This window comes from Chinchilla lanigera, unplaced genomic scaffold (assembly GCF_000276665.1).
Source record: "Chinchilla lanigera isolate Chin_1 unplaced genomic scaffold, ChiLan1.0 scaffold00068, whole genome shotgun sequence".
In the NCBI taxonomy this organism is placed as follows: Eukaryota; Metazoa; Chordata; class Mammalia; order Rodentia; family Chinchillidae; genus Chinchilla; species Chinchilla lanigera.
This window is the reverse complement of record NW_004955469.1, coordinates 10,855,824-10,965,934: the sequence shown is the minus strand read 5'-3', so window position 1 is coordinate 10,965,934 and position 110,111 is coordinate 10,855,824. Positions and strand designations below refer to the sequence as shown.

At 48.0% G+C, this 110,111-nt stretch overlaps 2 protein-coding genes and 1 pseudogene across 3 annotated transcripts; 2 read left to right on the top strand and 1 right to left on the bottom strand.

The window, feature by feature from the left end:
* Positions 1-15,247: 15,247 nt before the first annotated feature.
* On the top strand, positions 15,248-17,547 carry LOC102005028 (annotated as a pseudogene).
* A 17,995-nt stretch (positions 17,548-35,542) lies between these two features.
* Positions 35,543-46,159, top strand: LOC102017114 (chromosome unknown open reading frame, human C2orf71). Its single transcript, XM_005400541.2, has 2 exons — positions 35,543-40,692; positions 44,616-46,159. Exons 1-2 carry the CDS (start codon positions 37,073-37,075, stop codon positions 44,839-44,841), a joined length of 3,846 nt encoding a protein of 1,281 aa, XP_005400598.1. The 5' UTR covers positions 35,543-37,072; the 3' UTR covers positions 44,842-46,159.
* A 9,482-nt stretch (positions 46,160-55,641) lies between these two features.
* Positions 55,642-105,225, bottom strand: Fam179a (family with sequence similarity 179, member A). Of its 2 annotated transcripts, XM_005400540.2 has the most exons (20): positions 104,996-105,224; positions 97,292-97,430; positions 95,237-95,350; positions 93,706-93,993; positions 92,817-93,028; positions 91,930-92,120; positions 87,989-88,035; positions 85,874-86,043; positions 83,184-83,334; positions 82,828-82,992; positions 79,668-79,821; positions 78,616-78,721; positions 77,598-77,833; positions 75,438-75,596; positions 71,327-71,444; positions 70,849-70,943; positions 69,336-69,525; positions 68,829-69,045; positions 60,231-60,317; positions 55,642-56,218 (listed from the first exon to the last, which is right to left on the bottom strand). In XM_005400540.2, exons 2-20 carry the CDS (start codon positions 97,317-97,319, stop codon positions 55,863-55,865), a joined length of 3,084 nt encoding a protein of 1,027 aa, XP_005400597.1. In that variant the 5' UTR covers positions 97,320-97,430; positions 104,996-105,224; the 3' UTR covers positions 55,642-55,862. The 2 variants fall into 2 exon arrangements, with proteins under 2 accessions (XP_005400597.1, XP_013378123.1); XM_013522669.1 differs by lacking the exon at positions 70,849-70,943 and having other exon boundaries at positions 71,319-71,444; positions 104,996-105,225.
* Between the last annotated feature and the right edge of the window lie 4,886 nt (positions 105,226-110,111).

The following is a 110,111-nucleotide window of genomic DNA, read 5'->3' as shown; positions in this document are numbered from 1 at the left end:
AAAAAAAAAAAAAAAAAAAAGGGAAGGCAGCAGAGGGGACAAGGGATCATCGCCGCAGGATGTCCCCTCTTCGGCCCCCTGCCTCATCCACCTCTTGTCCTGATCACCTTCTACACTGGCCACCACCCCAAAACCAGGCAGTGCTAAAACCGCGACGCCTAACAGATCTGCAGTCCGGCTGTGGAAAGAAAGGCGTTGGCATTTAATGAGTCCCCTCGATGAAGAGACGTGAGACCACCAGGACAGAGGTTAGCAACAGTGAGTCTGTGGTGTCAGGACGTAAGGTATCGCTCCATCTACCTTCTCTCCGTCTCCTTCTTCCCCTCCCTTCCCCTTCCCTTCTCCTGCTTACACTACTGTGCCATCTTCCGTGTTCACCAAGCAAAGTACTGGCAGCAGCAGATGCTGAATGACTGAATAAACGTCTTTCAGCGTCTCTGCAAGAGCGGAGAGACAGTGTACCGCACACTGTTCAGTTTCCTTTGGAACCATTGATTCCAGGGACTAGGAGAACACCTTTGCAATTTCTTGAGCCAGCGCTACACCATCCTCCCGCCAAGTGGCGGTGGTTGAGTACTACCTAAGGAGGAACTCACAGCCGGTTTATCCTGGACCCCCTTTTGGAACATTTCCTTCTTTGGGAGCTGAAGTATGGCCTCCCTGATCTCTTTAGATCCTGTTTCCACCCTAGGAGCTCAGGTCAAGTGTAACCCCAAGATACCCAGGACAAGTATTGTGTGCCCCTTAGGCTGCCCCTTCTCTGACACGCTCACAGCCCGACTCACCAGCATGCTGAAGGACTGTTTAGGATGCATCCCTGCTTGTCTTGAGCTCTCTTAAATGTGATGTTCGGGAACGAACGTAGTGGAATGCAGAGAGGAGACACTGCCACCTCTTTCTAGCTCCTATGCTTCAGTTAACGTAGCTCAAAGTAGTTGTTTGTAGCAGTCACATCGCATTGTTGAATGGGGTGGAGCACACTGCCAAGTAAAACCCACGTTGCTTCTGCAACATTAAATACCATCACCAGCCCACGTCCCTGGTCAGCTGCCAGTTTCTCTGTCCCTACAGGCTCTGCATCTTCATGCGCTCTCAGGGATGCTGATGTGACACAGATACTTCCTCCTCCCTTGGAGGATGCCACCTCCCTTTCCCTGCTTTTATCACACCCTTTGCCTGTCTCATCCACCCCCACCTCTTCATCTGGTTGGAAGGAAGGAAGACAGCCTACCATTGGTGGGCTTAAACGCTTATAAGGTCTGTCACTGAACCACAGAGACTCATAAAGATCTGTTGCTAACAGAAGGAGCTATTGGTGAAGTTTCTGTAGGTACACAGTTCACTTTTATTGCTGACTTAAATTATCCCTCTGAGATACCACTATTAGTAAGTGACAAGGTGTGGCTGGCTGAATTGTTCTTTGCTATAATAAAGGTCTCTGTTAGAACCAGCTAGGCCACTGGATTATTCTGCTACACCCAAACATCATATAATACATAGGCAAACTGCCAGGACACCAAGTCACCAGGGAAAAAGTGCCCCACTCATCTGGTTGCCTTTATTCCAAAATCTGAAGTTATTCCCTACCGGGAATGCAAGCACTCATCAGAGTCCCTGGAACATCCTCTGGGTCACAGAGGTCTTGAATCTAGGCATTGCCCAGTTAATAAGAGTGAGACTGGACAATAATCTGCAGCCAGAATTTGAAGCTTGAACGATTGGAGTGGGAAGGCACATGCAATATGATCCAGCTGCACTTGCTGATATTCAGTTACATCTGAAGATGCAAAGTTCTTCAACAAGACAAAAACAAACCTCAGTGCCAGAAGAGAAGCAGTATCAGTGGTCAGTGTCACAGTATGAAGAAAAGGCACTTTTCCTTTGTCTGCTCCGTGGCACTTTACCTATGGGCTTGCTTTATTTTCATTTTACAAATGAAGAAACAGCACGCCAGGAAGCTGTATCACTTGCTCTGTGTACCTAACGCAGAAATAAGAGACAAACCTATGTCTGATCTGATCATCACATGGAATGTCCTTTTGGACCCAAAAATGGCTGCAAAGAGCACAGGGATCATTCAGAAAAGCTGTAGGCATCAGAGAGGTCTGGGACCAGTAACAAGACACCACACCAGGGGAGAAGGGTTAGAGGAATACTGTATATGCAAAAAGCAGAGTCAGTACTCTTCCATGGGCTAGGAATAGGACACTTTATTATTCAAAGGGGAGGAAGAAGAAACTCATTACCGGAGTGTGAATGAACAGAGACCAAGGCCTTAGGAGAGACACTCAGTTGTCAGAATCTGGGCACCAGACAGGGGCTTAGCTAGCAGACATCGTTATATGCAAAATATAACCATAATGGGAAGAACTCCTGAAATCTTCCTGCCTGTCATGTTTGCAAATAATATGATTATCAACATAAGAAAATGAGAAAATCAACACACTATTAGAAATCATAAGTTAGTTCAGCAAGGTTGCCAAGTGAAAAGATCAATTTATAAAAATCAATAATGTACATCAAATGTGAGCAAGTAGGAAATAGACAATAATAGACAGTTCACAACAGCAATAAAACTTTAAAGCACAATGTCCACAGTTGGGCGTGGTGAGCACAATCATAGCACTCTGGGGAGCTGAGGCAGGAGGACTGCAAGTGGAAGCCCAGCCTGGCTAAGTTAGGAACACAAAATAAAACGTTTAAAAAGCACTGGGCATGTATCTCAGTGGGAAGGTTTTGGGTTCAATCCCTAACACCACCACCAAAAAAATAAAACCGTGATATCTAAAAGTCAACCTGACACCTTGCTAGAACTTTATGGAGAAAGTTCTAAAACTCAGCATAAAAGAAGACAGAAAATGTGAAGAAATAGACAAACCATAGAGAGTATGATTTTCCAACCCCTAAGTTCAATGTTTTGGTGTAACTGAAATGTGGAAGAAATAAAATTTTAAAGAACTCAATTAAATTATGAAATACATAAGGAAAAACACAATTTTAAATGTTCAAATTTTAAATTAAGTCGATTTTGAAAAGCAAGAGCAAACAGGGGAGACTGCCTTACCAGATACCATGTCATTACCACATAGTAATAAAAATGATATGGTACTGCTCCAGGAACAAATAGAACAATGAGACAAAGTGCAGAACTCAGAAGCAAATTCATAAATGGGATATAAATATATTACTACCAACCAATGAGATGTAAATTATTTAGAAGGTGGTGTTGGGGAAGCTGGCTTAATTAATGAAAAGTTGCCATGTGCCCCACATCAGCTATATACAAACAGAAACTCCAGCTACATTAGCTACTGACACATGAAAGATAGAAAAAAAGTGGGAAACTGTGTCTAGGAATGTGGGGTGAGAATTTACTTCATTAAGCATGACCACAGAACTAGGGTTGTAGCTCAATGGTAGACCATTTTCCTACCATGTGCAAAGCCCTGGATTCAATTTCCAGCTCCACAAAACAAAAAGCTGGGGCAAAAAAAAAAAAATTACTGTAAAAGCATAAACCATGAAGCAAAAGACTGAGGTATCTGACTGTATCACAATAAGGCTTCTCTTTAATTAGAAATGCCCCAGGGAAAGAGCTACCAGGTTGGGAGAAGGTGTGTACAAAAGCAACTAGGGATTCTGTCTGAAATATATAAAGGAACTTTTTGCAAATCCAAAACCAGTCATAAAACCTAATGTAAATATTAAAAAGCATAAGAGTAGGTAGTTCATAAGTGTAAATATTAAAAATCATAGGAGTAGATAGTTCAAGAGTAGAAAGAAAAAGCCAGAATGGCAAGCAAGCACAGGAAAGATGCTCAAACTGAGACGACAGAAATGCAGTGTGATTCTGCCATAGCCACTGGCGTGCTGGTATGTATTTTAAAACCTGCTCTGTGAAGATAGAGGAAGTCCTCATTTGTAGTACTTGCCAGTTTCTATGGTGCAAATACTTTCATTAGCACTAATTTTATGCTACCAGCATGAGGTTCCTGAATAAGAAGTTGGGAAGAAATGTGCTCAGTCAGCTCCATAAACCACTCCAGCACACATTACTCTACCCACTGGGGTGGCAAAATGTCAAAAAGATAATCCCAAATACTGGCAATGACATGGGGAAATAAGAACCCTCGTGTGCTGCTCATGGGAATTTAAGCTGGTAAATACATTCTGTAGAGCAATCTGGCAGCATTTAGGGAAAAAATCAATGTGCTTTATGACTTCTTAGCAAGCAGCCTCCTAGATACACCTCGGAGAAACACTTATGTCCTTTAAGTACCTTCTTCATTTTGTTCCAGAAAGCTAATATTTTATTCACTAGGTGATTTTACCAAGTCCATAGCTTTAAATACAATCTCCATTATCAAAATTCTCAAATTTACATTTCTTCTCTGGCTTCAGACATACGAGGTCCAATAGAAAACTATAGTGAATGCTTAAGTTTGTAGCCCTTGGAGCATAAGACTAATTTTGTCATAAAGACACATGGATGTGAACCTGACCCATGTTTATTCTTTAGAATATTTCTATTGATGAATTACTGATTTTAATTTTATGAGTTTTAGTATATTAAACTATGAGTACTTACCAGGGAAAACATTGCAAATATAAAGTATTGAGTTTTTAATATTTACTTAGCATTTATAAAAACATCAAAATTTTCAACATCGACTGCTTTCTGGTGTACAAAGTCTAAAAAAGAACACCAGAAATAAATTCCCATATGAACTACAATTAAAAAATCAATAGCGCTCTACAAGAAAAAAATCTTTACTTCAATTATCACATCTAGGTCAGCTGCACACATAACAGCAGTATGTTTCATACACACACATCGCTTACACCAATAGCACATGTCTTTTGCTTTTCTGGACTTTTCATAGGACATACTTCACATCTCAGTGGTCTTGCTATATTATCAGGAGGTTCTTATTATATTATACAGTGTGTAGTCAACAGAAACATAAAATGTAAATAAAACAAATTCTTAAATCCTTAATATGCAATGTACGTTTAGAATAAACATCAACATTTTCACATCAGCTGTTTACTTGCTTACAAAACCTAAAAGATAACGTCAGAAATACATTCCTACATGAACTACAATGAAAATGCCAGTAGAACTCTACCACAAAAATAAGCTTTGCTTCAACTGTCACACCCAAGGCAGTCTTCTTCACATATAACAACTGCATGTTCCATACACAAGTATTGCTCACACAGATAGGACATATGTTTTCTTTCCCTGTCCTTTCTTGTAGAGCACACTGACATCTTTTCTGTTTTCCTGTTGTCACAGTAGGTCTTTGTGATACTGCACCTGCCTGTTCACCTGTCAGCTCACCAGTGTGCTCCACAATTTTTTTTGCACAGTTCGCTGGAGAAAAACATTTTTTTCCTTCTGCCATAAATGAGCTCTTATGAGCTCCAGACCCAATCCTGGAAGAAAATTTCTCCATGATATTTTGCACTTGTTACTTTTTTTGTAAACTATGAAACTATGTGTGTCACATATGTTAGGATCCAGTAAACCACAACCATTGGCCAATGTATATTTTATGTTCCTGTTGACTTTGTGTTTCTTTTTTTTTTTTTTTTGACTTTGTGTTTCAAGTGACATCATAGTTGCTGCATAACTCATCAACATCTACTCTACTTTTGGTTTTGTTGTTGAAATTTTCCATCTCAGGCTTCTGTTTGTCTAGGTTTCCCTACCAATATTTCCATCATGGTGAAATGATGACATCAGCAGCACCAGTTTACTTTTCTTTGCCTTATATAAGGCTAATGTTATATCTTTCTGAAATTCAAAGATTTTCCTATACAATTCTCTGCTTTGAAATTGCAACATTTCATTTGGAATCTCTGTTTTGTTCTTATGCACAGTTCCTATGCTGCTCAACTTGTGCTCTGTTAGCAAATGTAACATCAGTTGGAAAATTGTTGAATGTCACATTCTGATTAGTTTGGGAGGTGGGAGCAACAAGTCAGTTCACAACATCATTTGATTTACTACTATACAAATAAGGACCTGATGGCTGAGTGCCAGATAAGTGCCTAAACTGAAAGAATAATAAGTCTTCGTATCTACAAGGGCATAAGTTTTTATGCCATATTTTGACCTACTGCTTTTCCATAAGTCTTTTACATTCCTGCAACCACCATGAGAAATCTGTGTATACAGCAGACCTATGAATGCTTTCAATTCAGCTAGTGAGGTGTCATAATAAATACATTTGCAAATATAGCTACTAGTGCATACAGAACATTTTACTTGCATTTCAGGCTTTGTGTATTTCACAGCATCTGGTATCATTTCATCTGTTACACTTTCCAACACTGAATGGCAGTGCTGGTATTCTGTCCAATATGTTTCACCCCTGCCAAGATCTTCACTATATTTTCAGACCTAGTTCTAACCTTGGATTGTTCCACTTGGTTGCATGGTCATTTTACAATATTTTGACTAGTGAAATATGTACTCACATTGCTGTTTTCTTTGTCATCTGAATCAAGTAGGTCTGCATTCTCTGTCTGTATCAGTCAATTCTTGCTCCATGTCACTGTTGCAGGAACTTTGGCTCACTTGGTCCACATCAAAGTCATCACCATCATCTTTATTATCGTCATCAGATACCCAATAGCATTCTTCTGTTATGAAAGCATATATTTTATCATAATGGATCATCTTCATCACCCATGCATGAGTAATCTGATGTTTCAATTTTGACCTCCTCCAAAACTTGAAATCTTGTTTTTCATGTGCCATTATACTGAACTGGGCTGCTTCTATCAGAAAACTGAAAGAAACCCTTTCTTTAACAACAACTGGAGTGGTGTGGGTCTAGTGGACCCTCTGTGATGCTCGGATAAACATACACAAAATCAGCTGGAGCATAAGAGTGTGTCTAAGGCCTGTTTTGACACTTTTGCACATGTGCACACCCTTTGCCATTTGTCATACCAAATGAGTAAACACATAAAGATTGCTTCCTGTATCCCTTAGGGAAAGGTGCTGAGGTGCACAGACTGCTACTATAATGCTAAAGTATACATTTACAGTAGAAAAGTAAGGGATGGGTCTGCTGGATCCAGGCTTGTGCTCCAAGGGTTTTAAAAATGTATTACAGTAGAAGATATATTGCTATTAATCCCTCTTAAAATACCCCCCATGCTTCAAAAACAATTATGCCATAGCTCTTGCCACTTTGGGAGCAGTTCTAGAGGTCTTCTCATGAGTGTCATTAGTGTTGTTATGGATGCTTCAATGTCCTGAATCAATTCATAACATTTACTTGTCATAGTTATTTTGATTTTGGAAAAGAGCCAGAAGTCACACAGTGCCATATCTGGTGAATAAGAAGGATGAGGACACACTACAATGTTTTTACAAGCCTGCTTTTCTGTTGGATGGCACTCAGCAGCTGCATTCACTGTATGTTTGATCACGCCTCATAAAGACATCAAAGAGGACTTACAGAATTTCAGAAAGTGACAACAGCAATGAATGTGTTTAAAGACAGGTGGAATATTTTGTGGGGGATTAATGGCAAGGCATCTTTGAATGTGATATTTTTATTTAAACAGTCACCATATATTTCTGTGTCACCTCATGTATCCAACTGCCTACTCCATATCTCCTCCATGGTATATGATACACATTTCTAACAGAATATATTCAAAGTGGAACCCCTCCCCATACCTTTCCCCATGTCAGTAAATGACAGCTCTATTCATCTACTGTTCACTGGAGTCATCATTTTTGGAATCCCCAAATGCATGTTCGCAACCTTATCCTTTAAACAAGTTAATGACATCACTTATTGAGGAAATTCATCAATACCATGGAACTCCTTATGCAACAATGGCCACTGGAAACCCAAGGAACTTCCTTCCTACTGTTTCTACTCGGGATTGCCTTCCTCTGACCCATCTCCTCTTCTTCCTCGAGGTTGCATGTGCGGACCACCTGCTAAAGCAGACCACAGACTGAAGAAGACTCAATGGAACGGCACAAGTCTTATTATCTGAATCGATGGTCCGCATTCCTAGTTGCACACTTGAGTCACCCGGATATTGTTTGCAGAAGAAACCCTAAACACCACCTCAGGTGTTCTGACACCTAATGGTCTAATTTAGATTCATGCTGTCCTATAAGTTTACTCTCTCTTTTGTTATCCCTAGTTTCCCAGAAGACACAGGTGAAATTTTCAAACTCACCTTGTTCCTATGTGGGGCACCGCTCGCTAGGCTCTCCAATGGAGACCACTTGTGAACACCAAGCGACTCAACCACTTTTCAATGTCTTCTTTACAAACCAACGTAAAGGACGGGACAGGTAATGTTTCATAGCATTAGAATCAAACCGTCACTGTGGCGCAAGAACGAAGTGTTGTCATACCAGCCTCCAAATTTTTAGCCACCAAACACCTTCAGAAACATCTCACAAAAACAAAAACAGCCACCCCCTCCAATTGAAACTGACCCTAGCCACACTTATAAAAGGTAAGCCATGAAGAAATGTCACTAAAATCACCATGAAAATGCAATTAGCCACAGTCAAAATGTGAGCACTTCCACAGGACAAATAATCCATTTCTACACCAAGTGAAATCACTGAACCTCAAAAGAGATTGAAGAGCCAAGTGTGAGGCCTCTGGGAGGCTGAGGTAAGAGGATCACAAGTTCCATCCCAGCCTGGGAAACCTAGGGAGCTAGTGAGACTTTGTCTCAAAATAAATAAATAAAAGGGATTTGAGAATCTCATCCATAGCCTGAAATGTACACATTGTGTTTGAATCTGGACACAAACAAATGAAGAAAATATTGAGATAACAAGGGAAAATTTAACACACACAGAATAGTAAATGATATCAAGAAATTTTTGTTAATTGTGTTGGATATGACAGTGACATCATGATGTTTTTATTTTAAACTCCTATCTTTTAGGGATAAAATATAGCAAATGTTTAAGTTTAAAAATGTATTATAATAAAAGACACATTGCCATGTATCACCCTCAGAATACTCAAAACACTCTTCTTCACTTCAAACATAGTTAATTCATCATTCTTAACAATGTATCTTTTATGTAATAAGGTTTTTTTTTTAAATTTAAACACTCACCATATTTTTTATCACTCTTTGTTCAATGAAATGTTTCATGTCTGGTATTTGCTTTAAGGTGCTCTAGTAGCAATTGTGTGGTGAAGAAGATAGGGTAAAAAATTATTAAATTGAATTACGGGCACATTATTCTTCTTACCCATGATTTGAATTTTTTTTCATACTAAAAAAAAAGTCTTTTAAACAAGTTCCAAGGGGGCAAGATTTTAGTCTGCTTCTCCACTGCTAGATCCTAAGAACCTAGAACAATATCTGGCATGCAGTACAAATGCAGTAAATATGTGTTGATTGAATGCTGCAGGTTCTTACATTTCAGTCTCAGTAAAGACAGACTACAGTGTCCAAAGCATTTACAGATCACAGAGGTTGCCTTTATATCATGCAGAGATTTGAAGATGCAAGGAATTCACAGATGACCAAAGTTCTATGGAGTTGTCTCTCCACTGGGTGTTTCCAAAACCAATCCAGTTGACTATAAAGCATCAATGGCTTTTTTTTTAAATGTTTTCTTGTATTTTATTACTAGTGTATGGATTAAGGATTGAGAGAAAGTCAAGCCCATCAGAACTGCCACCAGCCTTGCACCTTTTCACTAATGAATTGAATGACTCACCTAACCAAAGCAAGAAATTGACAGAATCCGTCACACTCAGCAGTACTGTGACAAAAGCAGCATTGATGAGATCATTTCTGGCCTCCTTCATCTAACCATATTTGAAACAGCAAGAAATAGTCAAGGTAAAAAGAATAGCTTTTTTAGGTTCTTGTGGAGTTCAGTGCAAGAAGAATAACTTATAGTCTGTCTTTTTTTTAAGGCCCATCAAAAGTATCTTTATCAGCTGGGACTGGTGGCACAAATGTGTAATCCCAGCACTAGAGAGGCTGAGGAAGGAGGATTGTTGTGAATTCAAGGACAACCTGGGCTACAAAATGAAATCAAGACAGCCTGAACTGCATAGTGAAACCCTGTCTCAAAAAGACAAAAAAAAAAAATCTTTATCATCTTCAAGATAACTGACTAGCACGTAGAAAGGCAACCAAATTGCATACTAGTCCATCAAATCACTAGAAATCCATTGAGTGCCTCCTACTCAAAGAACAATGTGGGAGATCTAATTGAGGGCTAGATTCACTCTTGGAAAAGAGGGAAGAGTCATGATGTGATCAGAGACAGCCTGCATTGGAACCCCAGGATCATCTTTTACTCAGTCTGCAACCCTGGCACGCCTCTTAACTTGCCTGAGTTTTGTTTGCTCCTTTGCAAAGTGAGATAATACCCACCTCCAAGTGTTATCCACTGAGTACAGGTGTGACTCGAGTGATGCACAATGCCTAGCTGTGGTCCTAAGACACAAGCATGAGAAGAAAAGCAACTACTTGCCTAGGAAACAGTGCTATCTCTCAGCACTTCCCGAGGGGGGATCTCATTGTGGGGTAAAGTGGTCAGGGAAGGCTGCAAGGAAGAGACATTAGAGGTAGGTGGGGAAGATAATTAGATCTAGATAAGGAAAGGAGGAACAAACATTTATTAAATGCTTAGTGTGTGCTATGCACTATTTTAAGTACTTATATTGTTTTCTGCCTGTAAAATAAATATCATTTTAGTTTCTTCTTTCCAGTTGCAGAATCAAGGCCTAGAGTAGTTAGGCAACTCCCCCATGAGCACACAATGAGTAGCAGAACCAAGATTTGAACACAGGCAGTCTAGATCCAGAGATTAAACTCTTAACTATTATGCTTTACAAGAGAAAAGGATTGGAGGCTGACAAGTTCAATGTGCATTTGCAACAGAGGAGTCTATGCCTTAGTCCACTCAGGCTGCTATGACAGACTACCATGAACTGGGTGGCTTACAGACCCCAGAGATTTATTCTCACAGTTCCAGTGGCTGGATGCCCAATATCAAGGCAGCAGATTCGGTGTTTGGTGAGGATTCTCTTCCTAGTTCATAGACCACCATCTATTTATTGTGACCTCACATAGTAGAAGAGGAAGGGAGCTTTCTGGGGTCTCTCTTATAAAGGGACTAAATTCCAAAGCTCTCTCATTGGGGATTAGACCTCCACATACGAACCTGGGAGGAATACAAACATTCAGTCCATAGTAATCTGGAGCAAAGCTTATAGTAAGAAACTAGTAGGAGCTAGAAAGATAGGTTAAGGCTAGAATGGCATTGAATTTCACACTAAGAGCCTCACAGCCTGTCCCCCGGGGCTGAGGAAAAGCCACTATGAGTAGCTAATAAGAAAGACTGAGGAATCTGTCAGCACTGCTCCCTCTGCCACCCTTTATGCCCCATACCTTTACACCCACCAACAAGGAAAACACCTGAACATTAAAGCATACAAAATAATTCAAGCATTTTGAAGTAAATCTAACAGTTAAAAATAAACTTGGCTTTTATCAGTTCAGCAAAAGCTTTTTAAAAATGATTTCTCAGCTGGGCATGGTGGCACATGCCTATAATCCCAGCGCTTAGGAGGCTGAGGCAGGAGGATCACCATGAGTTCAAAGCCAGCCTGGGCAACATAAGTGAGTTCAAGGTCAGCCTGCACTACATAGTGAGACCCTGTCTAGAGGAAGAAAAAAGGAGGAGGAGGAGAAGGATGTGGAAGAGGAGGAAAAAGAGAAGAAGAAGAAGAGGAGAAGGAGGAGGAGAAGGAGGAGGAAGTGATTTCTCCACAAATAGCTTAGTTTTTACATTTAATGTGTGCTCCATAACACAGTGCATTCAAAATAGAGACAAGTTATACACACATCCCTAAGGGATAGAGATCTATTTTTCCTGCCTTCCCCATCACACCTCATTAACCACTTTGCAGCATATCAACACCCACATATCATCGTAACTACTTGGTTGTTATACAATAAGGTAATAATATATAGTCTTTGGGATATGTGTCTCATTGAACAGAAAGCATAGTTCCAGCAAAAAACAACCATACTGTAACAGAAAATGCACCCCACCACCACCAGCCAGTATACTTCAGTTTGTTTCTGTTCCAGTTCCAGTTGCTCCTGTCTCTTGGAAATGCCTGGTCACTGTCATGCATAGCTGGTCACTATGATGCACATTGTATAAACCAGTCCCCAATTGACAAGCCATTCTGCCTCTGTACTTCCTGCTTGCTTATCTCATATAAGCCCTAGACCACCAGAGGTCAGGGCCTGATATTCTGGGAATGATTCCAATCAGTGGCTGTCAACATACATAAATCTGCCTCCAAGTGCTGGGTGTCGTTTCAGTGTTTCTGTTTGCCATTGCAATACTACATGGTACTGACCCATCCAGAAGACGCTCACAGGCTGGCTGCCCATCCCATGAACCCCACTTCTCATGGCACCCTGGCTTTGGCTTTTCTAGCCACACTCACTCTTAAACCCAGACTTCCTAGCAGGGAGTTTCTCAAGTGTGAGACATGCCTGGTAGGAAGTTACACTCTCACCAATTTAAGAGGAAATGTGGCCAATAGCAACAGCTATCAGCAAATAGGTGAAACTTTTGGAGATGACTGTACAAACTGCAACTCCAAACCCACTTATTATCACAAAGTTCTGATGCTGTGAATAAATTTAAACACTGAGGTTTTAGTTTAGAAAAAACTATGTATTAACATTGTCTTTGTAAAAAGTGTGCCATAGGTTTGCCACCACCAGAGCATCTTTGCAGGCAATATCCAGTGATGTTATGAAAACATGTGAATCTACTGCAAAGGCCACCAGCCCTGCTTAGGTCTCAGCTATGCTAAGATTGGCCAGCCCCAACCACACTGATCCACACAGTTCTCAGCGCTGCAACCCAGAGAGCCGCAAGAGAAGAGGTTTGGTCTGTGAAGAAAGCATCTACCCCCATTTATCAAGTAAGTCTCAAAATCAGTAAATATCACTAGATAGTCCCCTGTCCTTAAGGACTTTATAACATAATGGAGAACAAAATGAAAGGCTGGGAAGTGGGACAGAAGGCCAGGCTTTGAAGTCAGACACACAAAGTCTGCCGGTACTGAAAAGGTTCACAGGATATATAACTCTTGATTTTAAAAAGCAGAACAGTGCCAAGGGAAACAGAACAAGTTAGTCACTCTATGGACAGATCAAAATTCAAGTTCTTAATTAGCTTTGGGAGACTGAACAACATTCTGTAACTCCTCAAAGATTCATCTCTCTCATTTATAAAATGGATATCATAGTAGTTCCTACTTTATCTCATCATTTGTAAGAATTCAATTAACTACTGTATAAGACGAATTTGCACAGTGCCTGATATTGAATAGTTGCCCCACAACAGCTGATACTGTATAGATAATCAATAAGTACAAGATAGCATAAATTGAAAGACTAAATTAGGTGTTTTAGGAACCAAAAATGCAGATAAGAGAAAGTGGACCATTAAGAATACGCTCCATAGAGGTACGGTTGACAGATGAAATCTAGGTTGCTCAATGAAGCTTAAATTTCATATAAGTAAGTGATATTTTAGTATGTCTTATATTGTTAAAGCTTTACTTTTTGCCTATTTAAAATTAAAATGTAACCTGATATCTTATGTGCACAAAATGACAATTGTGCATAGAGAAAGAGCTTAAATTGTTCTTTAGAAGGAGAGGAAAGAAGAAGATGCCAGAGAGATAAATATGGGCAAGAGCAGACTAAAGAGAGGAGCGATAAGTGGACAGTCATGTGAGTTTTAAAAAGGGATCCAGGCCAGAGTCTAGATTTGATCCAGAGCAGATGGGAGAGTTACAGGTGGCCTGCTGTGATAAGGCAAGAACCAAAGGAAGAAGAATGAGTAGGACTTCATGAAGGAAAAGAATGGATCCAAGCTGACTCCAGTATTCAGTGTGTGTTTTGTGGTACTGGGGATTGAACCCGAGGCTTTCACACTGAACTACATTCCTAGTCCTGACCCTTTTGAGTCAGAGCTTTGCTAAGTTGCTAAATTGCCCAAGTTAGCCTTAACTTGCCCCAGCCTCTGCCTTCCAGAGCTCTGGGATTGTAGGCATGTGCCACCATGCCCAGTGGGACTCTAATGTTTTGAACTCAGTCACCGAGATAGGTGATAGCCAGGGAGATCATTTGTGGCTGTCCTTAGGATCAAATGGGAGTGGGGACAAAAAAGTTGAGAAAGATATTATGAAGGAAGGTAACATTTGTGGGGAAAGAGTGACCAAACTTGTAAACATGAATTTGTCCTTTCACTGTCAGAACTTTCTAGAGTCCCTGCAGTCTTATTATCACTGATCTGCATAAGTAATTAAGTGCAAATCTGAAGAGACCTCTGGAGGTAAGTTAACTAAGACCAAGAAGGAAAAATTAAGCATTTATTGTTCTCCCAACTCTTCCTCTAGTAGTGAGAAGAATTTAAAGCAGGGTAATTCATTCAGCTCCCTCATTGCTTCCTCCCTCATACCAAACTCCACATGGTCCTCTTGCCCACCAGAAAAGGCAAAAGCTCTCCAAAGACAGTGAGTTCAACGCAGGCAAAGAGCCTGGAGAACTCAGGGCAACTCTCCCTGGGATCTGTGTCACGATTCTGTTCTTCCAAATTGGTTGCTTCCCTTTTCCTGTGTATACACAAAATTCTACTCCTGTAAATGAAAAAAGCCACGCCTCCATGTGGTAGCTTTTCTCTAGAAGGACAATTCTTCTCTTTAGAATTGCTCCCAAGCATGAACATTTCATTTTGATTCAAAGAAGCATTAGCGCAGAATATCTCTGCCTAGAGGTAAGTGTGAAACTAAAAATCAATGGTCCTAAAAGAACCAGACCCAAAGGATCTGCTTAGAAATCCAAATCCGAGCACTTCATCAACTTCTGATCACTCACACCAAGGTCAAAAACTCTGACTGTTGTGATAAAATTCATCCCGTCAACATTCCTGCCTCAGAATCTTTGTGCATGGCAGTCGATCCTTCTGCTTAGACTTTGTTTATCACCTACCTGCACCGATCCAAATTCTACCACCCTCTCAGAGCTTTCCTACCTCTCGCTTCCTTTACTATTACTGCAAACTACACTAATTTCTCCCCTTTGCAGCGGAACGTTGCAGAACAAAACCCAGCTGTCCATGCGCGACTTCCACTTCCGTTATGCAACTTCCGGGGCAAGCCTCTGGACCACGCAGGCGCAGGAACAGCTCCCTTCGCACCTCCCCCATCCCCCAACTCCTGTTCCTCACGCACCAACCTCCGTCCTGGCCGTTGAAGGCTACCTACCGTTTGAAAGATTCTCAGTCAGCTGAGCTTCTGCACACCCATTTAGGAGTTGGGGCTTGGCTCCTGGCTGCTACCTGCAAGTCAACATGGCAGAGATGCTAAAGTTCAGTGACATCTATCAAGAGGTGAAAGGCTCTATGAAGGAGGGTCATCTAACGTTGAACCACCAGGGTGTCATCTTCAGGAACAGCAAGACAGGTAAAGTGGACAACATCCAGGCCTGGGAGCTGACTGAAGGCATCTGGCGCCGGGTAGCTCTGGGTCACGGACTTAAACTGCTCCTAAAGAATGGCAATGTCTACAAGTACGATGGCTTCCGAGAATCGGAATTTCAGAAACTCTCTGATTTCTTCAAAACTCATTATCACCTTGCGCTCAGGGCGAAGGACCTATGTGTGAAGGGCTGGAACTGGGGGACAGTGAAGTTTGGTGGACAGCTGCTCTCTTTTGATTATGGTGACCAGTCTGTCTTTGAGATACCCCTCAGCAATGTCTCCCAGTGTACTACGAGCAAAAACGAAGTGACCCTGGAGTTCCACCAGAACAGTGATGTAGAGGTCTCCCTTGTGGAGATGCGCTTCTACGTCCCGCCCACCCAGGAGGATGGTGTGGACCTGATCGAGGCTTTTGCCCAGAATGTGCTGTCAAAAGCAGATACCATCCAGGCCAGCGTAGATGCTATCTGTGTCTTCCCGGAGCTGCAGTGCCTAACTCCCCGGGGTCGTTATGACATCCGCATCTACCCTACCTTCCTGCACCTACACGGCAAGACCTTTGACTACAAGATCCCCTACTCCATGGTGGTGCACCTCTTCCTGCTGCCCCACAAGGACCAGCGCCAGATGTTCTTTGTGATCAGCCTGGATCCCCCTATCAATCAGGGCCAGACCAATTACCACTTCCTCATCCTCCTGTTCTCCAAGGGTGAGGACATCACTTTGACTCTCAACATGAGTGAGGAGGAAGTAGAGAAGCGCTTTGAAGGACAGCTAACCAAGAACATGTTAGGGTCACCCTATGAGGTGTTCAGCCGGGTCATGAAAGCACTTGTAAAACACAAGATCACTGTCCCTAGCAACTTCCAAGGGCCCTTGGGGGCCCAGTGCATCCCCTGCTCTTATAAGGCTGGCTCAGGGCTGCTGTACCCGCTGGAGCAGGGTTTCATCTACATCCATAAGCCACCTGTCCACATCCACTTCCACGAGATTGTCTCTGTCAACTTTGCCCGCGATAGCAACACCACTCGCTTTTTTGACCTGGAGATTGAGACCAAGCAGGGCACTCAATACACCTTCAGCAGCATCCAGAAGGATGACTATGGAAATCTGTTTGATTTCATCAGTGCCAAAAAGCTTAACATCAAAAACCAAGGATCAAAAGAGGGCAAGAACCCAAACTACCACAAATATGTGGACTCTGATGAAGACCAACATGATGCCTACTTGGAGATGATGAAGGAGGAGGGCAAGATCCGGGAGGAGAATTCCAGTGACAGCAGTGATGACTTGGGAGAGGAAATGGATGAGTCATTCAAGCCTGGAGAGGAAGAGGAGGAAGATGTGGCAGAGGAGTTTGATAGCAATGCTTCTGCCAGCTCCTCCAGTACTGAGGGTGACAGTGACCAGGGTGAGGAGGAGCAGAAACAGCTCAAAAGGGCCAAAATGGCCAAGGATCACAAGGACCACAAGAAGGCTGTGGAGGGGAAGAAGGGCAAGAACCCCAGTGCCCCCAAGAAGCCCAGGTCCACTTACATGCTGTGGCTGAACACCAGCCGAGAGAAGATCAAGTCAGACCACCGTGGCATCAGCACCACAGATCTTTCCAAGAAGGCAGACAAGATCTGGAAAGGGATGTCCAAAAAGAAGAAAGAAGAGTGGGACTGCAAGGCTGAGGTTGCCAGGTGTGACTATGAGAAATCCATGAAAGAATATGAAGGAGGCCTAGGCAAGTCTTCCAAGAAGGACAAGGCAAAGAAAAAGAAAATCAGAGTAAAGATGAATGAGAAAGGCACTCCTTCTGGGGGCTCGTCATCCAAGTCATCATCCAAGCGGCTAAGCAAGAGCTTCAAGAGCAAGGAATTTGAGTTCAGGAGAGAAGAAAAGCAAAAAGAAGAGGTGGTGGAATAAGAATTCTGACGAATTGTTTAATTCCTACCATCTGGTATGGTGAAGCTCTGTATTATTTCCAATGTCTTTTTTTTCTTTTTTTTTTTTTTACTTGTTACTGTCTTTGATTGTTTGATCAGTCTTACATTCTTACATCTGGTAGACTGAGCAACTTCGTTGAAGATAACAGCATGTAATGTAGCAACGATTGTTAATTCCTATCATTTCGTTTTGAGGTCATGTATCGTTTTTGTTGTTTTTGTGTTGTTTTTGTTTTTGTCTTCATTGGTGTTGTTAGGGGTTTTTTTTTGTTTTAAAAATTTAAAAATTTTAGGAAAAAAGAATTCTGAAGAAGAGGAACTGGCCAGTACTCCTTCCCGTTCAGAGGACTCAGCATCAGTACCCAACAAGTAGGGGAGGAAAACTCTGCACTTACCCCCATCACATCTCCAGCCTCTCACTCAAACTTTGGTACCAATTTCTCTGCATGTGACACATAGTCCTTGGATTCTGTACCATCTGAGTGTGCTCTCCTGGTGGCACACATGTCTCTGGGGCAGCAGGGAAGTTTCTTGACTCTTCTGCCTCCCAAAGACAGCTACCTGTAATGGGGAGAGGTGGATGGGAGGCCAGGCAGGGCAGCTTCCAAAACCTGGTTTTCCTCTCCCAACCTGACAGATATGGCTGCTGCTTGTCCTATCCATATTGCTGCAGCAGGGGTCAGGTGAGGGCAGGTATGTGGCTATGTTGGGGCCTATTTTACTATTTATTTTGTGTTTCTTGTCTTTAAAATAAACATGTAATAAAGGGAACTGACTTTGGGGTCCCTCAAAATAATTACTTTGCATTAGTTGCTTGTGCAGAAGAATTTTGTCCTGGCTGCGTAGTGAGACTGTAAACTCTACAAAGACAAGGAACATTTCTTGTCCTTGCTGTATTCAACTTGAAATTTAAAGTTGTAGCGAATGTGCCACCCTGGTGCAAGATGCTAACAGAGAACCTGTGAGGGAGGGACATATAGAAAATTCTCTGTACTACCTGCCTAGTTTTCCATAAATTTAAAGTCTGTTACTTTGTAAAAATTTAAAGATCTTTCTCTGAATCCTGAGTTGTTCTTTCTAAGAAACAGAAGGAAACAAGAGAAAAAGGCAGAGAAAGCATTTAAAAAGTGGACAGGTATACAAAACCCACTTGCTCTCCTATATACCAGCAATGAACAGTTAGAAATTTAGTTAGTTAGTTAGTTAGTTAGTTAGTTAGTTAGTTAGTTAGGGGTTTTTTTTTGTTCTGTTTGTTTGTTCATTTGTTTTTGCAGCAGACTCTTACTCTGTAGTCCAGGCTGGCCTTAAACTCGCCTTGTAGCTGAGGCTGGCCTCAAACTCGCAGCAATCTTCCTGCCTTAGCTGCCTAAGTGTTAGGATTGCAGGCATGCACCTCTATGACTGGCTTTGAATTTTAAATTTAAAACATTTACACTATCATCAAAAAAAAATTTTTAAAGAAAGAAATTCTTGGGTGTAAACCTTACTATGTGCAAGTTCTACATGAGGGAATCTGCAAAATTCTGATGAGAGAAAGAAAGAATGGAGAGATCCCATGTGCACTGACTGGGAGACTCACTATTAGGATGGTGGCACAGCCCCTGCCAGTTCTTTCCGGTTTGATTCACTGTAACCTCACTCAAAATCCTAGCAAGTTATTTTGTAAAAATCGTGGAACTGATTGTGAAGCATATATGAAAAAGGCCAAAGACCAAAAATAGCTAAAGCAGTACTGAAGAACAAAGCCAGATAATTGACACTATCAGGCCTAAACACTTACTATAAAACTGCAGTAATCAGACAGGTGAAAGAGAGCCCAGGAATATACCCACATGTGTATAGACCCTGGTTCCTTGACAGATGTACCCACATTGTACAGACAGTGGGTTTTAGTTAATAAGAATGTATCAATATACCCATATCATAATAGACAGTGGATCCTTGACAAAGGAGCAAAGCCAACTCAGTAGAAAAAAGGACAGTGGGTTTTTTTTTTTTCCCTCCAGCAACTGGTACTAGAACAATTAGGCAAACAGGCAACAACAACCAAAAACACACTTTAGAACACAGATCTTAGTTCCTTTGCAAAAATTAATACTAAACGGATCATAGACTTTAAAGTAAAATTCAAAACTATAAAATTTCTAGAAGATAGTGTAAGAGAAAATTTAGGTGACTTTGGATTTGGTAGTAACACCAAAGGCAAAATCCTTGAAAGAAAGAATTGATGAGATGGACTTGATCAGAATTAAAAATTCCTGTTCTGTAAAAGACCCTGTTGTGACAATAAAAGACAAACCAAAGACTGGGAGAAAATCTTTTTTGTTTTGTTTTGTTTTTTGTTTTTTTTTTTTTCCAGTACCGGGAATCGAACTCACGACCTTGAGCTTGCCAGGCAGGCACTGTGCCGCTGAGCTAAATCCCCAGCCCCATGGGAGAAAATCTTTGCAAAACACATACAATAGTAAGTAGAGAAATAGATCTTTCTCAAAGGGGGAGGTTATCAAGCTATGGAGAGAGGAGGGAGAGGGATGAAAATAAGAACGAGGATGTGTTGTGTGCAGGTACAAACTCCACACAAGTAATGTAATCATTGTGTATTACACATATGTACTAACACATCTGACAAAAGGTTGTTATCCAAAATACACCCAACAAATCTTAAAATTCAACAATAACAGCCTAATTTTTAAAATGTGCAAAAGATTTGAACAGATACCTTACTGAAGAAGATATATGGATAGCAAATAAGCATATGAAAAGATGGCACATTATATGTCATTAGGAAATTGCAAATTAAGACAAAAATGAAACATATCCATTAGAATGTCTAAAATTCTAAAAACAGCAAATGCTGATGAAGATAGGCCTGACTGATTATGGAGACAGTGCAAAATGGGACAGTCACTTTGGAACACACTTTGGCAGTGTGATATATGGCTTAGGTATAGTTATACCATATGATCCAGCAACCACGCCCCCTGGCACTTGCCCAAATAATTTGAAAAATGTTCACACACATAAAAAAAACCCTTATATGACTATTTTAGCAGCCACATTTATAATGGTCAAAAATTGGAAACAACCAAGATGTCCTTTAATAGGTGAATGGATAAACTGTGGTAAAATAGAGTATTATTTAGTGATGAAAAGTAAGGAGGTATTGAGCTACAACATAACACGGAGGAAGCTTAATTGCATATCGTTAAATGAAAGAAACCAATTTGAAAAGGCTACATATTGAAGCAGCAGGCTGCTTGAGGTAACTAAGCATCTTTGGCTACTGGAGGTCAGTCAGTCCCAGAGGCTCGGCTTTGGAGGACAAAATAATTCCCACCTTTGCTTAAATTCCAACTATACAGCATGCTGGACAAGGCAAAACTATGAAGACAATGAAATGGTCAGCAGTTGCCAGGGGCTGGGAAAGAAGGAGGAAAGGCTTGACAGGTGAGATACAGGATTCCTGAGGGCGAGGAGGCTATTCTGTGCGATACTGCAATGGTAGATAGATGACATTATGCTTTCCCCAAAACTCTGTAGTGTGCAACAGGACCAGTGAATCCTAAAGTGAACTATGGGTTTTAATTAATAATACTGTATCAATATCAATTCATCAATTATAAAAAGGATAAAAAGTGGATTATGAAGCATTTTAATACTCCTCGGGTATGTAGCAATGAACTGACTTTTTGATCATGGTATTATGTAGAAAAAGATGCATTTCTGGGGCTGGGGATTTAGCTCAGCGGCAAAAGCACCTGCCTGGCAAGTGCAAGGTCGTGAGTTCGGTTCCTGGTACCAGAGAAAAAAAAAAAAAAAAAAAAAAAAAAAGATGCATTTCTGTAAAATACGTCCAAATTGCCTGACAGTGATGCTGTGTATATTCAATTACCGAAACCCACATTCATCTGACTAAAATAATACTATGCTTCATGTAGTAGGAGTCTGAGCAAGCAGGAGACTCATTTTATAACACTTACTCAAATCGTGATTGTCTTCTCATTGTCACCTGGAAAAGGAATTTTCGATCCCTGGGGATCTTCCTCAGCAAGAGTTAGAGGGTTAGTTGGGAGTATACGGAAATAGATGTTTTCATAATGGACTCCCTGGGGCCCCTATGCAGATTCCAATTACCAAAAGCCAGGGTGGTAATGGCAGGCTTTGGCTTGCTTCCCTCCATGGAGTCCTCCTCTGGGTGTCCCAGCCAGCTCCCTAGGCAACAAGTGCATAATAATGACTTGGTCTGTGGTGCTATGGATACCTGATTTAAAGGGCCAGAGACTATTCATGATGACGCTTACCTTCTTGGGCTGCCTGCAGCAATGGCAGAGGACGAGGAACCACTAAGAGGCCTGGCCCTTCACTTCATATAACGAGGAAGAAGGCAAAGATATTTCAAGAGATTCTTTCAAAGTCACCCTCAAGTTACTAAGCAGTTCAGTCAGCCTGAATTTTCCTCAAGGGCTCCTTTCATGAAAGCTTTCCTAAAGCTTTGTCTGGCTTCTTGAAAGGAGTTAAGAAAAGACTGTCTCCAGAAATGGGCAATAGATCTGTGGGACATAGCGTCATTTATGCTGTGGAATCTGAAATGGTAAAAATGAAGGCTGTAGCAGACTGCTTGAGGTAACTAAGCACTTCTGGCTACGTACTGGTGGTCACTCCCAGAGGCTCAGCTTTGGAAAGCAAAACAATTCCCACCTTTGCCTAAATTACCACATCACCTAGGACCAGGCTTCAGGACTTTCTTTGACTAGTGAGAGACGTGAGTTGGTGTCTTCTGAAGCTGTGCTCTCTGCTAGGCCCTTAGCAACAGAGCAGAGCTATAGACATTGCTGCATCTTTGTTGGATTTCTCTTCTGCAAACAAACTGCCTCATGCTCAAGGCCAGAACTGCACCCTAAAGCCAGCCCAGAGCTTCTCAGTGTGGGGCAAGTCTTTGGAAAGACAAAGTTAACTATTGGCGTGAAATCACCTGCAGTAGCAGTTTTGCCTCCACATTATAAAACTGACTCTGACACACAGGACATAGTGCAAGGCCCTGGCATCTTAATATATCACAAGGCTTTTTGATCCATTTGTCTCTGCAGTGTCTAGAAAAAAGATGCTCCCCATAAAAACAAACAAAATCTTCCAGTTAATGGAATGACATATCTATTCAAAAATAAGAAATGTAAGGTGGGTTTGGTGGCACACGCTTGTAATCCTAGCGCTCCAGGAGGCTGAGGCAGGAGGGTCACTGCAAGCTAAGGCCAGTCTAGGCTACACAGTGAATTCAAGACCAGGCTGGACTGCACAGTGAAACCTTATCTCAAAAACCACATTAAATAAATAAATAAAAAGTGTTGAGCTAATGGCAGAAGGAATATTGACAAATTGAAGAAATGTACCTCTGTCAGAAGTAACAAGGTGAAGGAAGCCTCAGAGCTTCTGGAACTTTCTTCAAACAAGAAAATATTGGCCAAGAGCTAGAGAGATTACAATTTCTACTGAAACAACACTGCTGGCTGCAAGGACAGAGGCTGAACATGTCAAACTACTTCTTCCTTCCAAAGCAGAAGATTAGAGCATGGCAAAGCGGCCAGGCAAAATCTTTGGCAATCACAGAGATTCAGGCTATGTGCCAAAAAACAGTTGTCTTCAATTCTCGCGCAAACTCAAGCGTGCTTGATAAGACGGCCTATATCTGACGTCAGCCTGAGGAGTGGGGAATACAAAAGACTGCCACCATTATGCTCCTGGCCCCTGTGTTGGCTCTCACCCTGAAGAGCATACCTTTTTCCTACTTTCATTGGCCTGCACTTGCTCTGCAGAGCATATTTCTTTTTTTAATTAATTAAGTTCATTGACACATTTTAGGTGTACATAATGATCACATTCATCATAGGGAATTTGTACCTGTATGTGATATATCTTACCTATTTTGTTCCTCTGTTCCCCTATCCTCCCTTCAACCCCACTTTTCCTCCTTATTTACAAAAGCTTTGTTTCCATTTTTCTCTTCTTTTCTCATTTTTTTCTTTTCCCTTCCTTCCTTTCCCCAAACCCGCTCCCTACTTCCCCTTCCCATTTGCACATTCTCTTCCTATTTCATAACATCTAGTATACATTTTGGTCCTTATTTACACTTTCAGTTTCTCACACCAGACACAGTATGATATTTACACGTGTTCAATTTATTTCACATAAGAGTATGGTCTCAGGGTGGGTCCATCTACCTAGAGATGCCTCAAGCTCATTCTTCTTTATGGCTGAGTAGTACTCCATTGTAAAAAAAAAAAAAAAAACACGTCTTCTTTATCCATTCATCATGTGATGGGCAGTTGGGCTGTTTCCAAGATTTGGCTGTTACAAATTGTGCAGCTATAAACATGGGTGTGCTTATATCACTGTGGTATGATGCTTTTAATACTTTTGAGAAGATACCAAGAAGAATAGCTGGGTCAAATAAAATCCCCAGTTTTAGTTTTTTGTGAATCTCCACACTGATTTCCACAGTGGTTGCACCAGTCTATACTTCCAACAACAGTACAGGTATCCTTTTTTCCCACAGCCTTGCCAGCATTTGTTAATGGTTCATTTCTCGATGATAGCCATTCTTTCTGGAGTGAGATTGAATCTCAGTGTTTTTTTAACTGGCATTTCTCAAATGACCACTGATGCTGAACATTTTTTCATATATTTATTTGCCATTTCTACTTCAGCTGAGAAGTGTGTATTCATTTCAGATACCCTTTTTTTGATTGGGTCCTTGAACTTGGAAGGATTTTTTTTTTTTTTTTTTAGTTCTTTATATGTTCTAGATAGTACTCCTTTGTCTGAGGAACAGCTGGCAAACATTTTCTCCTATACTGTGGACTGTCTCTTCACTCTATCAGTGGTTGCTCTTGCTGTGCAAAGCTTTTTAATAAGATGAGATCCCAACTGTTGACTCTTTGTGATAGTGCCTGTGCAATCGGGGTTTTTTTTCATAAAGTCTTTGCCTACATGAGTGTCTTTAAGAGTGCTACATAGTCTATCTTCCAGCAGATATAGTGTTTCTGTTTTAGTATTTCAATTTTAGGTTAGTACATGGTGAAAAATATGGGTCTAGTTTTAATCTTTGGCATGCACAGAGCCAGTTTTCCCAGCACCATTTGTTAAAGAGACTGTCTTTCTTTAGTGAAGGTGTTTGGCTCCTTTGTCAAAGATAAAGTGGCTGACTATGTCTGCAGTTGTTTCTGCATCTTTTAATCTGTTCCATGGATCCTTGTGTCTTGTTTTTTGCCAGTACCATGCTCTTTTTATCACAGTATACTTATAGTACCTTCAAGTCAGGGATTGTGATGTCCCTGACTTGCCTCTGTTGCCCAGAATTGTTTTTCCCATTCTGGGTCTCTTCCAGTTCCAAATGAATTTTAGGATTATTTTCTCTAATTCTGTGAGATATGCTGTTGGAATTTCTATCAGGATTGTATTAAATCTGTATAACAATTTTAGAAATATGGCCATTTTCACTATATTGGTTCTTCCTACCCCAGAGCAAGGGATATCTTTCCATTTTCTGATATCCTCTTCAACTTCCTTTTTCAGAGTATTATAGTTTTCAATGTAGAGGTCTTTTATATCCTTAGTTAGATTGATTCCTAGGTTTTTCATTTGTTTGGATGCTATTGTAAAAAGTGTTGTTTTCCTAATTTCTCTCTCAGTGAGTTTGTTATTCATGTACAGGAAGGCTATTGATTTCTGAGTGTTGACTTTATATCCAGCTACAATACTGAATTTGGTTATTAAATCTAGAAGTCTTTTGCTGGAGTTTTTGGAGTCTTCTATGTAGAGTATCATGTCATCTACAAATAATGATAATTGAACTTCTTCCTTTTCTATCCTTTTTCCTTTTATTTCTTCCTCTTATCTACTTGCTCCGACTAATGTTTCCAAAACTATATAAGAGTGGGGACACTGGACATCCTTGTCTTATTCCTGATTTTAGAGTGAAAGCTCTTAGTTTTTGTCTATTTAGTATGTTGCTGGCTATTGGTTTGCCATAGATAGCTTTTATCAGATTGAGATAAAGACCATCAATTCCAACTTTCTGTAGAGATTTTTTTTTATTTTGAATAGATATTGGACTTTGTCAAATGCTTTTCTGCATGTATTGAGATGATCATTGATTCTTGTCCTTGGCTCCGTTAATATGGTGCATTAAATTGATTGATTTGCATATGTTGAACCATCCCTGCATCCTGGGATGAATGCTACTTGGTCATGGTGTGTAATCTTCTTGACAACTTGCTACATTCGGTTCCTCAGCATCTTATTGAGGATGTTTGTGTCTATTTTCATTAGGAAGGTTGGCCTGTAGTTCTCTTTTTGGTTGGGTCTTTCTCTAGTTTTAGTGTCAGGATGATGCTTGCTTCCAGGAATGAATGTGGGACAGTTGCTTCCCTTTCAATTTCATTAAAGAGTTTGAGAGGTAGTGGCATTAGATCTTCTCTAAATTTCTTGTAGAATTCATCAGTGAATCCTTCAAGGCTTGAGCTTTTCTTTGTTGGTAGGTTTTTTATTATATCTTCAATTTTATTGACTTATTGGTATACTTAGAATTTTTATAACTTCTGGATTCAGCTTTGATAGTTCATATTTATCTAGGAATCTGTCTATTTCTTCTGTGCTTGCCATCATAATAGGATTCAGGTTCTTAGGGTAGGTATTGATGATCTTTTGAATTTTTATAGGAGCTGTTGTGATTTCACCCTTTTTATTCATAATTGCATTGATTTGAGTCTTTCCTTTTTTAAAAAAAGTCGGTTAAGGGTTAACTTGCTCTTCTTTTTCTAGAAGCTTGAGGTTGAACATTAGGTTGTTTATTTGAGCTCTTTTTTTATCTGATATGGTTATTCACTGCTATAAATTTCTCTTGGGGCCAGGGATATACCTCAGTGGCACAGTGCCCCCCTGGCAAGTGCAAGGTCCTGGGTTTGATTCCTAGTACCAGAATAAAATAAAATAAAATAATTCCCTCATATAACTGCTTTCATTGCATCCCATAAGGTGTGGTATGGTGTAGTGACATTATCATTTAATTATAGAAACTGTCTGATTTCTCCTTTAATTTCATCTGTGACCCATTGGTTGTTCAGGGGGTGTCATTTAATTTCCATGTGTTTATGAAGTTTTTGTGGTTTCTTTTGCCATTGATTTCCAATTTCATTGCACTATGATCTGATACTATGCATAGGATAATTTATTTAAGCATGTTCTATGAGCTAGTATGTTCTATTTAAGCATGTTCTATGAGCATAGTATGTTCTATGAGCTAGTATGTTCTATGAGCTAGTATTTTGGAGAACATCCATGTGCAACTGAGAAAAATGTGTATTATGATGTTGTGGGGTGGAACACTCTGTAGACATCTACTAAGCCTATTTGTTCAAAAGACTAATTTAGTTCTAATATTTCATTATTGACTTTTTTATCTAGCTGATCTCTTTATTTCTGACAGTGGAGTATTTAGGCTCCTCATTACAATTGTATCAGCGCTTATTTGATTTTTCACGTCCATTAATATTTGTTTATATAGTTGAATGCACTGATATTTGGTGCATATATGTTTATGACTGTTGTCTCTGTCTCTTGGATTGTTCCCTTTACAAGGATGTAGTGACCTTCTTCATGTCTCTTAATCAGTTGGCTTAAAATTCACTTTGTCTGCAAATAGAACAGCTACCCCTGCTTTTTTCCAGGTTCCTGTCACATGGAATATTGTTTTCCAACCTTTGACTTCCAGTCTGAGTTTCTTTTTGAATTAAATGTGTTTCTTATATGCAGCATATTATTGGATCTTGCTTCTTGATCCATTCTGCAAGTCTGTTTCTTTTGATTGGTGAATTGAGATCATTAACATTGACGTTATAACTGATATGCATTGATTTATCCTTGTCATGTTATTTTCCTGATGTTGGCTCCCTTTTTTCCCCGAAGAGCATATTTCATTTCCTACCTTTAACAAATGTAAAGCCTTGTTACCTTTTCCACTTGTCTTAACCAATTATTTGTTCAGGACACCAAAAAAACTAGAAAGAATCTGTGGAATGTGTCCCCAACACCCCCAGAACTCCAATAACACTTCCCTTTTTCCAATCCAAGCATAAATTCTCTGCCTTCATCTACTTAGTAAAAACCTCTTGCTTAGAATCGCTTTCTTCTCTAAAAAGAACAACCAGTCTCTTAGTATCTAAAAGTGTCTAGTGATTATCATTTTTTCAAATCCACAGCAATGATTACTATTTATAGTGAAGACCCTAAGACTTTAAAGACCTAGAAGTATAACCAGAATCATGCACAAAAGACTGGAATTTGCTTACAAAAGGCATGTCACATAAGAAATCGTTAGTCCTTCTCAGTCAAGGCTACACAAGGAAAACATGCTCTTTGTATTATAGATATCAGCATGTTGCATTCCCCTTATTCATGTAGTTGGCACATAACTTTCTATAATTTTCCCCAAAGCATCAGCCAAGAACACCACAGTAGACTCAGTAAGTGATTAGAGAAATGTTTAATAAAGACAGTCATTTTCAAAGGTATGGGTAAAGTCTTTGGAGATCTTCCAAAAAAAAGCAACACCCTTGCGCAGTAAAATACTACCCTGGCCTGAAAACTAGGAGAGCAGTTATTGGAACCCAGAGAAGATAGTTATATGGAGAAGGTTGCCTGACAGGAGCTGTGTTCTTCCACACAGGGCTGCAGCCAACCCATAGGGACCAGTATGGGAAGATGAGGAACTAATATCCCAACTCCATCTTCTCCCTTGCTATGACTTCTGCCAATGCATCTCAATGACAGGAGTCCTAGCAATGCATCCGCAGGAATCTGCTTCCAAGGCAGGGGAGACCTGGGGACGGAAGTGTGACGAGTGGATATGCAGGGGCAAAAGGAGATAGCCAACACCATCTGCAACTTTATACTTTCTTCCTCTTGGCCATGGGCTTATAATCTGCACGGGGCCACTTTGAGTCTCTGAAGAATATTTTGCTACTTCACAAGGCCTGGCTATGCATTCTGCTATAAAGGGAACATTTTGAATAAAAACTTGAGTGAGTTTCATCATGATTTCTGATGATAAGGCACTGTGCTGGCCTTTTGAGCAATTGGTGAGATCAGGTAATAACTTGCAGGAACAGCACATAATGATTCCTTGTTCCATTCTTGAGATTTTACTGACACCTGGCTGCCTGTAATTGCTGGAGCCAGTACAAATTTCACAGTCACTGACTTGAGTGTACAAAAATGTAATTTTCTCTATTCTCCTATAATTGAGTGTAATTTCTGCCTTGAGCCTCCATTCTGCCTCAAAGCAGAGAAAATTTAAACTAGTCACTTTCAGATAAACTCATTCAAATGCAGTCATGTCTTGGTCAATTCAAGCTTATAATTCAGTCCCAACTGAGTTTAAAATTCTTTTTCTCTCTCTCCTTTTTTTTTTCCCTCTTCTTGTCTTCCCTGGAATTAAATCTGAGCTCCTCGGGGGTTACCTAAAGGCTACCCTTCTTTGTGATAATTTGTTCTTTTGGGCTCTGGGGGTCATCAGGTGATCTCAGATGACCTGGTGGCCCTGTGATCAGTGCAGCCCTGTCTTCAGCTGGTTCTCACACCTCATCCTTGGGAGGCTCCCTGGTGCTCTTTTTCTGCAAAATTTTGCAGAAAAAATTTCTGCAAGATTTTGTTCTATGTGGACTCTTTCTGGTATGAATGACCACCTGTGCCATGCTGACCTGTGAGAAACTAGGGTGGACAACCTCCCAGCCTTTGGACCTGGACGTCATTCTTACTCTGCCACATCAAGGTGACATGGTGCACTTCTTCCCAAGATTTGCCAGCCTGCTCTTTCCCCAGCTTCAGGCTGTAGCCAGGAATGGAGACACAAGCACCTCCTCTTCTCAGGCCCCTACAGATGAAGCCTTGGGATCAGAGGTGGGGCACAGAGAGCCCCACATTCACATGGGACCCTGTGGCTTCTCTCCAAACTCTTCCTCCACCCCAACTCTTCCATCTGCCCCCACCCCCTTCCAGGCCTTCTCTGTCTTACACCTGAGTGGATTCTTTTGTTTTAGAAGTCAAAGTTCCAGGTCCTTTGCCTTTGGTGCCTCGCTGAACTGCTTTGCCCAAAACTGTGGCTGCCATGACTGTACAGAAAGGTGCCTGAGGGAAACGGGAAATCTGATGTACATAAGGAGACAGAAAAGCATAGCTGTATCTAAGGGTAGGGTCTGCCTCATTAGACAACTGTATCTAATGACAGGGTCTTCGTTGGGCTCTGCTCCACTGTGACGGGTGTCCTTCCAAGAAGAGTTGGCGCTGTGAAGTCAGTCCTCCTTTCCTTCCCATCCTGACAGACAGAGCCACACACAGAGGGACAGCCATGGAGAGGACAGCCATCTATGAGCCAAGGAATGAACCTCAGAAAAACTCAAGCTTGCCAACATCTTGATCTCAGATTTCCAGAACTGCAAAGACATAAATGTCTGTTTTTAAACTGTGCAGTCTGTGTACTTTGTCAGGGAAGCCACAGCAAACTGATACAGATGATGAAAACATTAGCCCCATTGCTACACAAGCACAGCTCTGAGGCTCCTCTCTCAGGTGTTCAAACATATGTCTCCAAGATGCCTGTTATAGTAATCCGCCATTTGTTTTGTTTTGTCCAAGAACTTAGTGTCATATGTCAGCCAGTTCCACTTTGAAATTCTTTGGAACATTACAAAACAATCCCAGAATTCTTTAAGAGACCACAGTTTGAAATGTATCCAGTGTTGGTTCTCTCCAAGCCAAAGCTCAGGCCAGTCAAACCAAGGCCTCCCATGTCATATCTCAACTTTTAACAATTTTCTCAATATCAGCCAATCCAGATATTTTACAAAATATAAATATAGCTGGGCGTGCTGGTGCGCACCTGTAATCCCAGCACTCAGGAGGGTGAGGCAGCAGGGTTGCCACAAGTTCAAGTCCAGCCTGAGCTACATAGTGAGACCGTGTCTCAAGAGACAAATATATATATATGAAAAAGATTGATAGAGCCAATTATATAAAATTGAAATTCTATACCACAGTGTAAAATTTAAAGGCAAAAGTAAAACTTTTTAAAAAGACCAATAATATAAGTGACCAGACAAAATGTTGTTATTATTATGAAAATAAGTAAAACAAAGATAAGCATCTAAATTTTTAAAAATGAATAAATTATATGTACCGGGAATCTCTGAAAGAAAATATACAAATGAACATCACATTTTTTAAGTATATAAACTCTTAACACACCAGTCAATGCAGATTTGAAATGCCATTTTTCCTCTTCCAAATCAGCAGACTATGTATTTATTTATTATTTTTTAGACCATGTCTTCCTATGTATCCCAGGCTGGCCTTGAACTCCTGATCCTCCTGCCTTAGCCTCCCGAGTGCTGGGATGACAGGTGTGTGCTACCACACTAGACTCAGCAAAAACTTCTAAAGCCCAATGGCTAATGCTGACAAGCTTGCCATAAAGTGAATGTTTTTATACTGCTGCTGCTGGGGATAAAAAACTAATATACTCTTTCTGGAAAGTAATGCCACAATTTGTAGCAAAAGCTTTAAAAACATTTATATTTGGCACCCTTAAACGCAGCTGCACAAAGTGACTTACTTTCAGAGTACAGGATAGGAAAAGAGGGAGGACTAACCTTAAATGGCAAATCTTGACAAACACTACTGCAGACAGCTGACCAAGGTCAATGCGTGCCCTTGAGGTGATGTGACGCAAACAGCCCACAACCTCTATGGTCTTTCTCCCCTGAATTTATAACCCCAATTTAGTCATGAACAAAATATCAGACAAGTCTCAGTTGAGAGACAACCTACAGAATACTTCACTGGTGCTCCTCAAGACTCCAGGTCAAAAACAAAAAGACTTCAGGTCATCAAAATAAAGGAAAGTTTGAGAAACTGTCATCACCAGGAGGAGCCTCAGGAGATCTGGCCATTAAATGTAATGTGGCGTCCTGGAACGAAAGGGGGCACAGATAAACGCTAAGGAAGTCTGACCACAGTGTAGGCTTTGGTAAATGATTGTGTATCGATATTGCCTCATTAACTAGAACGAAAGGAAGGCATAGTGGTGTGTGTCTGTAATCCCAGCATTCTAGGAGACTCGGGCTAGAAGATCCCAAGTTTGAGCCCAACCTGAGCAACTTACAGATTTAGTGAGACTCTGTCTCAAAATAAAAAATGAAAGAGATCCGGGGATGTAGCTCAATGTGAAGGCTTGGGTTCGATCTCCAGTGCCACAAAACAAAGCAAAACAAAATTATCAAAATTATAGTGTAGTATAGTATAGTATAGTATAGTAAGGTAGGGTAGGGTATGGTATGGTATGGTATAGTTTAGTATAGTATAGTATGGAAAACATTGTAAGAGACAAAGGTATACAGGAATTCTGTGCTTAGTTTTTTCTCAAATCTAGAACTTTTTAAAAAATAAAATCCATCCATTTTCTTAAATGTTTACATTATTTAGCTAAGAAAGTTCACATCTGAGAATTTATCCTTAGAAAATAATCCCAAATGTGGTAGATTTACCTACAGAGATATTTTAGCATTACTTACAATAGATTTAACTTCACTGTTCAGTAATAAGAATCTGACCAAATAAAATGTCTTTCCTCCAGTCAATGGAATATTGTAGCCATTAAAGTGCTGAAAAGCATATTTGATGATATGACCATAAATTTATGACATATCAAACTAGGCTACAAATTTTACATAGAGCACTCTGTATTGAGTCAGAAAGAGATTGACAGGCAGATAGAGATGATAGACCTTCAGTTTACCTTAAGTTTATCTGTGTTTCCTAGTTTTTATACGTCATATATTACTAATGTCATGGTAAAATACATATAACATAAATTTTACCATTTTAAAGTGTACAATTCAGCCAGGCGAGGTGGCACATACCTGTAATCCCAGCACTCAGGAGGCTGAGGCAGGAGGATCGTTGTGAGTTCGAGACCAGCCTAGGCTACAAAGTGAGCTCAAGGAAAGCCTGAACTGCATAGCAAGTCCCTGTCTCAAAAAGACAAAAATAAATAAATAAATAAATAAAGTGTACAATTCAATGACATTAAGTATAGGCACAATGTGTAGCATATATCAGTGTCTCATGCCCTTTTATGTTGAATAATATTCCATTTATACACATTTACCACATTTTAGTTATCCATCAGGAACACTAGAGTTGAGGAACACAAGGTTTATTTTCACCTTTATTTTAAATAGTGCCTCTGTGAACATTCAGAAAATGAGCTAATCATACTACTCAGAAATAAAAAGGTCTGAATTACTGATACATACAACATGACATGAAAGAGTCTAGTATTAATTTTTTTGAGGAAAGAAGTTAACCAAAACATGAAGTGCTATATGATTCCATCTGTATAAAAGTCTAGACAATTTTTTTTTGTTTTGTTTCATTTTTTTGTTTTTTGGGGAGGTGGTACTGGGAATAGAACTCAGGACCTCATGGTTGTCAAGCAAGTGCTTTGCCAATGAGCTAAGACCCCAGCCACTAGACAATGTTTAAATGACATTCAGACTTGGCTCAAAATTAGTGCCACAAAAGTGATTAAAATGGAACCATCTCTTGCTGATAAATTTAGTTCAGGACCACATGAACCAAAATAGATTTTCAATGTGCTGAACAGCAAAGAGTAGCACCTTAATAAACTCATATTTAGTATACACAATTATATAGGATGTCACAGCTTGACCTGTGATATGGCCAGATGTTTTTTAAAGTAATTTTTAAAGGTGGAACCTAATTTTTTCCCCTAGAGTATAATGTCTTCATTACTGTCCCACACCTTAAAGGAAGAAAGGCTTACTTTGGTTCCTAGTTTGTGGAGGTTTCAGTCCATAGTTTGCTGGTCCAAGGCAGAGCAGCATGCAGAGAAGAAGCAGCTCACAGCATGGCAGCAGGAAGTAGAAGACGGAAGTAAATAGACACTTCCAGGCCACAGCCCCGCCCACTGACCCACCTCTAACCAGGCCTCCTAACAGCATCTTCAGCAACAGAGTGCATGAAAGGATGAATTCATTGACGGATGTAGCACCCCTATCATCCAATCAGCTTCCATACACATGAAGCTTTAGGGGAACAGTTTAGATATAATTCATAACCCTGGCTTAAAATAAAACATGGAGAAAGCAAAGATGACTTCTGAGATCAGGACATAGCCACTTCCTCCTTGTTCTCTCGGACCACTTGCTCCAGGGGAAACCAGCTGCCATGTTTTAAGGACAGTGAAGTAACCCAATGCAGAGCCCCAAGCCTTGAGAAACTGGGGCCTCCTGCAAACAGCTCGCAAGGCACCAAGAGTTCTCAGAACCAATGATGCAGCTCCAGTGAAGCCCTCAGATGTCTGCAATGCTGGCTGCCATCTGGACCAACCTCACAAGAGACCCATGATCAGAACTGCCCAGCTGAGTTGCTTCCAAATTTCTTAATCCACAGAAACTGAGATAATACCTGATAAACTTGGGGGTAATTTGTTGTGCAACAACAGAAAACTAATATAGGGGACCCTTATCTAAGATTAACAGCATCATAGCTAGGCATAAAACAATCTATATAACACTGCATTTTAATTAGGGGCATATGTGTATACAACTTAACAGCACAACTCAAACAATTTTTACATCTCTATATAACTACCAACAAGATCAATATATATGCCATTTCCAGCACCCTAAGGAACTGCTTCACCTCCATAGTCAAAATCAATCAATAGATGTTTGTAGAGATAACCACTCTCTCGAGTTCTACAACCCCATAGATTAGTCTTCCCTGTTCTTGAATTCCATATAAGTAGAATCTTTCTAAATGTACTCTTTGTGTCTGGCTTCTTTCACTCATCATAAGTATTTTTAAATTTATGCAAGTTGTTATGTTTCAGTAGTTTGTTCTTTTCATTTTGGGGTAGTATTCCACTGCATAATTATATCAATATATTTCCTTATCGATAGATGTGAATAGAGTTACCATGAATATTCTTGTGCCAACCTCTCTGAGGCTTATGACCTAACACTCTTGGGTAAATTCTTAGGATTGGAATTGGTGGGTCCTAAGGTAGATGTGTAGATGTCAGTTTTCCAAAGTAACGCCATTGAAATTCCCACCCAAAGAGGTCTTTTTCCACTTGAAGCAAGCCAAATTTAAAAAGAAAAAAAGAAAAAAAGTTGGTCTTAATGAGAAAATCAATGGCAATAGATAAACACCTTATTTTGAATTATTCATAACAGTCCTGAAACGAGCCTAAAAGGTGCGAAGCTATCTGACAGGTCATCCTCTAGGCAAAGACTTTGATTTTGATCATTGGTTTAGAAATAATTTTAGCACTTAGATCAAAGGTTTTTACAAAGATAATTCAAGCAGAGGCCCAAATCCTGAGGGCAGAAGACTTTACAGAAGGCATCCCTCAGATGAGCTTTCATTCTGTTCCATGCAAGACCCAGAGGAGATAGAACAGGCCCCACACGCAGCACCCCCGTTTACCCGCCAGCCCAGCATGGTCACAAATGAAACAACAGCTTGATGCTTACACAGCCCGCCCCCAGGCACGGATTCAGCTTGGGTTTCCCCTGAATTCTGCTGCAAATAAACAGATCGGGGAACTTTATTAATGATCCACTCCGGGGTAACGGGCCGTGACCAGCACAGGCTCTGCACACAGCCCTGGTAGCCAGTCTCTAGCTTGCTCACAGCAGAGGACAGGAGACGGCTCTCAGTCCCCTCTGCCTGAGACATCCCGACATCCACAGTGTCGTGATCACTGTTGTACAAAGCTCCAGAGGGAAAATGAAGACCATAAAGCCAGAACGGTAACTCCAATCTCGGCACCTTCAGGAGACCTCAGAGATGCTCAAGGCAGTATTTTTTCTATGAGGAACATTCAACATTGGCAATGACCCAAATGTCCAAAAGTGGGAAATGGCTAAATAAAAGCCTCTTTCGGGCTTGGGAAATCACTGTGTCACTGTGCTTAAGGACCAAGAAATTATACATTGAAGCCTTAGGAAAACCCTAACGCAGCCGTGCACCAAACACAGGGCCATTCTGCCCAGACATGGGATAGCAAATGAATAAACGAGCCAACTTTACAGAACTCGAAGACCAATAGCTGGAAATTATTTCCAGATAATTCAGGGAAGGGTCAGGGTTTGCCTTAGCTTCTGGGGAGGAAGGAGCAAGGCAGTTTTGTTAATACCTACCCTACCTAGGTACCAGGTAAAGCACTTAACCAAGCATTGATCCCCACAAGAGCTCAGTAAAGTAGGCACCACTGTCCCCGCTTTAAAGATGATCTCTGCCTCAGCAAAGTTCCCCAACTCAAAGGATAAGGAGTCAAGACCCAAACTTATGTCTCCCTACTCTAAATTCTTGCTCTAGACTTTACTGACAGCAAATGAGGTTTATAAAAGGAATTTTAAACAGGTAGCTGCTACCCTTGGCCAGGGGCAAGAGCACTTTGCTTAGCTTGAGTAGAAAGATGTGCTTGAAAAGAAAAACACATTTTCCCCCTTGAGTTCTACTCCTAATGACTGAGTAGCTCTCCACTGCCTAGGTGTAGCTTGTTTTCCTGGGGGGAAAGTTTAATAAAAAACCTCTTCGCAGGAGAGCATTGGCCCCTGAGTCACTGTGGTCCATAGTGACTGACTTTAAACTTTATGTGGCAGTAAGTTTCCCTGTTTTCTATCTCCAAGCCAGGAAGGATGTTTTTCCTGCTCTCTAACTCAATGTGCTAATATCGAAGAAGGCAATTTTGTCTCGTTCATTCACTGCCTTAGTATTTAGAGATGTCCATCACTACAGCCACAGAGCTTTACAAGCCCCGAAGACACCAATGCACTGCTTGGTTGTTGTCTGTTGTGTGTTGGGGGGTCATCTTGATAACAGCAGATTAGCACACATTCCACTGGTTTGCCCTTGTTAAGCTGTGAAAGTCACTTTTCTTCTGGAGTCTGTAATTGTCAAACCCTCTCTTCTCATCCACAAATGCATCTCTTCCAGAGGCTCCCACAATCACAGCTAATTTCTCTAGGTTTCATATGGCAGGCATCTGAACAGAATTAAAAGCATAAGCACATGCAAAAATAATCTGCTTCCCAAGATAGTAAATGCTGAGAAGTTCTATATTAGAACACACTGTGAGTGCTGACTGGCTAGGGCATGATTAACCTAATAGGCTTAAAGCTCCGCTTGCCATCCACATCTGTCGAGACACAAGCAAAACACAGGCCCATAATCCATGCGACTAGGTGCTTTGGAATTGTCCCACTTCTCACTAACAGCACAAGGTTCAAAACTTAGAAGGACACAGATGACAGGCACCATTCCTTCCCCACAGTGGGGCCAAGAAGGTGAGGAAAGCTGGTTCCACATCTAGCACCTTGCACCATGGACTTCAAAGGACTTTGGCCTTGAATTGCCTGGATGGATCAGTAAGGCTGCCTCTTGCTCCTATTTCCAAGATGATTCTCTGAAAATTGTGAAAGCTGCGGGTGGACCAGCTGAAATCATGGGCTGCACACCTTCACACAGCGACATTGTAAACAGCGTTGCAAGGAGTGGCATTCAATTTTTGAAAAAGCCCAAAGCAATTTTGCCAGGACACCAGAGGAACAGTAAAAGGGCTTCCGTCCCTTCGCTGGTTAAAAGTTCTACCCACTATGACGCTGTGGGGAGCCCGCCTCAGGGACGAAGGCTGGCAGAGGAGCAGCTAAGTTCCAGCAGGACTCAAACCATGGCTGAAGGTCTTCGTCAGCTCAAGGGAGATAAGGAAGGACTGATGGCAGAGACCCAAACCTCCCACATGGCCGAGGACATTCCATTCAATACACCAGGCTCCCACGGGACCCAAGAGGCAGCCTTTCCCAGGAAAGAGAGTGTGCAAAGTACTACCCAAGAGACCTCCAAATCAGGCCACTGCTGCCAAACCTTCCTCCCTGCTCCGGGTTCAGCAGGCAAAGTGGACTTCCCCGAGCCTCTGGTAAAGGCTCACCAGCATACTTACACCTACCTGCACTCCAGCCTCTCCAAGTATGAAGCAATCGTGTGCCTCATCCATCAGACCATCCAGACCCGGGAGCTGCTGCAGCCCATGCTCCACTTCCTGCTGCTGTGCTTTGAGGAGGTCAGCCAGCTCCTGGGGGAGATCTCTAGAGATGGAGAAGCGCTCCTCCAGGAGGTTAGGGACAATCTGATTTGGCCATTGAGGAAAGGAGAGCCCCAGGCGCAGCCAGACCTCCTGCAACAGCTCCTTCAGTACACTGTCAGCAAGCTACAGATGCTCCATGGCACGGTGGCCCCCCTCACTGGCAACTCCCTGGAGGGCTCCAGTGGCTACCTCTACTCCACCGCAAGCCACTTGGAAAATAAGCTGAGCACGAAGAGGGGTGTGGAGGAACGTCTCCTAAGGACACTGGTGCAGCTAGAGAGCTTCACGAGTGGCCATGCTGACTCTGGGCTGCACGATCTACCCTTGTGCTCCGAGGACAGTGGCATCGGTGCTGACAACGAGTCCGTGCAGTCCATAGACAAGCTGGGGAAGCAAGCCAGCTGGGACTTGGCACCAGAGCCTGTAGAATGGAACCTGAGGACTTCACCTCAAATGGAGACCAGTCTGTCAGGACAGGCCTGGCAGCAAAGTCCATTCCAGATGGGTCCCGACAGAGCCCAGGACTGCCCACTGTCAAGGCCTCCCATGACAAAGGTTCAGCCAGCAACACAGGGTGAAGCAAGGAGGCCATGCCCCTCCAGCACAGGCCCAGAAACAATTACCTCCAGGCCTGTGGCGGTGGGCAAGAGCATGCCTTGCGATTCTCTGGGGATTGCCGCCCCCACGAAAGCACATCTTCCTGAAAGCTCCAGGCTGATGGCTATGCTATCCCTCAGTGAAGGTGAGGACAGCAGCCCGGAGGAGGAGGACAATGAAGTTAGCAGCATGAGTCTGTGCACAGGGCAGGAAAGAGCCCCACATTCAAGGCCACAGTCTTCACCCGCTGACAGGGAAAGCCTCTTTCAGCCACGCTCCAGGAAGCTTAGGAGCCCCCAGGCCCGGGAGATGATTCTGAAGATGAAAGAAGCCATCAGTGAAAGGATCAAGTTTGTCCCCATCCCCTCTGGACATCAAGACTGGGCTGAGGAAGAGGAGGGAAGGACAATGGTCCCACCAAGACCTAGCACGGTCAGCGGCAGCAGGAGGGCCCCCGAGAGGCAGAGAAGGTCCCAGTCAGAGGGGTGTCTTAAAGAACACCAGGAAGACCCTACTCTCCAGGAGCTGCAGAGGGTCCAGGGAGATCTCAGCCAGAGGCTGGAGATGTTTTATGCCTTGGATGCTAAACGGCAGGGGCAGAAGAAGGAGCAGATTCTACAACCCAGGCCAGCAGCTCTGAGGCTTACCAGCAACTACAGGGTGAGCCCCAGCAACACCGTCAGCAAGCTCAAGGCGTCCCTCACCAAGGACTTCAGCATCTTGCCTAATCAGGACAAGAACATTTGGCAGAGATGCGGTCCCCACCCTGAAGGTGAACAGCCCTGGCGGGGAAACACTGAGAAGCTGCCAAACAGCACCCCGTCAGGTGAGAAGGACAGCGAGGCTGCCAGGGCCAAGGACTGGATGGTCAGGGGATGCCCCACCAGAACATCAGTCAAAAAACTTATTGAAACTTTCAGTCCCGCCGAGAGTACAAGGACACCAGGGGACACTAAGAACTCAGGGTCAAGCCCCTGTCTCAGGAGGTGGGGGGTACCCATCATGCCTCCCAGATTTCCCATTTACAGGGGGCTTGCTCCTTTGTATCCCAAGCCCCAAATTTCTCCAGCAGTGGGCAGCAGCTATCTCAGAGCTGACATACCCTGGAGGCCCTTGGCGCCGGTCTTTCCTCCTTTGCCTGCGGCAGAAGCATCTAACAGTGAGGGGACACACTGTGAAACAGAGGAGGACTCAGAGCACCTCCCTCCACCGCCTCTGGAAATCCTGATGGACAGATCATTTGCCTCTCTGGAGCCTCCAGAAGGCAGCAAACCAGCAGAAAGCTCCCCCGAAGGGACCCCGGCACCAGGACTGGGAGGATCTGGTCCTGCCAGAGGAACATGGGCTTCCTCAAAGCTGAGAGCCTCCATGAGTCCCATCAACTTGCTGCCCAACAAGGGCACTGCCAGCCCCAGCAAGCTGTGCAGCACAGGGCTGGGGAGCACCAAGAGCAGCAGCAATCCCAGAAAGCTTGCCTTGGATTCTAGCCTCCCACCAGCAGCCAGCCCTGACTCAGAGCGGGAGGGCAGGGCCCAGAGTCAGGCACAAGCAGCGAAGGCCACAAGCGCCTCCAAGCATCCCTGGAAGGCAGTTGCCTGGCACCACACCAGCCTTACATCTGGGCAAAGCAGGACCTCAGAACTTAGCCTGGCCAGACCCACTAGAAGAACTCATTCTACACAGGCCTCCAGGCTGAGCCGAGAGAGAAGTCCCCCGGTGGTCAGAAAAGCCTCTCCCACAAAGGCACACCGGGTGCCCCAAGCAGACAAGAGACTGCATGGCCTTCCCTCCTCCCATGGACTCGCCCAGTCAAGTCTCCCCACTGTGATCAGCTCCCCCAGCCCACCACTCAGCCCTGGGGCTCCCAGCCCACCAGTGAGCCCCAAGGTGCTAAGTCCACCACCAGCAAAGAAAGGACCTTCACCGCCCCAACACAGGTCTCCCAGCCTGCCTCCAGGGAGCCCTCCTGCACAGAGCACAGAAGCAAGCTCCCTTTCCTCTGTCCCCTCCCTGTCCCCCCCAGCATCCATATCTTGGGGGCAGAGGGAGACAGGAGACTCTGAAGACGGTCAAGTCCCCTCAGCCAAGGTATCTGCCATATTCTGCCCAGCCACATCATCTCTGTTTGAAGCCAAATCAACAGCTCGCCCACTGACCCCACAGTCACTGCCACCAGAGCCTGGGGCCCCTCTAGGGACCCAAGCAGTATGCAGTTCAGGACCACGAATGGGAGCAGATTCGCAGAGGAGAACGGCTCTGTGTTCCCTCAACCCCCTGCCTTTCGTCAGAAGGACAGCACCCCGCCACCAGCTGGGTATCCAGCTTCAGCTGCCCAGTTCCAACCTCGCTGGCACCTCTTCGGAATCCCAGCTCAGCCAAAGCAGGTAAGAAGTGCCATTGATCCACTATCCTCCGGGTATTTGGAAGGGAGAAGAGCACAGGGAGTGGGCCCTAGGGATTGTCTGGGTCAGCAGTTCCCATACTGTGCTCCAAGAGAAGAGGCAAGTGGGAAAGAGAGGTATGGGGAACAGGGTGCTCCCCTCTTCCACTATGAGAGACTGAGCTTTTTTCTGGAACACATTGGGTTCCTGAGAAAGATTTTTAATGCAAAGAGGCTCTGTTGTAATTTTTTAAGTTTGTAAGCACCAAATTAGTGCTACATAACACCCCCTTATTGTGTAGATGACAGAGTGGGGAAACCACCTGCCAATGGCCAGCTCACTCCAGCTCTGTCTGGACCCAGCAGCTGGATTCTGTTGCTTTTATTCACTGGATCCAGTGAACTGTCCAGTCACTAACTACCTGGTGAAACTACTAAAAATTATTGAGAACCCAAAAGAGCCCCTGGGTATGGGATATAGTCTACACATTTTTACTATAATAGAAGTTAAAACTGAGAAATGTGTGAACCTGTTATTAGCTATTTGTTAAAGACTAAACCATTTCCATGCTAACACAAATAACACATTCCTACGGAAAGCCTGCTTTCTGCAACAACCACAAAACTTAGTCAAAGGAGTGGCCCTGTCTTCCATTTTTGCAAACTTTGTTGGTGTCTGGCTCAATGGCTGGGAAGACAGCTGCACCCTGAGATCTGCCCCTGCAGCCAGTCTGTGACCATATCACCCATTATATGGGCTCTGGAAACTGATCCCACTTTCCTGAGAATAAGCAAGAAGGGCAAGTATCATCTTCATATTATAAAGGAAATAGGCTTCCTTGAAAGCATCTTGGGGTACTCAGGAGTCTGCAGCCCACGCCTTGAGAATGGCTGGTCCTGGAGGTGTAGAATAGAAGTGTCGGGATTCCCATTCCCCTCAGGACCTAGCTCCACCTCTCCACCAACTTCAGAGGTTTGTGACATATGAACAAGATGCTTTATGAGTGCCAAGTACCAGAATCTAGGCAAAGAGCGGCCGTCCCTGCCCTTGGCAGAGTGCGTTCTGACTGTGGCTTTCTCCGCAGGAGCAAGTGACTTGCACGTGGACGGCAGGCCTACAGACAGGCACACAGCCACAAGGGGCCATGAGTCAGGATAGCCACTGCGTGAGCACCGAAAGGATCACTCGTATGCTCTAGTGGTTATTTTACAGACTATATGGGGAAAATGTCAACCAGAAGCCTGTTAGAGAAGAGTTCTTTTCAGTGTGTCTTGATACAGATCAGACAAAGCTCAACCAACAGCAGTTCTTGCTGTCTCTGTATTAGCCACAATTGTGTAAATCTGTGTTTAATTTCTGCACATGTGACACATGTTACAGCCCTCACAATCTGTCCAGGCAAAAGTGATAATTTTTTACAAAGTACTCGGCAGTCAATTTTTAGTAAAGATATTATCTCAGGAAAGTTGGGCATGATAATAGTTATATAAACTTCCCCAGCCACTTGAAAGAAATGAAATATTGATTATTTTTGCAAGAATCTTAATGTAACGTTGCTCTTTTCTTAAATCTAAAGTGGGCTTCCTACAGCACAGCGGCTTTCATCTAAGAACCTCTATAAATGTTAATGTATTATTCCTCTCACCAGCTACTTATTCAGTTATTAGATTTCTAAAACTGTGCCCTTCAGGAGAAGAGCTTGAGAGAACAGGGACAATAAAACGGCATTAATTAAAAACACTAACATTTTAAAACAGCAGGAGCTATAAAGTTGTTCAAGAACATAAAATTGTTCAAGAAGAAAATAATGCCCTTTTCTCGGGCTTCTCCTCGGAATAGAGCAGCCTAAACGGTTGTTTTATGCCCTGAATCTCAATCTTTGGGGGGGAAGGAGGGTTCCTTATAGCTTGAAAAAGGAGCCTGCCCAAGGTCACATGGAAGGTCAATGACTTGTACCCATTCCCCTGCCTCTTGGCATGATCATGTCTCTAAGCCGTTCCACACAAAGAGCTCACCATAGGAAAATGCTCAGCGCCACCCCAAGGTGTGAATTTGGTGTCCAGAGGCACAAACATTAGCTGTATTGCAGCAAGGCTTTGCCTCTCTGTAGAAGGCGAGCATATTTTTCTGCCAGCCTACATAGGGGAACAACACTAGGGACCTGGACACAGCCTTCCCAAGATCATGCACAAGGGCTTGCAGGGGCACGACTGCGCCCGCTGGGTCTTCCAGTGAGGCAGGCTTGCAGGAGCAACTGGCCTGCAATCTGCTTTGACTCCTGTCCATCACCCCATGCTAGGGATGAGTCTTTTGAAAAAATAAAAGTGATGTTTATGTCCTCCTTGCCGTGGGGCCCCAGTCCCTGGAGGCATCCTCTGCTGAGCTTCAGCTGTCAGGTGCCCAATCCCTGCGAGAGATCAGTCTCTAGGTCTCAGAGCGTTGGGGTACTGTGTGCACTCAGAAGGGTCTAGCGTGCCTCCTCTAAGTGTGGTGCTTCTCCCTTTTCCTGGCCTGAGCTAGTGAGGCAGCGGCTCTCTGCAGCCCCCACTTAGTTCCTGTCTCAGGTTGCTCTGTGGCCAGCAGTTCCAGGAAGAGGTAAAACCACAGCCACAGGGTGACAACCAGGAAAAGCAGCCACCTGGCCCGCACTTCAGGCACATGTGGAACCCGGGTGGAGGTAAGACAGAGAGTTCTGGTCCAAATGGTTTGCCAGGCCACCTGCAAGGCCCAGGGCGGCAGGCCGTGGGCTTTCTCCAGGCTTCCCTTCGGGTTCCTGCCAGCCGCTCCAGGTGAGGTGCAGCAGAGGGTGGGCACAAACCTTCCCTCGCCTCAGGGTTCAGGGGGAAGGACAGAAGGGGCAACTGTGGCCCATTAATCATACTGGGCTTTGAATACCTGCAGGGGCCTGAGATGGGGCCAGACACCAACACAGATGAGACAAGCTTGAAGGCACGTGGTAGGCTCCTCGCTGCCTGAAAGCCATGGACCTGTGCCACCCCTCCCACCACACCCCGCCACACGTAGGTGCTAGTTACCCGCTATGAGATTTACACGCTTTGTCCAATATTAATACCTGGGAGATGGGTACTCTTACGATTTCCATTTTACAAAGAGAGAAACCAAGACTCTGCTGGGTTATTTGACATGCTACAGGGCACACAGCTAGGATTTGGAACCCCTGGAGCCAGAGTCCAACCTCCACGAGGTAGTTGGAGGCCAGTCTGCCAGCAGATAGCCGACGTGGCTATCAGAGTTGGTCTCCTCTACCTGACTTGTTCCCTACCTTGTGCCAACCTCCCTTCTGCTCTTCCAAAGCTTGCCCAGTCAGACTGAGGACCATGCGGGGGTCCCCTCCCAGAACACAGCCCCTCTTGGCTATATCGCTCAACAGCTGGGAAACTCCTTTCTAGCCAAATGCGGGGCAAGGCTGGGCCGAGCAGCTTCTATTTCATTCCATTCAGGAAAAGGGCGGCAGCTGTGAAAGCAGGGTTATTGTTGTTGTTAATTCAACTAGCTAAGCCTCGTCCTTTAGTAAACAAGAAGCGCATTAGAAACAAAAACAAAATAAAGGCCCAGCTCCCAGAGCTCCTGAGGCAGTTGCTTTGTTCAGAGCAGCAGGATCTTGGGCCCAGGGAAAGAACAAGATTCAGCCTGTGAGCTGAAGACCTGAGAGCTGGTTCCCACCAGGCCCAACCACAGCAGGTGGGAAGGTGAGCACAGAGCAAGGACAGCCCAGTCCGACAAGCCTGACACAGAAAGACAGGGGCTGGTGCCAAGGATGAGCCACTGGGCTTCGTGTGAGAGGGCTCTGAGGAACACACACAAGACTGCAGGGGACGGGGAGGGAGTGGGGAGGAACAGCAGAGGAGGGTGTGCGCTGACCTTGTTCTTTCTTTCTGCAGCAGCAGCAGCAGCAGCAGCAGCAGCAGCAGCAAGGACAGCCCCAAGCAGGATATGGCACCTTGGAGCAGCTCCTGTGCCCCAGAACTGCAGAGCAGTGGCGGCAGACAGGCATCTCCCCCAGAGCTCTATGTACTTGGCCATGGGCTGCAGCCGGAGGCCCGCACCAGCCGTACCCAGAATAAATGTCAGCTTGAGGAACAGCCCCAGAACAAGGAGGTGATTCCAGTCACCCCAGCAGGCCCAAGGTGACAGCCAAGAACCTATACTGCCCCTGGATGGTAGGCAAACCGACTCCCACAGGGGCATCCTGGAGTGGCCTTGAAAATGTACCACTGTTCAGTGGGTCTGCTAAACTTTAATCAGTGGCAGTTCTCAGTTCCAAATCCTGCTTTGCCTTTGTGCTCAAAGGTTAACCAAAATGTTGGACCCCAAGGTGACACTTTTCAATCCTTCAAGGGCTAGCCTTAATTTAGGAAAGGAATACAGCCCATGCTCAAAGGGCTAGGTAGTTTACATGCTAATCATGGAATCATTTAATCCTCACAACAATGAGTGAAATAAATAGCATCCTCCTGTTTTGCGAATAAGAAAGCCAAAGGTGTTGGGGGAGCCCTCCTCAAGTATCTTGTCAGAGTCCTACAGGTAAGAAGAGAACAGAGAAAAGCTTGGCACAGACGTGACTGGCCCTTGGATCTCTGCTGTTTTCATTACATTTCGTTTGCCTCATATTCCATCACCCGCCCTGCCTACCACGCACACAATTCTACAAACGGTGGGAAAGCTTTGTTTTTAGAAGGCTGAGCGATGGCAGATCGCTGAAGTTCCCAGAAGAGCTTTGTTTATGAAGCTAAGTGCTCCTGACACGAGGTGGCTGTGGTGGATGAGAACACACAGTCCCACCCACTCTCCACTCCTGCTTCCTGAGCTCAGCCCCAGTGCCATCAATTCAGAGCTTTCAGCTCCCAGCAACAGCCATGCTGCCCTTGGCCTCGGCTCGTATCAAATGCTCTCGCCGCCCAACACACCCACACGCCCAAGCCTGCCAAACAAGGCTCCTATTCTCTGCACCAGGTGGGCACCAGAGCTTGTGAGACTAAGTGGGTGAGACTCACACACTCGCGTGTCTGTCTCCTCCTGAGGCTTCTTGGCCAAGTTTATTCCCAGGTCATCTGCAAAACTTCTACTGGAGATCAAATGAAAGCAAAGAATGGTGGCTCATGCCAGAAAACTGCTTCTGCCAATGAGCCTGATATTTGCTGCAGATCTTGGAATTTTTCCATCAGAGGCTGTGGAGCACTTTCTATTTAGAAAAGAATTTTCAATAATTGGGTGATTCAATGCCAGCTCAGTGGGTTGTCAAAGACAAGAATTCTCACCCACGAGTACAGCTAAGAGGCAGTCCTCCAGATCTGCTGCAAAGCTGATTTTTTAAATTTGGGGAAATTATAGACCTCAAATCCTTTCTTGTTGAAATAGATCATGGGCTCAAGAACATGTTAACCTGGGTCCTAGGGACTCCAGCTAGCTTCCCCCAGGGACAGGCAATGAATAAATGCATCTCATTTGACTTGTCTAGTTATTAACATGGGGGTGACAGGGCTTATCTCTTTAAAGACACTTCAAGAATCAATGATTATATTACCAAGAGGGGCTACACTCACCCTCTATATTGGAAAATGTGTGTGCATGGCCAGCTATGTGCTCACATTTGCTAGTGTGGCTGCATTCATCTCAGGGCACACTCAGGTCGCAGCCAGACCAAGCTGGGTGGGTGCCTGGGAACCACCTGGGCTGCAGGCCATGGGAGTGGCTGAGGAAGAGGCAAGTACCTGAGAATAAACCAGGTTCAGGAGACCTGCTTGCCATCGAGCTGGGCTGTCCCCAAATGGTTGGGCAGGCAGTGTGGGAAACAAGGAAGTGGGCCCGGGGTGACCTGGGCCCAGCTGAGCAAGCGGAAAGCAAATCTTTTGAGTGGCCTGTAAGATCCAGCTCACAGGTAAGTGGCTTCGGAGAGCACTGGTCAGGAGGGGTTTGCACCCTCTGCTAGGGTGTAGAGACAGGATTCCTGGAGGGCCAAAGATGCAAGCAGAAACCCAGATGCAGGGACTGCACAGAAACACAGTGGGTGAAACACAAGGCCTCGTTTCTGAAAGCAGGATTCAAACAAAGCCAGATCAGCCAGAAGGGAAGTGAGATGAGTCACCTGCTTAGGCCGCCCTCCTCTGTTGTAGGAGGTTGGGGTAGGCTGAGAGCTTTGTTGGCTGAGTCCCCTTCCCCCTCAACTGTGGTGATAAAAGATAGATGTGGGCAGCTAGGAGCCAGGGACCATGTTACATCATAGACGGTCAGCACCATAGAGAACCCCCAGGAGAGGCTAGCGCGAACGACAGCTGCCCTCTGTGAGTGTACATGGCAGGACGCTCCCTGAGGCTGCCCCTCCCCCTGGCTATGCTGGCAAGGATCACGCTCACTCCTGCCACATTGCGGTCAGCAGAGAAGGGGACAATAGCTTCTAGTTTATGCCATCACCCGTGGAGAGATGATGACGGCTCCTTGTCCCTCTGGAGGACTTCTTCACTTACTGAGAGCCTTCCTGCCCCAGGATGGTGCTAGCTTCCTGCCATCTGTCCCTACAGGTGATATAAATGAGAGGCCTAGGCTGCCACCAGGTCCAGGCAACAGGGCAAGACCAAGTGTCACCCCTTGGATAGTCCTACGGCCCCAAAGCCTTGGGAATTCCAAGTCAGTTCCTCTTGGGGGAGATGAAAAAGGTTACCAAGGCCCAGGAGCTGGGGTCTGCAGACAACGAAGATCAAAATTAAAGTACTGCTGAGCTGGCACAAGAGTGGATGTTTCAAAGATGTGGGTGGTTCGGTTGGTTTGCTTGTTTGTTCTTTGGGAGGGGTTGTTTTGCCACCATGCTAACTTCACCTAGCGTAAGTTACATGTGAATCAGACTTCGCACAAGAGACATTAAATCCACCACAACATTCCAGTTTTTTGGCATTAATTCGTTGTTCCTCCAAGACCCGGCCTTTCCCTGAACCCATACCTATAGTTCTGCCTTGGAGAGCCCATTGCTGGTGGCCATGACAGGCAAGTTCATTGCTGCACCTTTCAGAGGCCATTCTTGCTTTCCTTGCCCCCTCTCCAGCAAAGAACCTTATATTTTCCGGGTCAAATCTACTTCCTTTACTTGAGAGAGGCCAGAAGACAATTTTTCTTTGTTTTTCAGCTAAACCAATGGACCCAACCTGAAGGACACATGAGTCCTTACATTTGTTTTCTTTATAGTTAGAAAACAGGAAGGAACATTGGGTATAAAGACAAGGAGAGGAGCCCCCAGAGATCTTAAAGGGGTACGTATCACACCCATATTCTTGCTTGGGCTAGCTTTTTCTGGGGGTTTACAGCTTTCACCCTCCATACTTGGGAGAACCCCAGAGCTGTGGAGACAGAGGCACTTAGCCAGGCCTTTATCCAACACATCAGTAAGATAGCAAACAGACTTGCCCCAAGGGAAAAACAATTTTCTGGTTCCATCAAAGGGATTCATGAAGGAAAAAAAGTAAATATAATGGTCTGGCAGAACAGTGATAGCTTTTGCAAGTATAAATACAATCCTCCAGATAAAATATAACCTTTCTCTGCAGCTTGGGTCTCCGCTGGTTTTTACTATAAGCAGCATTTATTTTCCATCCTCATATCACATACACCGTCCAACACCCAGAATAATCCACACTGATAGAAAATGAAGGCAGACAGGCCAAAGAGACACTTCTTTCATTGTGAAGAACTCACGTCTGACAAGATTTGCTTCATAAATTCTATGATGTGACTGAAAAGGATTTCAAGAACTATATTCTTTTTCTAAAATAAAACAGCATTTTGCATGTATCAGGGGAGCCAGTATGGTGAATTATACCTGTTGACATGTTTGTCAATTGATCATCTGCGTGGATGCTTACAAGCTGCCAGACACCCACTCTATCTTCCAAAGGAAATCTTTTCAGAGGTAATATATTTTTAAGTAGCCCCACACCAAAGATTCCGGTGAACTGCCATAAAGTATATGTGTTCTGAGCCTATATTAACAGCACATGTTATATTGTACTATCATTTGCTCCCTGTGCCTACCTGAAGTTTAAATAAGTTCCCATCAATCCATCCTGACGTTTTTATGAAATGTAATTAAAGATGCATTGGGCACAAAGAGGAGCAAACAGTTAATTCACTCAGCACTCTAATTCAGTTTTATGAAGAAGCCTGGACTCTGCTGGCTTGGTTACACTTCTGGATTCTAGAAAGTAACTTCACAGATAAGAAGTCTCTGGGCCCGGCATCCAGTGATGATTGCTTCTACTGATCTAGCCATGGCTCTGAGGCTGTCTGTCGTCTCAGACACTCCTGAAGTCCAGCATTTGGGGCAGTCCCTGATTTTGGCTCAAGTAACAGCACTAGCCACGCTCAGTTAGTGCCTATAGACAAAACTGATGTCCTCCATGGGAGGACAAAGGACCAAAAAAAGAGAGAGGAGAAAAGGAAAGGAGGGATGCGGGAAAGTGCGGTTACTCACGCGCCTCTGGAAAACTGGGGTGAGGAGCAGAAGCCTGGGTCCTGACACCTCCCTGACCCCACTGTGACCAGGCTTCCCTGGGCCTGCTCTTCACCCAGAAAGCAGTGACTGCAAAGCCAGCCCACTTCTCCTGCCACCTGCAAGACCTGCGCACGGAGCCTTCTCCTAAACCACCTTGTGAGCCATCTTGGGAAACTGAACTCCGAATCCGCTTGTCCATCCTCATCATTTTCTTTAATTTTGTTTTTAATGTTTACTTCTCCCCATCTCTGCACTTTATGATTCTTATTAAGAAAAGAACTCCGTTTTGTTTCTCCCACATTCTAGAGCTGCTAGTTGATCCTTAGAGAAAGTTAAGAACAGCTGTCAAGCCCAGCAAGAACTGACTTCCTCCTTTGAAGGTCTCTGCGTCTTTCAAAGTGAAAAGACGTGAGAACATTTTGCTGGCAAGCACTAACCCATGTGCCAAATATACCAAATGGGAAAAAACACCAAATGAAGCTTGTGAATCTCATTCACCCCCCTGTGGGGTCTTAGGATTGTCTGGACAATCATTTTGGGTGCTAAATAGCAGGTCTGACAGAGCTGAGGCTTGAGTGAATAATAATTATACCTTTCCTTGTATGCAACACCCTACCCTTCCAAAATACTGTTGTCTAAGAGAAAGGGTAAAGGAAGGAAGGGAAAAGGAAAAACAAAAAAAATACACATATACACAAGATGGTTAAGATAGTTTTTCTTAGCTCATTGAGAAGAAAGTTTTGTGCTAATACTTCTGTGGACAGTATTTCATGCCTATATCTTGTGCTTTTAACAACTACTATGAATATAACAATACCCAATGTATTAATTATTGTTACTCCCCTACTAGACTGTTTTGAAACTGTTTTATTGTTATTTTGACTTTTTTCTGTGTAAAAATTTTTTTAAATACCCAAAATACAGTTGTCTACATTGTTTCATTACATTTTAGAGGAAAATCCTATGAGATTATGAACAAAGTATTTTTTTCAATACCGTTTACAAATGAATAAAAACAAATGAGGTTGAGGGCTGACCTCTGTCTCGTTCTAGAACATGCACCAACTAGTGGCAAAACAAGCTTCCCAGACCTCAGGCTCCATTCCAACACTGCTGCACCCACTGCAAGCGGCATTCAGATCGTTACAGGGGGCAGCTCTACAAAGAGCTGTCTTCGTTTTTGGTTTTGTTGTTGTTGTTGCTGTTGTGTGGGGTTTTTTTTTAGACAAGGTCTCCATATGCAGTCTAGACTGGTCTTGAACTCACTGTGACCCTCTTGCCTCAGCCTCCTGAGTGTAGAGTTATAAGCGTATACCACCACACCCAGCAGTACAGTCTTATTTGGGGAGAAAAAAAAAAAAAAACTCCATTTTCTCCAATACTTAGAAATAGGAAATTATTTTTCATATCCACTCAAATTCCTGCTGTAATTTTAACCATTCCTTTTAAACTAGTTTGGATGGAAACTCAAAATTCCCAAGGGAATTTTAAACCATAATCCCCTCGACAAACTTCTGCCACTCCCCTCCTCCAGCGTCCTAGACACACATACCTATCAAACTGCTTCTAGCATTAAGGGAGAAGGAAAATTCTTTTCCCAAAAGGTCTTTGGTTCTCATTGCCATGACCCCCCGCAGTGGTTTCCAGGTGAAAATCCCCCAGAAACAGCAGCGGCAGCCTCCTTCCTTCCGGAGCCAGCACGGACTTTATTGCAGTGCCCCAGAGTGGTGAAAGTCTGCAGATGAAACGGAAGGGAATGCAGATCCCGTGAAACAAACTGCCTTCATGAAAATTATTTATCTTTTTTCCTCCTTTGGAAGGGGATGGGACTGGCTGTGTTTATAAAACCTGGTGACTTTTAAAAGCTATTGTTTCACTAACAGCTTCTGACACCAGCCCCAGAGGTGCTGGATCGCTTTCTGGATGTAAAAATTCTCAAGGAGAACCCAAGGTGATGCTAATAACAGCTGTCAGCCGGCAGAGAGGTAATTATAAAGCCATGATTAAAACAAAACAAAACCTTCTAGTGTTATAGCCTTTCACTGAAACACCAGGCGACAGGACACTGGAAACCAGACCACCCCCTGAATAAATTCCAGGAATGGTGACCAAACAGCCCCCACATTGTCCCTGACTCAGAAACACCAACCCAGAGAGTGCTGTGTGCGGCTGCGGCTGCGGCTGTGGCTGCTGTCCTGCCTGGAGCCCGGCTAGGAGCAGTCACCACCCTGGGAGATGCCTGATCATTTGCAGATGCTGAGGCCCTTCCCTCCAGAGGCAGCTATCTCCTCCTGTCCTCCCCCAAGCAATGCTTTAGCCATGTTTGGGAATTCTGGTTTAGGGTAGCCAACTCCCAGGTATGGCGTAGCCTGTGTACTTGACCAGAGCATCACTATTGGAGTAGAGGTCTTCAACCCTAGGCACAGAATCGGGGAGGTTCTCATCCAGCAAGTCCAGCACACAACCCAGGGATCTGCACCTTACTGAGCACCATGGGTGATGCAAGCAACCCATCCACCACTCTTAGTGCCTGTACTGTCTCCACGCCAACAGCCCCAACTAAAAGCACACCTGAAGCTGTACCTTTCCAAAGCAATTATAAAGCTTTAGCACTCACCTGCCTGCCTTTGCATCTCTGCCAGCATGGCAGTGAGCTATAGCAAGTTCTAGAGAGTCTGCTTCTCCCATCTAGTTGGTCTTCATTTATTTGCATAACTCCTATTCCCACCAGAGGCCATGTTTGGACAGCCAGGTGTCCACAGCACAAGCTGATGACCAGAGCTGACCAAGCAAATTCTCTTTGCCCTGAAATTTTCAGGGCAAAACTCCAGGAATCCATGGGATTTCAACCAATCCTTTCAAAAGGCTCCAACTGGCCTAGGGGAGGCAGAATCTTAGAGCAATAGAACTTCCTAGAAGAAAAGGTCAGGGGCTTTAGAGTCAAAGGGACCTGAACATATATCCAGCCACTCTCCAACTGTCTTGGGGCCTGACTCCCAAGGTGAGGTTTCCACCAGACCTGCAGCATCTGCATCATTGGGAGCTTGTTGGAAAAGCCGAATCTCAAGCCCCGCCCATCCTGCCAAATCCACATCTACAACTTAACAAGACTCCCAAGGGGCTCTGGGCACCGGCTCAGGTAGCTGACTAAGCATTTCTGAGGTTCAGTTTCCTCATAAAGATATATGAGACATAATCTCTTCAAGGATGTCGAGAAGAGTGACAGATCCACAACATGGGACACATTCACTTCTAAGCCCAGCTCCTCCTCCTGTCTCCCATTTCTGGTCTCCATCTTCCTCCCTCCCCAAGAATACAAGATCTGCAGTTACCCTCCTCAGCTCCCCTTTGCTTTCAGAGTGGCAGAACTGAGTATAATAAAAGGAAAATGCTTTTGGTTAAAAAGCTCTGTGCTCTCCAAGCCGTCCCACCTCAGCTGCAAGAGAGTACAGGAGGAGTGGGGGGCGCAGGAAGGGAGAAGGTGGGAGGGATGGGAAGGGGCAATGCCAAGGGCAACCGTGAGGGCCGGGAAGTGAGGAAAAGGGACAGGGGGCTGGAGAGAGGACAGGTCCCCTAAAGATGGAAGGGTCCTGACTTCCTAGCAGAGAGAGCAGAGCAAGCCCATTCTTGAAGACAAGCTCCACAGGCTAATAGTGCCTCTCAGGTTCCATGAAGCCGCAGCACTCTCTCTCCTTCCAAGGCGAAGGGCAACAGAGCCCCCACGAGACCCCATCACTAGCTGCTCTAAAGCAATGGCCCTCAAAACATCGTGTTCATGTTCAGCAAGTGCTCCTGTGCCCGTGGCCTTGTGCTAAGTAATTTACAAAACTATCTCATTCCTCTTCGCAGCAGCCAGGCGAAGGTGGGTGTTGTGATCACACAGCACCATCACCGCCTGGTCGCGTAAGCTGATGAGGAAGATGAAGATCAGAGAGTTTGATAATTGATTCCAAAGTCACATAGCAGCAAGCCGCAGTACACGAACCGGAGCCCGGCCTCTCTGACTCTAAGCCCAGGACACCCCAGGACTGTGAGGTGAGGGGAACTGACAGGCCTGTGACCCACAGGGCCAGAACCATTGCGGCTTCTCAACTCGGTTCTAGATAGAATCACCTGGATGGGGCTGGGGGGGAGAAGGAGTAAGAAGGGGGGGAGAGGAAGAGGAAGAAAAGGAGTGGGGGGAGAAGGGAGGCGGAAGGGAGGAAGGAACAGGGGGAGGGGGAGACAGAGACAGAGACAGAGAGAAAAACAGAAAGTTAGCTGCCTGGGCCCCACCCCTGACCCGCTGAATAAACCCCTGGTGGGGAGGGACCCAGTAGATGCCACCTTCTTTACATCTTTCCAGATGAATCTGCAGCACCCGGCAAGTAAAGATTCACTTACTCTCCTAAAAGGCAGGAGATGAAAAAAGGAAGAGCAAACAAGAGGCAGGCTGAAGGCAAAGTTTCCTAAAATCTCAAAAATGCCACTTGAGGTAACAGGGAGGCCTGCCAGTTACAGTCCTCGGATAGGTCCTGGTCTGTCATTCTCACACAGAGGGGACAGGGAGAGGAGGAAGAAGAAAAAGCGGAAAAGAGAAAGAAAGGGAGAAGGAGAGGCGCAGGAGAGACTGTGTCCCCAGGAGCATTTCCTGTAAGCACTTTCTCACCCACACAAAGCCAAGCAAAGAATGGGGTGGGCTCAGCTCCCGTCCACCTTGGCTGGCTCCCCAGAGCTGACCTCCCACTGGGGTCTCACTGGTGCTCCCCAGAGGCCCAGGACTAGGGAACCATGGGATATCCTCCCTGCTTCCTAATCCATGATGTGGGGGAAATTCCCCAATCTACGCCAGAGCCCCAGCCCTTCCCAGCAGCAGTGCTGGGCTGGGGTGTGTCTGGCAGAGCCCTTGCTGCCCACAGGAGATTAAAACCTGAAATAATGAAGGGAACAGAGTGGTGCAAAGATTTATTCTTTGCTTTTCTATTAGTTTTCGGTTGTTTATCCGCCTCCGCCCATGAGGGCGGGTTCAGAACTGTGGGAAGCTTCCTCTTTGAGAAGACAGGAAAGTGCAGTCGAAATTAGTTTCTGCCTTCCAAATCCTGGCCAGGCTCTGTTTCTGGGCTCTTTCAGTTCTGAAAACTCCTGGAATATTCTGATCTGTTCTAAGATCTTGACAAACAGAAAATGCAGGTCTCCCAACCAAACCCCAAAAGCTCACAAGCAAACACAATTAATTAAACTGTATAAAGCCTTTCAAACATTTAAAATCAGCCTTTTGATGGCCCGCTCTATAGCAGATCTTCAGCCGGGCTCAGCCAGAATTGACAAAGAGCAAGGAGGTCACAGAGAAGCCCCTGCTGGGGTCACCGCCAGGTGAGCAGCCAGAGTCACCAAGTCACACCCAAGCAGACTGTTCAAAGCCAGGCACGAATAACTTGGAAGTGCTCCTCCTCGATCCAGGGTACAGGGGGACCTGGCCGTGCTCCACCTGGCCACAAGGCTTCCAAAGCCAGGCTCCCCAGGAGGAGTTCAGAACATGGTATGGAATTGATGTTCTACCCGGGGTCAGGTGATAGCGGACTGGAGTTCCCCTGGTGGGGCCTGCCGGAAAACCTGCTGGCCCTCGGCCATCTGGATCTGTCCATAGCTGTGGCTGCTCCCCTCATCTTACCAGTCTGCTGTGCCCATGTCTGAGGTAATGACCTGAGCTCTAATTCTGGTCAACCACTGGAAACTTACCACTGGCCCCACCAAGGCCAAATGGGTCCAGAGCCTGAGCCCAGGATGGTCCCCTCCCCGGCCGGAACACGTTTCCCAGCTTCTCCACCAGCGCCAACACCTCTCTCTGCTTCCTCATGTCCTGTGCCCACTGCCCCTCTCGAAAGAGTCATGATTCAGCCACCTGCAGTAGATTTCTGAGCTTCCAGTGACCTCGGAGTGATATGCAGCCTTCATGCTCTACCAAGTGTTTTGCTTACCATGTTTCAGAGGTGAAGCATCTTCTAATCCTTGTTAGAGCAAGCCAAGGCTTTAGTGATTCACATGTCAAATTCCCCTGACCTCTTGATAAGCCAGGAAGATCATGCCAGAAGGTCCCATTGGACCAACAGACACTGTCCTGCAGAGTGCGTAGGGCTAAAGTGCCCTGTGCTCAGAGATATCTGTTACCCTCACCTCTCATCAGCACGGGACTGGATTCGAGCGACCTCCCAGGGCTCTGGATCTCAGGGCGTCTTGTCCCACACTGCTCGCAGATGGAACTCTGAGGGGACTACAGCACACAGCAGCACTGTGAATAAGCCCCCTGTTGGGGAGGGACCCAATAGGCTGTGCTGCGCTGCCCTTTTACTCCCTAGCTCTTCCTCTCACTCTCATCCAAACAAGTTTTGTTGTTGCCATGTTTTATTTTGCTTGCTTCACAATCCTACCTGCTAGAAAATTCTGAGGTTACAAAAATGCAAGATAAGAAAACCTTGGAAAAATAAGTAATTCTTTTATTTCTACTTCAAAATAAACTATATACATCCAGAACTCTAAGGGGGGAATATCATTCCATCATAAAAATAAAATAATAATAATAATTGCCGGGGCTGGGGATTTAGCTCAGCGGCAAAGTGACCGCCTGGCAAGCACAAGGTCGTGAGTTCGATTCCTGGTACTGGAAACAAAAACAACAACAAAAAATAATAATTGCCTATTTCTGGCCCCTTCTTGAATCCAGCTGAAGGGAGCATGTGCTGCCAGTTGTCTGGCTGTCAGGTGGCATCCCTCTGTCGGCGACCTTGCGGCTGCCTCCCGGGGACTCTGTGTTTAAGAGTTCCTGGAGCATTGTGAGGACTTGCTTTGGCTGGCCAGCGGCACAGTCCTGCAACCGGGTACCCATTTGCTGCTGGAGGATCCTGGACAGCTGGCACACCACCGTTCGGACATTCCCAGCACGCCCCGGCAGGACGCCACTCCTAATCATGGTGTTCAGGAAGTACCAGAGGACAGGGAGGACATGGCGCTCCACGGCCTGAGGTTTTCGAGGGTAAACTGAGGCCACCAGTGCTGTCAGGAAGAAAAGACAGAGGATCACTGACACTGGGCACCCTCTCCCATCCCTCTGCCCTCTCTTGAGGCACCAACACTGACCTCCAAAGCCCAGCAGCCCAGCACAGGACCAAAGGATTGTAACACATTTAGCAGCCTATTAAATAACATCAAAAGAAAAACCATGCACATATCCAGCCTGGTTTATATCCAAGTTTGGACCAATACAATTTTATCGTTTTGTGGAAAAGGACCATGCAAAGACAAAAGCATATGAGGTCCTTCAAACCCAGAGGAGAGAAAAGAGGCTGACTCCCCAGTTATAATCCTGCCTCTGCTGTCTATGAGCCATGGGAACCTGAAAAGGACGCCCAACCTTCCTGGGCCTTTTCCATATCTGTAAAGTAAAAGTAGTAATGGTGAACCAAGCTCTCAAAATTATTAGACATTCGATAAATATATATCAAAGATCTACCTTTAGGTACGCAGGTGACAAATAGTAAGTAATATTAATATTGGACAGATACAATGCCACCTATCAAAGTCCATGCAAATACAGAAAAAAATTGTCCAAGAAGAGAAGTAAAGGCTCTTGGATGAAGCATACTGCACATCAAACAGCAGCAGGGGACAAGACCAACAATGGCCTCCCCAGCATCCGGATGCCACACCTCACAATAAGGCCAGCGGCATGGGCATGAGCATGTCTGTAAACCACCAAGCTCTGCACAGGCCTTCCCTTCCAGCAACCGACCCCTGTATCTGACTGTCCAGAGCCCCCAACTCCATAACCCAAGAACACCCAGCAGCCAGCCACCCAGAGTAAGCGGCTCTCGCAGGTCACCAGGGGAATTGTGGCCAAGTTACCCTAAGCATATTAGTGCTAATGGTGCCTGTTTTACATTCTGTCTGGCGTCCTGCCGAAGGGCAAGTGCTGGCAAAGGTACATGAAAGTGAAAGCAGTGTCAATTCATGAGGCCAAGAAACTGGATGAAGCCATGGGCCGGGACACACTCTGGAAACTGCTTGAGTCTGGGCTCAGAGAGTGAAGGTGTGGCTTCATTTCAGGCTCATGGCACCCCTGGAAATAAGGACACACCCATCTTACAGGAGAGGAAAGCGAGACTCACCAAGGAGCTTTCATAAGGCCTTGACTCCAAAGCCTCCACCCTATGCTGCACCCCAGTCTCCAGGGTTTCCACATCTCAGAGTCCAGTCTGGAGATTTCCTTTATTTTATTGAAACACCCAATCATCTTTCTCTTACCAGCTGAAAACCATCCAAGCCCCCAAGAGCCCAGGAGGTCCCTTTGCTTTTAGTCTGGGACCATGAGAAACCAGACAAGATGCTCCGCGTCCCCTCTCTGTTCAGCCTGACACTCTCGGTGGCATATTCCATGATGTGAATATTGACTGTTAGGCCATAACCAAGCTTCCTTCACCTGAATCTATGGAGCTCCTATGGGGACCTTCAGAGGCCACAAAAGTGTCAGAAGCCAAGGGGATTGCTGGGAAGGCAGGTCCGTACCCTCCGGGTCAACCCAGCCACAGCAATATCCAATAGCAGCGGAGGCTCCCATGGCAGAAAGGCTTAGAACAGCTTTATAAACTGATAGAAAGAGGCGCACTGGCTAGACAGGGCTGAGGGTTGTGTTCTCTGTGATTGATACAGGATGCATAGGGAAGAACACAGCAACCACAAAGGCAGACAAGTGTCTCCAGCCCCAAGATGGGGAACAGGGAGCAGCTTAAGAAAACGAGCTCCGAGAAGGGACAGAAGGGAACCAAACAATCCTGATCAACTACCTATGCCAAACAACTGTAACTCAACATTTTCCCAGATCTCCATGAAGTCTCACCTGCAGAAAAAAGGTGAGACCATGAAGAGACATGCGTGCACCCATGTTTGTAGCAGTGGTGCTCACAAGAGCCAAAAGGCGGAAGCAACCCAAGTGTCCAACTTTGGATGCATGAATAGACAAAATGCGGCCCACACATGTGGTGGAATGCCATTCAGCTTTAAAAAGAAGGAAATGCTGACACATGCTGCAGCATGAACGAACCTCAAGGACATCACACTGAGGGAAGTATATCAGTCACTAGAGGACAAGTACTGCAGGTATCCACCTCTCTGAGGTACCTGGTGTAGTCTGTCTCATAGAGACAAAAAGGAAAATGGCGGCTGCAGCTGCTGAGAGGGTGGGGGATGGAGAGTTATTATTTAATGGTGACAGAATTTCAGCTTTACAAGATGAAAAAGCAATTGGTAATGGTGATGGCTGTACAATATTGTGAACTGTGAATGGACTGTGCACTCCAGAATGGTTCCAGGGGTAAATCTTACGTTATATGCATTTTAACACAATAAAAATGGGGGAGGGACGGGAAGAACAATCCCCCCACCAAGGAAGCGCACTTGCATCTAACAGCCTCCTTCCCCATCTTGTGCCGCCTTCTCCCCTCACGCCCCAGCAGTGAACTGCGTGTACTCCAGCCCAGGAAGCTCTGCCCTTGGAAGAGGAGCAACACCCCAGCTCAGCTCCACAGCCCACGCTTCCCCCTCTGCTCACATCTTCCTGGCTGACAGAACTCGGCTTCCTCAGAACCACAGTCCCCAGGTACAGGCTTGCGGAGGGCCCTTGGCTGGGTGGATCGGTCTCTCAAGTTGTCAAAAGCACAGAAGCCCTTCTGGGAGCCACCGTGAGGGAGTGAACCCCATTAAACTCAAGTTTAAAAGGCAGCTGGAGTAATTAGCGAAAGATTTACTCCTATTAAGCTGTGCTATTATCAGTCCACACTTAGTGTCAAAGGAAATTTTCTCCTCTGTTCCTAGCTGACTCCAAGGTAGCAGAAGAGCTCTAGCAAAACTCTTGCTTTTGCAGTCTCTTAGAAATAGAAAAAAATTTTTAAAGAAATAGGAAAAAATTGCAGTAAGTAAAAAAATTTAAAATGAGGCTATCTCCACCCTGGGCCCGCTGAATCACCTTCACAAGGACGAGGAAGGGTTTCCCTCAAAGAACAGTGCTTTGGAGTAACAGAAAAGGGTTCCTTGCCTGGTCTCCTGAGTGATTTTAGTACCATGGCCCAGTTCTCACCCCAGGACTCCTCCAGCATCACAGCAGCCAGCCTCCTGGGGATAAATCCTAGGTGACTTGCCAGGGATCTCGGGCACTTAACTTTTTTGAGCCCAGTTTTCTTTGTCTATAACAAAGAAACACACACTTCTTCTAGGGCTGTTTTGAGGGTTAAGTGGTGCAAGGCGTGAAGCCAGCTCGGGAGCCCCTTGAGTTTAAGCAGGGGCATGGCACGACCCATCTGCTTTTTAGGGGGATCTTTGGAGTCCTAGGGAGAGACTGAGTCCTCCTGCCTCCTCCAGAGCCAGAGCCCTCCCAAGAAAGGGGGGAGGATTTGCCGAGCAACAAAGATGGTAAAACTCAGCCCAAAGTCAGTGTGGGGAGATGACAGATGGGCCTGTAGACCCCAAAGCCTGGCCCCTTTCCACACTGTCACTGATCCTAGGATGAAACCCCTGGAGACTTCTGCAGACTCAAGGAGAAATCGGATTAATAAGAACCACTTTTCCTCTTCAGATCTGCTGCAGAGACACCAGGCTGAGGCCAGCACCCAGCCAAGGGCCAAGTGGAGTTAAAATCCAGCCTGTGCCCTGCTTGCCAGGCCACGGAAAGGGCAGCCTCTAATTCTCACAGCGGCGCTGTCTGTGGGCCAAGCTGAGCACTTGGTAGGCAGCATCTGTCTGGACATTTTCTCTGATTCACACAGAGGCACGCGATGGGCTAGAGGAAGCCCCCTCCGCAAAGAAGCAGCAACGCAGCATCGCTTCTTCGGAACTCTTTGCTTATATACATTCCTGCCTCCTTTGGCTGAAAAGAAAGATTGTCGTTCTAGGAAGGTGGAGACTGTCACACAGAGCAACCGATCAAAACTTTTCAGTGATCTGTGGGGATCGTTTCAGGTCAAGGAAAGCACATGGAAGGAGAGAAGGACAGAGATAGTGGGGACAGGGTGCTCACCCGACAGGCGTCCTGTGATGTCCAGCACCGCACGGCCTCTCAGGAAGCGCACCCGCCCCGCAAACGCCTGGAGGAGGCAGAGGTGATCTGCAAGAGATGGAGACATCAGGGGCCGTGAAGCTGTGGACCAAGTTCCTGTGCAGGGGCCCATATGCCTGCCGGGGGAAGGAGCCCTTTGGGGAACTCATTTAACTCCTCCAGGCCCTGGTGGGGCCACTTTGAAAAGCAAATGGACACAGGGTGTTTGAGGAAGAGGGACTGGCTCCCAAGCAAGCTCCATTTGTTTCCATGGGTCTGGTTCATATTGTCTGTAATTCTCAAAGTTGCCATGGGGTTCATGACAAAAGCGCATAGATGAATGATGATTGATAGATACATAGATAGAGAGATAGAGAGATAAATAGATAGATAGATAGATAGATAGATAGATAGATAGATAGACAGAGATAGATATATGGATGCATATGTGGGTATATAAATATATTTATAGTTTTAGGGGACACCGAAGAACGGAACCATGCTTACACAAAATTCAACAAAGAATTGGGGTTAGAACCAGGCATGTACTCTGCACTATGGGAAGCTGAGGCAGGAGGATCATTAGCTCAAGCCCAGCCTGAGTAACTTAGCAACTCAGTGAAAATCTGTCTCAAAATTTAAAAGGTTTGGCTTTAACTCAATGAAAAGATGCTGGTTTCAGGGTTCAATCCCAGGACCCAAAAAAAGAATTGGGGTCAGAATTCAGAAGTTGACGCTCTTCTCCAAGCCTGAACTGGTGGTCTAACCAACAGGATGCACCCATGAAGGCAGTTGTTTATTTCCACACTAAGCAGCTTTATGTCATGGGCATAGAGGTGGGAACTAAGACAGGATCTTTACCTGCCCCTGCCCAGGAAGGCTCCTTTGAGAAACAGACATAAACTTTAGACATGAACCTGGCCCAAGGTGGGAAGCTCCATGCTCCTGTAACTACAGCCAAGGTCTGGAACCAAGGTGACAAACATCACTTGGTCTGTCAGGGGCTCCCTTCATTCCAACAGGGACAGGCTATGTCCCAGGGACCTAGAACAACCAGGCACTCTGTCTGGACAGAAGTATCTGGCTGGCTTGGGGGGTATGGGAGGGGATTTGCAGGTCGAGGGGGCATGATTATCCCTTAACAGTTTATATGTAACCTCACCACCTAAGCCTCATGTCCCCCTTGTTTATAAACCTAGGCAGTATGAGGTCTGGAACAAACAGATATCCAAGGTAATAAGTTTTATCCTCCACATGCCCCATTTCACCTTGCAGGAGGTTCAGGGGAAAGAGGGCTTTCAAATCTAGCTATGTCCCCTCTCTTTTGCTTGCAGTGGTGCTCTAGCACTGAGCTGCATCCCCAGACCCCTTTCAAATTTTGAGACTCTTACTAAGTCCTCCAGCCCGGCCTTGAATTTGAAATCCTCCTTTCTCAGCCTCCCACGAAGGAAGGATTAAAGGCCTGGGCTACTGCACCCAGCTTGATCTTCTTTAAAAAAAAAAGAAAATGTCCCAGTGCCCTCTATCTGCCCAGCTCTACCAGCCCTGCAGCCACACCCAAGAGCTCAGCTCACCCAGCTACCTAGCCACACCCATGGGTGAAGCCCTGAGAGTGAGCACATCCTAGCTTGTATCTTAATAGAGCACAGCATGAGTGTTTGTTACAGAGATGGACTGCAAATGGTGAAACTGCACGCAGGCCGAGCCAGAGATAAAAGGTTCCCGGCCTCTTAGGTTGTATTTCTAAAGCTAACCGCAGGGCCCTGTGTATACTGAATCCAGAAGCTGCTCATTTCTCCCCATTCTAGCTGCATCTTCTGGCTTCTCAAACTTAAATTTGGAGACCTGTGTTCCTCACAAAGACTCACAAGGTGAAGAAAGCTACCTCTTCCTGAGAAAGCTGTGCTAACCTTGCAAATTCCCCAGGCCCAAGGGCTCTCTGTTTATCTTCACAGCACCTGTGCCACGCTCTGCAGAGGCCCCAGCATGCCGAGGACCTGGCCTTTTATGCAACCACAGCGGTCATGGCACAATTCAGTGGGAAGTGAGGCAAGGAACCAAAGGCCTCTTTCAGGGGTGTGGCTGCAGTACTTGCCTGCACCTGTCAGGAGCAGAGGATGGGAGGCCCAAACCCTGTCACCAAAGCAGCCCAGCAAGTACATCCTGGTGTCTGAGTCCATTTTCTGCTGCCATAACAGAAAAAACCCTGTCTGGGTAATTTACAAACAATACAAGTTTATCAGGCTTGGAGCTCCAAAGGCGGCAAAGTCCAAGAGCATGGCGTCAGCAGTGAAAGACAGGCAAACGAGTGTGCATGGCCGAGATGGAAAGGGCCAAGTCATTCTTTTTACCAGGAACCCACCCCCACAGTAACCCACTCCCGGCAGTAACATCATTAATCTACTCAGGAGCTGCGCCCTCTGATCTAATCACCTCTCAAGGACTAAGAGGATTGCCTTTTAATCTTGGCCCCGTGGCTATTCAGATCAGCATGAGTTTTAGAGGGAACATTCAAACCAGAGCATCTTTGGGGTTTGGGAGCCAATGTCTCAGGGCCAGAATAGTTCCCACAGGGGACAGATGGGACCAGCCTGAGGAGCTCTTTCCAGGCACTCCCACCTCTCCCAGGGCCACAGTGTGATATCACAGCTGCATGTTGCCCATATGCCCACAAATCTAGCTAACAGCTAATTCCTGCTTGCCTTGCTCTCTTCCTGAGACCTGTGATGGGTACAGAAGAGAAAATGTACGTGTATATCCTCTGTCGTCTGCAAAAGCTCCACCCACAGGGCAAGGAAGAGTCTTTAATTTGTCCAAGGATATGAAAGACATATCTGGTTCTAGAATACTGCACTTAGCAAGAAGTATCCTGGTAAAGTTGTAATTGTGTAAGAATAGGTTTTATGTCATCATCACCTATATTATTATTTCCAGGTGCTTCTGTTTGTTCCACACAACTCCCCCTCCCCGCGTCATGCTAGATAAATTCACATTTGAAGACAGAGGATTTCTCTCCTGGGTCACCTCTTACAATGCCCAATCTAGCTCTGGCTCAAAGCCAGGAGGAAGTGAACTTGGGGAGTTCCTGAAAATGCACATCCATCAGACCCTGGTCCCAAGGCATCAGGTTCACAACAGCACTTGATAACTGCTTGTGGAAGACAGGATGATATCAGAACCAAACAAGTCTTCCCAAGTTGGTTTATGAACCCCAGTGCACGAAACCCAGGCAGCTGGCCTGTCTTCCTCTGGCTGCTTGTAAAGTGAAAGCTCAACTTTTGGGTCATGCTCAGGTTTAAGGAGAGGCAATAAAGCATAGTGATCAACAGTATATGCTCTGAGCGCAGAACGCCTAGGTCTAAATCTGGCTCTTCCACATTTTACTATCTTCCATTGGACAAGTCACTTAACGTATCTATGCCTCAGTTTACTCATTTATAAAATGAGGATGATCCTAGGACCTTCTCATAGAGTTGCTGTGATGATTAAATGATTAGCATAATGCTTAAGATCATGCCTAGAACACGCCATTACCATGGAGGTAGCAGCTATTTTTGTTACAATTATGATTATTATCCTAAAATGCTCTGAAATCCCAAGAAGCTTCATGGTAAACAGACCAGTTAAGAGGCCAGAACTTAACTTTCAAAAGTCTGAAATCAGCACTTTGTTAGCCTAGCCTGAGTTTTCATGGTCTCCTCTTTTGCCTTTAGAGGAAGCCAAGACTAGCCTTGCAATGAAGAGAATAGCTTAAAAGCCATGCAGTGGGGAGAAGTAGCCACTGGCTGGTAGACCACAGATCCTGTCTTCCTGGCCCAGGCTCCCCCTTCTACAGAGGACTGAGGTCTGGGGGACATCACATCTGTCTCATCTAGCTAAGCTCCATGGCCACTAGATTATCCTTGGGCTCCTGGGAAGCCAGCAAACAGCTTTTAACTCTAAACTATAAATCCAGGTGTGCTCAGGATGCTAGGGCAAGAGAAACTCCATATTTCTGGTTTTACCATCATAGTAAGAGAGGTCACTTAAAGTTCATGTAAGCTATAGTTGACACCCCCACACCCCAGTCCCCTTAGCAACTTGCTTAAAAGCAGAGCAAAGCCATAAATTGGAAACAGAACAAAGAGAGCAAACTGGTTAATGGCTAACCCACTATGGTCATTGGAATTTGGTTGTCTGACCTCCTGGGAGAAAGGTAAACTTTGTATTAATTATGTGACGGTCTTGTGAGATTCCTGAAAATGAAGTAATGGTTACTATGGAACCGGAAATGTACTAAAACCAAAGGTGAGACCCAGAGCTGCACAGACATCTCTAACTCCGTGTTGGAGACGATCTGTCAGCCGGCTCTAATAAAGCTTTGTTCGTTCATGCTTTTTCGGTTTTCTTGTGAGTGTCTTTCTCAATGGACTTGCTTGCCATATCAAGGAGGCAGGAGGATCACTGCAAATTTAAGCTAGCCTGGGCTACACGTAGTGAGTTCAAGTTCAGCCTGAACTACAAAGTGAGACCCTGTCTCAAAAAATAAACAAACAAACAAACAAAAATGGCAGCATGGATAGTGGCAGTAAAGAAACTGCAGTTGAGTTGGCCTCCCCACAAGAAGCATAGCACCCAGGAAGTTATGAGATGTCACAGCCTCGGTGGCTGCTAAGACTAGGTATGTTCCTCTCAGGGAAAGACGGGCGGTGATCCACCTGCACAGAAACATGCAAACAACCACAGGACAGAGCTGTGAAGACTAACTCAAGAGTGTAATCATATGTAAGTGTTCATTCTCTGGTTTCTTCAAAGCAGGAAGCAAAGTCAAATTTATGATCCCACCTATGTTCATAAATAGGCACAAAAAAGTCTAAAATGAAGAATGCCAAATGATAATAACTGTTTCTCTTAGCGATTGGGACTTGCTTGAGTTTTTTTTTTCTTTTCAAATGCTTCATATTTTCTGCTTTCTCATTAATAACTATGTCTTTTACAGTGCTGAAATAGACTTTATATTTTTTAAATTAGGAATACATAATAGCATGGGAAAGTGGATAGTATTAAAGAAAAAAATCAAAATTGTATTCACATTATCATTTTAACTAGGGAAACATGTATATGTGTAGGCAAAAAAATAGGAGATAGAGATATATTAAGCAATTAGTACAGTGGAGAAGAACCATGCTGAATTTTTACTTCCATTGGCAATGTGATGTTGGTCATATGATTTACACAAGGTAATAAGTTTACAGTCAGAGAGCAAAATAGTGGAAGTAGATCTGAAGCCACCCCCACTCCAGGCTTATCTGCTGTCTCCAGCACTGGCCAGGGGCTGGGCTAAATTAAGAGAACTAACTCCCTTGGCTCTGAGAAGCCTGAATGTGAAGGTCACCTGGCAGAGGCTGAGCTGCCAGCCCCTGCAGGGAAGTTTCTTTTGTAGCTAACCCAATGACAAAGCCCAAAGACAGGGCCAACCAGTCCGATCAGAAACTTAGCTAATTCCCAGAATAACATCCCTGAAATCAGAAGTTCTTGGTGATGAGTAGGAAGAATGCTACTGAGCCTGAAGCCCGAAGAGACCCCAAGGCAGGCAGTGACAAATGGCAGAGGTCAGGGAGTGAGCTGTCTGACCTATCTCCTCTCTCACTGTCCTCCACCCCCAGTAAGGACAGTAGCAGAAATCCTCACCCGCTCTGTCAGCCAACATATCTCTCAGCCCAACCCACTCTCAGGAAAAGCACAGAACTAGAAGAGATGCTTTTGGCTGATGAGTCTACTTAGCACTCATTTTCAGAGTCAAGGGAACTCTTTAGAGGTCGCCTGAGCAGGCCAACCTCTCACTTCGTTGTGCCATCTGGACTTCGTGCCAGAAGATGGCCTGATGACCTCACCTGACATTGTTTTTGATCCCCCCCGGCCATGCAATTAGCAAGACACGAAAAATAACATGCTGAGCCAAGGCTTGTGACTTTCTACATTTAAGCACTGTACAGAATTTACCAGTCCTGGAGCCCAGAATCTCCAGGAGGGCATGCGGTAACAGGGTCAAAGGAAGCTCCCTCCACCAAACTGCTCCAAGCCACTTCCAGGAGGGCCCTTGGGGTGCTAAGCTGCTCCCACTGTCCAGTAGAACCACCAGACTCACCTTGAGTGGTCTGGGAAGGCTATGCCCCCTCTCTCCTGTCTCAATTGCCCCAGTCTCCACAGCTACTCCCCTCCCCCAGGTAGTGGGAAGCTAAGTTATTTGCATCCATTTATCCCTGTGGCCCAGGCTCAGAGCACTCCAGGCAGAGGAGAGCCATTCCTGGAGACAACTTGATGGCAATGATGAATTCTTGGTCTATCCTAAATCCCTCCAGCTCTGGCCTCCATGGACATAGAAATCAGTTTGCCCCTTCATAGTTAGGAATGCTTTCAAAAACATTCTCTTTTTTTGCTGATTGTACTGACAGGGTGTGGCACACAGCAAAGCCATCTGACCCAGAGAGCTTCTTACCATACCTGCTCAAAAATCCCCTGCAGCCAAGACAGTGTATTCCACCCCATGGTCTCCACAGGAGCCTGGAGCCAGGGATTTATGGGAGCCATGCACTCCTGTGAGGTCAAACACCTTTCCAGCCACAGCGCTGCCCTACAGATCTGAGAGGCAGATAGTCCCCTCACACCAGCCTCCATTCTCCCAATACCAAAGGCTCTGGCTGGTGGACCAGAGGGAGCCTGCAAGGAGACCCAGTCCCAGAAAAAAGGTGGAGCAACAGGTGTCTTCCTGGTAGCAGCAACTCTACCTTAAGTTGTGGTCAGATCACAAAAGCAGGCTGCTAGGATTTGAATGTGGTTTGTTGCCCTGAAGGTCTTTCATGTGTTGGAAGCTTGGCCCTCAGTGTGAAAAAATGAAGAGGTGGAGGAAGCTCTAAGAGGAGGGGCCTACAGGAAAGTAATTAGGTCACTGGACTCATGGCCTGAAGGAATGACTTAGTTCCCACGAGAGCAGGTTGTTATAAAAAGAGAAAGATGAGCCTCTACCTGGTTTCTGACTTCCTGTCTCACCATAGAAGCTCATCTTCATCTACTCCCGCCATTGCAATGCCATCTGTCATGAGGCCCTCACCACAGGAGTTGAGCAGAAGCTGATGCTATACTCTTGGACTTCCAGAACTGTGAGCTAAGAAAACCTCTTTTCTTTCTAAAGTATCCAGCCTCAGCTATTTTGTTATAGCAATAGAAAATGGACTGATACCCATCCCTAAATCCCATGCTTTCCAGGGTGCCCAGCCCAGATGGGTACAGTAGGCCCAAGTAGAGGCAACCTTATGACCATGGAAGATACCAGATTGTGAAGCACAAAGCTTCAAACTGCACCATGCCCAAGGAGACTAGCCTGGTGGCAAAGAACAGAAGAGCTGAAGTACCCAGGGGAAGAAGAGTTAAAACTCCTCTCCCCAGATGTAGATGTTCATCCTCCTCAAACATCTAAAGCCCATTCTGCTTTGTGCCAGCTTTCCCAATAAATCCAAGGCCCACCATGATTTACCAAGAGCCTTGGTTATTGGAAACAGCAATCTCACTTACCCAGAGCCTCGCTGAGAACAAACCATAATTTAGAGCTGGATTTATATTGTTTGTTCTACAGCAACAAACTCAGCAAATCATAAATTCCCCCTGAGATGAAAAGTGGAAATTGACAATATTTATGAACTTAAAAGGTAGACACAGGCTTGACCAGGCCTTTGATTTGTAACTGTAATTCCTTCTGGTGGCTCCGCCAAGGACACAGATGCTGTCCCAGCCCTAGGATCTGGGCTCAGGCAATAGCAAGGAGATGGGGCAGGGGAGAATGTGCCAAAAGGCGTGTCCAACCCTGCATGGGATGGTCTGTGATGCTAAGGCAGGACAGGCCCTGTGCCAGTAGAGACATACAGCTGCAGGGTAAACGAAGCCAAATGTTCAGATCATGAGCTCCTCCCATGGAGGTGAGACCTATCTGTAAAAACTCATCTTCTACCAGCCAAGACATAAGGCTACTCATGTACCACTTTCTTAGTGCTCATTCATCTATACACTAGATACACCAAATGTCACCTATGAAAGGAAAGGACAGATGTAGATGCACTGAGAATTCCACCTAATGTTGAAGAATTGAAATGTGATACAGCAAAGCACATGAGGAAGTGACAGCCTCTCGCTTTTCATGATGTCTCCTCCATAGTTCTTTCCTTTTTTTTTTTTAGTTCCAACTCTCCATCCTCCCTCCCACCCATCACCAGGCCCTCACTCTTTCAGCCTTGCCCGGTGCTTCCCACTCACCCCCTGAGAGGCTCTGTGGCCCCAGGGGCTATTTCCTGGTGTAGCCATGAAGGGGCTAGACCAGATCATCACACCACTGCCCCTCTTAACCACCAGGTGGATGGGACCTGGAGAAGCCTCCAACCAAGAGCCTCAGAGGCCCAGGCTGATGTCTGCCCTGAGCAGCCTCTGAAGAAATGTTTGGCCCAAGAGCCAGCCAGGACCATTCACCATTCTGTTGATTCCCCAGCAGTGCGGTGACTCCAGAGCCAGCTGCCTCCCAGAGCTCAGTGGGGACCACAGTGGGGCGCTCACCCAGGCTCTCTATCATGGCATCCAGCACAGTGGCAGCGGCGGCCGCAATCCCCGAGTTCTTGGAGTTGAGGTTGTCTGCAACGGCAACGATGAGGGAGAGCAGCATGGGGTGCACGCTGTCTTTGAGTAGGGGGATCATTTTGGCGAGGGACTCCAGAGCCCACTGGTTCACTTTCTTGTTGGAATCCTGAAGCCTCGGGGTGAAGGCATCGAAGACCTATTGAGAGAACAAAAACCAACAGCCCACCATAAATCTGCCAGAGGGACAAGCTAACCAGAGACAGCATTTGCAAGGCATGCCCAGCCCTTGGCAAACATCCAGGCAGGCTTTTGGCATCTCAAAGGCCAAACGGAAGGCAAGCATTTCTGAGGCTCCTGCTGCCCTGTGAGTTCAGGCACAACATCCAACCTGGTTCAGAGTTTTCTAAATTGAAGCTGCACCCGCCAGGGAGAAACGGGCAGAGGTGAGAGGGCAGAGGTGAGAGGGCAGAGGTGACAGGCACTCACCTGGACCAGGTTGGCCATGATGAGCTCCGGCTTGGTCCTGCAGTACTCCAGGAGCCGCCCCACACCTTCCATCCGAGACTGGTACTCTTTAGCCTCCAGCAGCCTGGTCAGCTCCCGAAGTTGCTCTGCTATTTCCAGGCCTCCCCGCACGGAGGAGTGCACCACCAGCCGCAGGCCACTGGAGCCAAATCTAGGGGGAAGGAGGGCCTGACCCCTGGGGAAGAGCCCCAAGAGATGGACACACCTCCTGCCCTGTGCTCCCTCTCATTGGCAGGTGGGGCAGAGACAACTGTGTCACCGTGGCTTAGTTCACACCCAGTTCTCCTCCACCTGCTGCTTGGGGACACTGACCTTGGGAATCCTGGAAGTCTCTTCCCCCACCTTTTCCCTGATGCCTATATCCTGCACCTGCTTGGCTAGGCCTGCTCACACTCCTCCAGTATATGGAGAAACGTTAGGAAGCCTGTTCCCTGACATTGGATCACATGCTCATCAGAGCCCTGTGGTCATTCCAGCCAGTATGAGAGCAGCTCCATATAGACCCCCTATCTCCTACCCTCAGTTCAAAGCCAGGGTCACTGAGTTCATGCTCTATACCGAGGTCCCACCTAACAGGACCAACACCATCCAACTGCCATTCGTTCCTGCATGCTACACTCTTGCCTACCAAGAGCTGTGCTGCAACTGACAACGAGGTAAGAAACATGCTCTTTGCCTTAAGGAGCTTCTGGACCAAAGAGAGGCAGAGTTATAAAGAACAAGGAGCAGCCATCCACTCTGAGGCTGTGGGGTACAGAGCCATCTCAGAGAAGGTGACAGGGGAGCTGACTCTTGTAGAATCAACAGGCATGTTCTAAATGAAGACTGGGCAGCATAAAGACAGCACAGCAGGGAGAGAGGGTGCAGAGTAGCAGGAGCTGCTCTGGCCTGGCCAAGAGAGTATGAGAGAGAGAGGTCATGAAGTCACTACTGCAGAGTGGGCCTTAGCTGGCGCCCTTCTAAGGAGTCAGATATAATCATCCCAAGATACTGCAGAAAAATTTAAATTTTAGACACAGGAGTGACCATGGATTCCTGCTTGGTTCCTAGATGCTCCCACCACCACCCTCCAGCACTTCTGCTGGACCTTCTGGTCTGCTTATGCTGCAGCTCTGCCTTTGAACCAGTCCCAGGCTGGCCATTCTGATGGCTACAGTATCTCTGATCTAAGTGAAGACTAGCAGCCTGACCAACACCACATCTCGCCTATAATAATGGAATGGAGCTCCTTCGGCCAAGACTCCAGGAACCAACTCTACTGGTGGATGTTCTCAAACCCAAGATTTGGTCTACCCAAGGTATGGCTGGAGAACACTTCCTATAAATCCATCCATTCCTATTGTAGAACCAAGTAGGTCTCAGCCATACTCCAAATCCCCAATCTACCCCAGATTCACGCCTGGCCTTGGGGAAGCAAGATGCCTCTGCAGGCAGCATTGGACATGGAGCCCGAGAGAGATGAGAGCAGATATACCCTTCCTCAAAGGGCAGCCCATTCTCACACGCCACCAGACTCCTTGACACCTTGCGGCCTTTGGCAGATGGAAGTTCCTGGTTATCTTCTAGTCCCTTAAAAAAAATATGCAGAACTTCAGCCAAAATGAACACCCCTCCAGGGAAATGTCCAACATGCCAGTAGAGGCCTTAACAAGATGAATAATCCCTTCCCCTGGGATAGCTCCAGAGGTCACAGTTGAGCCTTCCAGAACCCTGCAGGTGGCTGGGGTAGAGACCAAGATCTCCACCGAATGGATGAAGGTGTGGTGGCCCAGGAAGCTCAAGGAATATAGGTAGTGAGGGTAGGACCAGGTAGGATCACAGGGGACACAATCACATGACCCAACCCAGCAAGACTGGTGGAATCCAGTCCCCACTCCACTGGCCCACACAGGGCTGGCAGGCTCCACTCTGACCCCACCCTGGAAGACTGCAACTCAATGTCACCTGCTCACCCGCTGCTTGATGGCCGCCATGACTTTCCGCAAGTCATGAGATGGAAGGGACTGCTTCAGAAACGTGTCAAACTTAGCATTTGCCATCAAGATAGTCACCATCTTCCGGCCATAAAATCTGCCATGGGAGAAGAAGTAAGAAGGAGGAACAGCCACAGCAGTGCAGGATAAATTTTCTCTATATCTTTCCATAAGTTTCCTAACTTATGTAGGGAAGTTTTTAATACTTTTTCTAATTACAAAAGCAATCCCTCCATAGTAAAAATTTTGATATATAAAAGATGAATATCATCCACAATGTCATTACCAAGAAAAAAAATTACTATTAAAAGTTTCCATGTTATCAGCCAGGTATGGTTCACATACCTGTAATCCTAGCACTCTGGAAGACCGAGGTAGGAGGATTGCAAGTTCAAGCCCAGCTTGCAAAATTTAGTAACTTATCAAGACCCTCAAATGTAAAAAAATAAATAAATAAAAGTACTGGGTTTAATACAGTACTTAAAAAAGAAAATATATATATTTTCTAATATTCTGTCTTCTACGTACATACATTTTAGTTGATATCAAAATTGTATGTATTACATGTATTCATTCAGTCATTTCACTTAATGATTAATTTTCCCTTCATGTTGTTTAAAACTCTTCCCAAGCACCCACTGAACTACCCAATATTGTGTTGAATGGCTACACCAAAATAGATCTGATTTCTTTCTAATATGGGAAATTCAGAAGTCTGAGGAAGCACACAAATAGGGCAGCATAGGAGTGAGTGGTCGGCTCTGCCTAGTATGCGGTGGTACTTGGGGGAAGGAATCAAGAAGGGGTTTATGGAGGAGGTGACTCTAGGATGGGGATTCACAGGACGAGTAGGAGTTTGCAAGTAAGGCAGGACTGGGGAGTAGGAAGAAGGAGCCATTGCAGGGCTCAGTACACAGTCTGACTCATGAGCAGGGAATGGTTGGAGAACAGGGAGCAGAGGTTCACCGCAGGGAGGGAATGGGCTGGAGAAGAAGGCAGGGCCTGTTCAGGGAGCCACAAAGGAGTGGGGCTGAGCCCTGTAGCAATGGGGAGCTGAGGAGTGATCCGGTGTGCATGCTAGTCCAAATCTCTGCCAGTGGCATGGAGGGAAAATTGGTGGGGTTGAGGCTGGGTCTATGAGACCAATTAGGAAGCCACCATCACAGCCCAGGCAAGAGACAGAGACCTGCAATAAGGCAGAAGAATGGGATCAGAAAAGGTGGCCACAATCAAGAGCTGCTGACATAGGGGCTGGGGATTTAGCTCAGCGGCACAGCATCTGCCTGGCAAGTGCAATGTTGTGAGTTCAATTCCCAGTACTGGAAAAAAAAAAAAAAGAGCTGCTGACAGCACTGAAACTATAGGATTTTGTGGCTCGTCAGACATGGAGCAAGAGGTGCCTAGAATTAATGTATTTCATCCAACCTAACAATCTCCTGATTGTAAAAGGCACCGTACTTTATTTTTCACTAAAGAAAAACAGAAAAAGAAAATACTAGCAATTTCCACTGCCTTCTGGACACTGAACCATGTTTTTCTCCCTTAGGTCAGGTAAAGTTTTGGTGGTTATTTTGCAATAAAATGTGGAATTTTGGTCATTCCTTCAACAATATTTGCTTCCTTGATGTCTAATTCATGTCATACTGTTCTATTCCCACGCCTCTTCTCATCCATAATAACTTTTCATTCTGATGCTGAATAATAGTATAATATTTTTAAGACATTGAAAACTGTAATCAAACTCAAGAGTTCTCTGCAGAGTACCCAACGTGATTTCTGAAAATGTTGCCAAGCAAAAAAGGGACACGCCTTAGTTTCTACAATGCAAATTTCATTCACAAGTTTATACTAGCAGCAGCAACAAACTTTGCAAATGTGCAAATAGTAGAACACAAGTCATAACCACTGCATAGCCAACAGTGACTGCGAGAGTGACTATAAGATACATGTCAACTTTGAATTTACAATGTGGGGGAAACATTTATTAGGTTCAGGGAAGCTTAGGGTCCCTGTCTTGCATCTTGGGTGACTTGGTAAGTAATGGTGACTTTGTACAATAGTGGGAATACAGAAAAGCAGACTTGGGGAGAAAACAATGACTTCCTTCAGGGACACTTGTTGCCCAAGATGACAACAGAACATTTGCTGACAGTTTCTCTAGAGATACTAGAGATTTGGGGCTGACGTTCAAAAAAGGGTCTGGGCTAGAGAGAGAGACTGGGAAGCATCAAAGTTTGCTGATGGCTGGAGCCAGAGGGGTGAGAGCCTGAAAAGGAGGGGACTGAATGACTGAAGACCCTCCCCAGCCACCTCCGTTCAGACTGCAGGCAGGGTAGAGACACGGCCCCTGGCAGCAAGGATAAACCAGAGCCCCAGTGACACAGAAGCCAAAGTGGGATGCATAGGGTTCCAAAAAGGAAAATGAAACACAGTCAGCATCATCTGAAGTCAGAGGAACCTCAGACAGGAGAGGATGTTAATCTGGATCATACTAAGTCTTGACTTCCATCCTTCTACCAAGAAGTACAGATAAAGAAACAATCTAAAACCTTCCTCTCCACCAGTATCTCTCTTCTCAGTCCTATCATTCACTCAGTTGTTCTCTTTAAAAACCTAAGAGATATCTTTGATTTGTCTTTGGATCCCTCACCACCATATGCTGCTGGCTGTGCCTTCACAATACACCAAAGCCATCTACTCCCATAGTCACCTGCTTGCTGTCCCCCTCCACCCAGCCCCTCTCTCCCGCCATCAGTCCTCCACCGAGCAGCCAGAGAGATTTTTTTTACTCCAACGGCTACAAGCATATGAAAAAACCAGATCTAGTCGTCAGGTAAAAGTTTCTCTGAAAACAATAAGCTGTCCCTTGCACAAAACCATTAGACTGGTAAAAATTAGAAATCCAGACATTGCCACATAACGGCCAGGCCATGAGGAGGTAGGCACCTCGGCCGGCATGAGGGAAGCCAAGGGCCGCGGCACTGGACAGCCCCAGCCCCACTGGGCCACGAACGGTGAAGGCATCTCAGCCCACAGTGCTGCCCTTGGCTCATCCATGGAGATCCCAGCTCAGCTCCACGGGGGCCAAGGCACTGGGGCAGGTATGTGCAGCAGCCTTTTCCATGGTAACAAATGACAGACAGATGGCGCAGAGTGGGTAGTGGGTGATACATGCGATGTGGCCTCTACAGCCTGCCGGGCGGGCATGGATGCACCAGGGTGGGGTGAGAGCCAGAGGACTAAACATGCACACTCACATCTCAAAAGAGGGGTGACAACTCGCCCTCTGCTGAGGGCTGGAACAACTTAGCCTCAGTCACCACTTGGACAGTCAGATCCCATTACTTTCCCACTTAAAATCCTCAGATTCTTCCTCATGCTCCTACTAAAAACTCCTCTTATCACAAGACCCCAAATCCCAACCCCTGACCTTGGCTTCTGAGGCCTCTGTGACCTGTCCCTGCCCACCATGGCCCTGGCTCTGTGTTCCCCCAGTCCGGCCACCTTCTCCCTCAGACACCACGCTGTCCTCCCTCAGCAGCCTTTGTCCCATTTCCTCTGCCTACGTCACACAGCCTGAGCCTTACAGAGGCCTCCGTCCCGCCGGTCAGTTCTCAGACCCTCCCCATCCCCATTCCGTCTTCTCCGCATCTTGCCTTCCTGTCCCTTATGTGTCTAAAATGATCACAACATTTACTTGTTAATTATCTGTCTCCCACAAGTAGGAGGTGAGCTGCAAGATAACAAGAGCTTAATTTTTCTTACTTACTTTATCTCTAATAACAAAATCAATGCTCATTAAATACCTTGAGAAAATGCACGAGTGGTTTTACAGAGAGTAAAAGTGGGGCTGGGTGGGTAGAGACAAAAATAACATCACGTCAAGTTGAGCGGGGAGGGGAAGGGAGGTAGCGGAGGCAGACGGCACTGACCATTCCCTGAAGGGGCCCAGTAGGACCCTGGAGAGAGATAGGGCAGGAGCTGGAAGAGAAGGACGCGGCTTCTGTCCGTCTCACTGTCCCTTTGCGTGACCCAGGGGCCTCAGGGCTGGCCAGTCGCCTTGCCTGTCCCAGACCCTGGCCCCACCTACCTGGTGTCCTGGTTGGAGTCCTGGGCCAGTCTCACCAGAGTGTGCACCAGCACGTCTACGCTGTCCCTGCTGCCGGAGAGAAGCTTCTCAGCGCCGATCTGCTCCACGACAGCTGAGAGGTGCTCGGCTGTGCATTTCCGGACTAAGGGGTTTCGGTGGCTGAAAGGAAACCCAATCACACCCAAGGGGTCAGCCACAGGGTAGGGGTGGGGAGCCCCAGGCTGGCACACACAGGTGAAAGTCATAGACCAGAGACCCAAGCTTCACGCCAGCCGTGGCTCCAAAACCTGGCCCACACAGGCTGGGGAATCTTTGAGGAAGGGGCAGTCAGTTCCTACACACACACAGGGCTAAAAGTGACGACAGGAACAATGAGAGGGCGAAGAATAGCTGCCTGCAGCCATGCGCTGTTCCCCAAATTCCTGAGCACAGCAGTCTGCCTTTGTCCAGACCACTTCCCCATCGTCCCCACCCCCGGGAAAATCCTACTCAGGCTGGATCTGCTCTTCCTCCCCAGCCCCACAGCAGAATTTGCTGCTGCTTCTTCTGAGGTGGTGCTTTCTTTGTTCCAAGGATGTATGTCACACCCTGGTGCCCCTTCCCCAGTAGAGCTGCCAGCTCCTTGGGAACAGGGACTGGTCTCCCTCTCTAGAGGGACTTAGCAGAGCCTGACACTTAGCAGGAGCTGACGCGTAACAGGAGTTTAAGGCACGTTTGTTGAACTGAACTGGAGGATTTATTCATTATAACAGGTGGAACCTGAACTCTGGTAAGAGAAGCGCATCAGAACGCTGCCTCTTCTGAGCAGGGTCTGTGTGTCCACACTGCAGCAGGCAGTGCTGACCTTTTCCCCACCAGGTCCTATGTCAGTGGAACGCAGAGGGCATCAGAGCCTTCCCTGCTCAGTGCAGTCCACGGGCCAGCAACACTGGAGCCGAAGCAGAATCTGAGCTGCAGCAAGATCTCTAGAGGAATCAAACACACAAGCCTGGGGACACCCGACCCTGGTTCTTGTTGACAATGACCAATGGCCTCACACTCTGTGCCAGGCACTGTGTCAAACTCCTTTTATCCCTTGTCTCACATCAACTCCACAAGCTACTTTTTTTTTTTTGGTACCGGGAATCGAACTCAGGACCTCGTGGTTGCTACGTAGGCACTGTGCCACTGAGCTGTATCCCCGGTGCCACAAGCTACTTTTATTATCATCATCTTGCAGGTGAAAGAGCTGAGACCAAAGGAAGAAGCCAGGAAAAGTGCAATTAATTTTGCCCAGTTCACCCACAGTGATCATTCAGTGAATCTTGGGCAGAGACAGACAGGGTTCCAAGCAGTCTCTCACAAATCAATTTTTGGCTCCACATAATGACCTTGTTATTATCCCCATTTTACAGATGAAGAGATGGAGGCCCAGAGAGGTGAAGTGACAATCCAGTATGTGAACTCAGACAATGTGGCTCTGGAATGCCCCACCTTTGGGGTCCGCAGTGGTGAATTAGCAGAGTGGGCTGGTGCGGCAGGTGCTGGGATCCACTGAGAAGCCCCCTGTGTCTGTGTGTTAACTGACTTCCTGGACAGAGAAGTATTTGGCCCTGGGAGAGACAGAGCTCAGGAGATGCCTTTGGTTTTGATTTAAGAGGAAAATAAACCTGGCTCCAACAGCAGCCCAACCCCACATCTCTCCCCAGGAGAAAGGCAGTTGTGTGCTTCACCCTCCACACTGGCCCTGATTTCATCAGAAAGGAGCAGGGCTCCCCTGGGAGGGGAAGGAGCCCCCAGGGCACAGCTGAGGGCTCTCAGCACCCTGTGGCCTGGGACGTTACCATGGCCACCATGTGCTTTCCGACCTGGAGCAGAACAACACTCCTGCTTCTGTAGCTGAGCCCGCCCCATTCTCACCAGGAAGATGGGGAAAGGCCCATGCGCAAGCAGGCTCCTCCCACAGCCCAGTGTGTGGAGCGTCTGAATCCTAACGAGAGAAACGCATGCCTGTGCTCTGGCCCTCTGATATCTTAAGGGACCCTCGCAACCTCCGTTCCTACTTCCTTCCCACCCTGTCCCTGGCTCCCACACGTCCCTTCTCCTTCGACATCTCAGGCCCTCTCCCCTCCTCGCCTCTGCTGACCACCCCCACACCTCAGACAACAGGCTGCCACGTACTAGACGCCCGCCGAGGTGAGGGCCGTCAGAGCGCGGGCAGGGGTCACGTTCTCCACCATGGCGCCCAGGGCCCGGCTGGCGGCGCGCTGGATGAACTCGCTGGTGTTCCCCATCTTCTGCAGCAGGCAGCGGGTGATCTCTTCAGCCTCCTGGTCCATGTTCTTCTTCAAAGCCCGGAAGAGGTCTCCCAGGGTGCTGATGGCCAGGCGGGACACCTTGGAGCGGAGGTTGGTGACCTTGAAGAGAGAGAGGAGAGGGACCCTCCAGGACTGCTGGAGCCTGCCAAGGTCTCAGGGCCACGTGGAGGATGGAACTTCCCCATCCTTTCAGCCGCACCCTCCCCCACCCCCTCGACACACCAAAAACAAGGATCCTACAACAGCTCCGCGCACTCATTTCATAAGCATCAAAATTATGAATCCCATCATTATCATCTGAAATTGGTATCGCTTAGTCCTCAGAGCATGTTCAAAAGAAGTGTCGGATTTGATCTGCAGACTACTGTGAGAGGGAAGCATGCAGAGGAAGGCGCAGAGCCAGGCCACATGCAGGGAGGCACAGCCACAACACAGCCAGCGTCAACAGTGGCCTCTATGTTCAAGCCCCCCAACCCCCTGGAGCCATCCATTCCCAGTGCACCTCACTGCCTCTCTCTGGGGGCCTGGGGACAGGCCAGGGACCTGGCCCAGGACACTCTCTCCTTAGACATTTTGGGCCCAGAGGACCATCGAGATAGCAGACATTTTGAGGCTGTGACAAAAGGACACATGGAATTCTAGATGTTTCAACTCCCATGGACTGCAAATAAAGAAACCCTTAGCCTCAGCTTTCCCCTGTGAAGTATGACAGCCCCTCCTACCTTGGTGTCTGAGGGCTGAGAGAGAGGCAGGGTCACTCACGTTCTGGGGAGCCATGGCTCCCATCACAGCCGCTGCATGACTCGCCTCGAAGCCTGTACCAGGGAAAGGGGGGAGGCTGGGGACAGGGGCACAGCACACAGGTAGTGGAGAGGCCTCACCTCCCCGCTCACTGCCAAGGACACGTCGTGCAGCCTCCCAGTGAGGACCTCCGGGTGACAAGCTGCCAGGCGCTGGATGCCCACCAGGCCCTTCTCCTTCATCTGCCTGAGAATCAAGGCCAGACCTGTCACAGCTGCTCCCTCTGCAGACCGGGGTCCTCCCCCACCCCAACACCCCATCCGCCACTCCACACGCCCGCAGCGGGGCAAGACTCCCTCAGAGGCAGAGCTTCCTGGGGCAACACCTAGGCCTGACGTCCTAACCATTCATTTGGTATAAACTTTTATTTTTTTGTACTGCAAATTGAACCCAGCGCCTATACATTGAGCTACATGCCCAGCCTGCCCAGCCCCTGCCTTTTTATTTTGAGATAGGGTCTTTCTAAGTCACTAAATTACCCAGGCTGGACTTGAGCCTGTGATCCTCTTGCCTCAACCTCCCAGAATGCTGGGATTACAGGCATGTGCTACTATGGCTGATATGCCACTATGGCTGGCTAGCACCAGCCACCTTATAGGGAGCCAAGTCAGTCTTCAGTTCTGGTAGTTCTGGGTTGGAAGCCATCCAGAACCTGTTTGGGTCCCTGACAGAAAGCAGATACTTTTCAGAGTGAGGTGGAGACCTAGAGGGCTTTCTGTGAGAGTTCTGGACCGTAGGTCACCACTCATGACTAAGATAGTGTGTCTCACTAGTGCAGGGCAAGGCCCACTGAGAGCACATTAATTTGGTCCGAGAAGTAAAGGGCTGCGATGGTCTTGGTCCCCACATTTTGAAGCCAAATTCATGCTTCTTATGCCTGGCTCTGGCATTTCACAGAACAGTGCACAGGAGTGCTTGGGAACCCAGGGCATGCACAGGAAACCGGAGACATCACACACTGGTACATGCACAGGTATGCATGCACACACACAAATGCTTTTCCTGCCATGGTACCAAGGCCCGGGGCAGAAGGGCAGCTGGGGGTAGGGGCTCTTCTCCAAACTCCAACAGCCTTGCTTCCCACCCTACCCCCACCCAGGTCGTGGGACACAAAGAGAAGGGGTCACCTCACCAGTCACTGCTGCTGAGGCCCTGAAGGGCATCCATCAAGCCCAGCTCTGGGTTCGAGAAAGGCCGTAATTCCTTGAAGATTGTAAGATCCCTCTCTTCCTCCTCTTCCCTCCACTCAGGAGACCCCAGAGTGAGCACCGCAGGTAATGAGTTAGCTGCACTCACAGAAAAGGAAAGATACAGCACGCTCACCCAGGAGGACAGGCAGGCACTCCTACTGGGTGCTCTTCCCAACCCTTCCTTCCAGGCCTGGCCTGTGGCATGGAGCCCTCCACGCAGGGAGGGCCAAGAAGCCAGTGATCAGGCCTCACCTGAATCCAGGAGGCAAGGAGACCACCTAGCTCTCCACCTTTGGTTGGTGTGCTCCATTCCCACCGTTGCCAGCCTGACCATTACAAACGCTGGCTTGGAACATGCCATTTGATGCCATGTGACAGCGCCCAGTGAGCCTGTGACTTGCTTCCAGTCCTGCCCTAGCTGAGCCCAGTGAGCCGTTCATGAATGACTCTTTAATCCGGTGGTGTTCTGACCTCGCTCCCACCCAGAGCCTCTGCTCCTGCCCTCCTACACCCACCACCCATGAGGTTGTCCGAACAGGGAAATGCACCTCGGACAGATGACTGGAGGAAGGCAGGAACAGTAAAAAGCACCAGGGAGACAATGTGGGTCAAGATGGAGTCACCCTTGCAAGGATTGGTAACAAGCAAAAGTGATTAAATCCAGTGCATGTTTTCTGATCTCTCCTTCCTTGTGGAACAGACACTAGAATCCTAAATCCTAGCACAGAAAGGAACTGCAAAGGCCTTCTATTTAGTGCAATGCCCCAAGCACACACTGAGGTAGCAGAGACTCCGGGAGCCTGGGGGACCCACCCGCAGCCCCTCCAATCCTCCATCACGCAGCAAGGGAAGGAGGTCTCCTCCAGGCCAGAGCTCTCACTACCACATTGCACTTCCTGGCTGGTTGTTCTCTGAGGTCCACCTCCCTGGGATGATTTTTCCCTACACACATCCAGAAGGTCCTGGGCAAATCTGGGTGGAGAGGCAATCTTTTCTTAAAGCCAAGACACCAATCCCTCCTTCCCCAATGTCTCAGCTCTGCCATTAGCATGTGAAATGGTCTCTGGATCTGTCCTTGGTAACCTTCTGGTAGAAAGAGGTAGCAGCCAACTACCTGTCCTGCCTGGACATGACATGAATTCTACACTGTCTGGGAGGCTTCAAGAAGCACGGGTCTGCTCAGGGAAACAAGCATGCTGACCTCATGCTTCCCACCCTGGCTCCACCTCGCCCTTCAGTGGTGCTGAGTATCCACCTGGATGTCCCAACAAACACATGAAAGGCCCCTGCCTGGCCACCCAGCCTCTAGGCTTCTAGGATTTCTGTGGACTTTATCTTTGCTAACCCCTCCCCGACAGCTTCTCATTAACGTCCATAAGTCTCCCTTGAGGTCCAGGAATTTCCATTCTTTGCACACACAGAAAGAATTTATAGACACAGCAGACCTCACCTGAAGCCATCCAGTCCCCAAAAAAGGCTAGACTCATATTTATTAGGGAAATCAGGAGGACAACCAAGTTTGCGGTCCTGAAATTCTATCATTTCCAGACAGAGGGAAGAGTAGGTGTGGGTGCAAACTAGGAAGCAATTTAAGGCAATTTTCGACTAAAAGGAGAAAGGAAGAGGAAGAAGAAAAGAAGAGGAGGGTTCAAAGTCAGTTCCCAGGGAGTTTACAAGAGGAAAACGCTGGCTTTTCTTCTCAACCCCGACAGCCTAACCTGCTTACAGATCTTTCCCCTCCACTCACCCACAAAAACATGCACAAGAGCAAGACCATGACAGAGCACACTGCGTCAGGAGTCAGTAGCAAAAGTCTCAGTCCTACAGGCCACAATCACTGTGGGTGCCCTTAACTGACCTTAGAACTCTGGCTCTCAGCTCTACTCAAGATCTTTTTGTCACATTCTTAGCTGTAAGTTTACTGACTTTGTACTTCAAATCCAACCTCTTTCCAAATCCTGCATAAATTTATTTTAAAGGGATTTTATGTCACTACTATACTAGGTAGAATATGGTATTCTACCTAGTCCCTGAAAACCCTCTTTTTCAGAACACTCTCGTTCTTCCCCTGATGTCGCACTTACTTCCTAGGATGCTGTTTGCCAGTGTCTTTGGTCCTGGTACCCTCCTGACTCCTCTAGGACAAGTCACTTCAGCAGGCACAGCTGCCTAGCTATCCACTTTCCCAGATGTGGTATCATGGGTCTGCAGCCTGGCCCACAGGCAGCTATGGATCCCAAACACTGCTTCTCTGTCCGGTAGAATATGGTAGAATACCATATTCTCCATAGTCACTACCATACTATGGTAGAATATGGTATTTATAATAAAAGCAAATATTTAAAATCTTAGCTATAAAATTATAGCCAACTTCTGACACCTTTGAGCCTGCAAGAGGATCACTTCATTAAAAATGAGAAACACTATTTGACACAATCAAAACGATAAAAAGAATTGAAAAAGTCAACGAGTCAGTACTATTTCGGGCACCCAAATTATGCATTAGTCTATCATCTTTGTCTACCACTTCCCATACTGAAGGAAACTCTGGACCAGATTGATTATATTCAAATGTGTTCTAGTAACGAAGTCTTTTCAAATGAAAGCTCATGTTTACAAAAAATGAAGCAAAATAGAAGCTCTTTGGTAGATTGAGAACAGAGCCTCAAAGGTGGTTGGTCCATTGGCACCTTTCCCAGGTGTGGACCTGTGGATCTTCTGACCCCAGTCTGTAGCCAGCCCAGTGCAGCCCGGACAGCATGAAGCAGTAACTGGGAATCCAGGGCTTCTCAGAACCTTCTTGTTCTTCCCCTGGTGTTCACACTTACTTCCTAGGATGCTGTTTGCCAGTGTCTTTGGTCCTGGTACCCTCCTGGCTCCTCTAGGACAAGTCACATCAGCAGGCACAGCTGCCTGGCTATCTACTTTCCCAGATGTGGTATCATGGGTCTGCAGCCTGGCCCACAGGCAACTATGGATCCCAAACATTGTTTCTCTCTCTAGAAGTCAGCACCCCCAGGTCTGCCCCTAGTCTAACATGGGCAGTGGGCTGAGACAGAGAAGCTGAGGTCCCAAGGCATCGCAGGCAGGGTCTGAGCACACCTGATGCATGGCGGGCAAAGCGGGGCTCCTGCTTGCTGACGGGGATGCTCGGGAGAGAAGCCCGGTTGGCCCGCTTCCTCTGGAGGATGCCGCTGTTGTTTCTGCGTGGGCTGCTCAACCCAGTAGGCACAGACAGTGTCCCACTGCCCCTCAGGGGAAGGAGACCTGTGGAGACAGAAAAAGTTCTAGGACTAGGCCAGTCTTGCCTGTCCCTGGCCGCAGTGTCCCCTGTGGACCAGTCTCAAGGTAGGGAGGGAATGAAGCTGCAAACAGGCCCCTCCTTTGGCAGGTTGAGGACCCTGGGGTTGACCAGGAAGTTCCCCAACCTGAAGGACTCTGCCCTGTGCAACTAGTACCTTCCTTCACTAAGGCACTCCTTGAGCCCAGGCCCTGGGAAGCGAGCTCCCACTCCCTCTCTGGTTCCTTTGCCCTCCGGAACAACTCCATCTCCTTCATCTGCTTCAGCCGCATCTTCTCCTGGGCAGACCTGGAGATGGTGACCTGGAACTGGCACAAGGTCAGAGCAAACTCCATTAGCCTGGGGTATCCAACCATACTTTCCACACCTTCATTCATCCAGTCATCAACAGGCCGGGGATACAGCTCAGTGGCCTAAGTGCCTGCCTGGCAATCACGAGGTCCTGTGTTCGATTCCCGGTACCAAAAAAAAAATTCCATCCAGTCATCAAAACTGTGCGTGCCTCCCTGTGCCTATCACTGTTCTGGAAGGGAATAAAAAAACAAATAAAGTCCTGCCCCCCCCAAGAGCTGCGTAAAATGGGGAGAGAGACAATAAACAGACCAATCTCTAATGTCAGAGAGTGTGGTAAGAGAAACGTATGGAGATAGATGTGACAGTGGCCTTTGTTTTACATAAAAAAAGCCTCAGAGACTCCCTGCAGAGGTGAAATTTAAATGGAAACGTATATGAAGGGTGAGAGCAAGCCATGCAGTTTCCAGAAGAGAAGTGTTCTTAGCATAGCAAATGCAAAGGCCCTGAGAGCAGAGTATGCCTATGAGGACACCGGCCACAGCACTGTGAGTCGGGCAGGGATAGGACACAGGTTGGGAGGTGACAGGACTCATTCCACGGAGGGCCTTGTAATACACAGCGAGGCCCCGGGCTTCCTCTGAAGGTCGCATTTAAGGTTTTGAGCAGAGATTCTGGAGTGGGATCCTTTCTGGGGAGGGAAACAGTGACTGAGATGAACTGACTTCCTTCCATCTGGGGATAGTGGCTACACTGACAGTCATTTTCCATAGCTTTTTACTTGAAATGCCTTGAGACGCATAGAACTTATAGCTATAGGACCAAGAGTTCCTGTGCCTCCCTCAGCAGCACCATCTTTGACAGACACAGAACCTCTGGCTTCCATTTCCCCAGGATCAGGCCGGCTGGGATGGAGATTGAAGGTTGCTGCAGGTGGAGCAGGCACAGTAGCTAGGAGACAACTGAGCACTCAAGCAAGAGGTGAGCGGCCTGGAACAGGACAGTAGAGTGGGGACAGTGGACCCAACAGTGTTTCCCATCTTTACTGATACATGAGGTGTCAGGGAGAAAGGGGTCAGGATGGGCTGGGATTTGGGGTCCTGTAACTAGAAGGGTGGAGCTGCCTTTCCCTGCTCCTCACTGACAGGGAGGACCCAGGAGCTGTGTTTGAGGCAAGGAAGGTTGGAAATATCATGAGATAGGGGAGTGCAGGTGTGGAGTGGAGCTGAGTAAGTGAGTCGGGGGCCAGAAGAACGTGTGAGTTGGCAAGGGAGTTTAGCAATCCCATGACACCTCGTGTCAGGGGCCAGAGGAGGCCTGCTGGGGGGATATAATAGACCTGGGGCCAAAGGACCATGCTGCTGGGGACTTGGCCCCTAGAATTCGGAAGAAGAGACAGCAAGAAAGGCAGGGAAGAAGCTGCCTTTGATGCAGACAGAGAACCTCCACCCCTGCATGGAGATTTCAAGGGGGGCAGCCCCCAAGCTGAGTCAAAAGCTGCCTCTGGGTCAAGGTAGAGCTGAGATGTGACTGTCATGTGGAAGGTAAAGGGCACTGGTGACCTCAGTGCAGGCAGTTTCTGCGGGGCAGCAAGGACTCGCCCAAGGGGCGGGTGTTCAAAGAGATGGGAAGAGATATCCATACAGTATATTTGTTTGGGTTTTGTCCTGTGCTTAAAATGAAAGAAGCAATGAGAGGCATGACCCAATTTCAAGGAGAATGTTGTTGGTGCAAGAAAGTGCTCAAAAGCTGGGGTTAGAGCATCGGGTAGACTGAGTCAGAAGGACAGGAGATAGTGGGGAGCACAGGGGACCTATGGAATTGGGGTACTGCAGAGGATAGTGATTTTCAGTGGCACAGCTGGTAGAGAGACCAAGAGTGAGCCACTGAGGCGAGGCAGGGGATGAAACATCTCGCTGCATGGAATTATCAGGACTGTTGACCTTCTGTGGCCTGGCCCTTCCCACGGTGCTCACCGGGTCCCGTGTCACCCAGTACCTACATGGAGTAGCCCTCAAGGTAGTTCACTGAGCTGAACTGTGACAACTCTGTGTCAAAGAATAAGTCCCGATTTCAAGTTTTACTAAACTCATCCCAACTAGGAAAGAGAAGCCACCTCCCCAAGGTCACCTTATAAAAGCAAAGAATCTGTCAGCCTGTCCAGCACAGCCTCCGGCCCGGCAGCCCAAGTCAGCTGCTTCTGCGTTGCTATATTGGGGCTCAGCTCATATTACTCAGCTTGGTTCACCTAAGCCCTCCGTCTTCTCCCTCACATCCTGCTTCCTTCTGGCCCACATGTGACCTTCCTCTGTGCTTCCTCCTCCCCACCCCTGCCCCTCAGCAGCCCCCTGGACTCTTTCCTTCACCCAGTCTCTGCCCTCACTGCCCGGCCTTGTTTATCTTCCGCTCCTCAGCCCTCCACCAGACCTGGACAGGCCGCAGCCCTCAGCTCTCCCGGCCTCTGCACTCTCTCCCATCTGCTGGCTCTACACTTGCTTTCAATCAACTGGTGGTCCACTTCCACCTGATCTCCTCCTCCTCTCACTGCTCAGATACCTTGGTGCTGGCTTCCTTCTGGTCTTCTGCTTTTGGCAAGGGTTGGGCTTCTTTGGCATGGCCGAAGGAGAAGGTTGTCAGCACAGGAGCAGACTGGGAGGAGGCCAGGGACTTCTTGGAGGCCGCAGTGGCAGACCTGTCTCTGATGGGTGGGGCCAAAGGTTTGGGCTCTGAGGAGTCAAAAGCAGAGATGGAGCTGAGGACACTCTGTGGCTGGTATGACTTCACTGCCCAAGTCCTCCACCCTCCGTTCTCCTGCCCAACACTGCCTTGATGGAGGAAGTTAGATTCACTCTACAGAGCAGCTTTGCAAAGGATACTGGGAAATCATGTCATCCTCCATTCATTCATTTATTCATGCACTCATTCACTCATTCTATAAGTACTTCACACCTTATTCTAAAATAAGGGTTGGGCAGGAAACAGGGTCAGGAAGAGAAACAAATACAACGAGCCCATGACCATTTTATACCCATAGAGCAGAGCTGGAAGAGGCCAGAGAACTAACTATGATGGTCAGTCTGTTCATCTCACAGATGGCAAAGCTGAGATCCAATGACCTTCAGATGCCCTTGTGATTGAAAAACTACAAGTTCACCTCCAAAACATATCAAATCCATAGCATCTTTTTGTCACTCCATATATTCCCAATCAGTGGATTTAAAGTATATTTATTATTATGGAGACAGGGTGGAAAATGATTCCTTGATTTCCTCCTGGTCACCAGGTTTAAAGCTCCCTGTCCTTGGGAGAACCTGCAGAGCAGGGCCCCTGGGATGGTGGCCCGTGCAGAGCTGCCCCCAGCTGCAGAGGGCATCAGAGGGCTTCTGTACAGTGCTCTGCTTACCTTGCTCACCTGCTTACCTTGGGGCAGGGGAAGGATCGGGGCCAAGCAGGAAGAGGGAAGAGGGACTCAAAAGTAAAAGGCAGGGCAGAGGGCACTCGTATCCAGGGGACAATGGGGCAGGATGAGGTCTGCAGGAATGCCACAAGGTACGGAGTCCCCTCAGCCGCAGCTAACTGTGTGTTTGGCACGTGACACAGATCATATGCTCTCACCCCCAGGTGACAGGCTGGGGAGTCAGAGAACGTCCCCTAAGGACTTTGCTATCTTGTAGTCACATTCTTACCTACGCCCCTAAGAGACACCTAGGAAAGTCTGTCTGAGCAGCCTTCCAAGGCCCCCAGTGATGGGGTCTCCTGGCCCAAACCCCCATGTCAGCAGTCACAAGGGTAGCTCATGTGTCACCTGGGGTCACCCGCCACTGCCAGCCAGAGGTCAGGGGAGAAGCAGCTGCCACCAGGTTTGGTGCCAGGGCTGTCTCACAGCCCAACTCAGCGTCCTGTCCCGGGCTTCTTGGAGAAGGGCCGGCTGCTTGCTCACCTGCTGAGCCCATTAGCAAGGGGGCCAGAAAGCCAGTCACCTCCTGCTGGTCAGCAGCTGCCACTGCCACCCACCGCCCAGGGCGGCCACTCACCCAGCCTGCCAGAGCGCTGGGCCTCGCTTCCCACCCCACAGCCACAGCGCGGCTGGCTCCCTGTCCCTCCCCACAGCGCTGGGTCCTCAGGCCCTAAAACAGGCCCCTCTCCCCTCCTTCTCCCTGCCTCTGAACGCCCCCTGCCCTGCCCTTCTCCTCACGTTCATCCTGGAGTTGGCCCTGTTCCCCTGACTAGACCTGCTGGGACCCACAGACGGCAGGGTTTGTGGGCTGTGGTTTAATTTCTCACTCTGCCCAGAGCTTTAAACAGAGCAAGGGGCCACAGCACCGAGTATCACCGAGTATCACCCCCAGGGCAGGTCTGACAGGGAGCAGGGATGACGCACCCCTCCCTGGGCCTCAGCCGCCCTTCATCTGTCAAACAGGACAGCGCAGTCCCTCCTGTCTGGGCCTCCACAAGCTACGCGAGCCAGAGTGAGTCAACATGCCTGGCAGAGCTGCTGCCACCGCCACTGCTCCTTCCCTGCCACCCTGCCACCTGGGGCCACAGGTGACCTCAGCTTCCCTGTCTGTGAGGGGAGGGGCTCAGAGGGCCCTCAGGCTCCCCTGCGCACCCCTGCCCGGGAACAGAAGACTCAAAACTCCGTGTGGGGCACTGCCTGCAGAGAACACGTACCTGAAGATTTAGGGGTCTTCTCTTGAGGCCCACTCTCCTGAAGCAGTCTTAAAAGAACAGAGGAAAAGTAGCAGGGTGAGAGATGCCAAGCACAGGTGCTGGGGAGGAGGGGGCCCCTGGGTGGCTTGAAGCAGCGGCACCCACACAGTGACGGCCCCCCACCCCCGTGGTGGCTTCCCGGGCCACAGGGCAGCAGGGCAGCAGCTGCAGCAGGAGGGTAAATTGTCCCCCAGCTCAGAGCTCAAGTGCTATAAACACCCCTACCCAGGAGAGCTCAGTGGTCCCCAAATATTCCTCCCCGCCTCTGCCATCCTTCAGGAAAATCTGAAGGGTTTAGGTCCTTTTGCTGTAACTGAAAATTGTCATTTTTTTGTACTAGAAGTTCAAATTTGATCAGCCACAGGAAGGGAAGATGGGAACATTCCTGACCCTAGTTTTGATTTCCATTTTTAAAATGGAAAGTGCTCTTTACTCATTCAACAGATATTTACTGAAGACCTACTATGTGCCAGACAATTGCTGAACAGCTACTACGTGCCAAACACTGTTGCAACACTGGCAATGCAGCATCCATCTGACAGAACGCAGTTCTTGCTCTCACGCAGGTTAGAGTCCCAGGGAAGCCAGCTGTGCTGTAGCCAATAGGACTTTCTGCTCACCAGTCATCAGGACCCACTGGGGCTGGCAGGGTAGTCAGCCACCACCAGCAGACTGGGATACGTCTGGCCTTCGATGGATTCTCAGCAGACAGACCCAGCCCAGGGTAGGCAGGAGAATGGGCAATACAGGTGTCTCAGAGGACCTAGCGCTGCTTCCTTCACCTTCTCCTTGCTAGAGACCCCATAGCAGGAAGGACCGAAGCCAGGATAGACCCTGCCCACCAGGGTCCCTCAACACACAGCGTCCTAGTTCCTTCTCCTTCCTGCCACGCCATCTTCCCTTTCCCACCAACCCTAGGCCACACAGCGCAGTGGGGCATGTCCCAGGGCACCACAAGCTGGACCCACCTGAGAGCAGCCGCCCCACTGTCCCCAGCTCCAGTCTGCTCCCCACTCCCTGTCTCCACACGGGGTTCCAGCACCCATCCAGCACAGGGCTTAGCTCCCCTCTCTGACACACACCCAGTCTGTGCCTGGCTGCCCCTGCTCCCTCCCCTGTTCACCCTCTTGAAGACCCCAGCTTCTGCCTCCGCCCTGTTCAGGCACCTCCAGCTTCTCCCCTCTCAAGTCCTGCCCCGGCCTTCATCCCAGAACGTACCGCCACACCACCCTGTGGCTGCTGAAATCAACTCTCTGGAGCTCATATGCTCTGTCCCACTCACCTTTGTTTCTAAGTAGGTAATTAAGAGCCCATGTAGGTGGATGGGTGAATGAATGACATGGCAGTGGAGCCTCCTTCCCATCCATTTGCTGTAGAGACTCACAGAGTCTCTGATGAGAAATCCCAGTCCCAACCCAGCAGCATGGGGCAGGTGTTTATTATGTAACTAAACCATGCCAAAGGGCCAGGCATGGTGGTGCACACCTGTAATCCCATCCCAACACTCTGGAGGCTGAGGCAGGAGGATTATCATGAGCTTGAGGCCAGCATGAGATGCATAGTGAGTTCAAGGCCAGCCTGAACTACATAGCAAGACCCTGTCTCAAAAGGCAAAACAAAACTAATAATAATAATAATAATAATGATAACCCATGCCAGGGAGCCACAGAGACTTTGAGATATAGTCTCTGCTCTGCAATGCTCCAAGTTAAGGAGTAGAATGAGGTTTAAATGAGATAAATAAAATATGCAAATACGAAAAAATTTACAAAGCCAAAATTTGTTATTTAAGTAACATAATGAAAGGAGCAGGACAGTAGCAGTGGAATGTGCAGAGTAAGGAGTGAAAGAGTGGTGCTGGACAGCAGAGATGGGCAAGGGGCAGCACCGTCGGGGACACGACCTTCCCGTCCCACAGACAGCACAAGCGCGGAGGGGTAAGGTTTCCGCAGTGCAGCAGAGGAGGGAGGGCTGAGGTTCAGACCAAAGAAAATCATCTTAAAGGCAGCACAGGAGAAGAGAACGGCAGGAGAGTCAGAGAAGAACAGGCGGGAGGGATGGAGAATGGAAGAGAATGGAGAGCAAAGGGCACGGACAGCAGATTAGGAGGGGTTGCGGGGAGTCAAGAAGGAGCCAATAAGAGAGATGAGAGGGCAGGAGCGAGACCAGGGTGGGAGCTCTTGTGTTGTTGCTGTTGCAGCAGACTTGAGGGGACGTGGCAATCAGCAGCAGGCGGCACCAGGAGGAAACGTCCCAGACCCCCTCATCTTGGTGGAATAAAAGGTCCCAGGAGCCGGTAGTTCAGGGCGCCTCTGGCCATAACCCTGGCACATCCTCCCTGCCTCCCTCTCACACTCAAGTCAGGAGGAGCCGGAAATACCCAGCTGCAGCAGGGACCCCTGGGAAGATGGCAGGGCCAGGGCAGGAGATGTAAGGACACCCAGACTCGTGTGACCTGGAGGCCACACACACAGATGAGGCCCCAAGGTGAAAATGAGGCAGGCCTGGGAACCAAGTGCAGGAACAGCCAGGCTTAACAGATGGATGAAAGAGGACACGCAGGAGAAGCCCTGGCAGGTCAAGATCTAGCATACCAAAGTTCAAGGGCTGTCAGTGATCCAATCAATGAAAAAGAAAGTCAAGAGTAAGGAGATAAGAGAAAAGACCAGAGAGTCATTGTAACCCTTGATAATACTGTGCAGAGGGCGGAAGAGGCCATGGAGAGCGAGGGGGGGTCAGTGGAGCAGACAGCAGTCTGAGGAGGCTGATGGTACAAATCAAGTGGAGGACTCACATCCAGGAGCAAGTACGTGGACAGGTAACCACGCCCCACCAGGGCGGGAGAGATGTGGGAGTGTGAGTACCGGCAGAAGAGAAGGCAGCACGGGAGACGCCAGTGAGGAGGCTTAGGGAGATGGGAGAATTCAGAACATCAGGCGGAAGAAACAGAAAGGAGGAAGTCACGGTAGGACCTGACTGACTGCATGAGCTGGGCCCATGGGCTGTGAGCACACACTCACACACAAATATGCCTGCACTGAGACACATACAACATACACAGACACAGATACAGACACACGCAGGCATTTCTAGCTGCACATGAACATGTACACATGCACACACGGACACATACAGAGGTACACACATAGACCCGTAAAGACATACACACACACACAGGCACACATATACTCACGCACACACATTTGCTCTAGTGTCTGTTCAGATTGACAGGGATGTAGGGCATACTCTCTATCCTACTGATGAGCCATAAACCCAGATTCATCGCAGTATAGCGCTCCCTTACCCTTCTGAGTCCCCGCCTTTTGGGGGTATGAAGACACCTTTTTAAATTCAAAGGTTTATGGACTACACCCCACCAACACAATAAGGGCTATACTTCTAGTATCCAACAATTAAGAAAACACATAAAAAAAAAAAAGGCTAGGTGTGGTGGCGCACGCCTGTAATCCCAGCACTCGGGAGGCTGAGGCAGGAGGATCGTTGCAAGTTCAAGACCAGCCTGGGCTACAAAGTGAGCCCAAGACCAGCCTGAACTGCATAGTGAGACCCTGTCTCCAAAAAAAGAAGAAAAGAAAAAGAAAATATATAACAACAAAGAGCTATCATGAGTTCAGTCATACTCCAAAATAATTTGTATTTTATTCATCATTACAGCAACCACAGACATCAAGAAAAGGGAGAGGAGAGAGGCCTGAGACATTGTCACGCCCTCATACCCAGCCTGCTGGAGCTCATGATCAGAGACTGGCAGCAATGCTGCAGCCTCCACCTCTGCCTCCCACATGCTGCCATCCCAGAGTTGTGCCCAGGCACATGAGCAGCCCCAGTGGGTCTTGGGGGTGGGGGAGAAAACACAGCAAGGCTTGGCACGGGGCTCTTACCGTGTGGGGGGAGGCCTTGTTCCCGTGAGGACATCGTGGCCCGGAGCCAAGGGGCTGGGAAGAGGGCCAGGCCTGCTGGAAGAGGTCCCCACGGACACTCCTGCCTTTGGGATGGGGGGGATCACGATGCCTCCCAGTGACTTCTGCATCTTCTCGTCATTGCAGTGCAGGTATTGCCGGGAAATCTGCACCTGGGAGCGGAGGGCTCTGGTTCACGGCAGCCTCCCACTCCGATGCTCCGCTCCAAGCCCTCACAGGCTGGGGCCAACTGCCGGGAGGTGCCTTCTGGTTTCCCTTTTCAGCCGCACAGGGACCCCCAGAAAGCTCAGTGTATCCACAGCACTCCAGCTGAGACACCTGGCAAGCTTTCTTATTATTATAATTACTACTTGTTTTTGTTGTTGTCGTTCTCATTTCAGAAATAACCTAGAATGTCAGAGCTGGAAGGACTCTCAGAAATATCTGATCCAAACCTCTGTTTTAATAGATGGGCAAACTAAAGCCCAAGGAGAGGCAACCCACACAGCCAGTGAGGGGCAGAGCCCAAATTCAACCTCAGCCCAGCTTTCTTTCCCCACTGCCATACACCCTAAAGGAGAGGGCCAGACATTAGGCAGAACTCCAGCATACTAAGACCAAGGAAGGCCTGGAGACCACCGACTCCAGGGGTCATGTGGCCTCTGCCCCTCCAGAGCTTCCGGGTCAGCTATGAAGGTTTTGTGTGCTGAGGGGTGAGGGAAGGTGAGACCTCTTCCAGTGTTACTGCCATCCTTGAGGACAGCATCCAGCACACCTGCGGGGATGCTCAAGGTACAGGAGCAGGGGTTTGGATGGAAAGGGTAGACAGACAGAGGACAGCTGCAGGAAAGACCGTGGAACCACCTTACCCCCTGAGTGCCAGCGCTCAGCTCCTGGGCACCCTGCCTGCTCCCGGGAAGGTCCAGGCCCTTCTCTTTGGCTCCACTGGCTTCAGGGGTGGTAGGGATGCTCTGGATGGGAGGCATCGGCCTGGGCACCCTCAGCAGTCTCTGGGAGGTGGTGCGGGGGACGGTGCTCCGCAAAGGGACTCCTTTGGGGCCTCCCCCAAGATCCAGAGAGGCTGCACAGGGGTGGAGAAGGGGAATGAGTTAGTCCAAAGGGAATGGAGAGTGGCGGCTACACCCAAGCCTGGCGTTCTAAGGCAGAATGGATGACCCCAGCCCCACTCCATCAGCAGACTGATGGTGCTGACCATCCTCTCGCAATGAAAGCCACCCATTTACAATTCCGAGGCAGTGGGGTAGGAAGGGAAACAAAACCAGTTCTCGGCTTGGGACTAAGGACAGCAAGTTCTGGCCCTAGATAGAAGCCATATGACCTTGGGCACGTCACTGTCTGTCTGACACCACATGTTCCTCTGTGAAATGGGATATTCACAGAGACTCAGTGACACCACTTATAAAATGCCAAGCCAGTGCCTGGCATGGGATGAGGGCCAATCAATTCCTTCTGTTCCTCCTCTACTTGCAGTTAATGAAGTATAGCTGTGTTGGCACTCCTATCACAGCCTGAAAGACAGAGCTATACTTGCAACCCTTAGGGTAATACTTTCTGTGTCCGGTGGACATCTTCCCTGGCCCCTGCCCCGTCCCACCCTGCACAGCAGCACCCCATGGCAGGTACACAGAAGCCAACCCCAGCAAGTTGCTGGAACACCTGCTGATCCTCACAGCCTAGGGGCCCAAGGGCCCTGACCTTGGGGCGGGGGGATGGCAGGCGCCAGGGACCAGGGCTCACCTCGCAAAGATGCTGCCATGCCCTCCGACAGCCTCCTTTTCTTGAGTTTGTCCTTGATCTGGGTGGTGTCCCTGGCCACACTGTTGGCCTCTGACTCCAGCAAGGTGACAGACACCTGGGGGCGAGGCCCCCAAGACAGAGCTGCAAGGTCCCTGGGGTGGCCATTCCCGATATGCCAGCCCTTCAAAGGGCCAGCCAGTGTGACGCTGCCTGGGTCCCCACATCCACTCAAGGGCTGCGATGGCTTCTCATTGCTCAGCAGGACACTTGGTGCAGGCTGGATGGAGGCTGAGGGGGGCAGAGATATATTAACTTGGCACTTAGCCTACAGTAGCACAAGTACTGGTAAATTCATTGGCATTGCTTCCATGGCACAGTCACTTGGCATTCCAGTTCCTCCAGAGGGCAACTTACACATTCAGCAGTGTCTATGAAGCACCTGGCCTGAGCAAGACCTGTGTCACAGGACACTCAGGGAACAGAAAAGGGAATCAATATGCAGCACTAGCACAGCACAGATGAGGGACCACAAATCCTGAGGAAGGGGAGCCCATCTGCCCAAGGCCACATCCACCCACCTCCAGGAAACGCATGCAGGTCCCTCCAGCACTGATGCGCACCAACCACAGCCCGGCAGTTAGGTGACTGGCAACAAGTCATGCCCAGAGGTGGACAGGAGTCCACCAATTATTCATGCAGTCTGGGTGTGAAGCCCCAGCACCTGAGCCGCAGATAACAGACTACAGCTGCCTCACAACACAAGCGGAGCCAAGCTCTGGGTCAGCCGCAGGCCTGTAAGGGAGCTGGCCCAACAGAACCCTCAGATTCCCCATCCGGAGTAAGGGATGGAGCTCTGCTGAAAAAAGTCTGCAGATGGAAGCTGGAGCAGAAGGTGGTGGAGAAGCTAGGGTGGAGACGAGAAAAGTGTCACAGCCGGGCTGACGCAATAGCAGCGCCGACACAATAGCAGGGCCCATCTCCGCTACCCAGGGCCTGATCCTCTCCCAGGTCCTGAGACACAGACCCCACAGAGCAAGGCCCTGTCCTCATGGGGCTTGTGGGGCTCCCCCAGTTTCCCAAAAGAGCCAGCCCTCCATTCCTGGTGTCCATGCCTGGCAGCCCCATCCCTTGAGGTCCAGAGCTGAAAGAACCTGTGCGAAAACCAAAAGGCATTTGCAGCCAGGGCCACAGTAAAAATAATACCCACACAGTGATACACACTTATAGTCCCAGCCCTTGAGAGGCTGAGGTAGGAGGACCCTTGAACCCAGTGGTCCTGGGCCAGCCTGGGGAACACAGCAAGACCCCACCTCAAAACAAAATAAACAAAAACCACCCACTGTAGCTTGACAACACCCTGGGCATCCATCCCAACACCTTCACTTCCCCCTGCCAGGCCGAGGCCCAAGCTCTGTCCTGTGGTCAGTGGCCCTGACTGGGCAGCTGTCAGGAGGAGTCTTCCAACCTCCACCAAAGTCCTCCAAGGCCACTTAGTGTGGCCAGACCACCAGGCCACGCCCTCCCATCTCACCTGGGCTGTAAGCTGGCAGAGTAGCGCTGATGCCTGCAGGCAGGGGCACGCGGGGCCCAGCCCTGGTCCTAGGGACGCTCCCACAGTACACGGCCACCGGAGCCAGAACCTTGGCTGGGGACAGAAGAGGAGAGACACGCTTTAGAGTCGTCTAAGGCCTGAACTGAGAACACCATCCCCAATTCCTGAGTCCTTTGGCCTTGAAGGCCCTGCCTGAAGTGCTAAGGGCATGTGACGGCCCAGCCCTGACTCAGGAGCCTGGCCTACCGGTGGGAGACTGACCAGGCAGTGCTGCCCTCCCCACAGGACCCCACCTACCCTGCTGCCAGCCTCTTGGCCTAGCTCCCTCTCCTCCCCCACTCGCTTGCTGCCTCTCTGCCTGCTTTCTACCCCCTAGGCTTGCTCCAAACCCCAGGCCAGGCCTTTGTTCTCCCCCACATGGGGTCCCCTCGGGCCTCCCCCAATGACATTGACCCCTGTCGTGCACAGCCGTAGCCTCTGTCACCATGCGTCTCACACTCACGGCTGTCCCTGAGCCACTTCCTCACTGCCACCTGCTTCAGGCAACAGCCTGCCCAGGGAGTCTGACGATGACGCTGACACAGAGCATTCCGTTACCTGGCCACCAAGTTCTGCATCAGCGCAGCCTACAGATCTTCCCTCTTCCCTCTGAGCTCCCCAGGCTCTGACGGCATCCTTCGTCACCCCGCAGACGTTCACTAACGCCTGCTCTGTGCAGGGATTCTGGCCCCCCACACCCGGACACACAGGCTGAGCAAAGCCGACTCAGCCTTCATGGAGGCCCAAAGGCTGGTGGAGGACACAGTGATGAGTGAGCGAGCAGTGGCAGTGGGAGGCCTGGGAGCCCTAGTCACGGGCAGGAGCAGTGAAGAGCTCCCTGAGGGAGGGGTGCCTGGGCTGAGACAGGAGCAGAGCCGGGCAAGGGCCGAGAGACAGCTCAACTAAGGCCTCACTCCTTTAAGAGGCCGCCCCCTTCTATGGCCCCACACCCAGCCACACCTCCCCGTGGCACTCTCCTCCTCAGGAGCTTCCATCCTGCCTTGTGGCTTCCTCGGTACCCACCTTGCAGCAGGCACTTACACGTCAGCCCTGCTCCCTCATGGCACTGCCCCTCCCAAGGCACCTCAGAACCACCATGGGGCCTTAACCTCCCACCCAGAGAACCCCACACACATCTTCATCCCCAGGAGAAGGCCCCGAGACCAGCACTCAGAAATCTAGGTTCCCATTTCTGTCACTGTGTGAGCTCAAGGAAATCAGCTAACCTGAGTCTCAGTCCCTCCACCAGTAAAGCAAAGCGGTTGAACACAGAATTCAAACAACACCCTCATTCTACTTCTAGACTTGTAGATTTTTCTCGAGCCCTCAGCATCTCTCACTTCTCCACTGCAGTGTAAAGCTGAGGCGGTCTGACGTGGTCTGACGCTTTCATAAGAACGCATCAGAGCCCAGGGTGTCTGTCTGAGCATGGGCCCTGCCGCCGAGCTGCCCTGCTCTGGCCATCCTGGTTCTCTATCTTCCTTGCAAAGGTCATCTGGTCCCTCTCCTAGGTCCTTGGGGGTTAAACAACTCTGACCTCATAAGCATCCAGTCTATCTGGGGCAGAGCCAGTCCTCCTAGAGCTGGAAACTGAGGCTCAGAGCTGGTTCCCCAAAGACAGAACCAGGACTGGACCCCCAGCCCCTGCATTGAGTTCTTGCTCCCCTACCTGGGCAGCTAAGGAAACAGGTCATCTACATTTGGCAAGGGGCCAGCCCACACCCCTGCAGAGCCACAGGGCAGTGTCAGCCCCAAGGAGACACCCCACTGCACCTCAGAGTCACGGCAAAGCTCAGGTGAGTGCCCAGGACAGTCTGAGCCCTCTCTTCCAGACAGCCACCCAGCCTGCCAAGCAGGAGGCCCAAGGTCCGTCCACACGGCAAGAGCTGAAAGTGGTGAAAAGGCACAGCCCCTGGCCACATCTCCCAGACAGAGAATCCACGGGAGGCCCCACTCTGTAAAATACTAGGAAGCATGCCCCCTAGTGCCCCTTACCTGGGGGGACATCGTCACGGGAACCCATGCCCTGGAGAAAGAAGGTGCCCACGAGGCTGTCTGGAGACAGCAGCGATTCCTGGGCCCTGAGCACAGGCCTTGGAGGTCCAGAGGGTTCTGACCTGTGACATCCAGGGACCTGGGGTACAAATGAGCAACAAATACTTTAAACCACCACCCAGAAAGCCCAGAGCAGCTAACATAGCTGCAGTGACAAGTCTGCCACAGGGCCCAAGGATACAGAGATGTCTTTTCTGACACCCAAACTTTCTCAGACATCACAAGCTCCATGTCCCAAAACCACTTGACCTTTCATAATCAAGAATGTCAGAAAAACCCAAGCAGCCTGCCATACTTTGTCACTTGCAGATGGATCCTTCAGGGGTCTCAGGGAAGGTGAGACTCTGAACACTTTTTCATTCGTTCCTATTTTCTTCAAAAGCCCTTCACTCCACCAGCTGCTCTGAAAGCTCATGGTGAGTGTTGAACTTCTGTGCTCATCCTCATCACCTCAGTGGTGGGGTCTCCCCAGAAACTGACTGCTCTGGTTTAAATATGAAGTATCCCCCAAAGAATCATGCACTCATGCACTGCTCCTCAGTGCAGCAGTGCTCCAAGGTGAGGTCTAAAGAGGTAACCGGATCAGGAGGGCGCTGTCCTCATCAGTGAGTTCATGCATTGATGAGTTCAGAACTGAGCGGCTCTCAGGAGATGGTGCCCGGGAGGAAGTGGGTCACTGGACGGGGGGTGCCTCTGAAGGCTAGGTCTCATTCCCAGCCCCTTCCTCTCTTTCTGGCTGCTAGGAAAAGCCCTGTCCCACACACCCTTCAACCACGATGTTCTGCCACACCTCAGGCAGAGAAACATGGAGTCCACTCACTATGGACTGGAACCCCTGACACTTCAAGCCAAAACCCATTTTCTTCCTATAAAGTTTTCCTTTCAGGTCTTTTGTCATAAGAACAAAAGTAACACACCGGTTCTCCTGGTTTTTTTGGGTTGTGTCTGTCTCAATCCTCATGTTCTCAGCCCTCACTCTTATCTTACTGAACACATAACTCTTTTGGCCCTCTCACCCACATCTGGTCTTGCTACCCAGATCTGACCACCCCAGGCCTCTTCCCAGCCTCCTTTGCACCTTTGAGGTCAGCCGTGAGCTCTTGCCCTTGACATGACTCCAATTTCCTGTGGCATAGGTCACTGTCACTTCACATAATTTTATGATGAAGTGGGAACGTGGACAGCCAAGGCTGATTATCAGTAAAATTAGAGTAAAGCCAGGCCACATCTCCTAATTTCTATACAGAGAGCACCTGCCTTCAGGTACCACCCAGGTAGAGGTCAGCATACTGTGTCAACTCCCTGTTGTTGAGCAATAGATTCCAACTTGGGAACTGAGAAACTTGTCTTTGCCTGAAAGTCAGCCTGGCCCAGCCCCTAGTTGGCCCCAGAAGACAGAGCATCACCTAGCAACCCTCTGGCCAAACGGGTTATGCTCAACCCAGCCCAGTCCTGGCCCAGTCTTGTTCCAGTCTCCCCACTTAGCACATCAAGCCACTTGCGTTCTCTGGCTGAAGAGAATCATCCTCACGCAACCTGCTGTCTGGTGAATACTGGGATAAAAAGGCTTTGGCCACCTGGTGTCAAAAGCAGCTGTGAATGTCTGTGAGAACCAGTGCTACTCTCAAACAAGGTGGTGGGAGATTCTATTCCACAGGAACCAAGCCCAGCTCAAGCAGCTTAGGAAGAGGCTCACATGGTCAGTAAGGCCCAGCAGGGACGTTCCATAGTGAATTAAAGCCAATAAGCTGGAGTCCAGGGCTTTGGAGGCATGGGAGCTGCAGGTCCTACCTGCTACCCATAGTTCTGACCAGAGGATATACTTCCTATGAAAGTTATAGGTAAAAAAGCAATATTTAGGGTTGGAGGTGTGGCGTAGTACTCCCTCTCTAGGAGGCTAAAGAGACAATTTAGAGTTGCCTAAAGATGTGGAGATTCAACGGCCATTGATACTACAGTACAATGATGGGCCTTCTGAACAAGCTGCCCCCTCCTGCAGCGTTCTCAGAGTCAGAGCATCAATACCCTAAGGTAGCCCTAGTTCCTCGGGGCCTTAGGGACACCAGCAGTGCAGAAAGGAACCCAGAGCCACTCCAGTGCTTGCCAAAGCCCTCATCAAGCAGAGCCCTTTCGGGAGGGACTCTGACCTCTCAGGCCCTAGGACATACTTGAACATTGGGCTGCTTGAACAATCTGAAAGGTTTGCCATCACTCCGCTAGGGGTTCTACAGAGCAGGATGTTCCAGGAACTGGCCCACGAGGAGGTTGCCAAGGTTGCTTCCGGACAAGCAAGTACGTCCTGTGTGAGAGCTGTGAGTGGCGGAGACCTGCTCCTTGGCCACACAACGTCCCGCCCCCAAATGCACAGAACTCAGTTCTCAAGTGGTCACACCCAGCTGGCTCCCCACTTCTGCCCTTTGGTGAGGTGACACTTCCAGGCTCTCTTCTCCCACAGCTTCCCTGCCTCTCCTGGCTCCGTGTCCCTCATGGCCTCCCTCCCTCTGCCTGTCTCTGCCCAGCTGCTCCCTGGCTCTGGGTGCTCCCGTGTGTCCAAGTCCTCTCAGGGACAGGATCTGCTGTGAGGCTCCCATCACTATCTATCTATGGAGATTTCCAAACCTATTGTCTATCCTGGTCCTCCCTCTCTGGCCTCAGACCAACTGCTTTCTGGATGGTTCCCCTGGATCTCCCAGGGGAGTCACAAAGCATCCCAGGGCTCCATGTCTCTCCCCGCTTGACTGAGGAGCAAGTCAAGAAGGAAGGTCAGAAGTGGACACATAAGTGTGACAACCCCTTGGAAATTTGGGTGAAACCGGCAGGAGAGAGATGGACAGGGTAGTAGCTGCAAAGGGATGGAGGGTGGATGAAGCTGTGTATTGTTTGTTGGTTGTTTGGTCTCTGCTTTCTTAAAGGAAGTGCTAGCGTATATTGATAGGAGAAGGAGGCTGGAGAGGGGAGGGTCTCAGGGGAACAGGGCTGACTGCAGAGGGGACAGGGCCAGGTGGGAGGGAGAGGACAGGAAGTGGGAAACAGCCAGGCTGGAAGCCTTGACACCGTGGGTGACTTGGAGGCACCTCTGCCTGCCTGCCGGGCTTGAGAGGAGGACTGTGAACCAGAGAGGTTCAGAAGCAGCCACAGAGGCTGGCCTTTGACGCCTGAGAAAGCAAACGATTCTATTCAGTTCCCCAGGTCCCTCCATCTTTGGTAGCTGCGGCCAGGGCTGATTTCTACCATGACCTTTGTCCTGGTAAAGTCTTCCACTTCTAGACCTGGGTCCCAGGGTCATCTCACCAACCTGGGTTTCAGTGCCCACAACCACCATTAGTCTTTTAGACCCATGGCTGTCATTTGGGGACATCCCAGGCCCCCACTCACTCAGGCTCTGGCTCCAGCTGTGAGCAGTTTATGGGCCAGCTGGAAAACAGGGCACAGAGAACACACACGCCATGGTGTCCCCAACTCTGGAGCTCCCCCCTCTGGCTGTAGATGCCACCTTCCCATCACCATGAGATCAGGCGGGGTCAATACCCCTGTAACCCCTCTGTCCTCCAGACAATATGAGGTGTGGGTCAGCTAGCAGCGCACAGGAATATAAAGAAATACAAAGTGCCTGGCACATAGTACTAACTCAATACAGGTCTGTATCATGAAGGAGTTAAAAAAATGGGAGCACACCTTCACAATCAGTCTTGCTGAAAAGAAACTACATGAAGGAAATGAACATTTCTCAGTTCCCTGTTGCAATGTGCCGGGCACTGCCCTGCCTGCTTCCAAATATATGGCATTAAACTTTCCAAGTAGAGCAACACAGTAGATGTCATTGCCCTCAGTTTATAGATCAAGACAACTGAGGCTCGGAGAGCTCAGTAACTGCACCAGGCCACAGTCACCAAATGGAAGAGTCAGCATAGAGGGTGTCTGCTCGGGGGCTGAGCACAAAGGGTTTCGAGCCTGCATTCGGGAGTCAACAGATGGATGAGGCTACTGACTGACCTCAGGCACATTATTAAACGTCTCTGCTCAACTGCAAAATGGAGATAATAAGATCTGTCTCGCAAAACTACTTAGAGTATTCAAAAAACAGGAAAACTGTATAATCCTGAGTCTGGCCCCTAGCAATGCTCAGTAAGGCGCAGCCAACAAAGTAGTTGTTTGTGTAGCCATCCTCTTGCTGTGTCCAGCTGTCCTGGGAGGGAGAACTGTTCCCTTTGAGAGTCTTCAGGGCCAGAAGCTGCCAAAGCCTGGCTGAGGCTGAGTGGCCAAGTGAACAGGGTGAGCAGAGGGCAGTGAGCAGGCTGGGCAGGACACTCAGAACATTAGATCAAGTGCCACCTTGCTGGGAAATGCTCCAAGAGAGCCCTTCTTACCAGGACAATCTCTACGGAGGCAGTTAACATGGTAATAATGACTTCCCAGGGCAGGGTGAGGTGAGTGATCAAGAGCCTGATGCAGCACAGCAGGGGAATGTGACCTCCGTGTCCAATAGCAGCTCAGTGGAGGGGGAGGGGAAATGGGTGGACAGGAAGAAGTCAAGTACGGCTGCATACATGTATGTTTAGGGCCGGAGTATTTGTACAGACCCAACACCCAACCAGGGAATTCTGATATGAGAACCTTTGGCTAAAGGGTCTGGGAAAGCCTATGAGTGAGGAAAAATTGCACTGAGACTGTTTTTTAAAAGGAATCAAGTAAGTGACATGCAGAGCCACCATGTTTTATGATCCAGGCTGAGCATGGCACAAGGGCATATAATTAAGGGGATGCCATTCACACTGCAGACATTACAAATTCGTACATTTACTATAGTCCCTTTCTGATAAATGACACATCTTTTTCTAATTCACAAAAGGAGCTGTATGAGTAAGCTGTGACCCTCATGACAAATGGTACACAATTACGTATAAATATCCAAAGTTCAAAACCTTCTGAACCTGCTCCTAGTTGTATAAACCATGTTGATACCACTACAAATCAGAGATTAATCAAATGCATGCTACTAATTGAACAAAATTGCCTGTACCTGGTTCTCTCATCATTAAATTTAAGCTGGAGGTGGGACTGAGGTCAGCTAATCCCCTCAGGGTAAATGAGGCACTAACCAGGGGCCCAGAGAGCCTGCCTCACATGCAGTATTAGTCTGTTCAAGCTGCTATAACAAAATACACACAGCCGGCCTGTTCCAGGACCACTCCAGTAGCTGGGTTCACAGCTTCAAACGGTAGCCTGTGAACACTTAAAGATACTGAGGGTAAGACGGGACCGAGGAGAAATAAAACCTCGTTTCCAGTCAATGTCTTGACAAAGTAGTTTTGACCATGATTCTAGCACCTGAATAACTGTCACACTCCAGGACAGAATTCATGACAAAGAGCCCCATGAGAAGCTCAGAGAACGTCAGGCTCCAGCCCTGTCCTTCCAAAGGCCCACAGGAAGGTCAACTCCCTGAGGACGAGCCAGGGCCACGCATGTGCCTCTCCAGGATCCCTGCTAGGCTTCACCTAGGACACCAAGCTGGCTTCCTTGGAGGGCCATTTTCTTCTGTCCTTGTTTTATAGAAGGGAAATCTGAAGCCCAACAGACATGTGAGTGAGGCCAAGAACCAGAGATCTGGAAATCTCAGCCCTCCACACAGCTGCTTTGGACCTAGGTCTGTAGTTTGAAGATCAATGACAAAGAAGGAGTACTGCGTTCCTGAGTTCCCAAGGGGAACGGAGAGAGGGACAGAGAAATGGGGGGACAGAAAAATAGGGTTCAGTTGAGCACAATGAGGGGCTGACGGAGCAGAGGGCAGAGGTACCCAAAACTCAAAAAGTGTGGAGGAAGGCAGGCTGAGGGCAGATGCCCAACTTCCCTGTAACCAGGAAACTGCGAACATTGAGGGGCAATCGCTGCTCCCCAAAACCCGGTGCAAGTCAAGATGGGCAGCAATTCCACTCCTGGTATCCACTCTTGCAAAGGTCTTATACATGTGATCCAGGAAAGAAGCACAGGTACGATCCCAGCGGCTGTATGGGCTGTACGGCCCAAATCTGGAAACAGCGCAGATGTCCACCAGGGACACGGAGGTATTCCCTGTGGTGTGCTCATGCTGTGGAATATGACACAGCAATAAAAACCAACTACTGCCCTAGTAGAACACCATAGATGCCCATGGCAAGATCTTTAGTGAATGAAAGAAGCCAGACCCAAAGCACTGCAGTGTAGGAGTCCACTTAGATGAACTTCAAGGAAGGCTAAATGATCCTGAGTGCTGAGCAATGCATACAGGGATAAAACTCTTAGAGAAAATCAAAAGGGAATCAGGAGAGAGAGCCACCCTAGGGGAATGACAAGGATGGGGCCCATGGCGTGGGCTCTTCGATCTGCCAGTGAGTCTGTGTCCTGACTTGGGTGGTGGCCACCCAGTCACTTCATAATTATTCTGTATAAACAGTTCATTCTCCGCCTGCAAGGATGGAGGCAATGGGAGGGAGGGGCTGACATCACCCCGCCTGTCATCGTCCATGACACTCTCCCTCCCTCAAATCTGCAACCCAGGCTCCAGGGTAGAAATGGAGCCAATCCTAGGAGTCCCCAAGGGTGGAGGAACAGCCATGTGGGGCTTCCTCGCTCAGGACCCAGTCATGGGTTCCTCATGTCCCCACGTGGGCCAGGCACCCGTCTGCTTGCTAGCCTTCACTGAGGCATTACATAGCACAGACCGGCCCCTCCCACAGGGTCCCAGGGAAGGGGCCCGGTCAGGCCCCCCGCCAATGTGGCCTTGGCCTACAGAGGTGGCTGACTAAAATCTGCTCTGGAAAGGAACAGGATAATCTCCACCGGGATGATCGCAGCATTGACATGAGCTCCACTTAGCACATGGGCTAACACATCAGGTGTGCACCATCCTGTCCCCATCCCCATGGAAACTGTGAGACAGGCTTTACTGAACCCCCACTTTACAGATGGGAAACTGAGGTTCACAGAGGCAAAGAGCCCAAGTCCACATAGCTAATAAGAGTGATACAGGCCAGTGTCAGAATTCAAAGCCAACTGGGAATGGTGGCACTTGCCTGTAATCCCAGCACTCAGGAGGCTGAGGCAGGAGGATCACTGCGAGTTCGAGACCAGCCTAGGCTACAAAGTGAGCTCAAGGTCAGCCTGAATTGCATATCAAGACCCTGTCTCAAAAAAAGACAAAACAAAAACAAAAACAAAAGCAAAAAAAAAAACCCAAGAATTCAAACCCAGAGAGAGACCCTCCAAGACCTGCACCTTACCCAGATATGCCAGACCCAAGCATGGTATCTCCCTCAGCACTCCCAGGGCCCTGTGACACAGTCATGGGGAGAGGACAGCCCAGGGCAGCCTGACCATCCTCAGCTTGCAGCACCTCAAGAGCCATAGGTCCAACCTTTTCCTTCAGAGCTGGCACCAGGCAGGGGCTGTGGGCGAGGGGCTGTGGGCGAGGGAAGCTCAGAGAAGGGCAGGGGCTCCCTGCAGTCACGCAGCCTCTGCGTCATGACATGACTTTTCTGTCAGGGAGCCCTGTGTGCTTACTCCAGGTCAGGTCTTTCTCTTCCCTCCCAGCGCCCCAGTGGTCCTGACTGCCCTCCCATTCTGCCTCCCCCACCCCAACAGCTGGGTGTGCACAATGCCTCTCACCTCTCTGTCCAGAGGCCAAACCCCTGTCACCAGAGGAATCCAGGATACTTAGTCTCTCCAGACACAATGCTGCCGCCGGGTCCCAGGAGGCAAGCACAGGACCCTCCCCCGGCCCGCCCTGGCCCCTGCCCAGCCTCACAGCCGTGGGCCGCAGCCTCTTGTTGGGCGGGTTCTGGGCAGCCACAGCGGTGGCTGGCGCACTCCTATGCCCTGCAAGGTTGCCTTGAACAAACACAGCTGCATAGCAACGGCTCTCAGCCCTCAGAAGGAGCGGCTCCCTGTGTATGGAGAGGAGCAGGAGGCTTTTCCCCTGGGCCTCCTGTCCCCATGGCTCCCCAGGGCTCTGGGCACTCCAGTGGCTGACTTGGCATTCAGGGCCATGACCACCACAGGGAGCACCAGGCACATGGTGCGGTGACCGCAGCAAGGAAGTACAGACTGGCACAGGGCAGGGGCTGTGGGCGAGGGAAACCTAGTTGGGAGACCTCTGAACCCAATGCAGGTCTGCTCCCAGACTGCTCCAGGAGGCAGAAATGTGAACAGGCTGAGCAGCCAGGCAGGGCCGAGTCCAGCACTAGGCCCTCTGGCCAGTACTTAACCTTTCTCAGCCTCCATTTCCCGTCTGTAAAATGGGTTACTGACAACAAGAGTTGCTGTCAGCCTTAAATGGGTTTCTGGAACAGCCTTGTGATTTGTCCAGCACAAAGAAGGCCGTCCAAGCCTTGCCCACAAATACTTGATCCACAAGGGGCCGAGGAAGGCCGCGTAGTACGGAGCAGGAGACAGATCCACCTGCGAGGGCACAGCAGCCTCCCATTGCTGAGCGCCCTCCAGCCGGGCCTGTCCCCAGACCCGACCCAGGGCAGTGGCCTGTGGGGAGAGATCTTGTGTGTGGCACTCAATTTCCCTGGAAGATGGGTGTGAAAAATGCCAAGGTCACAGGTGGGCACACCACCAGCGAAAACCCAGAAAGGAGGGGAATTGGACCAGCAGGACCAGTGGGTGTCCCTTAGCTCTGTCCAGAAAGGGCGTGTGTGCACCTCCTGCAGGAGGCAAAGCTTCCAGAACCCTGCCCTACTGGGCTCCTGGGGCTTGAGGCGGAAGCTCGCCCTGGACCCGCAGGCCAACCCGGCTCCACTCTCCTCCCACTCAGGCTATCAGCCGCCTGGTTCACTCGCAGAGCTCTGCGCCTGGGACCATGGAGCTTTCCCTGGGGGCCGCCCCGTCACACTGTGTGCCAGGTGCGGAGCCGCAGGGAAAGCGCAGGTTGCCCGCAGGAGCCCGGGCCTGCGCCACCTAAAAAGGGGAGGTACTTTGCACAGCCGGGAGGAACTCGGGCTCTGACCCGCACCCTGCAACCTCAGAACGGGCTCAGGAGTCAGCAGCTGGCGCAGGTCGGTGTAATCCCACACAAGGAGAGGCGGAAGCAGGAGTGTGACCCCAGCCTGGCCAATGTAGCAATTTAGCAAGACCCTGCCTCAAAAACAAAAGAGCTGGGGATGCGGCACAGTTCCCACGGCCCTGGGGTTCAACCCCTGTACCACAGAATTTTTTAAAAAAAGAAAGAAAAAAGAAAGAAAGAAAGAAAGAAAGAAAGAAAGAAAGAAAGAAAGAAAGAAAGAGAGAGAAGAAAGAAAGGGAAGAAAGGGAAGGGGAAGGGAAGGGAGGGCAGGGAAGAAGAGGGGAAGGAAGGAAAGAAGGAAGGAAGGAAGGAAGGAAGGAAGGAAGGAAGGAAGGAGAAAGAAAAAGAAGAAAGAAAGAGAGAGAGAAAGAAAGAAAGAAAAAGAAGGAAAGAAAGAAAGAAAGAAAGAAAGAAAGAAAGAAAGAAAGCAAGCAAGCAAGCACACTCAGGGTACCCCTGTATAGCACAGGCATTCGCCAGGTTCACGTTTAAGCTGTGACTGTGGCCTTGACAGTGAGCTGTGGCAGAGTCCGGAACCTGCAGGGGAGGGAGGGGCTGGCCAGGAAGGGAGCCTGGCTGCCCCGAAGCTTCTCTGTGACTCACCCAAGGTGTCCCGGTCCTCTCACCACCTCTGTCCAATTCCTTCACCTTAGGTCCCAGGAATTTCCATGATTTCTTGTATTATTAGAAGGAAATAGAACCCACAGATCCTCTTTCTTTCTTTCTTTCTTTCTTTCTTTCTTTCTTTCTTTTGTTTTCTCTTTCTTTTTCTGGTACTGAGGCTCAAACCCAGGGGCAGTGTAGAATGAGCTATATCCTTCCACCCCACTCCACCCCACCTGATCCTTTTTTTAAATTTTGAGATGTCTTGCTAACTTGACCAGGCTGATCTTGAACTTGCCATCCTCCTGCCTCAGCCTCCTGAGTAGGTGAGGTTACAGTCATGTGCCAGATTTCCCTTCCTTCTTGAAGAAGGAATCTTCAAGCCTCACAAAGCCTGGGCAGACCCCTGGAGGGAGTGGGCATGCCTGGAAAGAGCCCTCTCTAGCAGGCAGGTGAGAAAGGAAGGTTCTGAAGGATGCCAGGGGTCGGAGCTTGCAGGGCACAGAGGAGCAAGGGGCCTGTTGGAAAGGAGTAGGGAGGGGGACAAGGTCATGAGGACCTTCGTGGCCATGAAAGCACAGGGATCCCCGGGCCCTAAGCATGTGGCTCTCAGGCTCCAGGTATACCTGGTAGCTCCACCTGTACTCAGCTGTAATTCACACTTCAATACGCATCTTGTCCCTGTGGTGAATCCCAATTCATCCTTCAGGACAGAGCTTCTTGTGGTTGAATTCTGTGCCCCAAATAGGTTATGTTAAACTCCCAGCCTCCCATACCTCAGGATGTGAACTTATTTGGAAATGTGGTCATTGCACATGTCATTAGTAAAGAGGAGGTCATACTCCAGTGGGGCAGGCCTCCTAATCCCACTAGTGTCCTCTATCAAACGGGGATTGGGACACAGACACACACAGGGAGACACCATGGGAAGATGAGTTAGCTGGCTCAAGCCATGAATACCAGTGTGGGGAGAAAGGCTGGAGCACCCTTCCCTGATCCCTTGAGAGGAAGCTCAGCCCTCTGGATCCAGAACTGTGGGACAGTAGTTTCTGTGGATCTCAGTTGCCCGGTTTGTGGGGCTTTAGCATGGCAGCCCGAGGAAACCAGCACAGAGTTTAAGTGTCTCTCCTGGATGAATCCACCCTGACATGCCCAAGTAATGCCAAGGACTCCCCAAAGGTCTGTGGGCTGGAGACCCCGATCTTGGTCCTCTCACCACCCTGGTCCTGCTCTACCAAGGGCTGAACTCTATGGGCTACAGCACCAGGCCCTCCTCCCTTCTGTTTTCCTTTGGGTTTGGACAGCCCCAGAACCTTTGAAAAGATTCCTGGAAGGAAGGAATGAAACCACCTAATGGCTGGTGCAAAATCACAAGCTCTGCAATACGGCCGATAAGTAGCCCCCACCAGACACTTACAGGACAGCTCTCATCCACCCAGGTCTCAGAAACACTTCCATGCTGATGACTGGGGGTCAGTGAGAAATGATCTCATTTTGACCACGATCCCTCAGTAAAACTGTCACTGAGGGTCGTCTTGGCCCTTGTTGACTTGTAGCGTAAAGAGTTTTCCTATGACCTGCAGCAGGAAGAGTAGACATGGTGGGCACCCTCCCATTGCAGGCCACCTGACCTCTTGGCTGGACTGCACGAGTGGCCTTCTAGCCTTCTGCACTCACCACAAGGCCTTGGTGAGGATCTGTGGGCGGCTGCCAGGTGTTTCTATGCTGGCCTTTGCCTTCACTCTTCCTTCCCCCTGGAAGCCTTTGCCACACTCCTTCCTCCCCTTATGTACACATATCTCCCTGGGCTCACCGGGAGATATGTGTACTCACTGGCTAAAAACAGCCTCTCCTCTGGCCCCTGCCCTTCCCCACCATGCATGCCCACCTGTCCCACCCCACCCTGCCTGCCCTGCACACCTAGGCTGTGAGCCCTTGGGGTGGCTCTATTATGTTTTCTATCTCTAGAAGCCAGCAGCAGCCAGGCTCACAGCTGATGAGGGCACATGTGCAGAAAGTGGTATACTCAGGCTGCTATAGGGAGGGGATGTTTCGCAGGCTAAACTCTTGTTCCCTACAATGCTAATGGCTTCCCCCAGGACCGGGCCTTATCTCCAGTCTAGAGTCTGAGCACCGAGCACTGCAGGTTGAGGCAGCTCTGATCCCCTTGGGTGGTAGTGTCACATTGTAAACCAGAACCGTCCCAACCATAGTTGGCAATCAGGTCACATGGAGCATTGCAGGGAGCACATGGGGACCCCCAGGAAGTGGACTTCTCAGCCTGGGCCTCCCTTCCCCTCTGCCTCCGGGTCCCATCCCTCAGGCTCAGGTGAGCCCAGACTAAGGGTAATCAGTATGTGACAGGACCAAGGGTCAAGACAAGTGGACAAGAGAGTTGGCCACCAACTTCCCTGTTAGTCTGCAGCAAGCCCCTGCCTTCCCCAGGCTTCCAAACTCATTTGTGAAATGAGGGAATCAAACACTGGGTGACCTCCAGGTCTCATAAAGCCTGATGCCCTGTAATCTGGGGACAAGGGGACAAGGGCTGGCAGTCTCCATATGCCACATACCGCAGGCAGAGAGACAGATAATGGGGACAAGTGACACCAGACCTACACTGTAGCTAACCATCCTCCAAAGGCTAACCCCCATCTGTGAGAGCGGGAGGTGCTGACCCTACCCGGCCCAGCCAAGGGCACAACACAGGCCTCATCCAACTGGCATTCCCCCTCTAGACTAACTTGCTCCCTGGGAAACGCAGCATACTACATGCAGCCTAAGCCATGCAGTCAGAGAGCGCCCAGCTAAACCTTTCATATCACAGATGAGGACACAGAAGTCCAGAGGGTCACACAGGAAATCAGTGGCTGTGACAGGTCATGGGCTGAGACCTTTGATTCTGCTGCTTTAAGGCTGCTGCTGCCTCTCAGGGGCTTCTCCCCAAACAGTCAACCCTCCCCCCTATGGGGTGTGCCCCATCCCCTCCAAAAGGAACTGTCAGGAAGAGCAACTCACCCTCACAGCCACAGGCAAGAGCTGAAGGGCAAATACGACAGCAGGACGGATGGAAAGGATGGCACAGGATGCATGGATGGGAGGGAAGGAGGGAGG

What these genes read in the sequence shown, in the direction of transcription:
- LOC102017114 (XM_005400541.2), top strand. Translation starts at nt 37,073, where the DNA reads ATGGGCTGCACACCTTCACACAGCGACATTGTAAACAGCGTTGCAAGG. An exon ending in TCCCAGCTCAGCCAAAGCAG is followed by an intron (nt 40,693 to 44,615) that starts GTAAGAAGTGCC and finishes CAGCAGCAGCAG; the next exon opens with CAGCAGCAAGGACAGCCCCA.
- Fam179a (XM_005400540.2), bottom strand. Translation starts at nt 97,319, where the DNA reads ATGGGTTCCCGTGACGATGTCCCCCCAG. An exon ending in CCGTGACGATGTCCCCCCAG is followed by an intron (nt 95,351 to 97,291) that starts GTAAGGGGCACT and finishes TTCTGTCCCCAG; the next exon opens with CCAAGGTTCTGGCTCCGGTG. An exon ending in GAGTGCCTTAGTGAAGGAAG is followed by an intron (nt 82,993 to 83,183) that starts GTACTAGTTGCA and finishes CTGTCTCCACAG; the next exon opens with GTCTCCTTCCCCTGAGGGGC.